This window comes from Dendropsophus ebraccatus, chromosome 6 (assembly GCF_027789765.1).
Source record: "Dendropsophus ebraccatus isolate aDenEbr1 chromosome 6, aDenEbr1.pat, whole genome shotgun sequence".
Lineage (NCBI taxonomy): Eukaryota > Metazoa > Chordata > Amphibia > Anura > Hylidae > Dendropsophus > Dendropsophus ebraccatus.
In genome coordinates this window covers 41,243,399-41,371,244 of record NC_091459.1, presented here as the reverse complement: position 1 = coordinate 41,371,244, position 127,846 = coordinate 41,243,399, and the positions used below count along the sequence as shown (strand labels likewise).

At 43.0% G+C, this 127,846-nt stretch overlaps 1 protein-coding gene across 1 annotated transcript; it reads left to right on the top strand.

The window, feature by feature from the left end:
• Positions 1 to 24,893: 24,893 nt before the first annotated feature.
• On the top strand, positions 24,894 to 88,014 carry FRK (fyn related Src family tyrosine kinase). The gene is made up of 8 exons (XM_069974870.1): positions 24,894 to 25,618; positions 49,212 to 49,333; positions 63,401 to 63,564; positions 67,502 to 67,670; positions 73,140 to 73,298; positions 77,539 to 77,720; positions 77,925 to 78,084; positions 85,483 to 88,014. The coding sequence occupies exons 1-8, from the start codon at positions 25,212 to 25,214 to the stop codon at positions 85,698 to 85,700; spliced, it is 1,581 nt and encodes a 526-aa protein (XP_069830971.1). The 5' UTR covers positions 24,894 to 25,211; the 3' UTR covers positions 85,701 to 88,014.
• Positions 88,015 to 127,846: the final 39,832 nt, after the last annotated feature.

Here is a 127,846-nt window from a genome sequence, read left to right as displayed (position 1 = left end):
TTAACTGTGAAGCATCCTCAAAGGGAAGAGAAATTTTCTTCACCATCTTGGAGACCTGTACATCTACTTTTGGAGACTCAGTCCATAACTTAGTTTCCTCCTCATCAAAGGGGAACCTGGCTCTATATTCTTTTGCAATTTGCAATTTCTTCTCTGGCTCCTGCCATTCATCTATAATTAAACTTTTTACATTTTCATGCACAGGAAATACTTGTCTTTTTTTCGGTTTGAGACCACCAAACATTTCATCCTGTTTATTAGAGGGTTGCTGCACCTCTTCTCTATCCATTGTGCTCCTTACAGCATTCAATAGGATGTCAGTGTCTTCAGCCGAAAAGTAGAAGTATTTTTTAGTATCTTGTACAACATTCTCTATAGTGGGTTCTATATCCTCAGCCTCATTTTCCTCAGATTTATCCCCAGTAGATATAGCCTCTACCTCCGAATCGGAGTCAGCAATAACCATGCGCCTCTTTTTAGGTGGCGGTTGAGGGGAAGGAGGCTTATTTTTAGTTAAGGCAGCAGACACCGAGGCTTTAACCTCTTCGGTGATAGCTTTACGGAGTTCATCCATAACTGAGGTGGACTCCTGCCGCAATATTCTGGCTGTACAGGGCTTACATAGTTGTTTTCCATAACCCTCTGGCAGCCTGTCATTGCATATACTGCATCTCTTTGATTTAGGCTTCTTAGCTGTCTCCTTGTCTCCCTAGAGAGAGAAGGAGAGCTATTACCAGAATGTTTGTAACAAAGTATAGTAAGTGAGCCCATGGCTCAGCTACTTACTGGGTTCGCTGCAGATGCCTGCTCCACAGATTCAGAGCGGGGAGCGTCCATGATACAAAGAGGGAGAAAATGCAGCACTGGCTTACCTTAAATAAGCAGCAGACCTCAGATCAGCTCTGATCTTGGCGCCAAAACCCCCCCCCAGCACCTGCCCTCCGGCATCCCCATTGCTGCAGCGTTCCGGTGGACGGTGCCATTTTGGAGGCGGAGCTTCCGGTTCCAGGATACCCCGCGCGACGCAGCGTAATGACGTAGTGCGCGCCATCACGTGGAACGCCGCGCGCATCGACAGGAATCCTGGGCCGGAAGGAAACCAGGGAGACCACACTCGTGGGACCGAGGCTTGGCACGCAGCTCCAGCTGCTTCCCCGCTGCTTAAACTCTTTAAGCGCGGCAGCGGGGTAACAATAAGACCAGGAGGCACAGACCTAAAGTCGCGCGACCCGATGCGAGCACCCGAAGAGGAGGGGAAAATCCGGTCGCCTTCACCCTCCTGGCCGAAAAACACTGATCCCGCGCCAGCCCCCAGGACCAGGAAAAGAAAGAGGTAAACCTCTCTGTGCTTGTGTCCTGTAGGAACAGGAAAACACTGAGGAGGTGGAGGGGTGGGGCCCTTTTTAACCTCTTGTGTTTCCTGTTCCTATTAGGAAGTTCAGGTGGTGCTGTCATGAGGGACGATCTGAAAATATTTATTTTCATTAATGCATACAATTATATTTACTAACACAAGCAAAACATTGACTGTTAAATTTGATTCTGAACAATAATACAAAAGCCCTAGAATATTATCAATGCAGGTGCACAAACTGTTTTCCGTGACAATTTGCACAGCTTTAAAGTGTGCCTCTTACGCTTCGACAAACATTTTTGCATGTCTCTATGGGTATTAATTACTTAAAACATGTAATTTTCACTTTTTGGTTTTCGACTATAAACTTTGTCCTTTACTCCCCAAAAGAAAAAAATCAATTGGGGTCGTCTGGTCAATCAAGTGGGCCTCTTTGGTCAATCCATTTATTAGGAAATGTTTCATAAAGATATTCGCGGACTACTTTTAAATAATGTGGGGGGTGCCATCTTGTTGGAAATAAAGGTAATTTGAATTAGGCTTTTGCTGTCACTGGGGAATAACTCAGTTCATAAGAATTTCAAGATACCGTATTTTCTGGCATATAAGACGACTGGGCGTATAAGACGACCCCCCAACTTTTCTAGTTAAAATATAGAGTTTGGGATATACTCATCATATAAGACTACCCCTCTTCCAACTCACACCAAATAAAAAATGAATAGAAAACATCAGAAAGTAGCGAGATCTGAGAGGCAGAGAAGGAGGCACAGTGATACTGGTAGGATACAAGGGCGGCCAGACGGATGAAAGAGGTGTGTTTTTCTGGGCACAGCGCCACTTGGTGGCCATTTTTGAGTTCCCCATACTGTATGGGGAGACCCCAGATTCTCAAGTCCGGTTCCAAAGTTTTTTAGCAACCGCCCTATAAGACAACACACGTCGTATAAGACGACCCCTGACTCTTGAGTCATATACACAGGAAAATACTGTACTTATCTCCGGTGATGAGATGCTCCAGCCGTGTATCCCCCAAGGATGCGATTGGTTATAAATGTTGACTAATTTCAGCTGAAATCACACTGCAGCCATAGGCTGTGTATAAAGTCTCAGCAGTTCATTTCAAGATCAGATCCCCCCCATAACAATGTGACTGATCTGTGTGTCCAAGTAATAATGTAACTGTAGCCAGATATAGTGCCCCCTGAAGCCTGAAAAAAATTTCCCCTATAAAATTAAAGATGACCCTTCCACATTAGCAATGCCTCCTGTGGGCAGTAATAAATCCCATGTAGCCAGATACTATGCACACTGTAGCTAGATGCAATGTTCCCTGTAGCCATATATACTCTCTTTAGACAGAAATGTCCCATACAACCAGACATGCCCCTTGTAGTCATGTATGCCACCTGGAGCTAGTTATGCCCCATGTACTCAGATATGCCGTATGCAGCCAGATATGCCACTTGTACCCCTTGCAGCCAGGTACAGTATGTCTATTGCTGCTGGATGTACCCCTTGTATCAGACTATGCCCCCTGCAGCCAGATATGCCCTCCCCCTGCATCTGGATATAACCCCTATGTCATTTATGCCCCTTTTACCCAGACACCTTTTGTAGCCAGGTATGCCCTTTGCAGACAAGTATAAGTGATACAGCCAAGTAAGCCCCCTGCAGCCAGGTATGCCCCACTGTAGCCAGGTATACACCCTGTGGTAAGTTATGCCTCTTGTAGCCCAGTATGACCCTTGCAGCCAAATGTGCCTTTTGTATACAGCTATAGCCCATACAATCAGATATGCCCCTTGTAGCCAAGTATGACCCATACAACAAGGTATGCCCCCTGGAGCCAGGTATGATCCATACATTCAAGCATGCCCCCTGTAGGCAGATATGACCCTTATAGCCAGTTGTGCCCCTAATAGCTAGATGGAGGAATGAAGGTGAGCAGTGGTGATTTGCGTTGCTAACATTGAGCAATGTCCTGGTGCCAAAAGTGCCTCCCACATACCCAGGGTTGATTTTAATTTTTGTTCTAGAATTTGAAACAAAATTTTAAAAGGCTTACCGGCGACTCTATTTGGTAGCCCAGTTTATGGATGGACCATTCTTAATTCTTATGGATGGTCACATTCTTAATGTAAGTCTAAGAGCATTTTATAGACTTTGTAACTATGTAACTTTCGGTGACTTCACTCAGCAATGTGTAAGATGGCATTGCAGCGAGGGCCTGACTGATAAAAAGTTTTGCCATTTCTCTGTGACATAGTTTTTTTTTATTTTATGTTAACAAAACCTTCTGTAATAAAGCTAACAGTATGTAAAGGCCATGTAATGCCACCACACAATGTAGACTTATAACCACTACATAGTGACTACATTACCACTACATGATATGTTGATAAGTATTATCACCATATTGTTACCATCCAGTATACCATAACCAATATCACCAGTTATAATATTACACATAGAGCAAACAATACTGCCACATCCTAGTCAAATAATACCACAGCCTAATGAAGTTTGGCCGACTGTGGCAGGTTTAGTCCAAAATACCAAACAAGATAGCGCAGCATGCAGTAGTATTATAATTTGTTTAAATGACACCATGCCAGAAACCAGATGTACTCAATTAGTGCCAACAGGGTGCCTATGTAGGGCTGGCGATATGGCCAAAAAATTTAATTTTGCATAATTCTCAATTTAATTATCGATCCCCCCCCCCAATCTATTTGTACCTGTCCCTACTCTTTCCTGCAGTAAGTAGTGTACATAAAGGAGACTGCCCCAGCATATACAGACTATGGATATACTGTGGAAGGGCAGCAGGGCTATACACAGCACCAGGGCTGGCACAGTGTATAGAGGCACTGCACTACCATAGTATATACTGACTCCTTATATACTGGGCAGTTGTAGCCTGCAGACAGCAGCCTTGGTGGAAGAGAAGGGGGGGGGGGGGTCACAGCAGCCATGGTGGAGGGGAGGGGGGTCACAGCAGCCGTGGTGGAAGGGAGGGGGGTCACAGCAGCTGTGGTGGAGAGGAGGGGGGGGTCACAGCAGTCATGGTGAAGGGGAGGGGGGGTCACAGCAGGCATGGTGAAGGGGAGGGGGGGCACAGCAGCCGTGGTGAAGCGGAGAGGGGTCACAGCAGCTGTGGCGGAAAGGGGGGGGTCACAGCAGCCATGTTGGAGGGAAGGGGAGGTCACAGCAGCCGTGGTGGAGCGGAGGGGGGTCACAGCAGCCGTGGTGGAGGTGAGGTGGGGTCACAGCAGCCATAGTGGAGAGGGGAGGGGGGTCATAGCAGCCGTGGTGGAGGTGAGGTGGGGTCACAGCAGCCGTGGTGGAGGTGAGGGGGGGGTCACAGCAGCGGCGGTGGAGGGGGGTCACAGCAGCGGGGGTTGAGGGGAGGGGGGTCACAGCAGCCATAGTGGAGAGGGGAGGGGAGGGGGGCCACAACAAGAACAGAAGCCTCCAGTGTGTGTCCTGCTCTAATCCCTCTCCTCTCCCTCCTCTCTGCCCCGACCTCCCTCCATCCTATCTACAGCCAGCAGCCCGGAGTACCTGATACAGTACACAGTGGAGCAGGAGGGGGGATGGGAGATACAGGACGCTCTGGAGCTGGAGGCAAGCGGCTTATCTTCTCATTTCCACACTAGGTAATACAAGGAGTTCGGCAGTCTGCAGATTACTTGTATTAGCAGACTGCTGAACTCTCTTCTGAGGTACCACACACAGACCATCCCTGCTGCACACTACGGGAACACATGACTGATATACTGCCCCCTAGTGAGTGGAGGCTGCAGTGCTAAGGCCAGATATGGTACGCTCACAGCTGAAAGTCTGTCGGCTGTGAGTATAATTGAATCAGTGTGAGCAGCTGGGTAGCCCGATACTTGTGTCAGATAGGGCCCTGCGCGTACCCTCTCAACCTGTGCTGCGTACCACAGGTTGAGAAACACTTATCTAGAATTACTAGATTTTCTTCAATTTTGTTAAGCATACTCTCACAAAATTGTAGCCACCTGTCTAGATCATCCTCCAATAAACCATGAATTAGCCATAGATGATAAGCTTTCCACCAAAAAGATTTCAGGATTTGCATGATAGAAGCTCGTGAAATTCCCGATTCCAAAGAGGCTCTTCTGGTGGACTTTTTTGGACTCTGAACAAATGTTTCTACAACAAGTTGTTTATGATTTTCTGTACAGACTGTTTTGGGTTGACAAGTTTTTGTTAAAGCATTAAAGGGGTACTCCGGCCCGGGGGTATTTTTAAGCTATGGCTGGGAAGGGGGTGGTTATAGATGTCGGCGATAACTTACCTCCCCGGTTCCAGCGCCGGGTCCCGGATCGCGCTGCCCCGTACACCCGTCCCGAGGCCACTTCCTGGTGTAAGCTGCGGCATGAGACGTGACGTCTCAAGGCAGCTCAGCCATTCAGCGGCCGAGGCGGGACTCCGATACCTTAGCCATAGCTTAAAAATACCCTTTGGCCAGAGTACCCCTTTAAGGATTGAACCAGTGGCATTGAATTTGTCACAAATGCGGTAAATGGTTTGTCTTTTTGGAGCTTGAGTGACAAATGTTTCAACCCAATTTTTTTTTTTAATTTAAATTTTTTTTTTATTTTAATCCAACACATGCAAAAATATGAACACGTCCATAACTTAACATTAACAAATACAATTTAATCCCTCCCCCCCACCCCCTCCCCCCCCCTCCCTCGGGCACATAAAAGGAAAATTATATTTAAATTCTCATATCCCTTATAAACTCTCTCATAATTGCTATACAATTTTACCATTTCTCTCCATGCACCAACATGCAACGTGGTTGCAGTATTCCAGTTCCTAATAATCAGCAACCTGGCTACAAATAATCTTTTGTTTATAATTTTCTTCTTAGTTTTGTTCACGCTAACTATAAGTGTATCATCACCTAGCATTATCAATGAGGGAGAAGGTGTTATTTGTATTCCCAACTCTCCCTCAATTTCCTCCAATACCTCCTTCCAAAATCCCTGCAATGCCGTACAAGACCAAAAAATATGTGTCCAAGTTTTTGCCTCCCCTCCACACCTTGCACAGGTTGCAGCCTCTCTCTTGCCTATTTTTACCAAGAAGTCGGGGGTATAGTACAGTCTATATAAAATATGAAGCTGAATTATCTGGTGATTCTGATTACTAGAAACATCCTGAATATTGTTCAATATCCTCTCCCACTGTGCCTCTGAAATATTCCCCAACTCCTTTTCCCACTTCCCCCTTCTGCCACTTCTACTCACCTCCCATGTTTCTGGTGTTAATTTCCTATAAATACGTGAGAGCCCCTTCCTAATTTCGATTCCATTACTTAACTGGGAAATTATATCAGGGGTTTGATCTACTCTAAAGAGTTTTTTATCCCTAGATGACTCAAAGGCTGCACATATTCAAACCAGACCCGTTCTTTCAGATTAAACTCTTCCTTTATTACTTGCCAGGCCTTTAATTCCCCCCCATCAAAAGCGTCGTGTACTCTCACTACACCCGCTCTCCTGAGACCCTTCAGAGTGCCCATTTTACACACTTCCATTAATCTTCTATTATTCCATAATGGGGTACATTCCATAGAGTAATTTATTTTAAACAATCCCCTTAAACTCTCCCATACTCTAGTTACCATATCTGCAGCCAGGCATCCCCCCCATTTTCCCCCTCTCAGATAATCTGCTTCCAATATTTCAACCATGTTTGCATACCTACCTTCCACCTCTCTCTCCCAATATTTATATAGTTCTATCTTATTCCTATTCCACAGGAAATTCAACTGGCCGGCTAAAAAGTATAATCTTATGTCAGGGAAACCAACACCCCCTTCCCTCTTGGGAAGGCAAAAGAATTTAAGGCGCAGCCTTACCCTCTTTCTACCCCAAATTAATCTATTCAGAATAATTTCCACCCTCCTAAAGGTATTGTCATCTACCCAAACCGGGGAGGCATTCAATACGTACAGCAATTTTGGAAGGATTATTGCCCTGGCCAACGTGATTCTTTCCGCTTTGGAATGGATCAAACCAGTCCAGACATCTATTTTGTTGCTGATTGTTTTAAGGACCTGGAAGGTGTTCTTTTCATGATATTCTCGTACCTCATTGGTAACCTCTATGCCCAGGTATCTAAAGCTTTCCCCCTGGTTGAGCACTCTGACTCTACTTCCCTCCAGACCGCTCCCCCTCCTTAAGTCTTCAGATACGGGGAGGAGAATGGATTTGCTCCAGTTGATTTTAAGCCCAGAATAGCCCCCATACTCCTCGATTACCGTAATTATATATTCTAGCGAGTCTAACGGGTCACTCACAAAGAGAAGCATGTCATCCGCAAACAAACTTACTTTATCCTCGCACCCTTTCACACACCAAACCCCCTTATTCTCTTATCCGCTCTAATCTTTATAGCTAATGGTTCCAGGGCAAGAATAAACAGCAGAGGGGACAGGGGGCACCCCTGTCGCATCCCCCTGCTCAGCTTAAAGCTATCCGAATACTCCCCATTTATTATCACCCGTGATTGAACATCACCATAAAGTAGCTTCACCATTCCTATATATCCTTCTCCCAAGCCAAACCTTTCCATCACCTTCCAAAGGAAAGCCCACTCCACCCTGTCGAAGGCCTTCTCAGCATCCAACGACAGGATGGAGTGGGACCCCCCCCCCCCCCCTCATCTGTAAATTGTGGAACAATCTGGTGATGTTCTGAGTGATGACTCGCCCCGGAACAAAACCCCCCTGGTCCACATGAACCACCTCAGAAATAACTTGTTTAAGACGATTGGCCAGGGCTTTGGCGTAAAGCTTGATATCTACATTTAGGAGGGATATAGGTCTATACGCTCCAGCTTCCTCTAAGTTTTTCCCCTCCTTGGGTATCAGAGTAATCCCTGCCTCTATCATTGAGCTGGGAAGTTGACCTAACTCCAATGCCCCCTTCATTACCCTACATAATGCTGGAATTAGTATTCCCTTAAATCTCCTGTAAGTCTCGAAGGGTAGCCCATCACCTCCTGGGGACCTGTTACCCTTAACCTCTCTAAGGGCCTGTTCCAGTTCTTCTACCCTTAAAGGCTCCCCTAGCTCGTTCCTCTGTGTCTCTGACAATGTAGGGAATTCAATGTTATCCAAATACCCTTCTACCTCCTCCAATACAAAGCTACTCTCTGTCTCATAGAGCTCCCTATAATAATTTACAAAAACCTCCATGATTCCACTCTGTGCGTGCACTAATTTTCTCTCACTATTCCTAATCACAGAAATCGACTTACTACCTTCCTGGCTTGATATGATTGCCATCAACCTCTTATTCGGCCTACTCCCATGAAGATATTTTCCCCTTCCCAGAAAGAACAACTTGTTCATGGCCTTCTTTTCCAGAAACAAGTTGTATTCACTCTGTGCACTCATCCACTCAAGCTTTACTCCCTCATTGGGATTCTCTACATACTCCCTCTCTGTTGTTATCACCTTCCCCTCCAACTCCTTCTCTCTTTCTCTAAACTCTCTCCTCTTCCTAAAGATCTCCTTTTTGAGTAGGCCCCTAAGAAAGGCTTTCGCCGTATCCCACACCACATTATCTGGGGCAGAACCCCAGTTCATATTTAACATCTCCTCCAACTCTTCTCGTATCTTCCCCTCTCCATCTATCAGCTTAACCCCTTAGCGACCCATGACGTATCTGATACGTCATGGTGCCGCTCGGGGTGTTCAGAGCGGGGTCCCGCCGGGACCCCGCTCTGAACGGCGCTGATCCCGGCTGACACGTGCAGCCGGGCAGTGCCTCTATTAGCCGGCGCGGGTCCCGTTGCCGCGCCGGCTAATTAAACCTCTAAGTGCAGCTGTCAAACCTGACAGCTGCACTTAGAGGCTCAGGTAAACACATCCCTGGTGTCTAGTGGGTCGGATCTCCCCCCCGCGATGCGATCGCGGGGGGGAGATCCGTTCTTCTGCCCGTGCCGGGCCTCAGCGTCGGAATGACGCTGATCCCGGCTTGGCAATAGATTGCTATGGCCTGCAGCAGGCCATAGCAATCTATGACCGATCTAATCGATCTTTGCTGTGTATATACACAGCATTGATCTCTATGAGAGATCAGTGCTGTCTATATACAAGTCCCCCAGGGGGGCTTCTAGTTACAGTAAAAATAAAAGTAAAAAAGTGTTTTTATTAATAAAAAATCCCCTCCCCTAATAAAAGTCCAAATCACCCCCCTTTTCCCATTTTATAAATATAAATTAATAAATAAATAAATAAACATATTTAGTATCGCCGCGCGCGTAATCGCCCGAACTATTAATTAATCACATTCCTGATCTCGCACGGTAAACGGCGTCAGCGCAAAAAAATTCCAAAGTTCAAAATTGCACATTTTTGGTCCCATCAAATCCAGAAAAAATGTAATAAAAAACGATCAGAAAGTCGTATATGCGCAATCAAGGTACCGATAGAAAGAACACATCATGGCGCAAAAACTGACACCTCACACAGCCCCATAAACCAAAGGATAAAAGCGCTATAAGCCTGGGAATGGAGCGATTTTAAGGAACGTATATTTGTTAACAATGGTTTGAATTTTTTACAGGCCATCCGATACAATATAAGTTATACATGTTATATATCATAGTAATCGTAACGACTTGAGGAACATGCATAACAAGTCAGTTTTACCATAGGACGGACGGCGTAAATGCAAAACTCCCCGAAATCAAAACAAATTGGTTTTTTTTTCAATTTGACAGCGCAAATGATTTTTTTCCGGTTTCGCAGCATATGTTATGGAAAAATAATGCCTGTCATTGCAAAGTACAATTAGTTTCGCAAGAAATAAGCGCTCATATACGTCTCTAGGTGAAAAAATGCAAGCGCTATGGACTTTTAAACTTAAAATGGAATAAGCAAAAGCGCAAAAACGAAAATAGGCTTTGACCTTAAGGGTTTAAACCAATGAGCATTCATCCTCCAAGCACCATTACCCCTTCTATTCCCTGTTAGTATATCTACACTCAATATACCGTGGTCCGATACCGCTCGGGCTTTGTACTGAATATCTCTTATAAACCGCACAAAACCGTCATTTACCAATGCCATATCTATCCTTGAACTGGTTTGACACGTTTTATTGAAGCATGAGTAGGCCACTCCTTCTGGGTTCCTTTCTCTCCATATATCCCTAAGACCAACCTCCCTACATAATCTGTATAATGGTGTGGTGGTAGGTATACTCCTTACTATATTTACCCTTAACCTATCCCTTCTCTCGTTCATTACACAATTCATATCCCCCATAATCATGAGTGGCAGCTCCACCCATCTGGTCGCTATTTCCAACACCCGACTCAGAGTGGAGGATGAATACGGCGGTGGCACATATACAAAAACTAAGATACACTCTAAAGTACCAATCTTACAGTGAAGTATTATGTATTTCCCTTCTTTGTCTATCACTTCATCTAATAATTGCCACATAACTGACCTGTGTACTAAAACCGATAAACCCCGTGAATAAGCTGAATAAGTCGAGTGATATTGAGCAGACCACCAGGGCCTGTTTAAATATGCTACTGTTGATTTAGTGAGATGCGTCTCTATCAAACATATTATACCTGGCAAATAATTTTTAATTACCCCCAAAACAATGTGCCTTTTAACCTTATCATTTAAACCCCTCGTGTTCCATGCCATTATTCTAGTACTCATCCTCCACTCATACTATCTAGGTCCACCTTGAGTTTTCCCAGAGAAAGGGAAGAAGTAAGGAGAAGAAAAGTCACCTTTTTAGAGGAGAAAAGTCACCTAAAAAGTAAGGAGAGAGAGGAGAAACCGAACCATACCTGCCCGACCACCCCCCCTACCCCCCCCCCTCACGTCCCACCCCCCACCCTTCTCCCCCCTCACGTCCCACCCCCCACCCTTCTCCCCCCTCACCCGCCCCCCTCTCCCCTCCCACCTCTCGCCTCCCCCACACCCCCATCACCCACACCCCAGTTTTATCCGGGTGTAAGCTCCTACTCATGAGTTAACCCCCCTTAATCGCGCCATCCATCACATCATATCATTTGTTATTTAACGCCTTCAGTGTCCAGCCATTTCCCTGCTTCCTCGGCCGAACTGAAAAACCATACTCTCTCATTGTGTACTACCCGCAACTTGGCTGGAAAAAGCAAAGCATATTTTATACCAACAGACCGTAAACGTTTTTTGATATTATTGAATCCCATCCTCTCCCTATTGGTTTGGGAGGCAAAATCCGTATATATTGACACTTTACCAGAATTATACATTAAGTCCCTCTTTTTCCTGGATCTCTGCATAATAATGTCCCTATCACCTGCAGATAGAATTCTGGCAATTAAAGGCCTAGGATATCCTCCCTCTGGGGGAGGCTTGCCAGGAATCCTATGTGCTCTTTCAACCACAAAACCTTCTGAGAGGACGTCACCAAATTGCTTCTTTAACCATTCAAACACAAATGTCGTCGGATTATCTTTTTCTTCTTTCTCTGGGATCCCAATTATTTTTACGTTATTTCTTCGAGACCTGTTTTCTAAGTCTGTAGTTTTGTCCTTCAGGTCCCTATTGCTACTTTCCAGCTCCGCTATTTTCTTCTTCATTGTCTGAATCTCATCTTCCACTGCACTAATTCTCCCTTCTGCCTCATCACATCTTTCCCTTATCTTCCCCATATCACCTCTCATCAAGGCTATTTCTGCCTGGACTGAGCCCACCTGGCCTGTTAGTGTTTCTAGTGAGGAATTGCACTTGTTTACAGCCTCCAAGATTTTCTCCAGGGCAGAGTTCTCCCCTGATCTCTCCTGTTTGCTCCTAATGGCCTCCCCATCCTCTATCAGAGGTTCACTCAGTGTTTTAGTTGCAGTTCTGGTTTTACCCCCTACCTGTGAGGGGGATAAATATTTGTCTAGTTTGTTACCATGTTTTCTCTCTTTGCCCTCACCACCTGGACTTTGGGGATCTTTCTTTAGTTTAGACATCATAACACATTTAGTTTACTTCAATCCCCTTACCCCCTCCGCCCCTGTTTACTGAAAGCAAAATCACAGATCAAACATGTAACAGAGGCAATAGAGAGCAGCTTCCCGCAAACAATCCTTATTATAACCAAAGTCAAATAACCGCTCCCTCCCCCTCCATATGTAGTTAAGGTCCAGTCCAAGCTTAACCAAGAGACAGTTCCAAATTTTACAAGATACTGGTACTGCGATGCATAAACCCACAACTTGATTTCTTATCACAGCACCACTTTCTTCTTTTATACCAATGGAGATATGGTATATACAACTGTGCAATAATCTCAGATTTTAAAAAAATGATGGTACTATATTGCATAGATACACAGTTCGGTTCCTTTACTTAGTCCTGCTCACTTCACAGTGCCAGTAGGGGTGAGTTATACAGAACTTTGCAGCAGTAACACAAACAGTAGCCCAGCTCTTCTTAGCTCCATATAGGCATACACATAGTTTTGTGTCAACGGCTAGCGTACTGTGTTAATCATAAGCTGTGTAATGTGCCGTACCGTCCCGGAGCTAGCAGGGTCGCATAAAAGAAAAACATACATGGAGAGATCTCACCACTTGTGACTGTCCCCACGTGGTCCTCAGTCCAGTACACCGCTCTAAACGGCAGACCTCCACGAGTCTCTCTCCTGGCCCTGGGCCTCTCTCACTGGCGCATCCAAGGCCCCCGGTAGACTCCCGGGACTCGTAGGGCTCAGGACGCCTTGTCCGCACCAACCGAGGGAACCCGACTCTCACTTCGGGTCCTCGCGTTCCCACGTGACCGCGTCCTCGTCACATGTCTCAATCCCGGCTTGCACCTTGGCCCGAGTCGGCTCGTCTCTCACACGATTCCCCCTCGGGCTTCCGGCCACTGTTCCGGCTCCGACCGCTGGGTAAGGTCTCTCTCAAGGGATGTACACCCTAGTTCCTCCGTTTCAACCGCCCTGCCTCTCACGCAGGGCTAATTTTCACAGAGCTATCCGTACTCCGGCACCACATCAGACTTTCCGCCAGCTTTGGCTTAGATCCTTAGGCAGAAACCTTAACAGGTTCCATCACAGAGGCCCAGACACCTTCAGCTCTTAGCCATCCAGCGCGATCAGGGGGCAGGAGAGCTCACCTCAGCTCCTCCTCTTCCTGCATCCTCCTCCATGTTTCAACCCAATTTGTTCTTACGGTTTACGGATTATTTGACAATATGGGTTATTTGAAAGGAAGACAGATTTAAGGGAGATTTATCTGTTAAAACTGAACCAGTGCCCCTAGCAACCAGATTCCACCTTTTATTTTCCAAAGAGTCTATGAGGAATAAAAAGTGGAATCTGATTGGTTGCTAGGGGCAACTGAGCCAGTTTCACTTTACATTATGTTTGATAAATTTCCCCCTTCATAACCCTATTACACATATTGCCCACCTACTTTTGGACCACCCTGTTTATGGACGTAACTGTGAATCCTTGCCGTGCCGGGGTGACAGGCTTCCGACCCCCCCCCCCCCCCCTGCTAGAGCCTCCTATACTTACCTGATCGCGCTGGGTCCCTTTTCTTGATCCGGTCCGGTGACGGAGATTTCAGCGCCCAAAGCCTGGCACACACGCTCATGAGATGAGTCCGATGCCCATAGAGAATGAATGGTGAGTCCGACGCTCCATTCATTCTCTATGAGCGTTGGACTCATCTCAGGAGCGTGCGTGCCGGGCTTCGGGCGCTGAAATCTCTGTCACCGGACCGGATCAAGAAGCGGGACCCGGCGCAATCAGGTAAGTATAGGGGGCTCTAGCGGGGGTCGGGAGCCTGTCACCCCGGCATGGGGGGTGACAGGTTCCTCTTTACAATTACAACGATACCCAATTTATATAACTTTTTTTTATTTTATTTGCAAGTTTTACAAATTTTTTTACTTTTTTAAATAAATGTGATTAAAATTGCTGTATTCTGACCTTTATCTGGCCCTTAACTAATTTTTCGGTCTATATGTCTAATTGAGGGCTACTTTTCCAAGATCCAATAACAATACGAAAGTGTGTAATAGGCATGTCCACCTAAGCCTGGAAACAAACACCACAAAATGGGCTGTAATATATGTCATAATTTTCACCATTTCACACTACATTAGGCAGTGAGATCTTATGAGGTTATTCGGAGAGAAGAAAAGGTTTCCGGCCACAGGAATTTCTTTTCAAACTGCAGGGGCATTGGGGAACATAACAAACCATACTAATTCACCTTTGCAGTGCCGCTCCGGGATATCCTGCAGAGCTGACATCAAGAACCTGGCTGATGGACTGCCCGCTCAGCCAGCCAGTGACTGAGGCGGGGGGGGGGGGGGATGCCGATGCCGTCACTGGCTAAGCTTGCAATCCATCAGCCAGGACGGGCATTTTCCCCCCAAGTCATGACGTCACCACAACTCGGGGAAAAATGCCTTCCGGTTAGGCGAGACATCGTGGGCACGGGGAGAGGTAAGCAATGGTTTATTTTCTCCCCTGCCAACTGTCAGAATTTTGCTACAGCTGGACTTCAACTTTGAGGGATTTTGTTCCTATATTGTGTAAGTTACAGTAAAAGTTACAGGTTATCTATATTCTGTGGGTCAGTGTGTTTACATTTATACTTTATTTATAAAGGTTTTTTAGCATTTTTAAAATATTTTCTGTTTTTTAATATTGAGCGTGTTGCTTATTACAAATCTATAACTTTTTCATTTTTATGCCTACTGGGCTGTATAAAGATTTGTTCTGCGTCATGATCCATATTTTTTCATATTGTAGAACTAACATGAAGAGGTTAAACTGTAATATCTTTGCAACCGATTTGCATGTCATGACTATTTAACTATTTTTAATTAGTTTTTTCACAAGACATGTCCCGCCCCAGTCACTGATTAGCTTAGTGAGCAATCAGTCAGCTACAGACGTGACGTTGCAGCTAGCAGTTTACCTGTTTATTGTTTTGACAATCCCCTCACCCCTATCGATTTTTAGTGTTCGTGGGACTTCTTTTAATCCCATGTTTATTTTAAATTGGGAGCAGACAACTAAAATATAGAAAACACATTTTTATTGTCATTTGTATTACTACAAATTTTTGATAGTACAGTTGATAAAACTTTTATCAAAATATGTTAGCTAACTACTTTGGAGTAAACAAATGTCTGAATGGTGTATGTACACCTACAATGAGGTAGTTTTTACATAGGCCATTAGATACCGCCATACTGTTTTTGTAGTGGCCCTACAAAGAAAAAAATATTATTAGCCACCATAAGCTATTCAACAAGTCCTAAATTGTACAATTGCCGCTGTACTTTATTATTATTATTTTTTAAAACTTTTGTTACAACATGGCACAAAAATGTAATTAAAAAAATCTTTTTGTTCACACTTTGCAGTGTGTGGGCTGTAATTTGTACGTAGACCAACAACAAGCTGCTAAAGAAAAGCAATCGAATGTTACCATGGTTGAGTAACAAGAGTACCCTACTAGTACACATAGTACACTGCTAGGGCGTAGGGCACTTCATGATACCGAGAAGTAAGATAAATCTTTTTTTTTGGTCGGCCGTTGGGCTTTATTGTGGGACAAAAAGGTTATTTTTTTGAATAAATCCCCTAAGCAACTCTGCAATGGTAGCATGACTACACATTTATCTGAATTATTAAATCCCTGATCAGAAAATGCGCAATGCGTAATATTACACAGAGATTAGACCAACTGTGGATTTTGCAAACCTCCCTTAAACAGTACTACCTAAGTGACCAAAAAAAAAAAAAAAGGAAAAAAGGAAAGATCACACAAATTGCAAGCCACAGTCCAGAGGACATTTAGCAGGTATAACAGATAGCTCCCCGGCCAGAAGCAAGCTTCCCATGAGAGAGAACCAGAGCAAGAGAGTTAAGTGTCCATCTGAGGTGCAGCCGGATCGGTTCTATTCCTGTGGCGCTTCCTGGTGTTCACCGGCGACCAAGCCTGTGTGGTATGTGTCGGGTCATCTAGGAGCATAGGCGGGACTGGCCACTCCGGCAAGCAAACTCGACAATTCAAAAGTTCCCAATACTTTCGGGCAAGTCGCCAAGTTGGCGAAATATAGCTGTGACGCCATCTTTGTGGGCTCGTAGCTGGAAAGGAAACCCCCATCTGTATGAAATGCCATTGCTTTTAAATAAGTCTAATAAGGGCCTCAGTGCCCAGCGGAGTTGTAGGGTGCGCCCGGATAAGTCCTGCAAGAGGATCACCGAGGAGTCCTCATAGTCCACCGCACCATGCTCCCGGGCCGCAGACATGATGGCATCTTTAACCTTATAAAAGTGCACCCTACATATGACATCGTGAGGTCTACCATTAGGAGGGGGTTTGGGTCCCAATGCTCTGTGGATCCTATCGAGCTCCACCGGGCCCGCCAAACCAGATGGGAGTATCTTGGCAAATATTGCCTGGGCAGCAGCGTCCAGCTCTGTCACTGTCTCAGCTAGGCCCCGAAGCCTCAAGTTATTTCTGCGATTACGGTTCTCAGCATCCTCCTGACGCCCAATAAGCTCCTCAATCTTCACTGACTGATATTGTATAACCTCTCGATGTGCCAACAATTGTGATTGCAAGCCGTCATGTATCTTATCGATGTCATCAAACCTGGAGCCTATGTCCTGCTGCAAAGATCGCAGCTCTTTCTTCTAGGTTGCCTCAATGCGACTGACGCACTTTTCAAAGTCCTGTTTCGTAGGCAAGGACCTGATATATCTCGCCAGGTCTCTCAGGCTCCAATCTTCCTCTTCCGAGTCAGGGAAGGCCTCTCTTCTGTCAGCATCTCTGCTCAGGGCCGGGAAGGTAGAGCGCTGGCTCTCCGCAGCATGAGGTGAGGCTGTGCGCGAGGTCCGCGTCGCTATCTTAGGTCCCCTCTTAGCGCCTTTGCCTCGCTGGGAAGCGGTGAAAAACTGGTTTATCCCTGGAGTTTCGGGACCGAGAGGAGTCGGTGTCTTTCCTGAGCGTCCCCTCATGAAATCAGGTGGGTGGGTACCTGGTATTTGTGGTTAGGGCGGCGGGAAGGTGGCCGAGGACCGGGAGCTCAAGCGCCGTGCTTCTCACTCCGCCATAGGCAAACCACGCCCCCCAAAAGGTTATTTTTTTTGCTGGGAATTTACAAGTAAAATAAAATAAAATAAAAGTACAATAAAGGAAATAAAACAATGTATTGCCACAACAGAGGCTGTAATTTTTTTCTAGGGACTAGAACCGTGTGAAAGATTTTAAAACCATTTCCAATACACAGTGGTGACAGAGAATGGCAATCTAGACAAAAATATCTCTTGTCTCACCTAAAACCTTGTTTCGAGCAGATATGGCACCTTCTTGAGGACGTCTTTGGTTTTGTGTTGAAGGAATAGCTTCAATAAATTGCCTTTCAAATGGTCTTCTTGCATCCTCTGATTGAATTGGCAACCTAGGGCCTGTAGTGGGGTACAGTAATTTTTTCAATGATTATTTCCTAATATGGTAGAAATGTACCACTTCCCCCAGACTTTTTGAATAAGACATAGGAGTTGTAAATTGCAATCTGTACCAGATATATGTCTGATATTTTGTACCATTTGCATGCTTTCTGCATTATCTCAATGGGTATAAGTATTTGGTCAGATAAGTCAATACCCCTCCCCCCCCCATTGTATTTATTGTAATCTGCAACACAAGAGGGTATTTGTTTTTCAGTGGCAGACCTTCTGACATTGTGGTTTCTGTGTGAATAATACTCGCCATAAGTACATCTTTTTTGTCCCTGTGGCATAGTGCCAGTGAGTTGCCATTACAAAAGCTATAAGATTGTCTTTAAGATTTTGTAATTTCTTGGCCGGCAGTAATTGTGGCAAATGTTAACGATTTTTTTTTATGCACGTGCAACGTGCTCCTTTATTTGCTTCTTGCAGTTTTTGTAAGGGGAATGCGTGTGTAACAATCTGTCAATATATAACACTGATATACAGTGATTTTGGTGGCGACAATGTCTGAACAGTTTTACAGTATATTAACTTTATAGTGCTGATTAAGAATGACTTTGATTTTGTCAGATTGGCTCTAGTTTTTGATATATTTTATATTAATTATTAATGCAGCATGTTTTGAAAAGCATTCTGAATTGCAAGGATATTATTATTTTAGCTACAGCTCATCAGTAGACAGTCTGATGTCATAGACTGTATGATTTCATTAATAAATACAATAATTAATAGTTATTGTTATGTTCATTTTCTTTTGTGTGTGTCATCAGGACAATCACACTAGAGACTCCAATAGTAGTCTGCCATCATGTGTATGTGAAATAAAAAACAGAAGAGGAGTGCCTCCTGGTGCAATAAGGCTAAAAGATGGAGTGCTAGATAAACGCACTTATCTGGTGGACTTGTGCAAGAAATAGGCACAACTCTACTGTAAGCAAAGGGTGTCACTCAGACAAAAAACGCAGCTTCTCCTCGGGTTGTCACCACCAAGGTTGGTAGGAACGTGCAGACTTATGACCCACAAGGGGTCATCAGGACTAGAAGAACCCCGAACGTTGGATGAGCACAAGTAAGTTGGAGATACAGTAATATTCACAGGTTGGTACACAGGCGTGATTCAGTATAGCATTTATTTGGCAACGCGTTTCGGCCTGTCTATTGGATCACAGGTAGGAACAAAGCATTTCACTTCGTTCCTACTCTAAATTAGCTCATCCCTAGTTCCATTAGAAACGTCTCAGAATCACTTGGATAAGTATATGCACCCCAAGGTTATTACCACAAAAAGAAATCAGTCAATTGATACATTTTAGGTTACAAACCCACTTTCCGGATCCGCAGCAAGTCCCCTCTGTGCTGCCCTATACTCTCAATGCCAGACAAACTCGCAGCAGGGATGTACATCCCTGCTGCGAGTTTGTCCGCAGCCCCCCCGTTAACCCCCTGCCGGCTGGACAATATACATTACGGGGTCCCCGCTTCTGCTTGCTTGGGGGCTCCCGGTGTCTGCACCTCCCGCTCAGCCAATCAGTACGCTGCGGTGGGGCAGCGCACTGATTGGCCGGGCGGGACGTGCCAGGAACCGCCGGAGCGGGGACCCGGTAATGTATAGTGTCCAGCCGGCAGGGGGTTAACGGGGTGGGCTGCGGACAAACTCGCAGCAGGGATGTACATCCCTGCTGTTAGTTTGTCTGCCATTGAGAGTATAGGGCCGGGATCCGCAGCGAGGGGACTCGCTGTGGATCCGGCAAGTGGGTTTGTACCCTAAGGCTGGGTTCACACACAGTATATTTCAGGCAGTATTTGATCCTCATGTCAGGTCCTCATAGCAACCATAATCAGGGGTGGATTGAAAACACAGAAAGGCTCTGTTCACATAATGTTGTAATTGAGTGTATGGCCGTCATTAAATGGCAAATATTTGCTGTTATCTTAAAACAACGGCCGTTGTATTGAAATAATGGCAGTTATTTACCGTTATATGGCGGCCATCCACTCAATTTCAACATTGTGTAAACATAGCCTTTCTGTGTTTTTAATCCACTCCTGGTTTTGGTTGCTATGAGGACCTGACATGAGGACCAAATACTGCCTGAAATATACTGTGTGTGAACCCAGCCTAAGACAGATAATTTATAAGTGGCCTAATTTTATACAACCGGTCATCAGGAGAAAAACATAGGGGGCATTGACTGTTAATAAAATGAAAAAATTTCAAGAGCATTTCATAATTATATCTGCAGGGCCGCGTCTGCGATAAGGTGAAAAGAGTTAAAATGACAGCTTTTAAAAATGATGCAAACAACCTCCAACTCCAGACTACACGGATTATGGGGCGCAGGTCCAACTTGAGATCGAGGCACAGTGAGTAATAAAAATATATTTTATTGTGGAGACTCAACGCGTTTCGGAACCGCACCGGTTCCTTTCTCAAGAGTCATGATGGCTCATGACTCTTGAGAAAGGAACCGGTGCGGTTCCGAAACGCGTTGAGTCTCCACAATAAAATATATTTTTATTACTCACTGTGCCTCGATCTCAAGTTGGACCTGCGCCCCATAATCCGTGTAGTTTGGAGTTGGAGGTTGTTTGCATCATTGTTTCCTGTTGGATATCAGGAGTGGCTGCGGTCCTTGATATATACGCTGCAGAGTGTTGTGCCTCCCTTTGCACAACCACATCAGGTGAGGGTTGCCGTGCACCCCTATCCCTTTTTCACCTTGCCCTTCTGATCCTCGCCATGGAGCGCTGTCGCCCTTTGTTTTTTCTATAGCTTTTAAAAATGGCAGATTTTATGGAGTGGTCATAAATCCTATTGTCTGCTACGCACCACTGACCTCATTGACTCCATGACCTGCAAATGATAACTGGACACAGACGTAGAATGCAAGGAAGTCAGGACTGCAAACTACACTACAAGTAATAGGGCACAGGGGGGGGGGGGGGGCATTTCAGATTTCACCTCAGGTGGCCCTGGATATCTGGGCATAGCAGATAAAAATATAGGGTGCTATGGATCAAGCTTGCTTACCAATAAAGCAGGCTGTATCCCTGTTTTTCAGGCGGTACTCAGGCTGTCTCCACCTTCCCCTTCCCTTCAAGTGATGATTGATCGGGTTTGTACGAACCTGAACCCCGGCCCTGTTCGATCATCTCTAGTTCCTGGGCCAGGCCTCCTTGGCTCTTCACTGAAGCATAAAGCAGCATTCTTTTAGAACATTACAGTCACCCCGATCCTGTAGAAATGCAGAGATCCTTCGGCTGAAGCGAGCAGCTCCGCCTTACTCCTCTCCCTGCTGCTAGAGGACTGAGGGGGATATTTATCAATTGTAGAAAAGTATAATTGTCGTAGTTGCTCCTAGCCACCAGACAGATTCCACTTTTCATTCCTCACAGATCCTTTGGAAAATGAAAGGTGGAATCTGATAGGTTGCTAGGGGCAACTGAGTCAATTCTACTTTACACCATGTATAATTAATCCCCTTCTGAGTGTGAGTGAGGATGTGGTGCCCTCATACTCCTGTATTCAGGCAGCCAAGATCCTGCGTGTACAGCCATAATTCAAGCGGTGAGTAACTCCCCAGGGCCTTGTCCAGCATCTCCTGCACTGCCGTGCTCGCGTCGCAGCCATCTTGCCTACCCTTGGCACTGAATGGTGTACGCTGCATCCCTCTGACCCCTAAAAAACACCTTCACCAATAGCTTCTCCAGGCAGGCAGCACTAGTACCAGAAGGTACCAGCACTAGCAAGTTTGCAGCCACCTGGTAAGTTGCGTGTGGAGGGAGGGGTAACTGATTAACCCCTTTTTTATTTACTGACGCAGTGTTCTTTATTGATACAGATCACCTTACCTACCTTATTTTTGGCTTGTGGAACAAATCGTCTATGTTTAATTTCTTTTTTATGGGAATATTTGCTTTGATATACAAGTGATTTGGATTACAAGCACATTCCCGCAAACAAATTATGCTCATAATTCCAAGGTTTCAGTGTATATGTAAATTCTAGCACTTCTGAACACACCCTTTGGGTATTATGTGCATTTTATCCACTTGGGTGATAAAAATGATGCAGCTTTATGCCATACACAGAACCCCTTTACCATTGATGTACATTATAAAAAAAAATGGATTGCAGCATTTCTTTTTATACATACGTGTTGACCATGTTTTTGGGTATGTCAAAATTGAATGTAAAACAGTGAAATGGAGACAAAAACATAGTGCGAACTCCTAACAGTATGATTGTGATGATTTTTACTTTAATCAGTGAAAATGACTGTATAATGTAATGAAATTAATTTATAATGTGTTTATTAACCTATAGCTGCACCAGGACGTTACTGAACGTCCTCGTGCCGCTATGGGAGTTCAGAGGGGGGTCGCGCGGCGACCCCCCTCTGAACTGCCGCGATCCCGGGTGCCGCATGTAGCCCGGGATCGCGGCTATTAGCGGGCACGGTCCGATCGCCGTGCTCGCTAATTAAGTACTTAGAAGCAGCTGTCAAAGTTGACAGCTGCTTCTAAATACTTGCTCATCTCCATCCCTGGTGGTCTAGTGGGGGGATCGCCCCCCTGCGGTGCGATTGCGGGGGGGGGGGGGGCGATCCCCGCATTCATCCCGGGCCGGGGTCTGCGCCGTAATGGCGCTGATCCCGGCTCGGCATTCTATTGCTTTTGGCTGCAACAGCCAAAAGCAATAGAACACCGATCTCATGGATTCATGCAGTATAACTATACTGCATGGATCTCTATGAGAGATCAGAGTGCATATACTAGAAGTCCCCCAGGGGGGCTTCTAGTATATGTGTAAAGTAAAAGAAAAATGTATTTTTAATAACACAAAATCCCCTTCCCTAATAAAAGTCTGAATCACCCCCCTTTCCCCATTTTATAAATAAAAATAAACAAACATGTTTGCTATCGCCGCGTGCGTAATCGCCCGAACTATTAATTAATCACATTCCTGATCTCACACGGTAAACGGCGTCAGCGCAAAAAAATCCCAAAGTGCAAAATTGCGCATTTTTGGTCGCATCAAATCCAGAATAATTGTAATAAAAAGCGATCAAAAGTCGTATATGCGCAATCAAGGTACAGATAGAAAGATCACATCATGGCGCAAAAAAATGACACCTCACACAGACCCATAGACCAAAGGATAAAAGCGCTATAAGCCTGGGAATGGAGCGATTTTAAGGAACATATATTTTCTTTAAAAGGTTTTAATTTTTTACAAGCCATCAAATCAAATAAAAGTTACACATGTTACATATCGTTGTAATCGTAACAACTTAAGGAACATATATAACGAGTCAGTTTTACCCCAGGGCGAACGGAGTAAAAAAAAACCCCCCCCCCCCCCCCCCCCCCAATAAAAAAAAAAAAAAACATTTTTTTTTTCAATTTCACCACACATATAATTTTTTTCTGGTTTCCCGGCACATTTTAGGCAAAAATTACATCTGCCATAGCAAAGTACAATTAGTTGCGCAAAAAATAAGGGCTCATTTGGGTCTCTAGGTGGAAAAATGCAGGTGCTATGGCCTTATATACACGAGGAGGGAAAAACGAAAACGCAAAAATGAAAACTGGCTGTGTCCCCTAAGGGTTAAACAAACTATAACCTGTATTAAAAATATAAGAAAACTACAGAATATAACTACAGTGGGACCTCGGTTCTGGAACATAATCAGTTCTGGAAGGCTGTTCCTAAACCGAGCAGTTCGAGAACCAAACTGTAAGTTCCCATAGGGAACAATGTAAATGTCATTTATTGGTTTTTGCACTTCATGGGTCACTGTAAAGAGCAGGGATTCCGCAACACTTGCCACCCTGCTCCTGCTTCTTTCAGCTGTGGGGAACACCCTGTAAAGAAGCGGGGATTCCCATCATATTAACGGGAATCCCCTGCACTGCTGGTCACACTGCTTACCTATCAGCTTTCCTTCTTACTGCCAGTAGTGACCTCTCTCCCCGGATCCTGCCACAGGCCCAGAGCACCTCCTGCACCCTTCCCCAGCCTCTGCTCCTCACCAGCAGTGATCTCTCTCCCCGGATTCCCCCCGCGTGCATGCACAGAGAACCTTCGCCCCCTTGCGGGTTGCGGGAAGTGCTCCGGGCCTGTGTGGGGATCCGAGGAAAGACTTCATATTGACGGGAATCCCTTGCGCTGCCAGCCACACTGCTTACCTATCAGCTTCTTTACAGTGTGTACCCGCAGCTGAGAGAAGCAGGAGCAGGGAGGCAACTTTAAATAGCCGCCCGCTCCTACCAGACTCTCTGTTGCGGGGGAACATGGAGCGAGAACGTCCCCACATCTGTTCCCGAACACCTCTGACTTTCAGCTTAACAGTAGTTCAGCTGACAGTTATCCCCCCATTTTGTTCGGTACTGAGCAATGTTCAGAGGGAGATTTAGTTTTAATACCGAAATGTTGGAATGCTGAGGTGTTTGGGAATGAAGATATTACTGTAAATAAAAGAGGAAGATCTTTAGAAGAATGTGTAAAGGGCTCTCACCAAAGAAATAAACAATTCCTCAGAAGACTATACATACTAACATATCAGCTTGCAAATAACAGGTAAGATAGGAAATTCCATCTTTATAGGAAGGAAAAAAGCCTGTCAGAGTGTGTTCTTATCCCGGCTCCTCCACCACTGCCTTATGCACACAGACTCCAGTGCTGTAACATAGTGACGTTACATTTCAGGGCTGGGGTTTTTTCTCAGATATCACACCCCCTGAGCCTGCTTTGTGACAGGTTAAGGTGAACGCAGCCCCTACAGTGAATACTGGTGCTCATTTGCATGAATTGTGTCTGGAGACGCACAAATATTGATGTTCCTGGAAAAGTGCCTAAAGCTAAATCCTTTCTATCTCACTCAGCAGGTGCCAGAAAGGTTAGCTTTCTGGCTGTACTCTTCCTGGGGAATCTACAAGAGCCTGAGAAGTGACTTTGCACAGTGGGCGGCTCTTAGTAAAAGAAACAAACATACCTTAACCAGGAAGTAAAAGAGATATTCCAGTAAAGCAGTTTACCTGGATGCCGTCTTAAGCAAGGTGTCCTCTTCATTCAATGTGAAATACAGACAGATTCGGAAACTTCAATAGCTGTAAACTATTAGTTATGGAGATCCAGGTTTTATTTGCCTATTTCTTTCCTTTTCCATAAACTCTGATGCTGGAATTATTGGATATATGAATGGACTTCACTCAATACAGGTATAGTCTGTACTAACCGATATGACGGAGAAGAAGAACCTGTACGGAAACTCTATTTGAGAAGACAAGGAATTAAAATTTCAATTGTGAATATGGGGAACCTCTGCAGGAAGCATTGTTCCTGTTGCTTACCACCTTGCATGAACCCTGACAGCAAACAAAAAAGTAAAAAAGAAAATTACAAAGTAAGTGAGATTGTTATTGTCAATAGTCACGCGGACAATTCTGGTTTACATCCTGTGCCTCCCCAGGCGACACCCCAAAATATCATTATACATTCAAGGAAAGAAAGCCATGTAAAAGAAACCTATGTGGCTTTATATGATTATGAGGCTCGCACGAATGAGGAACTAAGTTTTTTTGCTGGGGACCACATGCACATAATACATTTTACCCATGAGAGTTGGTGGAGGGCTAAAGCCTTGAAGCCTCGAGGAAAGGCAGAAGGATACATCCCAGCAAACTATGTCGCTCCAGTATCCAGTATTGAATCTAAACCGTAAGTCAAAATGCTTTTTATGCTACCTGTATAATAAGGCCTCATTGACACGTTCGGTAATTTTTCTGGACCCCAAACCTCCCTCTATTTTTATTCCGTGGTCCGTATTAATTTATCTATGATTGCATCCGTTTCCGTAAAATGTAAATAGTACTAGTTTGCATATATTTGATCTGTGTTTTTTGCGGATGTCACGGACGGATCCCATAGACTTCAATTGGTAATCTGTACTGCAATCACAATCCGCACTAGGACATGTCCTTTTTTTTTTACAGAACGGATTATGGATCAAATTTTAAATGGACTGTGTGAATAGCCCAATATACATCAGTATGTTGTAAGTTGAACCGTGATTACGGATCCGCAATTATGGACAACTTTACTGAACGTGTGAATAAGACCTAAGAGAAATTACATGTGCTATATGATGTGTCCCCTTGGTATCAAGTGATTACCTGGTTCCACTAATGTTTATTACAGAATCCTTAATATTAAATTTCAGTTTTTGCTGAACTTAGATGTGACTCACTTAATCCAGTAGATACCCACTGCCCATTAAAGAAGGTATTCAGAATATTACTTTCTGACTGGTTTTACCTGTGTGATGTGTAGGCTTTGCCTGTCACAGCTCTGATATATGTATAGTAGCAGATCATTTCTAACAATTCACACTCTCTTGTTTTAGATGCTAATATAGCAACGATCTTTGCACAACATCATCTGAATATAAGGTTATAGAATACAAATGTTATACAGTATTATGTAGTTATCATACTAGCCTCTTTATGTTAGCAATACGTATGTATAAACGTTCCAAGTGCCGATGCCCCATGCAGTTGGAACATCTATAAATTGTTCTTCCTTAGAGGGGTGTTAATGTGCCAGGAGCTGGTTATAATGACGGCCAGCAGTGATCAAGCCCTTAAACTTTAAGGGTGTCAGTGGCAGAAGCAGTACCTGTTATTGACTGATCAGAACCTGTGGGGGTCGTGATCTGTTTTCCTAACAGACAGAGGAATAATACTTCTTTGCCTGAGGCAGACTCAGAGCGCTGATAATGCTGATCAATACTATGCAATGTCAATCTAATGATTGCTTATGTAAATCCCCTAGGGGGACTTATAAAGTCTAATAAAATAATAAAAAAGGAAAATATTACAAATTACAAAATATGTAAAAGAAAATGTATTGTAGCGTGTGGAATTGTCCGATTTATTAAAATATGACAATATTGTTCCTGTGCAGTGAACAGTGTAAATGAAAAGAGGTTAAGAAAAAAAAAACAGGATTGCAGAAAAAAATACTAAAAAGCAATCAAAATTTTTCATTTACACCAATATGATACCAATAAAAACTATAGATTATGGCACAAAACATGAGCCCCAAACCAGCGTTGTAGGTGAAAAAATAAAACTGTTATGGCTCTTAGAAGACGAGGAGGAACACTGCGTCAGTGTGACCTGGACATCCGTGCATGAAGGGGTTAAACACAGTTTGTATTTTATCAGTTGCTGTGATGACTAGGCATTTAATGTAATTGTTTATTCAGTGTTATATGTGTGTTCTTGAACCTGAGAACTCGGGGGTCATAATAGCAGTATCTATTCTCCTATTTTGCACACACACACACACACACACATCCATGTAGAAGCTGTATATAAAAACTAATATATTAATGTTGACAATGGTAAAGAAGAGATTCCAGCACTCACCAGTCAGCGTCTTTTAAACTTTATTTCAAATAGAACATCGCAGGGAGGGGATGGTGGATCAGTGAAGGTGCAGGCGCATCACCCAGGTGATGCGCCTGCACCTTCAATGATCCACCATCCCCTCCCTGCGATGTTCTATTTGGAATAAAGTTTAAAAGACGCTGACTGGTGAGTGCTGGAATCTCTTCTTTACCATTGTTCACATCTGCCTTTTCATCCAAGCACCCCACTGTCTTCATTCATCCACACCATATGCCCAACCGCTCACCTGATTAAGGGGATACTTCTGGCAACAGTGCGGGCTAGCTATATCTGCCGTAATATATTAATGTGCTGGATCATATTCAATTTTGTTATTAAAGAGGACCTGTCACCCGACCCCCCGCTAGAGCACCTTATACGTACCTGATCGCGCCGGGTCCCGCTTCTTGACTAGAGAATGACTGGTGAGTCCGACGCTCCGTCATTCTCAATGAGCGTTGGACTCATCTCAGGAGCGCGTGTGCCAGGCTTCGGGCGCTGAAATCTCCGTCACCCGACCGTCTCAAGAAGCAGGACCCGGCGCGATCAGGTAAGTATAAGGTGACAGGTTCCCTTTAATCATAAATGGAAAGCTGGAAATTTCTCTACTTAAATATGGCGTTATAGAGTATAGAGCTCCTTTAATTTAGATATTTTATTAATAATTCCAAAGAAATCTATGCACGCAAGCTACAAGACATTTGTGTGTATACCACATGACAAGAAGTGTCGGCACTGCCAAACATCCATGGGTGCACTTTTGTGGAAACATAATTATTAAAGGGGTAGTTCACACACACACACACATACACACACAAAATCTTTCAAATCAACTGGTGCCAGAAAGTACTAGAAATTTGTAATTTACTTCTATAAAAAAGTCTCAAGTCTTCCAATACTTATCGGCTGCTGCATGAAGTGGAATTCTTTACAATCTGGAGAGCAGGAAAGGTTTTCTGTTTCATTATATTTTATTGAATTTGTCAATAAATTTTTTTGCAAACAAAAGTATAACAAGAGTACAGGAAAGGTTTTCTTTGGGGATTTGCTACTGTTCTGGACAGTTCCTGACTTGGACAGAGGTGGCAGCAGAGTGTACTGTGTCAGACTGGAAAGAATACACCACTTCCTGCAGGACATACGGAAGCTGATAAGTACTGGAGGACTTGAGATTTTTAATAGAAGCAAATTACAAATCTCTGGAACTTTCTGGTACCAGTTGATTTAAAAGGAACATTTTTGGGGGACTACCCCTTTAACATTTTCTTCTCTTTCTGGAATGCTTCCTCCACATTTGAGACACGACTGTAGGGATCTGTATAAGTTTAGTCACAGGAGTAAGTTCTCAATACTAAAGTCCTGTGCATTGGTCAGTAAGGCCTGCTTCACCATATTCTAATTTCTCTTCGGCCAAACCTTATAGTTGGGGCATGGCATATTCTCCTGGCATCCATCAAAGCTGCAGACATTTAGATGGTAAAGAATGATTGATCTATCCAGACCAGAAAAACGAGTTTCCACTGCTAAAGAATCCAAAACAATTGCAGTGTACCTTTGCACCAGTACAGCTGACCCTTTGCGGTTATGTATGATGACGTCTTCTGGGCATCCACTTAGCCACATAATCCCCAATAACAATGCTATTACCACCCAGCTTTTATTAGGCTTGAATAACCTAGAGCATTGTGCTCTTGTTGCTGATCCTGATCAGTGTCACAGGCTGCTTTACTGACTGAACAACTCAGCATTGTCAGGTGAGCTTGTGCAGTCAGGAAATCAGGGGCCCGATCTTGGGGATGGTTGGAGGGTGCCTACGACTGCGGGACGAGCAAGGCTGGAAACCAGGATTCAATGTCAGCAGAGCCTCCTGGTTTCAGCCATTCATGCTATTTTGGTTAATCTGTAAATGTCTGGTTAGCGGGGGTTCCTGTTTGGGGGCCAGTATCTGTTGGAAGAACAAGATACTCTTGACCCCTTTTCTGCACATCAGTGCTGCATTTACAGGAGGTGGCTGCGTCTCCGGGGAAGTCTGTGGCAGCTACAGAAACAGCAATGTGGCATTCCCACTATCTTAATAGGTGTGACCCCACTATTAACATTTATGACATAGGGGGAGATTTATCAAACTGGTGTAATAGTTGAATCGTCTTAGTTGCCCCTAGCAACCAATCAGATTCCAAAGGACCTGTGATGAATGAAAAGTGGAATCTGATTGGTTGCTAGGGGCAACTAAGACAATTCTATTTTATAAATCTCCCCCCTAGTCTATGGATATACCAACATTGTCTTAAGGCCACATTCAGACACTGTAAAAACAGCGGCAGTTCTGTGTCACAGAACAGCCGCTGTCTGTGGTGTACTGCAGTACCGTCTGGGTGAACATCACTTTATGTTAATTAGAAAGTGGGCGCTTTCGGGTGTGCCCACGCTCCAATAACCCATAGCACAAAATGTAAAGTACTTCCAGGAGCTGTACTTCCATTGTGTGCACAGGCTATTTTGTGAGGCCGCTGTTCACTGAACATCGGCCACAGTGTATGCAGAGTGTATACACTGCATCTGTTGTTCCATAGAAAATAATGTTATTTCACACTTTCAATAAATAGCGGCCAGTGTTGCAATCTGCTACAAAGACTGTTATTTATTGAAAAAATACATAGGGGGACATGTATCATCCGGCGTACGGATGATTTTTGGCGGAAAGTGCCGATTTGTGCATTACTTTATTCGCAAATCGGCACTTTCCACCGAGTACGCCGGGGGGCGGGGAGGGGGTGTGAAGGGGGCGGAACGGAGGGTGCGGACTCGGAGTCTGCGCGATTTACCATCCAGTCCTCAGCTGGCGTAGGTTTTCGGCTGTGCACACCAAAGCGCACAGGATTTATGTAAAGGCAGTCCGCCCCTACATAAATCCCCGTAGCGCCGGAGATGCGGGGACATTCATAAGTCCGGCGTAAAAAACGCCGGACTTAATAAATGTCCCCCATAGTGTGTAAACATGGCCTAAGGGTGGAAATCCCTCTCAGTGAATTACATCACACAAGTAAATATAATTATGGGACAGAACAGCAAGGGAAATTAAATTAAAACAGAATCTTTAGATTTGAATTACAATTTTAAGTTTTTATATCAACATTCTGATGTCAAAATGGCTGATCATATGGTTTAGTGTTGTTTTTCTTTGCAATGATTTCTTTTAAAGAAAGGCTCGGTTCAGGCTATGTTCACACTACGTAAAAGTACGAACCGCCGTATTTTATGCAGTGTGGAACATTGCCTTTTGTTCTATGGGATACCGGCTGGAGCGCAGTGTCAGACTGGCCCACTAGAGGACCAGAGGATTCTCCGGTGAGCCCCCAGCTTTAGAACCTGCACTAACACTAACTAAAATGTATTTTCTCATTGGCTCTTCATTGGTGGGCCGCCAGGATCATTTCCTCTGGTGGGCCCCAGGTACCCCAGTCCGACACTGCCGTATAAGCTCCGGCCAGGATCCTGTGTGGCACTGCAAAAAACTGACATGTCAGTTTTCTGCGGCCGCAATTCATAGGAAACCCTGCCAGTTCACACAATGAAGCGAGCGGCACCGGCCACTTGCTTCATTGTGTGCTGCGGGAGGTTCTGATGCGGGTGCGCGCTGATGCGCCTGCATCAGAACCCTGTGGCCAGAAAGAACACCGGGCCGGTAATTAAGTATGATCCGATAAGGGATGATCTGGGCAGAGACCGGCCGTTCCGTGACCCAGCCGGGTCATGGAACGGCCGGTCTTGTACGACGTGTGAACATGGCCTCACAGTGTGTTTTTACAGTCTGTTTAACGTAACTTTTATAGGGGAAAAAACGGATGCAATCGTGTGCAGTCCGTTTAGATCCGTTTTTTCCATTGACTTCTATTATAAAGAAAACGGATCAGAATGGATTTTTTTTCTTCTGTTTTTACCATACACAAAACGCTTTTGTGTACGTTAAAAGTAACCATTTAAAAATGGATATATTAAACAGTGCAAACCCTGCCACGTCCAAGTTGAGTGTATGAACCCTATTATTTAGAATATTGCCCTTGCACTAGTGATGACTCTATAGTCATCACGAGCAAATTAACTAGTTTATTACCTTTATAAACTATGTAGTCCTTTTACTATTTGAATAAATTGTTTTACCCATATATTACCATTGCTGGCATTAAAGTAATCTGTTTATGGCTGTTATATAAAGGTACAGATTATAAAAAGGTTAAAATGAGCTTTGTACTGTATATTATGAGGTTTTAACAATGATATAAACCATATAAATATAGCTGCAAGCTAGGATATTGTGTTAACACGTTAAAAGGCTATGTTTACACACCAAATAATATAATAACGACCGTTGTTTTAAAATAAATGACGGACTTCCGGGTAAAAAGGCTATCGCTTTTATTGGGCGGCTGTTATTTGGTGGCAAATAACAGCCAATATTTTAGAAAAACACTGTTATTCATATATTAACGGCCGTTATAAAATGACGGTTGTTGTATGCCGTTAAAGCGTAGCGTCAGGGCTATTTTTCTGAAAACATTAAATATCAATAGTACAAGCGATTTTAAGAAACTCTGTAATAGGTTTTATGTACTAAAAGAGTTTCCTTCTGTACAGAAAAAGCAATCTCCCAGCCTCCCCCCTCACATCAAATGAAGCAGGATTTCTGTCTCCATTATGTGGCTATGGAGAGGGGAGGGGCTGTTAGGAGTGACTGAGCACGGAGGATTTCTGCACAGCACAACACCCTGCAATCTTCTCTCAGTAAGTTCCTAGATAAGCACTGACCTTTCTGACACCTGAATCCTGCGGTTTAGGTGCCCAGAGAGTCTACAAACAGCTGACCTTCATGTCACCTCTTCCTGCTCCCTCATCTCCCTCAGCCCCTCCCCCCTTCATAGGCTTACAATGGAGAGAGCAGAGCCCATCTTCACTGGCTTCTCTGTAATGAAGACGTGTTTGCCTGATAATGCACAGATAAGAAGTCAGAGGGGGAGGCTGGGAAATTGCTTCTTGAGTACAGAAGGAGGCTTTTTTGGCTGATGAAACCTATTACAGAGTTTCTTAAAATCGCTTATACTACTGATTTCTGCAATAAAAAAAACATGACAGTTACTCTTTAAATGTTGGCTGCCCAATAAAAACTGCCTTCATTTCAATATTGTGTGACAATAACCTAAAAGTGTTTGGTTTTTTTTACCAAGAACTATCCACAGTATAGGCCATCAGTAGTTGCAGGTGGAGTGGTATAATCCATCTTTATTTTAAAAAGGTTGTCTAAGGAAATGTAACTTTTCCCCTATCCAACATGCAAATACAGTTTTGCTTTTTTGAGGGGGTCAGTATGGTTATTTAAAAACTTTTTTATGGCAATAGTATGTGAAAAAGTGTTTTATGAAAAAAATATTTATCATTTCATTGGGAAGAAAAAAGGTTTTCATACAAAAAGACACCACCAACAATATGTCACAATCAGTATGAATACCAAAAAACGGTTCCTTAACCCAGCCATACAGAGACAGTAGTAGTATAGAGGTCACAGTTCCTAAATGAAAAACAACTTGAAGAAGGTCAGGGAGGAACAGTGGTAAGTATCCTTTTTTTTGGTCTGGCCAGATAACCATTTTAAGGTGTGAGCTCTAAATTCTCTGGATCTTGATCCAGGAGAAAGCTTCATAGTACTTGAAGGATCTTGGTGCTAGATACCACAGGGTATTTATTTTAGAGATCTTATGGATTCCATTGCATGGGTTGCAGCTGTTATGGCTCATTGGTGTGTGTAACCTTTTTTTTTTTTTTTTTTCCGGAAATGCATAGTGTTTTTATAATCAAAAATCAAATAGTACTGTAGACATGGAATGCAAACACAATACCTGGCACTTCATCAAGTCACAGATTTGTAAATGCAGTATATTCCTATGCACAATGTTCTGTCCTTATGTGACTCCTGACAAGGGAAAAAAGGTCTGTATTAAAGGGTTTATTGTACAAAGAAGATAACATAAGCCAGAAACAGGAATGGAATGTCAGAAGTCTCAGAAAATTCTCTCAAAAGTTTGTAATTCTTAGAATTTGTCTTTTATTTTTTCCTTTAAATTTTGTTTTATTTGAATTTTAAATTATACAATTTGAATAAACGAAACAACTTAACCATCGGTCGTGCTGGGAAAATGGCTTACATACATAAAGTAGTGCGGAAACACAAATATAGTAAACACATTCACTTAGTAAGGAAAGTGTGCACAGAACTAAATAACATAATATAATATAACAATGAGGGGAAGGGGAGTTAGGGAGGCAGAAGAGGAGTAGGGGGAAAAAAACCACCATGGGCTGTATACCACTAACCTTATTATGAGGTGTTGCCAGACGTGGGTCACAAATCTTGGGAAGAGGAATTTGTTTAAAAATATGAGTTGAGTCAGATGTGATAGTTAACTTAGTGACCAGTATGTGTAACCAATGTATCTATTGAATATAATAAATGTCATCGTCTCAATGAGGCCTAAAAAGAGAGGAAGATAGGGAAGGAGGAGGTGGATCAGGAGGGGGATTCATGTGTACTCATTAGTTTCCTTAAAGTGAATGTACCATCAGGCCCGGGCTGAAGCACTGGAGGCAAGCCAACCCACCCCCAGTGGGAGGAAACGCCGGCCCCTCTATTATGCGACTTCATTGATTCTAATGGATCTGCGTCATAGAGGGGCGGAGGGTTCCTGCTACTGGGGGTGAGTTGGTCTGCCTCCAGTGATGGTACTTTAAACGCTATCCAAGGTGCCCAGCATTTAGTGTATTTCTCTTCAAAGTGGCAAGAATCCGAGAGGAGTTCCTCCATTTGACAGATATGGTTTACTTCTTTAAACCATTCAGCCAAAGAAGGAGGTAAAGACGACTTCCATTTGTGAGAGATGACTGTGCGAGCGGTGGATATAAGAAGCCTAGTAGAGAGTGTTTGAGACGATGCAAGGGGCCAGAGATCATTCATAGTAGAGAATGGTTAGATGTATCTTGTATGTCAGAGTTGGTAATTTTATTTATTAATCTGTCCACTTCTGACCAGAAAGGTTGCAGGGAGGGACATTCCCACCAGATGTGGGTCATAGAACCCCCTGCTCTTCCACATCTCCAACATACATCAGTTACATTGGAGTAAATTCTAGCTAGCAAGGAGGGGACCCTATACCATCTTGAGAGTATTTTATAATTAGTCTCATGCACTTTACAGCAGTCAGATGTTTTGTAGTATAAGTAAAATTATTTGATTAGGTCTTCTGGTGAAAAAGTGAAATTTAGTTCTTTCCCCCAACTGTGGATGTAGTAAGGAGGAGATTCTTGGACGTTATTGAGTAGAATGGAGTAAGTGGAGGAGATAGGTCTCAGGTCTCAGATTGGTGGATGTTGAAGAGCATAGAGGTTTAAATGGGAGAAGATCTCTTGTTAGGCAGAGATTAGAAGCCTGTCTGTTATAGATGTCTAAGAGGAGCGAGTATTGAGATTAAAGAAGGGGTGTGGGGGATGCAGAGCCGTTCACTTCAAAAGGCAGCTCATCCAGAGGTTTAATCCCATTAGTGTTTAGGACCTTTCAGAAAGTGATGCCATGTAATTTTAGGAATCCCTAAAGCCCCTAAAGCTGGCAGCGCTCGTTTGATCCTTGTTCCCCGCTTGCTGCCAGCGCTATTACACGCGCCGGCAGCAAGCGAGTGAGAGCTGGGGGCGAGGGCGCGGAGAGGTTTTAGGGAGATTTCAGGAGATGCCGTGGGGTAAAACTTTGTAATGTCCACTTCCATGGCAACCCAAAGTTTGAAAGAGCGATTGTGGAAGCTGTCAAGGACTCGACTCAAAATCGCTGCTTTATAGTAAAGTTTACATTCTGGAAGAACAAGGAAGAACAATGTATTACTGTATCTGTACGGTTCTGCCACACTGGTAGCTGATAGAAATCCAGGAAGTGAAAAAAAATGGCCTCTGTGCCCATCCACATTGTGTCCTGCTCCTGCTGCTCTCCCACTTTAGGAGACAAATCTTCCATGTCTCTGTCTCACATTGTGTGTGTTTGCTGATGATGCAGATAGGGGGCAGGGCGTGATGTCACAGGAGGCGCGGCTGGATAATCCAATCCCCTGACTGATTCACCATCTTAGACCAGCCAGAAGCAGGTGCAGTACTAATTTTTCTGATTGTAATGGGTGGGGGCTGTGATGGTCAGCTGAGGGAAAGCATTGCATTCTGGAAAATGCTAAACCCGGAAAGACAAACACAATACAGAGCAAAAAAAACAAATGGATTTTTAGTAGTTTCAAAACTGGGATAGACAGGTAAGTAATGCGTTATGTTTCTGCAGAAGTTTCATTTTTTTTAACTTCTACTCGGAGTTCCCCATTAACTATGTTTATGCGCCCAATCCACTAAAAATCCCATCGGTCCCACTTTGAAAGGTCTTTTTTAATAGAAGTTATGATAAATGAATAATTTTCTGAGATGATAGATTTCTAAGACATTCAGGCCCGCTTCTGCCATGAGGCAGACTGAGGCTTCTGCCTCAGGCGGCAGCTCTTGGGGTCCTGCAGGGGGCGGCAGAATCTTCTCTGCTGTCATTTTAGTGAAAGCTAAAATGACAGCAGTCCCGATCTTCTAACAGTGCTGAGTGCAGTGGTGTCCCCAGGCATTAAGATCCGGGGCCAGTGCCCCGAACAGGAAGTTCACTGCCCCGAATCTTTTGCCTAGGGAATCACTGTACTGCACTCTGCACTCCGTGGCTTGGTGCCACCGGGTCCTGTGCTGAGTGCTCAGCTCCCTCCAGTCTATTCAGAGGGGGGGGGGGAGTGACGGAGGATTCAGCAGACCACCTGCTGAATGACAGTTATCTGTAGAGTATGTAGAGAGAGGGAGAGAGAGAAAGCCCCTGCGCTCCCTCTCTCTCCCCCCTCCCCCTCTCCTGTCACTGTGAGGAGAAGCTGCTCCCTTATCTGGACGCCGCGCTGAAGATGACTTCTGACCTCCCTCTCCTGCCGGGATCTCTGTGACTGCACCACTTCTGTAAGTATACAGCACACTATCACTGATATGAGGTGTAGTGTGATGTTCTGCAGCAGCTGAGGTGTAGTGGGATGTTCTGCAACGGCTGAGGTGTAGTGGGATGTTCTGCAGCAGCTGAGGTGTATGAAGAGGTTCTGCAGCAGCTGAGGTGTAGTGTGATGTTCTGCAGCAGCTGAGGTGTATGAAGAGGTTCTGCAGCAGCTGAGGTGTAGTGTGATGTTCTGCAGCAGCTGAGGTGTAGTGTGATGTTCTGCAGCAGCTGAGGTGTATGAAGAGGTTCTGCAGCAGCTGAGGTGTATAAAGAGGTTCTGCAGCAGCTGAGGTGTAGTGTGATGTTCTGCAGCAGCTGAGGTGTATGAAGAGGTTCTGCAGCAGCTGAGGTGTAGTGTGATGTTCTGCAGCAGCTGAGGTGTAGTGTGATGTTCTGCAGCAGCTGAGGTGTATGAAGAGGTTCTGCAGCAGCTGAGGTGTATGAAGAGGTTCTGCAGCAGCTGAGGTGTAGTGTGATGTTCTGCAGCAGCTGAGGTGTACGAAGAGGTTCTGCAGCAGCTGAGGTGTATGATGAGGTTCTTCAGCAGCTGAGGTGTATGATGAGGTTCTGCAGCAGCTGAGGTTTATGATGAGATTCTGCAGAACATCATAATACATAATGAGAAAATAATAAAATTACGAATAGCTGAGGTATCGACGTGAGAATACGTGAGAAAAGTTCCTACACAAATTATACTAGTATCGGGGGAGGGGGGGGGGGCGCCATTTTAATTTTCGCCTCAGGCAGCAAAAAAGCTAGAATCGGCCCTGAAGACATTGCTACTTTAATGCCCAGGTAGTTAAAGGATTTGGGATGCCATGAGAAAGGGAAATTATTTTGGATATTCTGTGGGATTGAAATTCCCAATACCTCACATTTGAACATTTTATTATTTTTTCTATTAATTATGCATTTTCTGAAGCAATTACCAACACAAGTTTAGTTTATTCTTGAGGCAGTCAAAAAACGCATGCATCTTAACAGTACAATACCTGTTTTAGTCAATAAATAATGCATTAAAAATGTGTTCAACTGCTAAGTGAGGACGGAGCCTTAGTTCTTTGACATGTAATTTTCTGGTTGTCAGACTGGTAGTCACATGACTCATCTGAACTAATAAAACATGTAGATGCATCTGAGCTGGGGCAAACAGGTGGCAATGCAGGATTACTGGGAGTGAGTGTGCTTTATTTGGGAACAACAAACTGGTTCTTTATGTTATCCATAATAGAAATGCATTGGGAAACCCAGTGCCCTCTAGCATTCTTCTTGTAAGGCTACATAACCTTAAAACAGTCATTGTGCCCAAGTTGATCCTTGTCCTTGTAGATTATGGAACAATGAAAGAATATGACCTGGTGTAATTAATGTTTTCTTTTACAGACTCCCAAATGGCAGTGGCCTCGTCCACACTACATAAATCATTCAGAAATGGTTTGACAAACATTACTTGGTCCCAAACTGTTGAGCTGTTGATCTGATCAGGCATCTGTGGGATTTCATATAAAAACACATCAGATCCATAGGTGTCCCACCTCTTAACTTATAGGGCAGTCCCATTGTAAAAAGAAGCTACTGTATACATTATTTTGTACCTCTGATGTGAGTGTGTGATATGTTATTAAAGGGTAAAAGCCCACACCCCTAATTATGAAATGACTGTCGAAAAAAAATCATTGGTCTTTCAACAATAATTCGCTAATCTTTTCGTTGAATAAAAAATCTTTCAGTCGTTCTTGAAATGTCTACCTACATTTCCCCACGTTTTAAACGACCATGTAACGATGTAACGTCCGCAAAAAAATCGTTACACTACAGATATCGTTCACGTTCCCACACGTATTATGTATTATCGTTCGCTTAAAAAAATTGTTAAGTGCTCGTTAACGAGCGGTCGTTGGAGCGAGTCTATGAACGATAATCGTTCCGTGAAATGGGGCTATTAGGGTAACGATGTCTGAAGGGATAAATCATGATGCCCGGAGCTCTGTGATATGTACTATATGTACTTTATGTGGTGTATAATATGCCATAAAAAGTTGAGTTGTATACCTTTTATCATATGATGGGTCCAATCACTGTTCATGTTAAATTTTAGCAGGGGCATAACTAGGATTCTAGGACCCTATAGCAAAAAACTGTATGCCCCACCCCCCAACATATTCACCTGGCCTGCAGTCCCCGAAGCGTCACTTTTGTGCCAGGGAGCCGGGAAATTGAGGGAACGCTGCGCCGGGCAAGGTCAGTATGTGTATGGGGGCGCTCTTGTGACTTGAGGGGCACAGCCCCCTCCACCCACAAGAGAAACCCTCAGTGCCGTGCCATGCGACGTGTTGTGAACCGCCACCATGAAGACAGACCACACTTCAGTGGGGGAGACCCACAGGTTCCATTGGTGCCTGGGCCCCTTAGCAGTTGCGTGGTCTGCCTTTATGGTAGCTATGCCACTGCCTCTAATATGTATAAGATACCTCCCTCAATATATATATATAAACCTCTCTAATATGTATATAATACCCTCATATATACCCCTTTATTATATACATATTAGTTGTATATATAAGGGTTTAAAATACATATTAGAGGAGATTGGGTTTGGAACACTTGTGCAAGCTGGTGCCTGTACCCGCAGGTCCTCGATATAGCTCCTCCGCTGTGAGACGATGTTCCTCGGGAAGGTGGTGGTTATGGTGGGGGTTTGCGGGTCGCTCTGAGATGTTGTGGTGCTGGCCGGATAAAAGGCTCCGGTGTTTGTGTCCCCCTGCGAATGTGGGCTGCTCTGAGACGCTGTGGCCAAGGGTGTAACCACTTTGACACGCTGTCTGGGGCAGGCAGCGTGTCAGAGTGTGGCTGCTCTGATGCAGCTGGTCCACTTGCAGATGCGGTTGTCAGTGATGTAGTACCATGGAAGCAGGCCATGCTTTGTCATGGGGGGCCCAGGCCCCATAGCAGTTGCATAGTTTGTCTCCATGGTAGCTATGCCACTGAATTTTAGTCAGTTTTTAAGTACTGGAGTTCCTCTCTCCCTTGTTTATTATAACCGCTACTGCATCCGAGGTGTAATACGCATGTGCATAGTGTCAATGGGACTATTGTATATTGTGGGATGCTACGTGGGCTCAAGAGTGTGATGTGTAGCTTCCCTGTGCAATAGATTACTCTTGTGATGGATAGGTGTAGCTGGACATTTTCTTTGGGTTTATTACATTCGGCAATAATGCTGATAGTGTGGGCAGGTATGCGTCCTGGCCAGGTTTGGTAATGGCTATGGATATGTGAGATAAATTGCTAGTGCGCATGGACAGAGGTGTCCATATGTTAGGTATCTACCTTTCCATGCGCACTTCTGGCTGGACACCATCGTGATCATTAGGGATTCCCCATATTAGCCCCTACATTACCCCACCTCAGTTCCTCCTGAGGAAGCTGGTTGAGGTGAAACGTGTGTGGGGATCCATCTTGTCCAGTATTTACATGATCAGGTTTGTAAGAACTCGAACCATCGGTATTTGACTCCCGCAGTCTTCCCGTTCCGTGGGGAAGATGGAGACAGCCCGAGTCCCGCCTGAAAAACAGGAATACAACCTATGGCCCAGGCTGTATTCCTGTTTTCCAAGCGGGACTCGGACTGTCTCCATTTTCCCCACGGAACGGGAAAGTTGCGGGAGTCAAATACCGATGGTTCGAGTTCGTAGGAACCTGAATATCAGTGCTGTTCGATCATCTCTAATAAGGAGGACCCAGCAACTGTAGGCATATTATAATTATATAAATTGTGTATTTGTACTCATTTTGGTAGAGTACTAGGTGTTAGTATACAGTTGTAAAACATTTCAATAGAAAATAAGTTAAAATAAATTTTCATGTAACAAGTCTGGAATTATAATATATAGTTTGGTAATCTTAGTCTATTAACATTTTCAATTATTAGCGTGAGTAAAGATTACAGTTGAAGCCGTCATATTGGTCATATTGGACACACACCCTGAGAATTCTGACATACACCCATACAGTAGTTAAATCCATGTTCATCATACAGTTGGATGGGATATATGTTGATGCAGATTACTGTAAAATAATTTAATGCTTATTCAAGTTGTTCAGCTATTTGTTTGTTTTCGATTTATTATGACTATGAAATAGTTAGTCATGTCTCCTTATAACTATCCTTTATACATTAGCATACAGGTCAGGACTGATTCTCCAAGAGAATTACATCTATATAGGAAATAAAATACAGAAAAAAAAAATTCTATACAACTATAATTCCTGTTATGCTATTTTCAAGCTACATTTTTATCACGTCTACAGGTATTTGCATGTGGTTGGTATTTTTTTTCTTTGCTTATTCATGGACTTTACATTTTTTGCCCCACTTCCTCCTTTATGTGACTGCCCCTCACTGATTACGTACACCTTTATGTAAACCTTTTCTAGCTTTAGAATGAGGAAGTACAGTTGTTTGCATACCTAGGTACATTAAATTAATGTATTGTGACTGAGATGAGCGCTATAGGCTGTATCTATGTTTTCCAGGGCTCCCTAGGGCCGCATCCAACTTCTTCAGCTCCCAGTATTCAAATGCCGAATGATTAGACTCAAGCATGCTTGAGTTAAGGCCCTATTCCACTAACAGATCTGACGACAGATTATCTGCCAAAGATTTGAAGCCAAACCCAGGAACAGACTATAAACAGAGAACAGGTCATAAAGGAAAGACTGAGATTTCTCCTCTTTTCAAATCCACTCCTGGGTTTGGCTTCAAATCTTTGGCAGATAATCTGTCGTCAGATCTGTTGGTGGAATAGGGCCTTTAGGCTCGTGTCTAATTATGACATTAAAGGTGCTTTTTTCAGTTTATGAGGGGACTCTTTGTTAATAGTAAAAAGGGGGGGGGGTCAAAATCTCAGGATTGTTGCCTATGGGCCAGGGTTGACAAATCAATAAAACGTGTCTGGCTTGATTCACAAATAATAATTTTGGTTGGTATTAAGGGGGTTGTCCAGTGTAAACTACAAATTTATGATGCTGCTGGGGACATAACTTACCATTCCCGCTCCACTGCAGCTGTCAGTTTGGGGGGTGCCCTCTGTCCACTACTGTTCTCTTCTTCAAAACGTCCGCTGATGTGCTGTTGTGACAGGAATTGGATATAATGTATAGTGCTGTCGATGCTGAGCTGGCCATTTCCTGTCAGAAGCGCTGGGTCAGCAGAAGTTGTGAAGAATACAGTGGTGGACAGTGGGTGACCCATACATTCACCTATAAAGAATGGAGGGTCTATAATTTGTATAGTAGGTATACTTCACTTATTAGAGTCAGAATCTATAAAAAAAAAAAAAAATATATATATATATATATATATATATATATATATATATATATTCGAGAAAATCACTTGGTTTGATGTATAAAAAAAAAATATTTGGGATTTTATTGCATGGAATAAGTATTTAATACTGTAGAAAAACATAACTTAATATTTGGTACAGAAACCTTTGTATGCGATTAGGTCAGATGTTTCCTGTAGTTCTTCACCAAGTTTACATACACACATACTATAGCAGGGATTTTGTCCCACACCTTCATACAGATCTTTCAGGTTTCAGGGCTGTGGCTAAGCAACGTTGGGTTTCAGGTCCCTCCAAATGATATTCTGGGGACCTTAAAATGCCTCTCACAAAGCGATTTCTTAGTTGCTATGGCTGTGTGTTTTAGATCATTGTCATGCCGGAATACCTAGCCACGCCTCTTAATTCTATTAATTTGTCTTGTGATATGTGTACAAGTTTTAGAGATGTATCTGTGATAGTGAATGTATTACAAAAAAAGGATGTTTACGCAACCTTTTGTATTAAAATATTACATAAATCAATATGTATAATATTGATTAGAAGAGAGCACATATTTCCTAGTGGGTCCTACAAATATTTTAGAGGCGCTATTAACCCCTTCCCACATATAGACATGCTGAAACAACCATTTTAATCCCCACGTTTCGGCATATCGATGGATGAAGCATCCACAACAGGTCCTGTCTTTCAATCATAGCCGGGCAGCTGCCACAACTATTGGGGCCGGAATCACGTTCTGATCCCAATAGTTATCCCTTTACATGCTGCGGTCAGTGTGTGCAATGTCATGAAAAAAAAAATCCCATAATCGCTTAGATAAGTTAAAGCACAAATGAGCTATAACCACATAAAGTGAGACACTCGTCCTTAAAGGGGTAGTGCGGCGCGCAGCAATTATTCACAGAATAACACACATTACAAAGTTATACAACTTTGTTATGTATGTTATGTCTGTGAATTGCCCCCTTCCCGTGTCCCCCCACCCCCGCACGTGTACCCGGAAGTGTGGTGCACTATACATACCTGATCCGTGTCGACCGACTATCGTCCGCCGTGGGGACGGGCTGCGGATGACTGAGTAGGTGAGTGGGACCTGTGGCAATGCACGCATCCTCCTAGCGTCCATATATATATATCATATACTTTTGGTGACGTCACCTGCATATGTTGCTCATTGAGCAACTGTAACTTAATATAAGATTTTACCTGTGTACATCTATATATTTTTTGCTGCTATTTACAATTGTTTACACCGTGGAGGTTGCCTGTATTGCCACAGTTAATTTAGCCCTTATTTATCTTCATGCATGTGCAATATATGATTTCATAAAACATCTTTTCATGTCCCCTCACTAATGTATGTATTTGGTTCTGTTTCAATTCCTTCATATTTATGTCATTTTTAATGAGAAATATTGGAATAAAGATTACAATTATATTTATCTATGACTGTCCTGCATTTTTTGTGATCCCTTGTGGATCCTTGTTTTGGTTCTGTAGTAATTTGGGTTGGACTTGCAGGCCATCTAAAGTGCGTTGGGGTTTCCTGACTCTCCCATGACAGCAGATGAATACTGAGAGTAAGATTGGAAAAGTGGGTATTGGCATGCCTGATCCTCAGGGTAGATCACTTCTCCAAGCCACATATGCAATGTATAGCAGGGTTAAAAGCTGTCTTTGGGACACACATTTGGCTGAAAACTATCTGTGGTGTACAACATCTATGATTTAAAATTTACCCAGTTTTTAAATTGCATGTAGTGGTGTAGTAGTGTTAATCTCTATGTAATTGCTGTTTATTTGGAATGCAAGAACTGTTATATAAGTGTATGCGCACACTACAGAATCCCGGTGGAACACCTGTCACCTTGCACCAGCTTGCACCGGCTTGCGGACTCTGGCAGCCACACGCATCTCTGCTGCTCCCATAGGCTTCATTCTGTGGTTTGCCAGATTCTGCCGTTCGCCCGAAGAATGAACCCTCATTCTTTGGGAGGACGGTGTAATCTTGCAAACCATAGAATGGAGTCTATTGGAGCAGCGGAGATGCGCGTGGCCAACACTGAGCGGGTGCGAGTTGCGGAATCTGCAAGTGGTGTTCAGTCGTCATTCCGTAGTGTGACTCAGAAAACTTGTTGTGTAACAAAAAAAAAAGAATGTTTCTTTTCAGTTATGTGACACATCTATCACATGACAAATACTGTACAATGTAATAATTGTTACGGGAAGATAACCTAGCCATCTACAGTACAAGAGCTGCGATAAAGGCTTTTCTGTACATTTGTAGATACGGAATATTTAAGAGAATACTGTGATATACAAGTCAATTGTTTTGATTGGTTGGTATTGGATATGAGAGCAACTAGAGTATGCTCGATGCATGCTGCCAGCTGCCAGCTGCCATAGGCTGTATCTACGTTTTCCAGGACTTGTTCTTCAGCACCTGGTGATCAAATGCAGAGGCTTCTGGGTACAGACGGACTCAAGCATACTCGAATTGCGCTCATCTCTAGTGGGTACCCCTATTGATTAAAAAAATAGGGTGGTATAAGTGCACAGTAGTGCACTTCACTTCATGGCTTGGAGCAATCTCCATCTAGGAAGCTCCATTATAAGTCTATAGGGCTGCCTGGATTAAGTTGATTGACAATGGTGAATTGCAGCATGCTTCCGCTTGGTCTCCTGATTGGTGGAGGTTTCAGCAATGAGACCCCCATCGATCAAAACGTCTGTCATGTTCCAGTCAATTTTTCTTTATTATGGGTATTCTTTATGTGCCTAAAAAGTGTATGAAGAGTGAGCACAATATGAGTTGTTTTGCGCAACTCTTTTTATGATCAAAGAGATCAGCTGAGTAAATAGCATACAATTTAGAGTAAATGACACACAAAGCTTTACCTGTTATACACAGACCCAGCATTGTTTTACTTATTTAAAAATATAAGTGCATGAATGCGTCTTTAAAACCTGCTTGTCTGCTTCTAAAAATGGCTTCTACCTTAGAATGTAGTACAAGAAGGAAATAAAAGAAGAATTTGTTCTGCATTCCTTCACTCCAATGGAAACAGAACAATACAGAAGTCATTGATCAACCAGGGGTTTTGTCTGCCAATGACTTATTGAAAATGATTGAACTAATGACCATTATATAATGTCTCCAAGGTGGTAAGTGAGGAATAATAAAACCTGATGAATCTGCACCACATTTAAGGTCCTCATGTAAACAGACAATTTTTGTCGCATCAGGTGTGCTTTGCAAGCTGTTTAATATTTTTAATCAAACATTTGAGGTACATTTATCCAGATGCGCTCCTGGTGTACGGCACAAAAAAGGAGCAGATTTCGCCTGATGAGTATAATTTCTATAGTAGAAACATAGAAGATTGTCAGCAGAAAACGACCACTGGGTCCATCTAGTCTGCCCTTTTAGTATTTCCTTTCTTATTATCTTAGGATAGATATGTTTATCCCAGGCAGGTTTACATTCTTTTATTGTAGATTTACGAACCTTATCTGCTGGAAGTTTGTTTCAAGTATCTATTACTCTTTCAATAAAGTAATATTTTCTCCTGTTGCCTCTGATCTTTCTTTGTCCTCTTGTTCTTGAGTTCAGCCTTTTTCTAAAAACACTCCCCTCCTGAACCTTATTTAGTCCTTTACTTTCTTAAAGATTTCAATCATGTCCCCCCTTTTCTCTTCTTTTCCTCCTTCACTTGTGCAGCCGATTCAGCTGCACAGGGGCCCAGGCCAACAGAGGGGCTCACCAGACTCGGACTCTGGGCTTCAGGCTTGTGGGCCCCGCCACATTGGTGATATGTACTGTCCATCCACCCATGTACCTTGTCTCAGATGTTCGACACCCACCGATCCTAGGCATGAATATTTATTTCCCGAATGAATTCAGACTAGCTACAAAAGATTTCTTTGCCAGCCTCTAATAGTGATCTCTGGCCTGACCCGCCCCACGCATTGCCTGCCGCACATACCACACTCATTCATTGGATATGTGAGCTACGGTTGGCTGCAGTGGCGCCACACTACTGCCCTGCCTTGGGACACGCGCAGCAGTGACATCACCTGGCGGTTGTATATTGGCGATCATGGCATCTTGATGACCTGGACATAGAGAGGTACATGAAAGCCGCCTCCTACATATCCATATGTCTTTTATATAAAGGCATGTGAATCATATAATATTGTGACATGCTCCTTCATACACAGTGTTATAGAGGGGTTAAATCACCACTGGGGGGTTAGGTGGGGTATTGTGTGTGGGGATGGAGGGCAGGTGTGTTAGTGGGTGTGGGGATGGAGGGCAGGTGTGTTAGTGGGTGTGGGGATGGGGGCAGGAGGGGTAGTGTGTGTGGGGATGGGAGCAAGTAGGGTAGTGTGTGGGGATGGGGGGCAGGTGGGGTAGTGTGTGTGGGGATGGGGGCAGGGGAGGTAGTGTGTGTGGTAATGGGGGCAGGAGGGGTAGTGTATGTGGGGATGGGGGGCAGGTGTGATAGTATGTGTGGGAATGGGAGTGCAGGAGGGGTAGTTGTGTGGGGATGGGGGCAGGTGGGGTAGTGGAGAACGGGGGAGCCCAGGCAAATTTTTTGCACAGAGGCCCTATGCAGTCTGTGTCTGCCCTTGCTCTGGAGGTACACTTTAAGCATTGTTTCTTCAGTCAACGGAGTAGCAGATGCTTTGTGAGGATTGCTGTCATACATTTCTTTCCAGTGGCTACTTGCTTGAATTGAAGTGGCTCAGCATTGACTTGTACCAAGTGTTGCAGAAGATGTGGAAAGGATTTGGTCAGTTTCGGTGGTCCAGTGGCATCTGTGTAGAATCTGTCAGTTGCGTGCAAAGACACGGAGATGCAAACCCCAGCAGTTAGGTCAAAGTAAGGTATAAGAAAAGGACTATATTCTTTGTTGAGACCGTTTGTAAAGTTATTAGAATGCTCCTATTTTCTTGTACAACTAAATATTCAGACGGGCAGTGCTGCATCACAGCAGCACGACTCCCCCGAGTGCTTTCTCTAACTAATGTACAGGTATATATACAGGTTTATTAATGGCCCTAACATAATACCAAGCTATAGTCTTTTTTATCTTACTTTGACTTAGGGCTTATTCCCACATTCTGTGCACACTCCATAAATCTGGAAGGTGTGCAATGGTACAGAGATACATGATGCCGGGAGCTATGAAACTGTTTAAATCTTCGCGGTACTTGACTGACAAAGCCGCAGTAGCCACATGGGCCGTAATCCTAGAACGTGGGAATAAGGCCTAAGTAAGCTAAGCTATGTACCTCATATAGAGCTCACAAATTCCCTGTAGCAGGGCTACCATATTAAACTTTGAAAAGCAGTGAGATGCTTGGGTTCCTGCAGGTCACCTGTTCTGTATAGGAAGTATAAATGAACATTGTTATATATTCAGGCTTAAAATTCATTATATTCAGACTGCAGATATTTAGTTCTACAAATAGTGTAACATAGTTCCTCAGCATAAAGGGCATATATCAAGAAGGGAGCTAATATGTTGGTTCCTGCAATATTATGCCAATGAGGAGCTCATGGAATATCCTGGTAGTACTATGAGTTATATATACATCTAGCTGACAGTAAGCTTATTTGGCTGTTTTAATGATTTAGACGCTGGGCTTACCTGCGGCACATATCAGGGGCCTTGTGCTCAGACAGCTCACTTTACTTTTCTGCTCTGAAGTTCCAGTAAATATGTTCAAGATGGCAAAGGTCGTCATTTTGCTAAGAGCTGTTGTTGAAGACTTCACAAGGTTTAGTGTTGAGTTTGCTGTACTGGTTGTGCTGCATCCTAGCTAGGGAGTCACACAGGTAGATCCAGGGCTGCGGGCATTACATCTCAGGTCGGTAGCTTAGTCTAAAGAGCAGAATAACTCTTGGTTCTTATAATAATCTGCATGGGTGATTTTACCAAATGTCATTCAGTTTCTTGTCTTATAGTTGGAGCTCAATCTCTGCGCATCTTTTTCTTACTGTGCCGAGACCAATGCCCCAAATAACATTACCATATAAGAGTCTCTACGTGCATTATAATGATAGAGACCAGACAAAGGTATACTGTACTGATCAGATGCCTTCAAGGGTACAATAAAGTGTCAATTCCAATGACTCACATAGTAATTTGATTTGATTTGATTACTTCTACATGTGACTCGCATTGTCGTAAATACTTCAGTTCGTAAATACTGACAGTACCTTGCAGGTTCTGTAATTTATTCTCTTTCTCCGGTTGTTTGTTTGTTTCCTTTCTGTTCACATAGCAACTTTTAGACCCAATGTATCAATAGCTCCTCTCACCCCCTATGTTATCTAGCATAATGTGACTTTAGTGAGCGGGCATAAACAACTTGTACCCATTGGGGCCTTTGTAAAAAAACAAAACAAAAAAAAACACCCCAATTCAAATAAATTTCATTGAACAGATGTCATTTAACAGAGCTTTGCTTAATTTTTACTTTTTTTTTACAGTTATGCTTTAAACCTTATCATGCAGATTCAACCCACATGCTAGTCCAAAATAGAAGAATATTACTGTATATGGAAAATGTGTAGAGCTGTATAGAGCAAATGTACAGCAAAAAAAAGCATAGCAATAGAAAGTGTTCATTGACATGTCTGCAAATAATATTTATATAGACATTCCACTGTAATGTCAAAACCCGACTATTAAAACGAGATGAGTGGCTTTATATAAACCAGGATACCGTAATACTTCTCCTGTGTCAACCACTGATTGTCAAGTAGTACTCTCTCTTTCTTCAAATAAGACAAGTACGTTGTGTAATGTGCAGTTCCATCTCAGCTGCAGCGTAACATAACACACTACAGACACTACAGACCGTAGAAGACAGTAGAGATGAGTGAATCTACAGTAGGAACGAAGCAAATCGCTTTGTTTCTATCTGATCTGCATTCTGCTTATCAGCCTGCAGGCTTTGAAGTCTGCTCTGCTCCCTGCCGCTCTGCCCTGGGTGCTGGGAAAAGATGGATCCAGTCCTGGGAAACTGGAAAAAGTTTACCAGGACTGGATCCATCTTTTCCCAGCACCTGGAACGGAGCGGAACAGACTTCAAAGGCCGCAGCCTGATGAGAATACAGATTGGAACAAAGCCATTTGCTTCGTTCCTACTGTAGATTTGCTCATCTCTAGTAGACAGGAAGCTTTCCTTGTATTCCTCAGTTAGATGTTCTGCAGCAGTTTCTGTATATATTATAAGGAATTCCACAAACTTTATAAATGTGCCTGGCCTTCGGCATATTTGTTTAATTTATAAAAGACGGTACAGTATGTCAAATGTAGCTAATGGAAGAAATTGAGTATAAGTGAGTTTCAGAATGTGGTCCAGAGATTTAATCCTTTCCACTTAGTATTAATCTTATTTTTCAGGTGGTTCTTCAATGAGATCAAGCGTTCAGAGGCGGAAAAGCAGCTGATCCTACCAGACAATCATGCCGGGGCTTTTCTTATCCGAGAAAGTGAGAGCCAAAAAGGAGATTATTCTCTTTCTGGTATGTACAGTACTTGAATATTTTATGTAGAGCTGTGTAGGTTTTATTCTTATTTATTCTAATTTATTTATTTATTTTAAGCGCCCTTGATTCCAGAGTGCTATACAAGCAATAAGGGTTTAAAACAGAAAATTACAAAATCATAAACATGTTACATGTATAAGGTTAATGGCAGATTGGTACACAGGAATAGAGGACCCTACCCTTGCTGGCTTACAATCTACAAGTTAAGGGGATGGAGACAGAAGGTAAGGATGCAGCTAGTTAAAGTGTGGTGCAGGGTTATTATAGGTAGTAGCCAATTTAGAGGTGGCATTTCAGGTTGTTTTTGAAGGTCTGGCTGGTGAGGGAGAACTGAATGTGTCGGAGTAGTGAGTTCTAGAGTATGGGGAAATCTCAGGCAAACTCTTGGAGGTGGTTGTGTAGAGGTTTGAACAAGAAGGGAGCACAAACGGAGGTCATTGGAGGAACAGAGGCTGCATGAGTGATGGTAGCAGGATAACAAGTCAGAGATATGCCGAGGGGACAGGTTGTGGATGGCCTTGTATGCCATGGTCAACAAAAAAGGGTTTCCAGATGAATGTACAATATGATAAGGCTTTGTACACTAATATTACCTGTGTACATTATAGCCTTCTTGGTGTTGCTTGCGCCATCACAAAATCCAGTGCAACATTTCTACAAGCTGTAAGTAGACACATAGCTGCCGTGCATGCACTAAGACACCACACCTCTGAATGCTCCTCCTTCTGTACATACAGCCTGTAATAGAACAGAAGAGTAGGGTGGAAATGCATCACGGCAAGCTGAATGTTTAATTAGTGCATTTAGCTGGACTGCTATCAGGGTGATCCTATAGAAAGTGGTTATCACATGCGGTAGTTTTGTACTTCATAGTGTATGTACACCAGTTTACTTCAAATTGCAGAGGATTCCCAGCAACCAAGTACAAGTACAATGCTACCACATGTACTGTATACGGTAGCCACATTATATATGTCCACCCTACGTGCACATATCAAATAGACAGTGGGCCAAAATAAAAGAGTTGGGGTCCTGCCTTCATATTTATTGAAGCTGGCATGCATGCAGCTTTTTTTACATTGTCAAAGAGACGTCCACATCACTGCTGCATGTACTGCCCCTAATGCACATACCGGTTTCCTATGGGGATAGCTAGGTTGTGGCCTAATATTCCAGCTCCTCTATGACAGGAAGCAGCCAGAGTCATGAGTGGATTAACTGTACCATGAGCCCTTGGATCTCCATAGAACTTGCCTTCATATCATATCTGTAGTTCACCTTAGGCGTTGCACTTTTATAACACCTCCAACCCATCATCCATAGTGCCCAAAATGGTAAAAAACCATCTAATACTGCCCCATTAAGTAGTTGCCCCCACACAATAGTTACCCTATTATTTCCCCAACACAGTAGGTAGTTCAATACAGTAGTAAGCCCCATAATAGTGCCCCATAAAGTAGTCAGCCCCCTTCAGTAGAGCTCCAGTAAAGTAGTGTGCCCCATATAGTAATCAGCCCCCTCAATAGTTCCCCATATATTAGTCAGCCCCTTTCAATAGTGCCCCACATACAATAGTAGACCTGCGGCCTAGAAGTGAGTTGTGATAGTAGGCGGTGCCATGTCCCATCACAGGCAGCATGATGACATCAGCACACCTTGCTTATGCCAGGTGTGCCCTGCAGAAGATTATAATTTGAGTGGACAAGGCAACCATTCAGACCGCCCATATTATAATTAGCTGCACTGTCCTATTGGCGGGCCAGCTCTAGAAAATGAATTGATTTCCTCTGCAGGGCAAAAATATTGGGCCAGAGTTTGACATGCCTGGCCTAGTTCATTAATAGCATTTCATATCTTTTGTCCAAGTAATTTCCTTTGTGCATATGGGGAAAAAAATAAATGGAATGATAATTTGTGTTTTTCTCATTACTTGGAATGTAATAAATCTTCTGTTTGTTTAAAAACTGTTTAAATAGTGATTAAACAAATCTATTTTCAAGCTGCGTTAAGATGCCAGTTTACTTTACTAATTAGCAGCAGTAAATTGCAAACCGGCAGAGTCAATGGAGATATACTACTGACTGTCTCCAACAATCTGCTAATAATAATAATATGCATCTGTAGACGAACACCTAAAATAAAAATAATAATTTATCATATAGAAAGCTTAATTTAAGTCATTAGTTTACTATCAGATTGTGTGCATCTAGAATGGAATGTTAAAAGTTTGGTTAATAGAATAAATTGCTATAACATGTGTAAATGATATAAGTGATGTAGCTATAAATTTGGTTTAATTGTATTTCCATTATTTTAAGTGGCTCTGTCACCTTTTTATTATACAGAATGTGACATCCACACCCGTTCAGACTTTTGGGCCATCTTTAGGCTGTAAGATACCGCAAAAAAGGCATGTTTGGTTATGATTTTATGCTTTTTTTTTTCTTTTTGTACACTTGTCTAAATACAGCTCTATTCCCTCTGCTGTGGTAATTGAATCTTTACCACACCCATCTCTTCCCCTGCTGAGTTTCCTCCGGCATTCTAATAGTTAACTTGGGTTTTGCTTCTGTGATTAATATCCTTTTTTGCCACTCTTGTGTCACCTGTTTCTTTTTGTTGCCTCAAATGAGCTGTGCGGCTGTGTCAGTACAATACCACAGAACCATGTTCCCACCCTGTACAAACATGTTCAGGGTGAACGGTTGTTGTTTAGCGCTACCTATGGCCGGAATTAATGATCATGATCATCAATTCTGGACGTAGGTAGCGTTAAACAATGGCCATTCGCGCAGAACAGCCATTTTTTTTACAGCATGTGAACATAGCATCAAACTGTTTTGGATCTTTTGGCATAATAATACATGATGCATGGAATTTTGATAATCTGTTCCATTTCACATCATCCGTATATACACATTATGCACAGAACATGGGAATAAGACCATAGCTGATTCTGCAGTGAAGAATACCTGCTTATGCTGAGTAGAGAGTGTTGTGGGCAGTTCCAGAACTTTTTCCAGGAAGTAAATATAGCATAAATGCTAATTTGCCCTGAGCAGTTATCATTACAGTTAGTTTCTGAATGATAAATGAACAACCTAATAAACAAGTAAGCTTATTGTTTTGTTTTTTAATCTTATATAAATTATAAAGGTGCCCAACTTTAGTGATACCCTTATTAACCCAGAACTGTTTGTTATGAACCTATGTGAATTCTGGGATATATGGGCATTATTGTACAGTGAAGTAAAGTCCAGAATACCTCTAGACCACATTTCTTTCTAGTAAACCACCTTACTTTATTTATAAGAGAGCAAAAAAAAAAAAACCCCAAAAATGCCTGTATTCAAATTCCCCGAATACAAGAATTCAAACCAATTCCTGAACTTCCCAAGCAGTAGAAGTTGTGCAAAAAGAGACTTCCCCTTTAATTATACTTGCAAAGTGGCTTGCGACAAAATATAGCCTCAAATTAGGCATAGTGTCATGAATGTGCCTGTGCTGAGTTCCGTGCGCCCTTCGGCTCGTGCTGTGCGACTGAGATGGCGCTGATACTCAGTGTTTTGTATGTGTTGTGCTGTAACCTGAACCCTGTCTGAACACTGGCCTGTTTCTATCAGGATGTTCAGCCCCACCCATCTGCTGTGTGCTCTGGCCATGTAGGAGTTACTCTGCTTCAGTTCTGTGCACAGGTGATTTAGTTGATACCAGGAGCCTTGTCCAATAGGGGCTGGGAGTTTCCCCTTATTCCCTACAAGTGTTTGGCTGAGGCTCATTCTGGTGCCGGATATTGAGCTTGTGTCAGCCTGCTTCTGCCTCTGTTTAGCTCTGTGTTTATTCTGACTATTTTGCCTTGTATTCTGACTATCCCTGCTTGCTGCCTGCCTCTGACCATATTGCCTGTTTATTGACCTTGCTTTTTGGATTGTGTTTTTGTACTGCGCTGCCCGATTGTTGTGACCCGGACTGTCGACCATTATTTATTGTGTTTTGTCTGTCTGTCTGTCTTGTCTTTGTGTCCCACCTAGCCAGTGCAGAGACCGCCGCCCAGTTGCTCGCAGCCATCTTAGGGCGGATTGTGGCAAGTAGGTAGAGGACAGTGGGCGGGGCTGAGCTTAGGGCTCACTGTCTCTGTGTGTCTGGTGTCCCCGGTTCCTGACACATAGTGAACCCCAAGGTTTTTGGTGCTGTAAAAGTTGAGTGTTTATACTAACTCGTTTTCGCCCCCAGATGAGATTGCCTAGCATCACCTTAATTTTCCTGATCCATGTGTTGCTGATCCAAACAGTAGAGGTGCCAAAACAGGAGCTGTGGCAATACGACCATATTGATGATGGTTAGCCTATCAGCCATATAAAATGTGAGCCTCTTCCAAACTAATATATGTTTTACCAGGTTTTGTTCATAGGGTTTTAAAATTTACAGACGCATATACAAAAGTAAGCTCCGGCCGTTAGACACAGCGCTGCAGGAGTAAAAGTTGTTTTTAGGACAATAACTGCATCACCTGCCATACGGACCCCAGGACAGATCTTGGATTAAAAGCAGATATCCAAAGGTACTGTACAAGCGGTTTGTGGGGGGGTTAGATTGTGGGTACAGAGTCGCTTTAATGATCCAAGGTAGGATCTTCTATGGCTCTCTAACAAAAATTAATATATTGTCTGCATAAAGCAGTATTTTGTTTAATTCCAGTTCCATTCCAAAGCCTTCTTACTCTAAGGGCTGCCTTGCCCACTCAGCCAGAGGCTCCATATGAAGTGCAAATAATAGTAGGGGATAGGGGGCAATCCTGACTGGTTCCTCTAGTCAAATTAAATTAATCTGTAAGCGTCCCATTTAGCATTAAACTTGTTGAAGATAGGTGATAAACTTATTTAACCCATCCATGAAATTTCCCCCCCCCCCCAGCCTACCCCTCTCCAGAACCTAGCAAAGAAAATCCCACTCAACCCTGTCTATCTATCATTTATTGTTAGTTTTTACAATATCAGTTAATAGAAATGTAGAGCTGATGATAGCAATCATGACACCACTCACCGGGGAGAAGGAACTGCTTCCCGATGATGGTACTGATGGAAAAGGCCCATTAAGTTCTCTGAACTCTTTTATGTGCGCTCATTAGTCTGCTATAGCAGTCGTGAGGGGCCAACCCCCAATATCTCTCTGTACCTTCTTAACCACCCTATGACATAACTGTACATTGTGGTGCAGGTAGCAGTTATATAGTAAGGAAACTTAAAAATAAGAAAGACAATGTAGACATGTATTATATCTAATTTTCAAAATTTGCCCATTTCTATTTAAATGTGCCTTTTTTTCCCATCCACCTACAGTACTCACAAAAAGTTAGGGATATTTTGCTTGCGGGTGAAATTTTTGGAAGTCTTAAAATGTTCCCGCTACAGTGATATTATATCATGATAGTAGAGCCAACAACAATGGTGGGTATTCCCCAACGAACAATGTCAATCTCTTATTAACTTGTCTTGTGCCCTATCAATTACAACTTCACAATGACTCTGTTCATACAGATGTAGCCACCTTTAACATGATCCCTGACGCGTTAAATTTCTGATTTAATGCGTCAGGGTGATGGCAAGGAAAGTCCTTTGGTGTAGTTCCAGACTTGGCCAGTAGGTGGCAGTACTACAGTTGAAATCATTTACTATATTAGTTCAGCTCTGGTGCGATCTGCGGCTGTCTCCTCTCTCTACTGCAGATACCATAAACTCTCCTAAACTGGAACCCATATTTAAATCTGTACTGTAATGACAGAACCTGGTTCTGTAATTTATTAGAATCATCATATAAGACCTTTATTGCAATGCCAGAACCTACTGGGTTCTGTCATTACAGTAAGGGAAATTAATATGCGGCAAGCTCATGATCGTTTTTGGTATCTGTAGTGGAGAGAGAGGATGGCCAGCAGATCATGGCAGATATCTCTGAGTACAGATAATGTAGTAGATGTCGCCTGCAGTCCTATGTAACACCACAGATAACACAGTGATATCTCTGAGTATACTGTATATAATGTAGTAGCTGTCACCTGCAGCCCTATGTGAGATGATAGCCCCTTTACCCCCTGTGCTGTGTGTGTCGATCAGCATGGGGCACAGGGTGCATTTTACTGAGGGAGGGGGTTCTGGGAGCAGGTGAGGGGCATAGCATGCACATAGAGGGGGAAGGGGGGGAGCAGAGGGCAAATAACATGAACTGTAGCCCCACCACATCCAGTGCTCTATGATGCCTCCCCCAGTACTGTATATAAACGGCACCCAGCACTTCCGAGACCCTCCCCCCCCCCCCATTGTACAACCCTGCTCCCTCCCCATGTGCAGACCCTTCCCCCTCTCTCCAAGTTAGTGAATATTTGTAGAGAAAAATAAAGGTGTTTGTGCGTTGGGTACAGATCTCCCCATATTCAGGTGATTGTTGCAATTTGCTACTTCTGTAAGGATCACCTTATTAGTAAATCTGTTCTGAAAGAAAAAAAACACCTTAATTTTTCTCCAAAAGTATTGTCCTGTCATCCCACAGAGCCTTTCCCTAACATTGTGTCATAGACTGCAGGAAAAGAAGCCGTCATTTCCTACTTACACAGTGCTATCCCCTCCTCTGCGATGCTTGCCTTCTTCTCTCCGCGATGTGATGCCGTTCTTCCTCTATGACATTCATTTCATTGCTCAGTAACTCTTAATTGATTCATTGATACTTTTCTTAACCACATAGTAAACACCAATTTATTATGCTAATTGTTAATGATGAGTGACAGCTGGGCTACACACACAGTAATAAATATGTTGCTGCTGGAGGGACTCGATTTCACGGCCCTCACCATGGGAGGCAGAGCCCTTACCTCTACTCTATCTGTCCCATTGTATTACTATGGGGTTCAGTCTGTAATGTCACTCATCATAAACAATTAGCACAGTAAATTGGTGTGTAATATGTAGTTAGGAAAAGTATGAATGAATCAATTAAGAGTTACTGAGCAGTGAATGAGAGAGAGAGAGATAGAAAGAGGGAGAAAGAGGGTAAGAGAAATAGGGAAAGAGAAAGAGAGCATGCAGAGGAGGATACATGGGAGAAGGAGATCGCAGAAGAGGGGATAGTGATGTGTAAGTAGGAAATGGCTGCATCTTTTCCTTCAGTCCTATGACACAATGTTAGGGAAAGGCTATAAGCACCCGAATATGGGGAAATCTGCAAAAAAACACCTTTCTTTTTCTCCAAAAATATTCACTGACTTTTTCACATGATTTCAGGCACTGGGGGAGGGGCTGTCTAATCTCTAAGGGACCAGGTACAGCTTTTATACAGTACTGGAGGGAGGGGGAAGGGTCTGCACATGGGGAGGGAGCAGGGTTATACAATGGGGGGGGGGGGGAGGGTCTCGGAAGTGCTGGGTGCCGTTTATATACAGTACTGGGGGAGGCATCATAGAGCACTGGATGTGGTGGGGCTACAGTTCAGGTTATTTGCCCTCTGCTCCCCTCTCCCCCTCTATGTGCATGCTGTGCCCCTCACCTGCTCCCAGTATCCCCTACCTCAGTAAAGTGCACCCTGTGGGGCACAGCATGCACATAGAGCGGGGGAGGGGAGCAGAGGGCAAATAACCTGAACTGTAGCCCCACCACATCCAGTGCTCTATGATGCCTCCCCCAGTACTGTATATAAACGGCACCCAGCACTTCCGAGACCCTCCCCCCCCCCCATTGTATAACCCTGCTCCCTCCCCATGTGCAGACCCTTCCCCCTCCCTCCAGTACTGTATAAAAGCTGTACCTGGTCCCTTAGAGATTAGACAGCCCCTCCCCCAGTGCCTGAAATCATGTGAAAAAGTCAGTGAATATTTTTGGAGAAAAAGAAAGGTGTTTTTTTGCACAGATTTCCCCATATTCAGGTGCTTATTGCAATATGCAACTTCTGTAAGGATCACCTGATGAGTAAATGTGTTTGCAAAGAAAAAACACCTTAATTTTTCTCCAAAAGTATTGTCCTATCATCCCACATTAACAATTACCCTTTCCCTAACATTGTGTCATAGACTGAAGGAAAAGATGCAGCCATTTCCTACTTACACATCACTATCCCCTCCTCTGCCATCTCCTTCTCCCATGTATCCTCCTCTGCATGCTCTCTTTCTCTTTCCCTCTTTCTCCCTCTTTCCCTCTTTCTCCCACTTTCTATCTCTCTCTCTCTCTCTCATTCACTGCTCAGTAACTCTTAATTGATTCATTCATACTTTTCCTAACCACATATTAAACACCAATTTATTGTGCTAATTGTTTATGATGAGTGACAGCTGGGATACACACATACAATGTTATAGCTGCCCTGTCAGTGTAGCCCACTATGGCAGGGCAGCTGTAACATTACAGATTGAACCCCATAGTAATACAATGGGACAGATAGAGTAGAGGTAAGGGCTCTGCCTCCCATGGTGAGGGCCGTGAAATCGAGTCCCTCCAGCAGCAACATATTTATTACTGTGTGTGTAGCCCAGCTGTCACTCATCATTAACAATTAGCATAATAAATTGGTGTTTACTATGTGGTTAAGAAAAGTATCAATGAATCAATTAAGAGTTACTGAGCAATGAAGTGAATGTCATAGAGGAAGAACGGCATCACATCGCGGAGAGAAGAAGGCAAGCATCGCAGAGGAGGGGATAGCACTGTGTAAGTAGGAAATTACGGCTTCTTTTCCTGCAGTCTATGACACAATGTTAGGGAAAGGCTCTGTGGGATGACAGGACAATACTTTTGGAGAAAAATTAAGGTGTTTTTTTCTTTCAGAACAGATTTACCCATCAGGTGATCCTTACAGAAGTAGCAAATTGCAACAATCACCTGAATATGGGGAGATCTGTACCCAACACACAAACACCTTTATTTTTCTCTACAAATATTCGCTAACTTTTTTTTACATGATTTTAGGCACTGGGGGAGGGGGCTGTCTAATCTCTAAGGGACCAGGTACGGCTTTTATACAGTACTGGAGGGAGGGGGAAGGGTCTGCACATGGGGAGGAAGCAGGGTTATACAATGGGGGGGAGGGTGCTGGGTGCCGTTTATATACAGTACTGGGGGAGGCATCATAGAGCACTGGATGTGGTGGGGCTACAGTTCAGGTTATTTGCCCTCTGCTCCCCCCTTCCCCCTCTATGTGCATGCTGTGCCCCTCACCTGCTCCCAGTATCCCCTCCCTCAGTCAAGTGCACCCTGTGCCCCATGCTGATCGACACACAGCACAGGGGGTAAAGGGGCTATCAGCTTTATTCATTCTAGTCACATATTCTAGTTATCTCTGCTGTTACATAGGACTGCTGGTGACATCTACTACATTATCTGTACTCAGAGAGAAATCACTGTGTTATCTGTGGTGTTGTATAGGACTGCAGGTGACACCTGCTACATAGGTGATTATAATGCTGGGAATGCCTACACTGTGTTCTGTCACTATAGAAAACAATTTGAAATTGCCGCCAACTCAGGGAGACTTTCTGCTTTGGCTACAGAAACCCCACAGAAAAGCTGAAAATCTGCACTGTGTAATTTTACATTGATCCATGCGCCACCTGGTGGTGAAATGTAAGAATTACATGTAAAATCTCTTCACGCGTTAAGGTATCTTTGACGGGGAAACGTTACTGTGTCGGGCTGATGCGTCAACGTGATCATTGTAAGGATGGCTACATCTGTAAGTTGATATATTGTCTGCTGAAGCATGGCATCTCACTATTTTTGAAGGTTGGCCCTCAGGTCATTGAGGTTCTGGGCTACAGAGTTATGAGCTTCTATGTGGTGACTTAGTTGATCCTATAGGTTTTCTATGAGATCCTGGAGAAAGTGCAGGCCACTCCATTTAAAGTTTTCCCGTATCCAGCAGGCGTCCCCTAATGATGCCACCTCTATGTGCTGGAGCATTGTTGCCCATGAAGATAAAATTGGGCAGTGTTGTTCATGCAGAGACACAATGACTGGATTAATGAACTGTACCATTCACAAGTGTAGGACAGTTCTGTATTGAATGGACACACCTGTCCACACTGTAACATCACCACCACCAAAGGTTGTACATCTTGCGTGGGTCAGGGAGCTGGTTGAGGGATCAGAGGGCCTCAGTGTGGTTCACTGATGAAAATTGATTCACATTGAGCTGAAATGGTGGCCTCCAATGACATTGAAGATGTCAAGCTATAATTCATGTTCAAGGGCACATGACAAGCCATTGAGACACTGACATTTATTGTTGGGGTATAACCATCATTGTTGTTGGCTTTTGTTTCAATAAATTGTTTGGGATTAGAGATGAGCGAACCGGGTTCGAGTCGATCCGAACCCAAATGTTTGTTATTTGATTAGCTGGACTTGAATAAAGCTCTAAGGTTGTCTGGAAAACATGGATACAGCCAATGACTATATCCATGTTTTCCACATAGCCTTAGGGCTTTATCCAAGTTCAGCAGCCACCGCTAATCAAATGCCGAAAGTTCGGGTTCGGATCGACTCGAGCATGCTCCAGGTTCGCTCATCTCTATTTGGGATGAAGAAATCACCATTGCATGCATCTACTTAAATGCCATACTTTCACGATATAACACTGTAGCGTGGACTTTTTATATTTTCCATCAATTTCCCTAACTTTATGAGTAGTGTATATATTATAACAAAATCTTTTGCATGTTTACTGACTGTATAATAAAGTTTTATTATATGTAAGTTTCTCTGAGGTCTAAAGGTTAGCTGATAATGGGAAATAATAGGCATTTCTTTTTTACACTCAGGCTTCCTGGGTTTATTTAGTGCAGAGTAAGCAATAGCAGGTTTTGCAGGCACTTTTCAACACAAGCAGAAATACAGAAAATAAATACTTGCCCCTCTGGGCTCTAATTAAACATAACAAACTTCATAAAAGTATACCCCGCAGCGTCACTGTATAAGCATAAGGCATATGTCTTAGAGTACTTCACTCTTCCAGAGGAGTGTCACAAAATGTTGGCTCTGGCATTAATTGCAGTATACAGAAGAGATGGTTTGGCACAATCCAATTGCAGGAGACTTTGTAAACTTCATTCTCACTTTAAAAAAATAAATAAATAAAGGTTATTTAGGCATATTTTGGGAACATATCAGGAAAACGCAGCCTTTTTGTTAAAAAGACAGGCGCTAATGAAGATCATGTTCTTAGTAGAGATGAGCGAATCTGGAGAATGCTTGAGTCGATCCGAACCCGAACTTTTGGCATTTGATTAGCGGTGGCTGCTGAAGTTGGATAAAGCCCTAAGGCTATGTGGAAAACTTGGATATAGTCATTGGCTGTATCCATGTTTTCCAGACAACCTTAGAGCTTTATCCAACTTCAGCAGCCCCCGCTAATCAAATGACGATCATTAGGGTTCGGATGGACTCGAACCCGAACCCGGTTCGCTCATCTCTAGTTCTTAGCGGTTGTTTATTTAATGAGACGGCTGGGTTCCCCCCGATATGTTGCAGAATCTGAATGTCTCCTTCTTGCACATTTTGCAAAGGTTTATGCAAATGAATTGTGCTGAACCCTCTTCCTCCAGTGTGTACTGCATATTCCTAATAGAATGACAGTATTGCTTTGCGCTCAGAACGGTGCTAGAACAGCAGGAAAAAATATTGGCCAGAAGGACAGGCAAACAAGGTCAGAATTCCAAGCAATCCAATCCAATATGAAACACCAGCTCAGGCTACAAGGGACTATCATAATAAATGTCCCAGAGCACAAGTGGAATTCTTATTGGGTTTATTAGCCGAAAAAAGCATTTTTATAATGAAAAAGCAGTATAAAGCTCCCCCCCCCTGTCTTCATTGTTCTCTATGGAGAGGGGAAAGATGAGGCACCAAAACAGGACAACAAAGAGTTCATTTACAGCTACATCACCAGGCTTTCTCCTCTGACATCAGCACTGACCTCTGAATAGGGTCTTTCAGCGGCTCCCTGTGGTGTAATCCTTTGTTCTCTGCTCTCTGTTGCAGACTAATCTCCCTCCTCCCCTCTCCATAGCACAGACAGGATCCGACTCATGTAAAAAAGTCGAGATTTCCTGATAATGAGCAGTAATTGAGAGAGAGAGAGAGAGAGAGAGGAGGGGGGGGGGGGGGGGGGGGCTGGGGAAAGACTTTTTAAATGCAGATAATGGCATATTTGCCTAATAAACCCAATTACAAAGTTTCTTAAAATCGCCTGGACTATTGACTGCAAAAAAAAAAAAAAATTAACAACAGTGACTCTATAAGAGATGTCCTGGTCCAGGGTGTTATTAGATCAGCCCTTGGACATCCAGAACTCAGACTGACAGGGAGGGGAGGAGAGTGGTGAAGGCAATTGTCCATCTTTATGGTGCGTTTACACAGGCAGATTTATCTGACCAATTTTGGAAGCCAAAGCCAGGAATGGATTTAAAAAGAGGAGAAATCTCAGTCTTTCCTTTATGGCCTGTTCTCTGTGTATAGTCTGTTCCTGGTTTTGGCTTTAAAAATCTGTCAGATAAATCTGTCTTTGTAAACGCACCATTAAACTATTAGATTAGCAGAAGAAGCCAGACGGGTGTACTGGAAACCTGTTAATCACCACACAGCAAGTACCAGCATAAGACACAGTTCAGACGGGTGCAAAAGAAAATATACAGACACTGAATCATGGCCAAAGGTGTAGTCTCGGCTGTACTTTATGGGCAGAGAACTATACTGAGGTCTGAACAGGTGCGGTCATAACAATAAGTGATAATAACTGCTCCTGTGTCTTCTGATGTTCAGCGCTCACTACAATGAGCAGACTGAATATTAGAACACTGGGCCCCTCTCCCTCTCTGGGCCCCTAGAGGCGCTGTGGGCCTCGGCACTTGCCCAGGTAAGCCCTTTGCTGACGCCGGCCCTGAGTGGGGAGTCCCGACACCAATGTTGGTGGCAGTAGAAAGGCTTGTGTCACCCCTACAGGGTGGTGAGTGTGTGGTTTTTGTTCTTTTTACTGCACAGTGAGGTATCGTATATACAGTTCACCAAATTATTTTTGCCTTGATAATCCTTTTTCAAAATACAATAAGTCTCCGGAAAAAAAAAAAAAAAAAAAAAAAACTCTTTTAAGGCTACATTAAAGGGGTTGTCCGGCGATAAAAAATTATTCACAGAATAACACACATTACAAAGTTATACAACTTTGTAATGTATGTTATGTCTGTGAATGGCCCCCTTCCCCGTGTTTCCCCCCACCCACGCTAGACCCGGAAGTGTGGTGCATTATACTCACCGCATCTCGTGTCGTCCACGGTCTCCGATCGTCAGCAGTGACGTCTTCTTCGGGAGCTTGGCGGATCTTCCCGAGTGCCGGCCACCCTCTGCAGCGTCATCCGAAGCTCAGCCGCGATTGGCTGAGCATAACTGTGCTCAGCCAATCGCGGCTGAGCGGCTGATGACGCGGCCACGTCATCAGCTGCTTAGCCGCGATTGGCTGAGCACAGTTATGCTCAGCCAATCGCGGCTGAGCTTCGGATGACGCTGCAGAGGGCGGCCGGCACTCGGGAAGATCCGCCGGCCTCCCGAAGAAGACGTCACTGCTGAGGATCAGAGACCGTGGTCGGCACGTGACAGGTAATGTATAGCGCACCACACTTCCGGGTACACGGGTGGGGGTGGTGGGACACAGGGAACGGGGCGATTCACAGACATAACATACATTACAAAGTTGTATAACTTTGTAATGTGTGTTATTCTGTGAATAATTTTTTATCGCCGGACAACCCCTTTAAATTATGGTTCTTGGAATGTTGGGATGAAGGAAATTATTGTGCCCTATTGATCAAAATAAATATTATTAGGAACGGAAGATTGATGGTTTAGGACCCTAACCATTTCTCATGTTGTCTTCACAGCCTCTCAATTAAGACTTCTCCATGTACAGTACAGTATAGTAAATATCTAGGAAAGGATTTAGACTGTGTGTGATAACAAAACGGGTTCAAAACATTCTAAAATCGTTTTCTTTCTTTTTCTTTTCTTTTTTTAGTCTATGATGGCATCACTGTGAAACACTACAGAATCAGAAAACTAGACAATGGAGGATTTTATATAACACCAAGAAAAAAATTTCAAGATTTGGAGGAACTTGTGCAAAATTATATGAAGGTGGAGGATGGGCTTTGCTGTAAGCTCAGAAAACCATGCATAAAGGTACAATATACTCTGGAAACATACTATTTAGTAACATCAGTTGTATCCAGACTAAAAACCATTTCAATAGTATATAATCTGCAGTAAAAGGTTTAAAGCAGCTATTGGGTCAAATGGGAAGCCACTTGCACATTTGCTTAAAAACATGTTCACAAACATTTATACCTTTATTATACCTAATAGGTAAAATATATAATAATTTATTTATATTTATTGTACTAATTACCAAAAACCATCAGACCTAGGCCGCAGGAGGAATCATCATAAGGGCATGAGTAGGAAGAAAAGCACAAATAATAAACTTTGACTTACTTTTAGAATTTTCATCATACTTTCCGCATATTTTCATGGATTTAAATGCATTCTGACCTTTAACTAGTTTATGTGTACTTAAATAGGTCTTATCTCTCACTCAATATTACTCATGTCTCAACAAACTTCCTTGTAAGCCATTTTTACAAGATTGTTTTTTCTTATGAATATATGGAAAACACAGGTGCCATCTTGTGGACAATTATGGAAATGCATATGTTCTTTCCTATGTGTAAGGTTCTGTTTTTCCTGCACTAGAATGATCAGTTTTTCTAACATTTTCCATTTTTCTGAAAACTAAACAGTAATGGCAAGGTCAGCTAAGGTTTTGTTTACTAATGAAGGGGTATAAGATGTATTCCGGTGTTTTACTTTTTATGCTTAATTAACACGCATTACAAAGGTACAGTATATAACTCTGTGATGTATGTTAATAAGCTAACTGGAACTGCAATCCCCCCAGAAATGGAACAAAGCATACATACCTAATAACTGTCGACCATGTCCTCTTCTCCTGACACCATTTTGTGTTGATGTTGTCAGAGCAGGGGGCGGGCCTGGTCTTATTCCTCCTTCGCACCTTCCTGCAGAACTGAATGGGAGAAAGGATACTGGTTCACTTGCGCACCAGCAGCCTTTTCATTGGCTGCAGCGCATCACATGGCACTGGCTCAGCCCTGATTGGCTGAGCAAGCTGGAGGCCATATGATGCGCTCCAGCCAATGAAAAGGCTGCTTGTGCGCATGTGCACCAGAAGCCTTTTCTCTCCCATTGACTTTACTGGAACCCGGATCCAAAGATGCTGTAGTTTTCCTTTAAAGGACATAAAATACATGGCTGGTGGAGAGTTCAGATGTAGCAACAGATGTACACTTTTAATGACTGTTAGTTTGGAGTACGTTTTCAAGTTAAACATAGACATAGAGATTGTAAAGAGCCATAATATACAAGTTCTGTGTTGTCATAATAAAGCACACAGAATTTACATACAAAGGCACATTCCATTGGATGATGGTGCAGCTGGTTTGGATCTTGGATTAAAAGCGACTATCTGAAGGTACAAGTGGTTTGGGGGGGTCCGATTGTGGGTACAGAGTTGCTTTAATTTGTTGCTGCCCTTGATGATAACATAACAAACAGCCTATTCTGACCTTTCCACACTCTCCTGGTGTCCTCCTGCGTCATCTTCGGAGACAATCCTGCCTCCACTTCCAAGACAGATTCATCTGGCAGTGATGGCCCGCTCAGCCAATCACTGACCAAGACAGGACAGAGCTGCGGCCAGTGATTGGCTGTGCAGTCTGTCACTGCTGAGACAAGTCTGTCTCGGAGGTGGCAGCGGGATCGCTCAGCCGGGACCTGAAGATGATGCAGAAAGACACCAGGGGAGTGCGGAAAAGTAAGAATAGGCTATTTGGTAAGTTCTCGCCAAGGGCAGCAACAAATTAAAAGTTCATTTTAAGCGTTATACACCTTTGTATTGCCACTGTCCACAATGATTACATGCTGTTTACAATAATTTTTTGAACTTGTGTCCAGGAAAGTTCTCGCACCCATAGGCTATGTCTCCACTATGGGATATTAACAGGGAAAGGCGGGCACCTATTGATAATGGGGCCACAAATAATGATTATGATCATTATTTGCATCTATCATTATCAATAGCCAGACGCCTTTTGCTGTTAAATGATGGCTCGTTCTCATAGTGGGAACATAGCCATAAGATGGCTGAAGTTGGAAGGACATGACGAGACACATACTGTATGTAGGAAACTAGTGGAGAGGGTTAGCAATGACTGCGGCATGAGCCGAGAATAATCTCAGGGCGTACATCAAATTTACCTATAGGCTCCTGTTCACCTTAGTCCTCATCATGGAGACGCAGACCACGGCCCTCCAGACATCATGGATGCCGACATCATAACTCTTTGTGGGACTGGCACCATCTCAATAATCTACAATTCTAACATCCTAACCATCTACAATAGGACCGGAAAGTTATTTCACAGTAAAACCCTGGGGACATCATTAAAGGGGTAGTGCAGCGCTCAGCAATTATTCACAGAATAACACACATTACAAAGTTATACAACTTTGTAATGTATGTTATGTCTGTGAATCGCCCCCTTCCCCGTGTCCCACCACCCCTGCCCGTGTACCCGGAAGTGTGGTGCATTATACATACCTGATCCGCGTCGCACCCGTCCGCCATCTTGTGCCAAGAAGTCTTGTCGACACGCGTCAGGTATGTACACCACACTTTCGGGTACACGGGCGGGGGTGGTGGTACACGGGGAAGGGGGCCATTCACAGACATAACATACATTACAAAGTTGTATAACTTTGTAATGTGTGTTATTCTGTGAATAATTGCTGAGCGCCGCACTACCCCTTTAAGCCATCACCAACAGTCTGGACCTAACTGTGTCATTCCACAGACTACTGGAGCCCCCTTCCTTACACTGTTGGACTTCTGTACAACACAAAGAAGATACCCTTGGGGGGATACCACTCCTATCCTGCTACACTCTGCAGCATCTATCACCAACAACTAAGAAATTTATTCATCTTCATATAAGACTCACACCTTCTTTCCCTGATGAACCCACTGTATTGCCAACATTAGGAGGGGGAAACGCATTGGAAGACAAGAGTGACGTCTTTTTAACTGATTTAACTATGTATTTGTAGGCACAGGGTGGCGAATGGATTGGCGCCACAAGTGCTGCTCAGTGCATAACTTGTATCCTTGATGCTACTTTGCTTCTGCCATAATACACTGGTACATTGGAACTTTGGTACACACATTATCAGTGACTAAACGTGGTCTTGTACATTATATGCCACCAATCACCGGTTGTGTCGTAAACTCACCTGGATTATCAGTGATATTACGTGGCCTTATGTATTTTCACTCATTTCATCTTGTTGCTCCAGCGTAGGGAAAGTCCCCTGCACCTGGAGTTTGGAGACGCCCACACCAGGGCCCTGAAATTAGTGTAGGCAGGGACATTGTAGTCGTCTGTATATATGTAAATATATTTGTATGTCTGTACTTGTATGCCTACCACATCTCTTTTTGTAATAAATTTTTCTGCACATGATGAAGGTCATACAGTTTTCTTCTTTATATAATTCGCCTGACACAGGCCAAATGACCTTTTGCCTCCATTTTCCAATATTTGCTGAGAATACTTCTTTTTTTTTTTTTTTTTTTTTTTTTATGGAATAATGCAGGAAAACATACCAGTCAGTGCACTTTTGTTTAACCACAAGAGCCTGTGGGTGGTCTTTGATGGATGGCACTGTATTGACATACATTGCCAGAGATATGTGTCAGTGCTTTTTGTCAAAAAACCTCCAACAGACATTGCAAAATCACAATAAAAAAGAGCCTTTGCAATTATAAGGCTGCAACCAGAATAATCTCTTATCCTGGGCTTCAGAGCGCATTGTCAGATGTTATATTATGTCAGCACCATAATAGTGCTCCGCAGCATGACAGCTACAAAATGGTGTAGCTACTAGTGTAACTTTCTCAACTAGATCAAAAAACTATTCATATTTTATCCAATAATATACAGATAACTTTAAAAATGCATATATTTTTTTCTTTTTAAAACAGAAGGACGTTCCTCTGCCTCCAGATTTATGTTATCAAACTGCAGATCATTGGGAAATTGACCGAAACTCATTGAAGTTTTTGAAGAAGCTGGGGCAGGGTCAGTTTGGAGAAGTTTGGGAAGGATTATGGAACAATACCATATCAGTGGCTATTAAAACATTAAAAACAGGTATGAAGAGGTACAGTATGGAAACAAACTGATTTATTCATGTTGTGTCACATATTTTGCTTTTCGTGCTGCCAATAATTTTTCCTGTATATTGTTATTTTACAGTTTTATAAATAATACTGATTCTGAATTAGAAATCCACAACCGTTTGTTACTCTACATGTCAAACCATTATGAATAACAACAAGCATTTACAAACAAGTAATACATTCTTCTTATAATATTTAAAGAAGTCCAGGGGGAAAAAAAATATTAATTACGGGCAGAGGGTGGGGGCCATAATAAAGAGCCTATACTTACTGGTCCCTGTGCCCTAGTAGCGCCACGTCCCACTCCCAGACTCCCTCCGGGATTTTCCATCTCTCCCTCCTGCTACCTCATGAGTGGGGCATCCATCAGCCAGCCAGTGGCTGGGACGGGACACCGCTGCTCCTCTGAGATGTGACGTACCAAGAAAAGAAGAGAAGATGACATCCAACGAGGTCCAGGAGCCTGCGGCACTTCAAGGGCACGGGCATGGGTAAGTATAGGTTTTTTATTATGTTCCCCCTATCCCCTGCCCACACTGTCATTATTAAATTCACCAGACTTCTCCTTTTTGGCCACCTGTTAGATGCCTTTGCAGTCTTTATCTTATACTATACCCAATCCTGTTTTTCGGTGCAGCAAGGCTGGGCGCCACCATCTTGATCACGTCACTTGCGTTCCACAGCTGGAGCGCAATTGACGTCATCAAGATGGCGGCGCCGGCCTTGCTTCTCCGCAAAAGGGGATTGGGTAAAGTATAAGATACACACTGCCTTTGCAGTCTGTATCTTTATTTTGTCGATTGGAATGCAAATGACGTAATCAAGATGGCGGCGCCCAGCCTTGCTGCCGCTGTAAATGACGGGAGCTTCCTGTCTCGCGCCGGCTCTTTTGAAAAGAGCCGGGGTGAGACAGTGCAGTAAAAGGTGAATTAATTAAAAATGTGGACGAAAAAATAACTGGAAGTAATTACAAATGTTAATAAAATAATAAATTACATTGAATTAGTGAATAAAAAAAAATTGAATTTCGTGCATGATTGGTTCTCTTTAAGAATCTAAATCTGTACAGTCTGGAGGAAAGAAAACAAAGGGGGGGCATGATCAAAACCTTTAAAGTTATCTTGTCAACCCTCTTTACTCTATGCAATTCTCCACACCAACCACAACCTTAGATGCAGCACATTCAATATATACCTGTATAACACTTGTCTGTGTCTTTTTTCTGCTCTAAAATCACTTAATTTTATCAATGGACAGTATCACCTAGGCGGGGCTTCATGGCAGTTGGGCCATCTTTCCTATATGGACAGTGGCAGTTAGTCTCTATCTCCCGGGTGGGTAGAGCCCCAAGCCCCACCTAGGTGCCACCGATAAAATGAAGCGAATTGAGAGCAGAAAAAAGACACAGACAGTGTCTTTTCCCCGGACAGAGAGTGCTGCATGTAGGTGCCCATGAGCATATGCCCTGCTCATTCCTTTCTGCTCGCTGCAGTCTCTGTCAGACCTTGTGTTTCCCATCCTCTCCATTCCTGCTATAATGTGCCTGCACGTACACTCAGCTATACACACTGCTGCTATAATGTGCCTGCTCTCACACTCGGCTATACACACTGCTGCTATAATGTGCCTGCACTTACACTCAGCTATTCACACTGCTGTATACAAAAGTTTCTGACACTGTCCTCCTGCACAGCTCTGTGATTTTCACTTTCTGATTGGTCCATGCTGAACACACACCCCGTCCCCATTGCTGTCATGTGATTACACAGAGCTCTGACAGCAGCCCTGCTTCTCTATTCTAGCATGTTGTACTACGCTACTGCATTATGGGGATCTGCAGTTCCATCCTGTATCTACAAACTGCTGCTGTTATTTTTAGGTTTATGCAGTTACTATATATAATACTCCACATGCTGATTGCTATACTGTACAGAAACTTATAATATCACATATTCAGCTGTTTCTAAATGTTTTTTTTTTTATTTGCTTTACATGTTATTCAGAATATACAATGATTATTTTTGGAATGTAGAATCAATTGTCTGCATTTCAATAATTTCTTGCAAATATATGTTTTATTGAAAAAGAAACAAAAACAAAAAAAGATTTACTGAAATGAAGGAATATGGTTCAGATAAGAGGTGAGGGGAGGCGATAAGGAGATGGGGTACCCATTGATAGGATGTGGATTAACAGTTGTCATATAGTAATTTTCGCCTAGTCAAACCTCTCATGAACCGTTACTATACAGTAATTAACCATCTAGCGAACCTGGGGGAGAAAAAAGGAGGGGGAGCAGGGTAACAGGGGAAATGGGAGTGGGGGGAGGGAATAAGGGGGGTATAGGGGAGTGATTGCGGTTTTTAAATAACGTACCTTATCCGACGCCCATCGGCGACACAGAAGCCACCTCTGTAAATGTAGTTTGATGTGTAATATGGGTGTTCGGCCTTGGAGTATATCCTGAGGTTTTAAAGGTGTTCTTTAATTATGTCTTTGTACTTATCTGACTCTTTGAATATTGTCCAGTTGTACCATTTCATTTGGAATTTTTTACCTGTGTCAAGGTCATCTGCTACCAATTCCTCCAGTCTGTGGATTGTGTCCACCTCGTCTATCCATTCCTGGATATTTGGAACTGTGGTGGTTTTCCACTTTCTTGCTATTGTCGCTCTAGCAGCTGTCAGCAGAAATCCTAGTAGTGAATTCTTAACAGTATGCGCTTGACCAGGTATCATTGATAACAGGGTGTGTTTTGGTTGGTTTATAATTTTAATGTCTGATATAGTGTTTATGAGATTTGTTATATCTGACCAATATTTCTGTATTGGGGGGCAGGCCCACCATATGTGTGTCATTGTTCCTCCGCCTCCACCACATCTCCAACAGGCGTCTGTCTGATTCTGATACATTTTAGAGAGTTTAGATGGGACCAGATACCATCGTGATAGAATTTTGAAATTCCTCTCCTGTATTTTGCAGGATATGGAAGTTTTGTGAGTAATAAGGAAGGACATAGATATCTCCTCCTCAGTGAAGGATAAATCTAGTTCTTTTTCCCAACTTTTAATGTAGTCTGGGAGTTTCTCTTCCTCCGAGACCAACCATTTGTATATCCTAGACACTGTTTTAGCTGCGGTGGAAGCGGACGTGCAAAGCTCTTCAAACGGAAACATCTTCCTATTTAGTTTTAGGTTATCTTTTTGTCGTGCATAAAAGGCTGTCAGTTGAGAGTATTGCTGTTCAATGATTTCTGTTGGCAGTGTGTCTCTGGATTCTTTATGCGGCAGTTCAGATACCTGTTTAATTCCCTCTTTGTCAGTTAGATCAAAAAATGTGATATTTTCTTCTGTGGGTAAGCCCAAAAAGGACTTTTTGTGTAACGCTGGGATAAATCTGATGTTCCTTCCTAGAGGTGTGAGTGGGCCATCATGTCTGAATTGTGTTGAGGGTAGTTGCTTCGGGTAGTTAGCCAGATGTGTGATTGAAGCGCTAATTGGAGATGATTGGAGGGATTTGATATCTTTTAAGATGTCTTTTGGTGTCCACAGTATGGCCGTGGAGTCGAAGTTTGTAATGGAAGCTTCCAGTTTAACCCAGGTTTTGTGGTCCCTGTGTTTGAAAGCATCATAAACCCTGTTTAGGATGGAGGCCTGGTAATATGACTTACAATTGGGTAGGGCTAAGCCCCCTTGAGGCTTTGGTCTATTTAGTGTTTTATTGGCTATACGTGTTTGTTTGTGTGACCAAATGAATCTATTGAGAATGGAATTCATCCTGGATAGGTAGGTCTGGTTTAGGGTGGCCGGGACTGCTTGGAATAGATATAGCAGTTGGGGTATTATGTTCATTTTGAGGATATTGATCCTGCCTATCCAGGAGTATTCTTTTTTGTCCCAGTTTGAGATGTCTTTTTTGATTTTTCCCATGAGGGCGTCAAAATTTTCTTTAATTATGGTTTCGTTAGAAGTGGCAATCTGAGTTCCCAAATAGCTAAGGGATTTATCTTTCCATTTAAAATGGAAGTTGTCTATTAGATTCTTCCTAGCATCCTCCGGTAAAGAGATGGTGAGAGCTTCACATTTACTTAGGTTCAATTTATAGTTACTATGTGCTGCAAAGTCTTTAATAGTTTTCAGTAGGGAGGGAAGGGATAAGTGAGGCTGTGTGATGAATAATAACAAATCATCCGCGTACGCAGAGCAAATGTGGTATTTACCTCCTATCCTGATCCCTTTTATATCCGGGTTGTTTTTGATAGCGACTAAGAGGTGCTCCATACACAAAATGTAGAGAGTCGGTGATAGGGAGCAACCCTGTCTGCTCCCATTTTTGATGTTTATTGTAGGTGAGAGTGTGCCATTGACTTTAATTCTGGCTGTTGGGTTGTTGTAGAGGGCCATAATTTTCGTGGTCAGGTTTTCGCCTAGACCTATCTGTTTCAGTGAGGACTCAAGAATCCTCCAATCCATCCTATCAAAGGCTTTTTCTGCATCTAAGGCGAGAAACAATGTCCCGATGTGAGCATCCTGTGCATATTTGGCTAGTGAGAATGCTCTGAGTATTGTCTCTCGCCTCTCTATTATTTACAGAGCCGACTTGGTCTGGATCTATTAGAAGCTCTTCAATAATTTCTTATGGGAAAATTTACTATGGTTTAAGAGTGATTTGGATTACAAGCACAGTCCAGAAACGAATTATGCTCGTAATCCAAGGCATCACAGTATATTGAATATGCAGGATCTATGCTTGTGGATGGTGTGGAGAACTGCACATAGAGTGATATCACTGAACACAAGGGCACACAATCTGAGATTAGTTGGGTAAGGGGTCAGAAACAAAAGAAAATATTACTTACTGAAAGATTAGTAGTGAACAAAGTAGGAACAAACTTTCAGCAGTTTCGGTAGGTAAACCTACATTAATTTAAAGTAAACCTGCCTGGGATAAACATGTGTCTATTCTGAGATAATAGGAAAGGAAATACTAGGAGAGCGGACTAGACGGACCAAGTAGTCTTTTTTTTTGCTGAAAGTCTTCTATGTTTCTATGAGACGGGTAGGTTGAGCACTCTGTTTCTTTATTAGGGCTCATTACAAATTATAATTTAGCTTTGGTGAATCGAACATCATATGTTAGGCAATTGCATAAAAAGAACACATCTACATCTGAGAACAGGCAAACTTAAAACAAAATTCTTTCTTCTTGACATTTCTTACATTTTCGGTCTGATTCTTCATTTCAAAGGCCGGAAAGACATAAAAAGATTGTTTGTCTACTCAGTCTGATATCCTTCAGTTGTGCATATTGTTCAGATGGACTGGTATTCTTTGAGAGCTTAGACTGTGCATGCAGAAAAGACAAAATTAATTATTCTGGTGTGCTTTCCTAAAAGAAACAAAGTATACATATTAAATTGTTTTGTTTTTTTGTACCTTAGGATCAATGAATCCCCAAGACTTTTTAAGGGAGGCACAACTTATGAAAAGCCTCCGACATCCAAGGCTTATCCAGCTCTATGCAGTGTGCAGTTTGGAAGAGCCAGTCTATATTATTACAGAGCTTATGAGACATGGCAGTTTGCTTATGTATCTTCAAGGCAAGTAACAACTGAAATTGTAAATGAATTATGAATCTGAATAACTTGGTCACCTAGGGGGACATTTGCACCAGGCTTAAAAATATCCCTGCAGTGCTGAGGCTCTGGGGATTTATGTAGAGGTGCAATGCCTGTGCGCACCGGAGCCCATCTGTGTGTAGAAAGTGAAACCTACGCCAGCTCAGAGTTGGCGTAGGTTTCACTGACATTTTTCCAACAAAAAAATGTCAAATGCAGCGAACGCAGAGGCCACGCCCCCTCTCTGTGCTCATCTGCCCCCCAGTCTACAAGTTGGCTACAATTTTCAGGCTGATTAATCAGGTGCTGAGAAAACATGGAGCGCTAGCAACTGTTAATGACCATTGTCATGGCGTATCGTGAGTCAGAGCTTTCCACCAGCATTCCGTTCAGCAGGCTGCATCACAAATTTTCCAGCTCATTGTTACAATGAGCTGAGAGAAGCGCTCAGCTAAGTACTTCACTTTCTTGCTCCTTGCTCTCCCTGCCTTCTTGCATAAGACTACCCCTATAGACTTAAAATGGAGCATGTTTAAGGCAATGTTAATGTCTGTAGTGCAAAATAAAACATACTACATAATTACATTGTATGCAATGCATCCAGCATTTTATAGGCTTCTCCATAGGACCTTAAAGCAGACCTGTTACAGGGTTTTAGGTGGTTAAAATAAGTGCATAATTATATAAGGTTTCTAATTTCATTCATATCAGATTGAGCCCATTCAGTGCCAGGATAGCTGTTTTTTTCTTATTTTTATGAAATTGCACTTCAAAAACCCAGGGGTGTTCCCCATGAATGCAAAAGCCCATCTATGTATATCCTGTGGCTTGCCTGCCACATCTCTGTGCTTATTTCTATCAACCTCCAACTGCTTGAAATTTCATTAGACTTTACTTTCAACTTTATCTTCTGCTTCTAACAGCAACTTCAATGACTGGTCTGTGGTTGGGCTTTTGACAGATGCCTGATGTTCGGGTTCGGGTTCGAGTCCATCTGAACCCGAACGTTCGGCATTTGATTAGCGGTGGCTGCTGAAGTTGGATAAAGCTCTAAGGTTGTCTGGAAAACATGGGTACAGCCAATGACTATATCCATGATTTCCACATAGCCTTAGGGCTTTATCCAACTTCAGCAGCCACCGCTAATCAAATGCCGAAAGTTCGGGTTCGGATGGACTCGAGCATGCTCCAGGTTCGCTCATCTCTAGGGGCATGCAAAGAGTTTTGGTTTCTGACATTATTGTGGTATTTCTTGGGTTGGTGGTGTTTTCTTAAAAGGTAGCATTGTTCTGACATTTTTCCCATAGCCTTCTTTAAAGGTCATAAAATATACTTAACCACTTAACAGTGGTATTTAAATTGGGGAAAAAAATCCTTCCAAAATTGTTACTTTTTTAATTGTACATTTTAAAAGCATGGATTAAGTAAGTCTGTTGGTGCTTACCTTCGATGCATACAGTCTAGTTTTAACTTAGTGGCAGAACTTATTTTAGCTTTGAAAAGGAGTAAAAAAAATTATCAGTCATATATTTTCCTTTTATTATATGTGGCGGTAAAAGGCCTTCTATTGCATATATTGTATTCCCTATTTTTTGTAAAATTTTTGCACAATCCAAGCGACAGGCCAGCGTTACTTAGAAGTATGGGCCTCTTATTAAATCTGGCGGGGATGGTGCGTTATTTAAGATTGGCGTATGAGTACGCCGGTCTTGGTAAATGTCCCTCTTTATCTTTATTCTCTGCGTAAGTATGAATGCAGTGATACCAAATATGTGATACCCTGTCACATCCTTCACATGCCACATGGTCTACTGACTGCCCAGCATGAGAAGAGTTAACTTCCGGGAACTGTTTACAGCAGTAGAGGCAGGGCCTAGGCAATGTAATACAATTGGAAAACTGATATGGCCTTGGCCATCACACACACACAAAATAGCTTGGTTGAGCAAGCTCATGTTCTAAATAGGGATAAGGAGATAACCCGCATGACATATCTGCCCCATACTTTATTCCGCCAACATTGCCATCAGTGTTCAGCCATTCCCCTGTAACTGGCAGGATCAGCCAACATTCATCTAATGTTTATGGCTAACTTAACAAGCCTTTTCTGATTTGCAATTCATATTGGTTTATTTGATCACTGCCACTGAGAAAACTGAACTCTATTAAATTAAAAGGTCAAACCAATAAAGAATAATTGTCGCAAAAAAGCTCTATTAATTATAGCCCAATTACAAGATGACTGCAGTTCAGCAAGTTCACGGTAACAGTAAAGTCTCTTTTCCTTGAAAAATGTGGATGCATTTGTTCGTGGTGGAAATTGTATTGCTCTGCAGTAGACAGGGATGTGAAATATTGCAGTTCCAGGAAAGAAAAGTTGGAGAAATTTAATGAATTACTTTGGCAATAACAAAACTTTGGCTATTAGCAGAATACCAATTACTTACAGCCGAAATGAAAGGTGCTATCCCAATAATAAAAACACCCGATTGCTTGTCATGGATTACTTATTGTCGATATAACGGTTAGGTCTGATCTCTTAAATGTAAACCTATCTGTGCACTGTAAAGAGCAATGTTCCATGGAACAGATACTCTTTCTATCCATGCACCATGTTGATATATATATATATATATATATATATATATATATATATATATATATATATATATGTTTTTCTTCATTGAAGTCATCAGTTTATTTGTGATCAAGACTCAAAAAAAAAAAAAAAAAAAAAAGCAGTTACCAGACCGGTACTGGACCTGTCAGGGCTCTGATCGGCACCCCCAAAGCATATAGCGGGAGTGTTGACTAGTTGTTATGGCTGCCACAGGGTTATATTTACCTTCTGTGGCACTCCCAGCCGCTCTGCTGAATGAGTATGCCTCATGCACACTTAAAGGGGTAGTGCAGCGCTAAGAAATTATTTACAAAATAACACACATTACAAAGTTATACAACTTTGTAATGTATGTTATGTATGTGAATGGCCCCCTTCCCCGTGCTCCCCGACCCCCGCCTGTGGACCTGGAAGTGGAGTGCATTATACATACCTACGTGTCAACCCCCGTCCGCCGTCTTCTGACAGTGCTCAGCCGCGATTGGCTGAGCACAGTTATCCTCAGCCAATCGCGGCTGAGCACAGTTATGATGCGGCAGAGGGCGGCCGGCATGAGGGACGGCAGGAGCGGGTCGGCCGGCCTCCCAAAGATAACATCACTGTCAGAAAACGGCGGACGGGGGTCGACACGTATCAGGTATGTATAATGCACTACACTTCCGGGTCCACGGGCGGGGGGCGGGGAACACGGGGAAGGGGGCCATTCACATACATTACAAAGTTGTATGTGTGTTATTTTGTGAATAATTTCTTAGCGCCGCACTACCCCTTTAATCAGCAGAGCAATGATATAACTGATCAATGCTATGCAGAAGCATAGCATCGATCTGTATATGCAATTATGATATGCAAATATATGCTATATATAGATATGCAAATATCAAATGACTGCGTATTATTGTCCCTTAAAAAAAATGTAAAAAATGTGACTTAAAAATTTTTTAAAAAATAAATAAAGTACAAAACATACTTCTCTATTAAACATTAAAACCAATGCGACCGGCATAAATGGCATGGTAACATCATCAATAAAGCAGAATAAAAAGTAATAAGAAGCAAATAAAATGTCTTTTCCACGCAAGTCTGGTAAGGATAAAAAGTACAGATCATAGTGCGAAAAATAAGCCTTCACATGTATGTTATAGAAATATAACAGACAAAAGGGGTGGGGGGGGGCAGAGCGCCTCAGGGTGACACAAAATCGATGTAGGGCGAGTCTCAGAAATATATATGTAACTGCTCACCTGGTGTGGGTGTGCCAAGTCACGACCAACTTAAAGGACATAGGTAATAATTCTCAAATGAAGTGGTTGCCGCTGGAAATCAAAGTCCCTCGGTACCGGACTAACATTCAGAATAGCAAAAAAAAGCTTATAGAAGTCAGAATATGGCGATTCAAAGCCATGTTTTTTTTTCTAAAAAGTTAAAAAGATCCATAATATGAAGTGTTAAAAGATATGTTTGTTCCATTGCATTACAGATAATGAATGTTATTAATAACTTAGAACTCTTAGTAGCACGTCAGTTGTGTTTACATGCTTTAGTAACGAATCTGCTGTATAGTTCTAATATATTGATTTTCTATTTAATGTTTCATTTCAGCTGATAATGGAGCGACAATCAAAATACCCCAACAAATAGATATAGGTGCGCAAGTGGCGTCAGGGATGGCATATCTAGAGACACAAAACTTCATCCACAGAGATTTAGCAGCTAGAAATGTACTTGTTGGAGAAAATAGTGTGTATAAAGTGGCTGATTTTGGACTTGCCAGAGTTTTCGAGGTAAATTACGGGTGTTTTTTTTTTTTTTTTTAAATACATTTTTGTGTTTCATATTTGTGTATTACGGAAATGTAAGTTTTCCATCTGTTGCAAATATTGGATAAATATATAACAGAATTTGAAATGTATTTATTTTTTGTTTTGTTTGTTTTTTAAACTCTTAACGTTATACCAAGTTTGCCTAATTCTTGATTTCTGTTTCAGGATGATAATGTTTACCAGGCCACAAATGATACAAAGCTTCCTCTGAAATGGACCGCACCAGAAGCAATTCGGAGCAACAAATTCAGTGTTAAATCTGATGTTTGGTCATTTGGTATTCTTCTTTTTGAAATAGCAACCTATGGAAAGATGCCATATCCTGGTACGTTCAAATGTAATTTTGACATTATAATGGATAAAATCTAAAATCTTATGTATCACATTTCTGTTGTGTAATACCTGAGGCCCTTTGAAAATTAGGATAGTGCAAATGAAGGGGGGGGCGAACCAGTCACCAATCATTAACTGTATGTACAGGTCCAAGTGATTGGCAATAGTAATTGTAGGGGGTGACCAATTTAGAGAACCTGATAATCCTACTTGAAAAGATGATTTTTAAGGGTATGTTTAACCCCTTAAAGACCAAGCCCAAATTGACCCAAAGAACCGCGCCAATTTTCATTTTTGCGTTTTCGTTGTTTTCCTCCTCCCCTTTTAAGAGCTCTAGCACTTTTCTATCTACAGGGCCATGTAAGGACTTGTTTTTTGCAGGAACAGGTGTACTTTGTAATGGTGTCTTTCATTCTACCATAACATGTATGATGGAACCCCAAAATATAATTTATGAAAATATGAATTGATGAAATTGGAAAAAAGAATACAATATTGTAACTTTTGGTGGGGTTCCTGTGTATGTAATGTACTATACGGTAAAAACGTCATAATACCATTATTCTATAGGCCAATTTGAACCCAAATATTTGCAGGTTTACACAGATGTGTTTTTTTTTAAGAAATCCTTTTTTTTTTTTTTTAATTATTAGTAAAATGGCCCTATTGTGACTTCTATAACGGTTTTAGTTTTTCACTTATGGGGCTGTATGGGGTGTCATTTTTTGCACCATGATCTCTAGTTTTTATTAATAACATATCTGTGTAGATTGGACGTTTTGATCTCTTTTTATTATTTTTTTTGTATATAATGTAAAAAAAAATCAGCAATTGTGGCGCTTTTTTTTACTGTTTCCCTGTTTTTCCTGCTGTTTGCCGTACAGGATGATAATTGTTATATTTTAATAGATTGGACAACTTCGCACACTATGGTATATAATATGTTTATTTATTTTTATATGTTGTATTTATATAATGGCATAGGGGGGTATTTTTGAAAAACATTTGACCTTTTTTTTTTTACAAATTTTAAGTCCCCTTGGGACTTTTACATGCAATCATTAGATCATATACACTGATCATTGCTATGCCATAGACATAGCACTGATCAGTGTTATAGGCACTCTGCTCATTGAGCCTGCCTGAGGCAGACTCAATGAGCAGAGCACCGATTGGACCTCACGGAGGAAGGTAAGAGACCTCTGGCGGTCCGACTCAGTGATTGGGACTCCTGCAGCGTTTAAGGGGTTAATGCCAGGCTTCAGCGCGATTGGTGCAGCCTGTCATTAACAGTGAGGGCCCGCCTACTGATTGCAGCTTGCCCCCACCTACTATGAAGCACGCTCCACTCCTGAGCGTGCTTCATAGCACATCAAGGAAACTGTGTGGCCTCTCTTTATCATGTGCAAAAGAGTTTATTCAAGAAAACAAGTGATGTAAAGAACAAAACAGCCAAATCAATAAACATATATACACAAATGACTACAGTGTCCCTCTCTGTACTAAGCATGAGGCCCCCTGGTGTGGGCGTCCCCAAACTCCAAATGCAGGGGTACTGTCCCTGCGCTGTAGCACATTAATGGATACACAGGTAAGTAACATCAGTATGTGTCTAGCGGCACATCACATGATATGGCAGGCACAGAGTAGTAATACAGATACAGAGTATGCACTGAAGGCACTTTTGGCACCAATGCGTCAACCACTCAGTGCCTAGGTTAGGATATTTGAGTATAGACAATTTTATGACCCTGTTGTGAGTGCCCCCGCATCCTGGAGACACAGGCGTCAGTGCCACCGCATTCTTCAGAGAAACACATCAACCACGCACGCCGACATCTTGGACTCTCTGTGGGATGGACCACGTCCTTAACTATCTACCCTATTAATCTACTAACAACAACTGGACTAGCTGGACTAACCTTAACAGCAGGACCTTGGGGGATTATATCAAGCCCTTACATAAATCTGCACCTGATGGGCCATTTGGGGACCAATATAGCACCCTTTTACACAATAGTGGATCCTGTTATTACCTGCAACAGAGTGTCCGCCTTGAGGGGGTGTATACGACTACTATACTATACCATACAGTATCCTACGGTATCCACCATTATCAGCTTGTAAGAATATTTATACATCTCTATATGAGACCCACACTCTATTCCCTGATGAACCCACCTTACTGACAACAATAGGAGGGGGAAACGTGTTGGGAGAACAAGTGTGACGTCTTCCTGATGTTGATTCTATTCACGACAACAGGGTCATAAAATTGTCTATACTCAAATATCCTAACCTAGGCACTGAGTGGTGGACGCATTGGTGCCAAAAGTGCCTTCAGTGCATACTCTGTATCTGTATTACTACTCTGTACCTGCCATATCATGTAATGTGCCGCTGGACACATACTAATGTTACTCACCTGTGTATCCATTTATGTGCTACAGCGCAGTACAGTACCCCTGCATCTGGAGTTTGGGGACGCCCACACCAGGGGGCCTCATGCTTAGTACAGAGAGGGACACTGTAGTCATTTGTGTATATATGTATATATGTTTATTGATTTGGCTGTTTTGTTCTTTACATCACTTGTTTTCTTGAATAAACTCTTTTGCACATGATAAAGAGAGGCCATACAGTTTCCTTTTTCTCCTTAAATTTGTTATTATGTAATATGAAACTGTAGACCACAATACATAACACAACATCAGTCATAGTGTGACCAATCTCTCAAAGAATTCATAGCACATCAGCAAGTCAACAACCTAGGTCGTCTAGGGGTTAAAACTTTATGTATTAGGACTGAGTCTGATTTTCTCGGGTAATGCATTACAGAGAACCAGGGGCGGTCTTGGCATTTCTGGGGCCCCAAGCAAAGTCATGTCTGGGGCCCCCCCATGCCCCCCCTCCTCGACATGCGCTGCCCCCCCCCCCCCCCCAGTAGTCCTCTTATAACCCTCCTACCACCATACAGAGATTACATATCACCTCAAAACTGCTCTGAACAAAACAGGAAGATATTACCAATGATGCCATAACATAATACTGCCACACCATGACCCCTATCACTACAACCCTATAACAGAGTGCAGTTACATCCAGTGACTTACAGGAGGCGTCTTCTCTGATCAGCGTCTTTTACTTTTTTTTCTTTCTCTCTCCATCCAGCCTGGGCCACCTTGAAGTCTTCTCCCGGCTGGTAATCTTCCCTCCAGAATCTGTCAGAGAAATATTTTAGGCTCCAACACATACAGTAGTTAGGTCCTCTGTACCCCTATATAGTAGTTACGCCCCTCTGTGCCCCCACAGATTAAAGGTGTCCCTGTGCCCCCACTTAATAATTAGGTATGTTCTGTGCCCCAGTATAGTAGTGAGGCATATAGGCCCTTCTGTGCAGTCCCAATGTAATTAAGACCGCTGTGTGCTGCCCCCAGTTATATAGACCCCTTGTGCGCTGCCGACAGTAGTAAATACCACTTGTGTGCTGTCCCCAGTAGTATATAACTCTTGTGTGCTGTCCCCAGTGGTATATAGACCCCCCTGTGTGCTCCCGCAGTTATATATAGACCTGTGTGATCCTCCAGTTATACATAGCCCCCCTGTGTGCTCCCCCAGTATACTATATAGACCCCCTGTGTGCTTCTCCCAGTCGTATATACCCGTGTGCTCCCCCCAGTTGTATATACCCCCCGTGTGCTGCCCCCAGTTGTATATACCCCCCCGTGTGCTGCCCCCAGTTTTATATACCCCCTGTGTGCTCCCCCACTTGTATATAGCCTCCCTGTGTGCTCCCCCTTATATAGCCTCCCTGTGAGCTCCCCCACTTGTATATAGCCCCCTGTGAGCTCCCCCACTTGTATATAGCCCCCTGTGAGCTCCCCCACTTGTATATAGCCCCCTGTGAGCTCCCCCACTTGTATATAGCCCCCCTGTGTGCTCCCCCCTTATATAGCCCCCCTGTGAGCTCCCCCACTTGTATATAGCCCCCTGTGAGCTCCCCCACTTGTATATAGCCCCCCTGTGAGCTCCCCCACTTGTATATAGCTCCCCTGTGAGCTCCCCCACTTGTATATAGCCCCCTGTGTGCTCCCGTTTATATAGCCCCCCTGTGCGCTCCCCCCGTTTATATAGCCCCCGTGCACTACCCCACTTATATAGAATCCCCCTGTGTGCTCTCCTGTTTATATAGCCCCCCTGTGCGCTCCCCCGTTTATATAGCCCGCCTGTGCGCTCCCCCGTTTATATATACCCCCACTTTGTGCTCCCCCCGTTTATATAGCCCCCCTGTTCGCTCCTCCATTTATATAGCCCCCTGTGCGCTCCCCCTGTTTATATAGCCCCCCTGTGCGCTCCCCCCGTTTATATAGCCCCCCTGTGTGCTCCCCCGTTTATATAGCCCCCTGTGCGCTCCCCCCGTTTATATAGCCCCCCTGTGCGCTCCCCCGTTTATATAGCCCCCCTGTGCGCTCCCCCCGTTTATATAGCCCCCCTGTGCGCTCCCCCGTTTATATAGCCCCCTGTGCGCTCCCCCCGTTTATATAGCCCCCTGTGCGCTCCCCCCGTTTATATAGGCCCCCTGTGCGCTCCCCCCGTTTTATATAGCCCCCCTGTGCGCTCCTCCCGTTTTATATAGGCCCCCTATATATAATACACACAAAAAAACAAAAAAAAAAAACATTTTTACTCACCTGGGTTTGGCGTCTCCTCTTCTCTTCTCGTCTCTTCCCTCTTGTGGCCGCGGGAAGTGTTTCCCCTGCGGTCACAAGAGGCCGCTCTACCGTTGTCATGGCACCGGCGCTCCAGTGACGCCTCGAGCGCCGGCACCAGAGACACAGAGCAGCCTCTTGTGACCGCAGGGAAAACACTTCCTGCGGCCACAAGAGTGACTGACAGGGAGGGAGCCAATGGCTCCTGCCCTGTCAGTGCCGCTGCTGCCTGTAACTATGTGCGCTCGTTACGAGCGCACATAGTTAGCCGCAGTGGTCTTGGGCACCAGAGCGGGGCCCCCCTGGATGTCGGGGGCGCAACGCAATTGCGTGGTATGCGTGGTGCCCAAGACCGCTACTGCAGAGAACTGATGCAGCTCGGGTAAATCCTTGGAGATGGAAGTGAGAGGTGCGGATTATGGAGGCATTGTAGTGACAATGTGAGTTTTAGCCGTTTTTACACGTGGTGATTATTGTTCAAATTTTCGAGATAACCATCATATTTGAGCGATAATCGGCTTGTGTAAACACAGCTAACAATCGAGCGTTGAGCAAGAAATCGTTCATCATGATCTTTCAACACGTTCTCAAATCATCTCTGATCGCTCACTGAAAATTCTCTGATCGTTTCGTCTAAACAGTCTTTGGCTATGTTCACACAATTTTTTTTCAGCTCCGTTTAAAATTACGTCCGTTATTTTGAGTCTAAAATAACGGACGTTATTTAGCAGCCTGGCCTTCCTTTAGTGCAATGACTGGTGTTTATACATTATTCTAGTTTGGTTACTAATTGGACTTTGGGTGCGGCTTAATTGAAAAGTCCATTGAATTTAATAGTAAAAATGGAGAAAGAAAAACTGTGTGTGAACAACTAATAAAAAATGTCCGTTGTTTGCAAAACACGTCCGAAAATAATGATCATGTTCATTATTTTGACGCCCGCGGCAAAAACGTCCGTTATTCAATACATTGCGTGCATTGGACGTCTGTCTTCCCATTGACTTCAATGTATTACCATTGCAGTCAGTTAAATCTCAGCAAAAACAGACTTTTTTTAAATGTGAAAATTGGCCACCTTTTCAATATTTTTGACGTTGTGTGAACATAACCTTTCACAGATTCATCCTAATGTGCGAGATGGGCTTAAACGATCTTAAAACGATCCTAATAACGTTTTTTGAACGAACACTATAAGTACACTTATAGAGATGGAAGTGTCAGGTGTAGGTAGGTTAATGCAGTTTTAGTAAGACTGAGTTGGAGATATAGAGAGAACGCAATGTTAGAGATGGCAGACAGACAGTCACTGGTGTTTTGTAGCAGTGCAGAGGTGATATAACGGGAGAGGTATATAGTTACGTGTCTTTAGCTTAGGTGTAGAATGAGAAATAAAACGGGGACCCAGGATGGATCCCTGAGAAAAGAAGAGGTGGAGCTGGCAAATTATACTCTAAAGAGCAGTCAGAATGGTAGGTAGAAAACCAGGAGAGAGCAGAGTCATTTTGTTTCCTCCCTCCACCAGCATGCAGTCACTTCTGCTGCCTGGAGTTTAGGTAACTGTGAATACGACCATGCCGGGTCAGTTCTGTTCATGATCCCTGTTCGCACCAAACTGATCAAAATGGGTCATATCCATAACTACTGTACCCGAACTACAACAACTGTTGTGCAGTTGCACCTGTCTCTGGTAGATTCGGCAACTATTCAGACAACCACGTCAGGTCGGTTCTGTTCGCAAGCCCTATTGAATCCAAATGTGATTCAAGCACGGAATTGACCCAGTGTGGTTGCATGCATAGTTCCCTGACCTTCCGGCAGGGGGTACAACCGCACACCGATCAGGTGAAGAACCATAACGGCAGGTACGTTCTAGAGGGTTTCAACTATGTGTAATTTTAATTAATCAAAAAGCTAGGTACAAGCAATATATCAAAATATATCATGACAACAACCTAACATTTATAGTGAATGTTCTCTGAGAAGGCAAATTAAAGGGATTTGAATGCTTTTACACCATAGTTGTAAGGTCACTCATTACTTTCAATGACTATAAAAAGACATTTTTCCATAGCATATTTTGGTGTTCTTTTACTGTCTGTGTTCCAACCCTTTAGTGATCATAGGTATCAGAGCTTGATTGTCAGCCACTTTTCTTCTTCAATTCGCCTCCAATACATATTTTATAACTATGTTAAGGCTGCAACATGAAGAGTACAAATTGATAGAATATATCAGAACTATCATAGGGTGGATTGCAGTGTTGAATCTTCAGCATTGTTGCCCTTCCACATGAATTTTATTAACCGGTGGCTCATAAAACATCCTTAGCAAAACAAAAGGCGCAAACAATGATGAGATCACATTTTCATTTAATTGAAATTATCCGTCTATTATGAAAATAAAGCAAAACATTCTAACATTCCCTTTCATTTGAAGTTCCTTAATAAGAAACCCAGCATGCAGCATGCAATTACAAATATGGTTTACCTGCAGTTTTTACCAGCTGAGCAATTTCATGTTTTTTAATTGCTGATCAAGGTCTCTTTACTTTAACTGAAAAGACAAGGTCATCATGTACTTAAAGAAATCCCACAGCGCACATCCATGAAAATGATTCCCTTATGTAAATTTTTTAATTACATGGATTATTTTTAACCTTTTTTCCTTCTTCTCTTATGCAGGCATGACTGGAAAGCAGGCATTAGAGAAACTAGAACAAGGTTACAGGATGCCGAAACCCTTCAACTGTCCCCAGGACCTTTATAACATCATGCTGGAGTGTTGGAATGAAAATCCAGAGAGACGGCCAACCTTTGAGACCTTACAGTGGAGGCTTGAGGACTATTTTGATACAGAATCTTCATCTTATCTTGATGCAAATGCATTTGCAACTTCATAGAATTTACAAATAAAAGCAAAATCCATGAAACTTGATTTATATGTTCCTAAAACAGACCAATACTTAAAAAAGATATAAACTATTTTATGTTTGAAGGATAATCAAAATCATTTCAACAAGTTCCCGAACTGCCGCATCGCTACCTGAAAAATATTCACGGGACATTAAACTAGACGTTTATGAGAAATCTAGCACTTTTACATGGCTTATGTACTCCGGAGGTATACTGTAGGCATTTGGAAGCATTTTCATTATCATGGTGTTGGCATCCTGATATCTGGTACACAAATATATTTTATGTGCTGGAATGTATATTATAATGCCCAAGATTTTCCCAAGAAAGGTAGTCTCAAAACATGGGACATACGATTAACACTCCTATTTCATCTCTGACTTTTTACAAATCATTTTTAGCATAAATATTCAATAGTGGTTTCACTAACAAGAAGTGTGAAAACCTAAAAACGTTTGATAGCTGCTACTATTTAAAGCTGGCCTTACTCAAAATCAGGTAAATAGGCCCTTGTACGACCTTCTTACTCTCTTCTGCTGGCACATGATATGTAAAGGAAGAATTTTATGATAAGCAGATCAGCACTCACCCTCCGGGATATATTCACATTTACATCCCAAAGGGTGAGTGCCTCTGCTTGTCATCTTGATATGTTTATCATAACATGAACTGTCTAGAAGTTGGGCACCACCTGGGAATTATTATTTAGCAGTAGGGGCAAATTAGACACAGAGAGGAGCGTCACTCTAAGGTAGTGCCGGTTATCTGACTCTACTCTTTTGCTTATATAAAGAAGGATTTTTTACTCCCTTTGGGCCTTTTCACATTGAGCAATTTCGGCGGAATTCCGAGAGCTCCACCGAAGAACCCCATCTCCCTCAGTCTCTATTGGAGGGCTCGCGTGCCTTCCCTCTCCACGGCTCTCAGCTCAAAGAATTGACTTGTCAATTCTTTGAGCTCAGAGCTGTGAGCCCTCCCATAGACACAGTGTTTCACACCGAGGCAGGCAGGATTCAGCGGCGGAGAGCTCAGCTGCGGAATTCTGCCAAATGTGCTCAGTGTGAACAGGCCCTTTGAGAGACAAGCAATTGCTGAAAGTGTCTGGCACTGACCTGTTCCCTTTATTCCCTTTAAGCTATCTAAAATGTATGGCTAGCATTACATGCTGATTTAGAGATATATATCTAAAAATGTAAGTTGAGTTAAAGATGTTTAATAAATAATCAGCATGTGGATATTCAACATGTACCTATGTTTCTTGTTACTAACTGTCTAATATAGTAAAAGCTGAAGAGAAAACAATTTTTTAAGCTTGTTTTTCCCAGACATATTCTATTTATATTTAAAGGGGTACTCCAACCATTTAAATTTTTTAATCTATTTCGGCCCTTGCATAAAACATAATGAAGGTCCTATTTTAAAATGGCTAGAGTACTCTTTTAAGAGTTAAAATGATCTTTTGGTATGTAATAGATACATATGTGAATTTCCTGTCAATAATGATTATAATATTGAACTTTTCCAAAGTAAAAGGCTTTAAGGGTGCGTTCACACATACAGGATCCGCAGCAGATTTGATGGCGAAACACTGATGTTAGCCAAAAGTCCCCATGAAATGGCTGCTGTTTTACTTGGTTATAACTAACTAAAATAACGTGAAAAGTTTGCATTAGGGCCTTACTTTATAACAAACACAGATTTTCTATTTATTGTTTCTTTCCATTGAATATTTGTTGTTTAACATTATGTAGATAGATAACACTTAATGAACATTGTGATTGATGTCTAAGGCTTTATCCACACCACAAAAGTGCAGTACATCGGTGGTATACATTGGAAAAACTGGCAGGAAGGTGAATGCCTAACTAAACTGTGAACAGTGGGTTCAATTACTATATCACACATTGTACTGTGACTAAGTTTGGTCTATTTGACTATTGGCAAATCATATTCATAAAATAAAGTCTTGCCTCTTAGAAAGGGCAGGGCAATGAGGGGCAAGACTTATTATATGGATATGGTTTGCCAATAGCCTTGTTAATCTTTTGTGTGTCATGATGGGAAGTTATTTAACACCCCGAATGGCGTTTCTTTGCTCAGTCTCCATTTGGCCCATGACAAAACCACTGCTGTGGGGAAACATCAGGGGGGGAGAAGAAAAAAAAATGATTGCACTGCTGAGAGTCATAGTTACTGACATACATATATCTAGGATCTGTCACCACTGCACATTATTGAAGGAAGTGTGATACTTTATTTTTACAGGTTAAACCCATAAATAAAAGTTTTTCATAATCTGTTTTTATTTTCTGATTGTGTTTTTTTCCCCCAGCTTTTCTTTGTGTATGATATTGAGATCACCCATATTACCTAAGATTCTGTTCCCTCACCTATTGTAAATTGTGAACTTAAAGAAGCAGTTCCCAAAAAATTATTATTGTCCCCCCCCCCCAGTAGATGCTGGCACGTATATTCACCGCAGCTGATCGGTGTCCCGCGGCGCGGCTTCGTTTCAGTCCCACGGCGCCATTCAAATCTGATGTGTGCTTCAGGTTCTGCAGTGACTCCTCTTCTCTGTCTTGTAATTGAACGCCGGAAGTCACGCGCTTCCATAGAGAATGTATTGAAGTGTTGGAGTTCCAGCGTGTAATCACAGGACAAAGAAGAGGAGTCACAGCAGCAGCGGATGTGAGCGCGTGCCGGATTTGAACGGCGCAGCGGGACCGGAACTAAGCCACGCCGTGGGACACCTGTCAGCTGCGGTGAGTATACGTGCCAGCGCGTACCGGGGGGGGGGGGGGGGCCAAAAATAATTTTTTGTGAACTGCTTCTTTAATGTTATCTACAGTATGTGTGGGTATTAACTAGAGTTGAGCAAACTTCAAGCACACTATAGGCTGTATCCATGTTTTCCAGGACTCCCTAGGACTGCATCCAACTTTAACGGCCACCGCTAATCAAATGCTGCCCGCTCAGGTTAGGACAAACCAGAGCATGCTCAAAATTTGTTCAACTCTAGTGTTGACTATTCTCGTAATCCTGGCTGTGATGATAATGAGGAGAATGTTAAAAAAAATTACCCTTACAGAACAAGAAGTGTCAGGATATTAAAAGGCTTGATGGTAGGTGTTAAAACTGCATGTTTGGAGGATTTTGTTTATTATAATGACATGAAAAATTAAAATAAACTATTAAAATATATTTAGCATAAAAACCACTGATTTAAACAATTGGACATTTTCTGATGACACATTCCATTGAAAGGATTTTACTTACTTAGAATCAAGGGTGGAAATATGGGGGCAAGATTGCAGTGTCTGGTGGCTGAGGAGAATGAATGGTTCTTCTTACATAATAGAATAACAGTGCTAAACATGATGCATATCATGGCACTGAACTCCATTACAAACTCTATTTTCCACAATGAAAGTTTCATTTATTATTATTATCATTTTGCAATAGTTTTTTTCTAAGATCAGAATATAGCGTCACAATGTGAACACTCTAATAAAATCACTATAAATATCAAAAATAGTAAAACACCATACAGAAATGTGTAAATAAGCAAGGATCCATAAACTCTACATATTATGTGTTCAAGACGTTATGGTAATTGTGTTCTCAGTTCAAAGGTTACAAAAGGTTTGCTAAGAACCTCATTTTTTTCAACAAAATTTTTAGAGCAGTCTTTCAATTTCAAATATCTATGTTGTGTACTGTATATGACAGGGGAGCATATAGAGTTCTAGCACTCGCAAGTTGCTGTTGCACTTTTCTGTTTATGTCAAAAAGTTTTGATCGATCTGGGTCTGAGTGTTCAGACCTTGACCTGTCTTGAGAATGAGCCAGGAGAGAGCCACCCTACAGCGCAGTCTTCTTCCTTCTCTGAGTCAGAATTATAATAATCATCTTTGAGCCCGACTCTTTTCACTGTGGCAGCGCAGTATTTCTCCACTTGTTCTCATGATCGGTCAGGGTCTGAACACCCAGACCGGACCAATCAAAACTTTTGACATGTCTCTTTGACATAAAATGTAAAAATATGTCAGCACTCCAACAGCACAGTTCAATCTATACAGTATGCACACCGCCGTGGCTAAAATACATAAAAAACCAGGAAAGTGCAACAGCAACCTGCAAGTGAAGCAATTACTGCACATATTCCCTTCAGCGTACACACAATGGCACATTCTGTTTGATCTTATAGTTCACTAAGAACCTCATTTTTTAAAATCTTTAGAGCAGGTCTTTATCATGTGTACGCTGTGCGGTAAGTCCTGGCACTTGCAGGTTGCTGTTGCACTTTCCTGTTTTCGTATAATCTCTCTGATGTGTCAAATGGTTTTGATAATGCCATCCGGTTCTGCTCTGATGCTCCTATTGAAATATATAGGATATTTAGGATGACCCCTGACCCCATGCTGGCCCTTCAGCTTGGAGATAGCCACCACATAGAACTGCACATGGCAGGGGCGTAGCTAGGATTCACGGGGCCCCATAGCAAAAAAATTTAAGTGGGCCCCCCTTCCCTATGCATAATTAATAGAGAACTGCCTTTTTATTGCAAACCGTTTTACCAATTTACAGTGGTACCTCAGTTTAAGAGTAACTTTTATTAAGAGCATTTTGCAAGAAGAGCTTACAGTTTTTCAAAATTGCTTTGCTTTGGTTGGTCTGCATAGTGGGGTCTACAGCACTGTACTCTGACCAAGGAAGTCTCCCTCACCTTCCAAATAATAGCAGATCCACTTCAGGCTGGGGCTTACATCAGGGGACAGGACTGTGGGGGTAATCTCTCCATAGCTGTAACCCCTCTCTCCCCAGACAGAGAGTGCTGCATGTATGTGCCCACATCTGCCCTTTTCATTCCGGGTCTATATTTGCGTCTTTTATGCATCTACATTTACAATGAACGTAACTCACCTTAAGTACTGAGAAAATGCTTACGATTACTCCTGTCACTGATTGACTGAGTGGCCAGTCCATCACAACTCAAGGGGAAGGCCTGTCCCGCAACTCACTGCGGGCACAGGGAGAGGTAAGTTCCCACTCCTGAACAAAGTCCCCCCTCCCCTGCCGGCTGCCAGATTTAAAAAAATGTCCGGACTTCTCCTTTAATACACAAAATTAAAAATAAAAAAGAAGTCGGCAATAGATATAAAGTAACACTTTCCTTTTTAATTATACTAGAAATTGCTCTATTTATTGAAATGCCATTGCTGGCTAGAAATATACCTTTACATATATACAGCAATTAACCAACGTTGTTTGGAAAATTTTGAATATTATGAATAAGCAAAGTATTTTAATAATGGGCTCAATTTGTGGTGCTCAGCATAAAGACAATAAGTTATGTTGCATCATATTTCACTTTCCAATTAAAGGAGTATTCAATGGAGCAGAACAACTTACAAATTCATTACACAGATAGACTGCTCTTATTTGAGGCAGTAGCGTGGCCAAAAAATATTAGATGCAAATTAACATATGAATCATAGAGTGGGCTTAATGATGTTATTGGGATTATTTATCACCTGTGCAAGTGAAGGGTATTAGAATTCAATTTATTAAACAAACTGCTTACAAGTGTAACAAATATCCTATCAAATTCTAAGTATAACTGCGCGAAAACTTGTGTTGTGAATACGAATCAGTGTGGCTGTTATCTAAGCATGGCCATGCACTGATTTTATAGTAATGTGTACATTATGTCAATACGATTGTCACTTTTGTGGAGCTTCACTACATTACAGACATTACAGTATATTACATTACAGTATAGAGGCGGTATGCCAACAAAAAGAAACTCTCTTCGGGCATTCATTTCAATATGCCATTTTTACCAGCGTTATGGTTCAGCATTGATGACATGAAACCAAGGCAGTTACTCAGGGCCCCATTTTCAGGGTGCACCTGACAGCAGGGCAGGATCATAGGGAGGCGGCAAGGGGTGCATCTGCCCCAGGTTCAAGGCGGGGGTCAGGAGGTCAGCTTTCCCCGATACACAGCTGAAAGAGGTGCTGTGGGTATGGAGCACTGGCCACCTGCTCCCCCCACACACAGCACAACTGTTACTTAAAAAAAGCTTCTGACAGAGGCGCTGTGTGTGCAGGGAGTCGGCAGTGTTAGGAGCCTCCAGCTCCCCTTCACCACTATTCTGCCCTCCCAGTGTGAGATGGAGACAGGGAATCAGCTGCCTCCATCTCACACACGGAGCCAGGCCCTACCAGCAGATGACACAGAGGGAGCAGGGCAGGTATGAAATACCGTATAGAGGGTACATGTATTATATCTCATTAAGGGGGCGTATATTATATCTCTAAGAGGGAGCATAGGGTCTTATATTTTGTTAAAGGAGCATAGTGTTTTATATCTCTTTAAGGGGTACACAGTAAACTAAGGGTACAGAGTTCATTACACCTCATAAGTCGGAGGCACAGTGCATTGTACCTTATTAATGGGAACCAGTGCATTTTATCTTATTAAGGGGGCACAATGCATTATACCGCATTATACCTCATTATGGGGGCACAATGCATTATTACTTATTAAGGGGACACAATGCATTTCATCTTATTAAGGGGACAGTGCATTTTGTCTTATTAAGGGGGCACAATGCATTATACCTCATTATGGGGACACAATGCATTATTACTTATTAAGTGGACACAGTGCATTATACCTTATTAAGGGGACACAATGCATTTTATCTTATTAAGGGGACAGTGCATTTTGTCTTATTTAGGGGCACAATGCATTATACCTTATTATGGGGGCACAATGCATTATAACTTATTAAGGGGGCAAAGAACATTTTATCTTATTAAGGGGACACAGTGCATTTTGTCTTATTAAGGGGGTACAGTGCATTATGCCTCAGTATGGGGGCACAATGCATTATATCTCATTTAAAAGGGTTGTGTCATGAAGAAAACTATGTCTTTATTGATGCATTATGTTAAACAGATATTTCACTGCATATCACTGCAGCTGAAACATTCATTTTTCTTAGGTATGCATTAAAGTCCAGAATAAGTATAGGTAAGTATAGGTACAAGATGTGTTGTCATTTAGTAACATGCAACACAGCCAGTGCCTGGTGCCAACACTTTAACCCCTTAAGGACAGAGCCTGAAATGGCCTTAATGACAGAGACAAATTTTATGAATATGACCTGTGTCACTTTAGTCATTAATACCTTCGGGATGCTTTTACCTATCCGGCTGATTCTGAGATTGTTTTCTCGTGACATATTGTACTTTACATTTCTGGTAAATTGGAGTCGATACTCATAACAAATCTTTATGAAAAAACCCCAAATAATGTGAAAAAATGTGAAAAAATGCATTTTTCCAACTTTGAAACTTTTTTGCGTATACAGAAAGTGGTTATACCACATAAATTATATATTAAATAGCATTAGCAACATGTCTACTTTATGTTGGCGGCATTTATTAAACTATTTTTCATTTTTTTTACACAATAGGGAGCTTAAAACATTAGCAGCAAATTTCCAAATTTTCAGTCAAATTTCAAAATCAGATATTTTTAGGGACCTGTTCAGGTTTAAAGTGTATTTGAGGGGCCTGTATGTTAGAAAGCCCCACAAAGCACCCCATTTCAGAAACTGCACCCCCCAAACTCTGCAAAAGCACATCCAGAAAGTGTTTTAACCCTTTAGGGGAGTCACAGAAATAAAAGCTAAGTGTGTAAGGAATTTGAAAATTTTAATTTTCTGTGCAGAAATTTTATTGTAATCCAATATTTTTCATAATTATAAACCTATTACCAGAGAAATGCACCCCAATAATTATTGCCCCGTTTCTGCAGTTTATAGAAATACCCCATATGTGGCCCTATTGCGCTATTTGACGCAACCACAAGCCTCAGATATAAGGGAGCGTCTAGTGAATTTCAACGCCTCCGTTATATTTGGTCATTTTTGACTGTACCACTTCAGGTTGGCAGAGGCTCTGGGGTGCCAAAACCTAAAAAACACCCCTAAAGGGACACCATTCAGAAAACTACACCCCTCAAGGAATGTAACAAGGGGTGCGGTGAGCATCTAGACCCTACAGGTGCTTCACAGATTTTCCGAACAATATGGCGTGAAAAAAGAAAAATTTATTTTTTACACTAAAACGTTGTTCTAGCCTTCAATTTTTCATTTTCTTAAAGGGATAAGAGGCAAAAAAAGACAAAAAATGTGTAGCGCAGTTTCTCCCGAGTACAGAAATACCCCACATGTGGCGATAAAGTGCCAAGGGGGCGCAGGACGAGCCTCCAAAGGGAAGGAGCGCCAATTGGCTTTTGGAAGCTGAATTTCACTGAAAAGGATTTCAAGGGCCATGTCGCATTTACAGAGCCCTCGTGCTGCCAAGACACTGGAAACCCCCCACAAGTGATTCCATTCTGGAAACTACACCCCTCAAGGAATCTAACAAGGGGGGCAGTGAGCATATGGACCCCACTGGTGACGGGCACAAATGTGGAACAATGTGACGTGAAAGGGAAAAATTTCATTTTTTCACTTTCATGGCACAAATGTGCCCGTCATCAAGGGGTCCATATCCTCTTTTCCCCCCCTGTTAGATTCCTTGAGGGGTGCAGTTTCCAGAATGGGGTCACTTGTGGGGGGTTTCCAGAGTTTTGGCACCACGAGGGCTCTGTAAATGCGACATGGCGTTCATCATCCATTCTAGCCAAATCCAACCTCCAAAATCCAAATGGCGCTCCTTCCCTTCGGAGGCTTGCCCTGCGCCCACATGGTGCTTTATGTCCACATGTGGGGTATTTACGGACTCGGGGGAAATTGCTCTACACATATTGTGTGTTTTTTTCTCTTTTAACCCCTTGTGAAAATGATAAATTCAAGGCTAAACCAACATCATAGTGTAAAAAATGTAATATTTCATTTTCACGCCACATTGTTCCACATTTGTGCCCGTCACCAGTGGGGTCCATATGCTCACTACACCCCTTGTTACATTCCTTGAGGGGTGTAGTTTCCATAATGGGGTCACTTGTGGGGGGTTTCAACTGTCTTGGCAACACAGAGGCCTTTTGAATGCAACATGGCCCCTCAAAATCCATTCCATCCAAATCCAGCCTTCAAAAACGAAATGGTGCTCCTTCCCTTCGGAGGCTTACCCTGCACCCGCATGGTGCTTTATGTCCACATGTGGGGTATTTACGGACTCGGGGGAAATTGCGCTACACATTTTGTTTTTTTTCTCCTCTTTTAACCCCTTGTGAAAATGATATATTCAAGGCTAAACCAACATTATAGTGTAAAAAATGTAATATTTCATTTTCACGCCACATTGTTCCACATTTGTGTCCGTCACCAGTGGGGTCCATATGCTCACTACACCCCTTGTTACATTCCTTGAGGGGTGCAGTTTCCATAATGGGGTCACTTGTGGGGGGTTTCAACTGTCTTGGCAACACAGGGGCCTTTTGAATGCAACATGGCCCCTCGAAATCCATTCCATCCAAATCCAGCCTTCAAAAACCAAATGGCGCTTCTTCCCTTCGGAGGCTTACCCTGCACCCGCATGGCGCTTTATGTCCACATGTGGGGTATTTCCGTACTCAGGGGAAATTGCTCTACACATTAAATGTTTTTTTTTATCTTTTAACCCCTTGTGAAAATGAAAAAACATGACAAGATTAATAATTTAGAGTAAAAATTTTACAAAAATTACACTAAATGTTGGTCTAGCCTTGATTTTTTTCCATTTCCACAAGGGGTTAAAAAAGAAAATGAACACAAAACGTGTAGGGTAGTGTCCCCTGAGTACGAAAATACCCCACATGTGGACATAATATGCCATATGGGCACAGGGCAAGTCACCAAAGGGACAGAGCGCCATTTAGAGGCTGGAATGGAGGATGGAGGCCATGTCGCAATTACAAAGCTCCTGTGCTGCCAGGACAGTAGAAACCCCCCACAAGTGACCCCATTCTGGAAACTACACCCCATAAGGAATCTAACAAGGGGTGCAGTGAGCATATGGACCCCCCTGGTGACGGGCACTTACGTAGAACATGTGCCGAGAAAATAAAAAATACAATTTTTTTCACTTTCACGTCCCAAATGTGGCCGTCACCAGGGGGCCATATCCCCGCTGCCCCCCTTATTAGATTCCTTATGGGGTGTAGTTTCCAGAATGGGATCACTTGTGGGGGGTTTCTACTGTCCTATCCGCACAGAGGCTTTGTAATTGCATCATGGCATCCTCTAATGGGAATGGCGGCCATACCTACTTAGCTGGGGAAAAGGGACAATTCTAATTTATTTGGGGGTATTAGGCCAATTATTAGTTTATAAGGTTGGAAATGACAGGTGTCCATCAAATTCAACCTGTGTTGATCCAGAGGAAGGCAAAAAATCCTCGTGAGGCAGACGACAGTAGCCTCATCACAGGGGAAAAATTCCTTCCCGACTCCATAATGGCGATCAGAATAATCCCTGGATCAACGTGACCACTGAAATAGGAATAAGGGGAAGAATTTAGATAATGTGGAACCCCAGTGACGTGTGGTGCGCCTTGGAGCGATCCAGTATGTAGAGGCCGGGGTGATCAGGACAGGCGTCACACTGGAAAATGGTGTCCTTCCTGATCCCCCTGTTACCCCACACTCTGCACTTCTTCTGGCGTCTCCTGTTCTCCAGTGTGGGGGACGTCACCTGGAAAATGTTGTCCTGGTGCGATACGGGGTCCTTCATATCCAGAAGCGCTGGGTCCGCTCCATGGCTGCTAAATATTAGGGCGCTATTACTACTTCTGATATGTTCGGATCGTGCCGGAAGCTACAGGGCAGCGAGGGACCGGAAGAGGGGGCGCTGGTATAAAAGTTATCCCCGTACAGGTGGTGACCTTTATCCAGCAGTGGGAAGATCAGTTCCCGGACGATCTTCCCACTAACTCCGAGGATGGGGGGGGAGGGGGCATCTGGGGGCTGGATTCGGGTGTCCCTTCCTACATACACTCTAAGGGTACATGCACACTGCGGAATCGCGACAGATAACCCTTCGTGCATTCCACAGCTGGCACCCGCCGGCGGACTGATGCAGGCGCACGTCTCCGTCCGTGTCATAGACTCCATTCTATGCACGGGCGGATTCCGCTCTCCGTCCAACGTGTTCATTCTTTGGATGGACGACGGATTCCGCCCGTGCATAGATTGGAGTCTATGACACGGGTAGAGACATGCGCCCGCATTAGTCCGCCGGCGGGTGCCAGCTGCGGAATGCACAAAGGGTTATCCTTCGCCATTCCGCAGTTTGCACGTACCCGAAATCTGTAAGTGTACCCTGAGGTACGTTCACAGAGTGTGTAGAATTTCACACCATACCGTGATCTCTTATTGGGACGGTACTGGCGGAAAAGACGTGTCTGGGGGGCAGCGCACACTACGCTACCCCCAGACACGTCACTGGATGATGAGGATGAATGGAGGAAAGAAGGATCCCCCCCATTCATCCTCACTGGCTGTTTCGGTGTCGGAGGTAATAATAACGTATCCCTCTGACGCCGAAAACACCCTGGGGGCCATCTTTATACGGGGATTGGTATATGGGGTATGTAGTGGTGTAGTGTCAAACTTTATTCAATGTAGTGTGGTGTAATGTAGTGTTTTTTACGTGTTTTTTTACAGTAAGTATAAAAAAAAAACCTACGCCAACAAAGGAGTTGCTGATAAATGCCGCACTTATGTGCGGCACTTATAAGCAGACCGTGGCAGTAGGATATAGAAAAAAAACACCCTACGCCAAAAAGGAGGAGTTGCTGATTAGCAGCGCACTTTCGTGCGATGCTGATCAACACTCAGCGGCGATAGGGTGTGGAAAATAGAAAAAAAAAAATTTGGAAAAAAAAACAAAACCTTTTTCTACATTCAGAATATCCCTGTAGCTGCTGATAAGTGTATTACACATATCAGCCGCTAGGGGGCAGCAGAGCGCAAAATCCGGAAAATGACGAGGCTGGAGCCGAAAATAGCCGAGAGAAGACGACGGGGACCGCCGGAAAGACCCGAAGACCGAACGGAATGACGGAGGACGCAGCGAACCCGGAAGACGCCGATCAGGAGCCCGGGACAGGTGAGTAATGTACAAATACCTGCTCTGGACCCCTCGGCTACCTAGCTGAGGGGTCCAGGGCAGGTATTTACTATATTGTGGGACTCTGATCGCCGTGCCACCGGCCCGATCGACGTGAACGGCCGGCCGGCCGTTCACGGCGATCGGGCCGGTGGCACGGCGATCACCATTACTTTTTACAGTAATGGCGGTCGGTGCCGTCCGATGACCCGGAAAGGTTCCGATCGCCGCTATTGGCTGATCTGAATTGATCAGCCTATAGCGGCGATCGTAAGCACGGGGGGTGTTAACCACCCCCCGTGCCGAGAAGCTATGATGGCCTGCTATGATTTATAGCAGGCCATCTTCCCCGACCGCTGTGTGTGAACACGCAGCGATCGGGGAAACATCGGGCGTACCCATACGCCCGTTTGCGTTAAAGCCCAGGCAACGGGGGCGTATGGGTACGCCCGATGTCGTTAAGGGGTTAATAGGTATGTTGACCCAACAAAAAAGTTGATTATTGGTGATAAGTAGAAATGTTCAAAAGCAAGTATTTGTGACTGCCACTGCCACAGAGTCTCGACACGTTTCTCCAGCTGTATGGGTTCATCAGGAGATCTGAAAGCTAACAAATACAAAACAACCAGCCTGGTAACAACAGGCGTGCTGCCAACAGTCAGGTTGAAAGAGTCAAAATGGACCAAACATGTAGATAAAGTTGCCCAGGCTCCACAGAGCCACTAACAACATCCCGTATCCTAGCAGACAGGAGATGGCTGTATTCATGTTTATCAGGACTTCCAAAGTCAGAATCCAACTTCTGTAGCCGTGGGGAATCAAGCGCAAGCGTTTGAATAACATTGCAGAACTCAAACATTTTGATAGATCGCCTCAATGCTATTCAAGGGGTCACAGAGCCTCAATCTGTATAATCCACAGTGCTTCATGTGTAGTAAGAGGGATTGATGTTTTCCGCTTCTCTTCGAAATGTCAACAGTCTCCAATCCTGCAGGTTGCAATACATTTGGGTCACTATTATGGGGTAATCTAACATGCTCAATAAGTCTAAGCGAGCCTATTCTCGTATCCACAGAATAACACAGCTATAGATACCAGATTTAGGCAGAAGACAGAGAGCATAAGCATAACATGAATATTGATATACAGCATGTGATTGAATGTATGCAGCCAATAAGCAAGTGATGCAGAAATAAAATATAGTGCACAATTAAATCCAACAAACATATCAGCTGAGCAAACACATAAGACGAACAGAGACTAGAAACTAGAAGATATATAACCGGTCTTTCCTGATTTTTTGGATGTACTGTAGTCCCACTATCCCGAAACAGTGTGTCCAACTTCTTATTTATCGACTCGGCTCTGTGCTGAGCACCTGATCTGGATGTTCGGACCATCCTTCTTCTGCCCTTATACTCACAGTGGAAAGTAGGAAATAGGTAGAGGGACTTTTACTGCCTGCCTCTCTCCTCTCTACAGTCCTATTACTGACTGACTACCTCCTCCACAGCCCACTTACTGACTAGCTCCATCCTCTACAGTTCACTTACTGACTGCCTTACTTCCTCCATAGCTCCATACTTTTACTCCTGTCTACAGTCCTCTTACTAAGTGCTTTATCACATACTGTATTTTGTGTGTCATTGATTTCATCTTTTGAGCTGACCATAAAACCATAGTTAATTGTTCACAAATCTTTTGTTGTATGTACATCGTTCATCATTAATTGCAATTGTACTAATGACTATCTCTCCGTGTATTATGGTGAATGTTTTTTGGTTGTCTAATAGGACTCTTACTGTCTCCTTCCTCCACAGCACTTTTACTTAAAGCTTCCCTCCTCTACAGCCCACTTACTGACTGCCTCCCTCCTCTACAGCCCACTTACTGACTGCTTCCCTCCTCTACAGCCGACTTACTTGTTACTTCCCTCCTCTACAGCCCACTTACTAACTGCCTCCCTCCTCTACAGCCCACTTACTGACTGCCTCCCTCCCCTACAGCCAACTTACTGGTTACTTCCCTCCTCTAAAGCCCACTTACTGACTGCCTCCCTTCGCTACAGACCACTTACTGACTGCCTCTCTCCTCTACAGCCCACTTACTGGTTACTTCCCTCCTCTAAAGCCCACTTACTGACTGCCTCCCTTCGCTACAGCCCACTTACTGACTGCCTCTCTCCTCTACAGTCCACATACTGACTGCCTCCCTCCTCTAAAGCCAACTTACGGGTTACTTCCCTCCTCTACAGCCCACTTACTGGTTACTTCCCTCCTCTACAGCCCACTTACTGACTGCCTCCCTTCTCTACAGCCCACTTACTGACTGCCTCTCTCCTCTACAGCCCTCCTACTAACGGCCCCTCTTCTACAGCCCATTTACTGACTGCCTCCCTTTTCTACAACCCATTTACTTACTACTAACCTCACTCATAGTCTTATGGGTCTCCAAGGCACCCAGGGAGATATTAAGTTTTGTCTTGTTATGTGAAAGAGGCTAGATGTGCCTGGGCATATATTGGGCATGGTTAGGGGTATGACCTATCAATAAACATGCCAGTATATGCACCTCCTTACTTGTGCTCTGCTGTCAGACAAAGTTGGGATGTATGATATCAGCAGTATAGAGGCGTGGTATGATGGGACTAGAAGACTAACAGACATGTCAGATTATATAAGTATGGTGTGAATAGGGACTAGCAGACATATCAGCTGTATAAGGACATCATTATGTGTAGTTTTTATGTTTTACTACTTTTAAAAAAAATTTAATTCTTCGTAAAAAAATTTAAACTGGAATATTCTGACCCCTATAACTTTTTAAAATGTCATCTATGGAGCTGTATTTGGGTCCATTTGTTGTGCCATAATCTATTCTTTGCATAGATAGATTGAACATTTCTGCATGTGGTTATATTAAACATGTTTTTTTTTTTTTTTTTTTACTTTTATTTGAAAAATAGGAAAAGGGCGTAACTTATACTTTTTATGTTTGAAAAAGTTATATTTATATTTAAAACATTTGATTTGAGGGGGTGATGCACAACTTAGTGTACAACCACCCCCCAAAGTGTTAACTGTAGAAAAAAACTTTTGCGTTCAGCAGCATTTCTCGAATATAGTGTGAATGATCATTTATGAAATTTGTGATTTATTTTTCAATTTAGTTTATTAGTTTTTGTTTATGAACAGCTATTGAATAGATGATTCATTATGAACGTCAGATTACCAGCCTCTGTAGCAGCTGCACATGTAAGCCAAGAAAAAACTTACAGAGCAACAAGAGAATCATGTATTTGAAGTTTTGATCATAAATTGAAATATCATCCTTCATATGCCTTGCAGACATTATTCAAAAGTGTTATGGATGATGGGAGTACACAGACTAATCGGTATTAGATCACTCAGGCATAGAAAATTAATTCAGACTCATGCAGGAATTTGACTACATCTCAGTACTTACAGCCTGATGTGGCGTTTCTATTCCTGTACCAGTCTTCAATGGTTCTTCAATGGAAATTGCCAGCTAACATGCTTTATAGTTAGTATATGTATTTCTTAGAAGTGTTTCTCATATTTGGCCATTTTGTTGTATTTGTTTATATAATTTTTTTTTAATGTGTCTATTGAGGCAAACCTGAATTATTTAAATATGAGGCACAGAGAGACGGAGTCCCTGCATATTGCAAGGCTGTGTGGATCGCAGCATCACAGCTGTCATGAAAGTAATAATAAACTTGGGTTATACTAGTTAGAGGGCAGATTCAATACATTAGTGCATTAAAAAAAGTATGTACTTTGCACTTTTGGTGAAAATAATAATTAGCACTGTTCATGAACATGTGTAAAAAAAATACTGCGGAATCTGTTGGCACTATACAAATAGTAACATAGTAACATAGTTAATAGGGTTGAAAGAAGACAAGAGTCAGGTTCAACCTAGAGAAACCCTACTGGGTTGATCCAGAGGAAGGCAAAAACCCTTATGAGGCATATGCCAATTGCCCCATCACAGGGAGAAAATTCCTTCCCAAATCCAATGGCAATCAGAATAATTCCTGGACCAACGTATCACCGGAAATCTAATGCCCATAACTTGTAATATTATATTTTTCAAGAAAAGCATCCAGGCCTCCCTTGAACTTATTTAATGAATCGGCCATGACAACATGTGGCAGAGAGTTCCATAGTCTCACTGCTCTTACTGTAAAGAATCTATATCTGTGCTGATGGGGAAACCTTCTTTCCTCCAGACGTAGAGGATGCCCCCTTGTCATGGTTACAGACCTAGGAGTAAAAAGATCACTACAAAGATCTCTGTAATGTCCATTCATATATTTGTACATTGTGATCTGATCACCCCTAAGACGTCTAATTAAATATTATTATTATTGTGTTTATAATGGACCAGAAAAGTGTAATGTTTCTTCTTGAGAAGACCGACACGGATCCCAAAGACTTTTATTGGCTAATCATGATCCGCACTAGGACATAACCCATATTTTCACGGAAGGATTTGGATCCATAAAAAAGTGGAAAGTGTGAATAGCACAATAAAAATCAATGGGCAATAAGTTCATCCGTGATTGCGGACCCGCAATCATGTACAACCTTGCAGGACGTGTAAATAAGTCCTAGTGAGGTAAACATATTTAGGAGATAGGGGAGAGGTTGCAAGGGGAAGGAACAGCCAGTTATCTATTTTATATACCAACAGGCAGGCACCACCTACAATATATCCAGAGTGCCAGTCCCTTCCAGATCCAAACCAACCATATGTGTGTACCAAAAGAAATTGATCTGGAAAAATTGGGTCTGCAAATCCAAAATGTAATCAATATCCTTTATTTAGATTTAATCAAAAACACACAGAAAAAACTATTTTAAACCACTTAAAAATATGGAAAATCCTGTTACTGGCCACAATACGGCACAGTAAACCACCGATCCACCCCACATGATGATACAGAGACAGCAGCAATATGAAAATTGTATATGAAAGTGATATAAAGTGCTTAAATAGAAATGTAAACTATCTAACCCTATCAGTGCAAGTGCATGTGCCAATATAAGAAAAACAATAACCTGAAAAAAGAAAAATTAATAAATTGTAGAAAATAAAAGAATTATTACAATGCAAATACAAAAGCAATATAATAGAATATCATAATTGCTGTCTCACAGATGGATCAGGTAGATTAACCCCACGCGTTCCGTCACTAAGGACGTTATCAATTTTATGAGGCCTTGCACTTCCTCCCAGATAGTTACTATAAGGAGACATGCCCAGAATATGTGGGGAAGGGTACCTTCTGCGTTCCCTTTACACAATTGTAAAACAAGACAAACAATCAAGTATTACAGTGATGGTGGATGGGAGGGAAAAACTTTATTGTAGAACAAGACATATGAGGAGAGATGGGAAAAGAGAGGGGTGTTCATCTTCTTCACCGGTGTCTGGACCATCCAAATTACTGCACAATGTTGCTCAATGCAAATGCAAAATTGCTTATTCTTTGGAATGCTTTTAATACTTGTATGTAATCCCATGCCTGCAGTGTTTTCAGCTGGTCTATAGCACCGACAATCTGAGAACACTAGTATCCATCACTAGAGATGAATGCAGCTCGAGCACGCTCGAGTCTGATCATGCAGCATTTTATTACTGGTGGCTGAAGAAGTTGAATACAGCCCTAGGGAGTATGAGAAAACATGGATGTAGCCATAGGACTCCCTAGAGCTGCATCCAACTTCTTTAGCCAATGGTATTTAAAGTGACTCTGTACCCACAATCTGACTCCCTCCAAACCACTTGTACCGTCAGATAGCTGCTTTTAATCCAAGATCTGTCCTGGGGTCTGTTTGGCAGGTGATGCAGTTATTGTCCTAAAAAACTAATTTTAAACTGGAAGCCCCGTGCCGAGGGAACAATGTTGTGGCAAACTCATTTGTATATGTGGAACTGTTCTCCTCTAAAAACAATAAATACCGAGTAAGGTGGCACCTTGTGGTTGTACAAACTCCCTGATTGAAATAATAGGCAGCATAGTTTTGCTATAATTATAGGGGTTGTCTCTAAATTATAGCATGATTCAAACTTGTATATTAGTTAACCACTAGAAGCTCCGACATTAAAAAAGCAAAAAATTATCTTCTTTCTGGATAGAAAATGTTTTTTTTAAAGCAGACAACTAGAAATATTTTTCTATTCTTTCTTCTAAAGTAGAAATATTCTTTTGCTGTTCAGGACATAAAAAGCCAGCACACTTTGTTCACTTCAGGATTTATTTCTAAACAAGAGAACAATTCATCAACACCCAGAGCCCAATATCTCCATGCATGATTTATTCTGCAGACTTAACTTGTTTCTCACATTGAAGTTATATTATGCAGGCTTGTTTCATCAAAATTATTCATTCTACATTTTACAGCAAAACTTTTTAAAAAAAAATAAATTATATAAAAGAAAATATTATTTTACTGTTTATTTACTACAGGTAAGAATAAAAGTTTCTATTTAATACTTAGAGGGAATCTGTCACTAGGTTTATGCTGCCTTAAATGAAGAACTAGTGACAGAAATGCTGAACAGAACAATGTATTACATCATTCTGTTTAACAGTTCTCCTGATATGCAGGAGAATGGGCTTTTTGCTGCACCTATAGGCGGACAACTACCAATCAGCAGCCAGGAGGCAGAGGGAGCTGGTGCACATGAATATCCAGGACTACTGAGCGCACACACACATAATAGAGAGGACAACTTATTGACCTTGTTATCTTAGAGGATATCTCTGAATCAGCTGCACAGAACAGTGTAAGTGATACATCATTCTGTTCAGCTTTTCTGTCACTATTTATGCTACCCTTAGATGGTGTAGCATAAACCTACTGACAGAGTCTCTATAATGAATTTGTGAGCTACGCCCCACATTTAATTTTTTTCTATAAAATTGTCAGTTATCTAATGTTGCCTAGAAGTTAAAAAAAAATGTGTCATGGAAATTTTTTTAGTCTCCTACTTTTTATTAGAGGATCTGGTGGGTGGGTTCAGGTACTGTCTGTACCCTGAAGATCAACATAATACAGCCTTATCTGGAGCTAACTTTGGATCCTATAACTATTAACTTGGGTATTTTCATCATTGATAATATGTTCTGTATGTACAATAATCACAAAAAAGCATATTAGTAATTAAATAGTGACCCATTCCTGTTCTGTATATGTGGAGAATGGTTTCTCAGAATCCTCTACTAGACCCAAGAAATCACAACCCAATACTGTCTATCACTGTATGCTTTGTTTTTCTTCCATAAATAATTTATTCTCTCTTTGCAGCCAAGAAGTCAAGGAAGTATCTTTGCAGTTGTTAATTGTCACAGAGTCATCCAGGCCAGATAGAAAGAAAGACATAAATCCTGCTCCCTCTATCATTCTTTCCCCTCTTTCACTTCATATCAAGACATGGAAGACATTGATAAACCACATTGTGTCATTATGGTGTAAAGGACATCTACAATTTTATAGCTATGACAATCTGCTTTAAATGGAGTTGCTGAAGTGCCCATGTTGCCACTTGATGGAGCTAGATAACCTTATCTCTATAAACTCTCAATGCAAATTACATGGAGCACAGGAGACATTTAAGAAGGATATTGCTTGTCAATTTCAATAATGGTTTGCAAAGTAGCAATTTAATTTTTCTAGATCACACAACGTTCCATTATTATACTTACTGTACAGTCATAGCAAAAAACGTTGAGGTAAGGGGTGCGGAATGAGCAAGTATAAATGGAAACAACAGTCACAGATATATCTATTTGATCTCATTACACTGTTAGACTATGCTCAAAATTTTTTTTTCTTTTTTTTTAGCTCTGTTTAAAATTACGTCCGTTATTTTGAGTCTAAAATAACAGACGTCCTTTAGCAGCCTGGCCTCCCCTTAGTGTATTGACGGTGTACATTATTCTAGTTTGGATTACTAATTGGCCTTTGGGTGTGACTTAATTGAAAAGTCGTTTGAAGTAAATAATAAAAATGGAGTAAGAAACAAAAGAAAACAAAAGAAAAACTGTGTGTGAACAACTAATAAAAAATGTCTTCGGTTTTCAAAAGACATCCGAAAATATTGATCATCTTCCTTATTTTGACGTCCGCGGCAAAAATGCCCGCTATTCAATACATTGTGTGCATCTTAAATATTAAAATAGGCCGCCTTTTCTCTATTTTTGACGTTGTGCGAACATAGCCTAAAGGTTAGGTTCACACTATGTAAAAAGGACAGCTGTCTTTCATAATAATGACCATCATTGTGCAAAAAAACGCCCGCTATTTTAAAAAATCTGATGTTATTTTCACAATGACGTAATTACGAAATGTGGCTGGCATTTTAACATAGTGCGAACCTGTGGGCAGACCAAGTGATTGGTCTATCTATCTATCTATCTATCTGTCTGTCTGTCTGTCTGTCTGTCTATCTAAATATAGGATGAACACAAGATATCTGGTGCCAGCAGATGTGGTCTATACAGGCCTGTATTTAGAGTTCATGCTGCCCTAGGCACTTTGCATGCTTAGGTCCCCCCGTCACTGGCAGGTTACATGCATGGTGCATATACTGGCACAGCTGGCACCCCAGCACTACTGAGTAGTACCCCCCAGCTGTCAGCACAGCGGGGCTCCGCTCAGTAGTACTGGGGGCTGGGTACTGGGGTGCCTCTCGGCTTGATGCCTGCTCTTCTCATCAAACAGATGTGATGGAGGAAGAAAGGAGGCCGGGGACGTCTTAGTTTGGGGACCGCTTCTGTCCAGTGTCGGACTGGGGTACCTGGGGCTCACCAGAGGAAATGATCCTTGGGGCCCACCAATATAGAACCAGTAAGACACGACATGCTGACCCGTTCTTCCCTGGGTTCATCTGTATCTGTGACAAATCCCTTGTGAATAATATTTTCAGTCAAACTAAAACTCTGAGAACACCCTCCATTTATACAGCTCTCAGGGTATGCTGGGAGTTGTAGTTTCTGAGAGGACAACCCTTTAATAAATCACTGTGTGCAGAGGCTCCTGGTGGCTGCAATCTGTGGGTGACAACCATTGGCCCTGAAGTTCCAGCAATACATCTGTCTACAGTGTACTACAACTCCCAGCATATCCTGAAGGGCTGCAGACTGTCAGTAAATGCTGGGAGTTGTAGTGCCTGGAGCTGTTGTAGTTGGGTCCTATATACTGGATGCTTTGTGGTATATAAGAATACATCTGTGGGGCTCAGTGTAGGGAAGTGACCCCAGAACAGCACTTATAGAGATAGGGGGAGATGTTTTTGTTCTATCCCCGATTAGTGATGTTTTGGGGTCACTTCCCTACACTGAGCCCCCACAGATCTATGTATTATTATATGCCACAAAGCATCCAGTGTATAGGACCCAACTACAACAGCTGCAGGCACTACAACTCCCAGCATTTACTGACAGTCTGCAGCCCTCAGGATATGCTGGGAGTTGTAGTGCCTGCAGTTGTAGTTGGGTTCTAGTTTAAAAGTCTGTGCTAGTGTACTGTAGTGACTGCGGGGCTACCGCAAACAATAAACTGACCCATTTAGACCTCAATGGTACACAGGCTCTGCACACTATAGAAGTGATTACAGTGCACTTACTAATGACTCACAGTTGACGTCTTCTCCGATTGCAGTCGCTCAATTTTTGCTTTCTTCTCTATCTGGCGCAGCATCATGAAGACTTGGCCAGCTGGGGGTGACTGGGGAAGGGAGGCAGCTGGGGGTGACTGGGGGAGCAGCTGGGGTGACAGGAGGAGAAGCTGGGGTGACAGGGGAAGGAGGAGAAGCTGGGGGACAGGAGGAGAAGCTGGGGTGACGGGGAGAAGCTGGGGGACAGGGGGAGCAGCTGGGGGGAGGGGGAGATGCAGGGGCGACAGGGGGAGCAGCTGGGGCGACAGGGGGAAGGGGAGCAGCTTGGGGTGACAGTGGCCAGGGGAGAAGCTGGGAAGGCAGGGAAGCAGCTGGTAGCAGGGGGAGCACCTTGGGGGCAGGGGGAGAAGATGGGGGTGGCTGCAGGGGGAGAAGATGGGGGTGGCTGCAGGGGGAGAAGATGGGGGTAGCAGCAGGGGGAGAAGATGGGGGTGGCAGCAGAGTGAGAAGATGGGGCGGCAGGGGGAGCAGCTAAGGGGCAGGGGGAATAGCCGGGTGGCAGGGGGTACAGACGGGCGGCAGGGGCAGAGGCAGTCTGGGCAGGTCCACTTTCAATTGCAGAGCCAGTGTGAGCTTCCAGCACAGGCAGCCTGTCACACAGGCCGGAAGTTCACAGTGCAACCCCGCGATGCCCGAAATTCTTTGCTTGGCGGTGCACATGATGTGACGTCGCCAGGAGAGAAGTACGGGCACCGCGGGGCTGCACTGTGAGCTTCCGGCCTGTGTGACAGGCTGCCTGTGCCGGAAGCTCACCCCAGCCACAAAGCGGCACTTTGGCTGGCCGACCCATCCATCCGCCCCCCCCTCCCCCCCGGCGCGGACGTCAGCGGCGGAGGGGGGTTAACAAAAAAAAGAAAAAGGAAAAAAACAACAAAAAATGCGTCCTGCGGGTGCCCTCTGGTGCCTAGTGGCAATTATGGCCTGGGTCTGTACCAAAGACAAGTAGTTAGGCAGTGAGATGGTGCACGGCACTCCAATAAGGTGTAGAAAAATAACAATTTATTCCAAATTCAGCAAATTACATAATGAAACACAGCAAAGCCAAGCAATGTTTCAGCGGTACACCTGCACTTGAAAATGTTAGGTGTACTGCTGAAACGTTGTGTGGCTTTGCTGTTTTCCATTATGTAAATTGCTTAATTTGGAATAAATAGTGTTTTTTCCTTCACCTTATGGATGTGATGTGGATCATCTTACTGCCTTTCTATCTTATCTCATTTGGGATAGCTAAAAATTTTTACCTGTCATTTTGTAGAAGCAACAGGATACATTGAAAGACTCCTGCAGTCGTCTTCTGAAGCAGACGCTTGGTGGAACTGCCAGAGATGCTGTAGACTGCATTCTTTATTACAGTGCAGTCTATGGAGCTTCTGGCAGTTCCGTCGACTGGCTGCTTCAGAAGAGGGCAGCGTACATGTAGGAGTTTTTCAACATCTTACCACACACAAGCTTTAACAATCAAAACAAAGGTGTGCACTGATTCAGCGTCCAAAGTCCTATATAGTCCTGGCTTTAGTTTATACACCAAAAGAGAGATAACAGATCCACTTTAAATGGGTTATCCAGGATTAGAAAAACAAATCTACATTCTTGCAAAAAAAAAAAAAAAAAAAAAAAGCACCACTCCTGTCCTCAGGTTGTGTGTGGTATTGCTTGTCAGCTCCATTCACTTCAATGGAATTGAGCTGCAAAACCCATACCCAAACTAGACAGTCATGTTTTTCTAAGCCAGGATAACCCTTTTAATGTCCACATTTGCAGCTGGTATATGGGCTGTCATTTTTTAAATTAAATATCTAGAATATGTAAGAATGTAACTGTTGTTAATAAGCCTTCACCTTTTATCATAATGGGGGAGATTTATGAAACATGGTGTAAAGTGAAACTGGCTCAGGTGCACCTACCAACCAATCAGATTCCACTTTTCATTCCTCACAGATTCTTTGAAAAATGAAAGTTTGAATCTGATTGGTTGCTAAGGGCAACTGAGCCAGCTCTACTTTACACCTTTTTTTATGTCCAAATTTTTATGCTGGTAAATTCTTATTCTATTTTTTATAGCTGTTGCATATCCCTTGTCTGACACAAATTTTGTCTGACTCCAGATCTTCTGCATAGACATAGCTTGAAATATAACAGTTAGTTGTCTGCAGCCGTCACTAGTGGAGATTAGAAGGAGCTACAATCACTGCAGAGACTGCATTATCATTGTATATTGCCTCATGCCGTTGGCCTTTCAGCGCTGCTCCACTCTCTGATGCTCCACCCCTGGTGCTGGGGAAAAGCTGGATCCCATACTGGGAAACTGGGAGAAGCTTCCCAGGATTGGATCCAGTTTTTCCCTGCATCTTGGGAGGAATGGCAGGAAGTAGCGCTAAAAGGCTGGCGGCATGATGAGCAGAACGCAGATCAAACAAAGTGCTTTGCTTTGTTTAAGTGAGCGATTTGCTCCCCTCTAATTGTTAATACATGTTTGCATATGTATCATATCATCACATGACCTAGTTGCGGGACCACAAAAAGGGACAAAAGCATTAGAAATTTTTTTCCATATGCACAGCAATGGCGTTTTGAGACGACTAGAACATTCCCATTGAAGTCTTTGGTACAAAAAACACCACACAGTTTGCCAAAAAACTCTCAGCATGCTGTGTTTTGGAAAAAAGAGCCTAAAAAACGCCAGCGAGGAGAGAAAAATGCGACCCCAAAAAGTATGATAGGCATATCATAAAGTTCCACTAACATCCATCTAACATCTGCCATTAAGCCCCGCCTAGGTGACACTGTCCACTGATACAATGAAGCGATTTTAGAGCCGAAAGAAGACACAGACAAGTGTTATACAGATATGTATCAAATGTGCAGAATATAAAGTGACTCTGTACCCACAGTCTGACCCCCCCAAACCCCTTATACCGTCGGATAGCTGCTTTTAATCCAAGATCTGTCCTGGGGGTCCGTTCGGCAGGTAATGCAGTTATTTTCCTGAAAAACAACTTTTAAACTTGCAGCCCTGTGTCAAACTAGTGTGGCCTTGAGTGTGTATGCATTAGACTGGCACAACCTCTCTGTCCCTCCTTCCCACCCTCTTCATCATTAGGAATGCTCAAGGCAAATTTTCTACTATTCATCACCTGTGTCAGCACGGCACATGGGCTGGATCGTTAAGGCACCATTGCAGTGTTCAGACAAGTGAGGAATAAGAGAATACCTGGCTGGAGCATTCCTAATAATGAAGAGGGCGGGGAGGAAGGACAGAGAGGTGTGTCAGCCTAATGCACAGACACTCTAGGCCACACCAGTTTGACACAGGGCTGCAAGTTTAAAAGTTGTTCTTTAGCACAATAACTGCATCATCTGCTGAACGGACCCCAGGACAGATATTGGATTAAAAGCCACTATCCAAAGGTACAAGCGGTTAAAGGGGGGGGGGGCAGATTGTGGGTACAGAGTGGCTATAAGCTTGTGGATGGTGCAGAGAACAGCACAAAGAGTAAGTGGGGGACAAGATCACTTTAAGAGGTAGATGAAAAATCATCATTCTCCCACACTTACTACACCCCAATTCAAAAACATGGTAATGACATTACATTTCTACAGCTGCTTATTGCCGCAGGCTAACAATGGTGACCTCCTGTAGGGACTGAGTGACATTTGTTTACAGACAACAGAGAAACCTTTTCCTAACAACGCTATGTGGCAAGCTCATTAATAAATGAGATGATCTAATTTTGCACTTACTATTGATAATCATTACAAATTTCTTCTCATATGTGACCCTGTAAGCTAAAGCATAGAAAGTCTCCAGGGTGGCAATTTGCCGTAATCTGCAATGTGGACATTTTAGTGAAAGCAGCATATTGTCCATTATAATTGCCCTTCATTTCTAACTTGCTATCACACAGGTTAATGACTTAATAAAATATTAAAATCATTTCCATTTTCAGAGCTTCTTTATTGTTACCTCATTTTACAATGATCTTCTCGAAGCCCAAGTAAAGGTGGAGTTTTTCACTGTTCTTACATATAGTAATAATACATATCGAGACATAGCTAGTTATCTAATCTTTGTCTTTTTGTTAGTATTTGTCAGGACTATACATTTTTAAGGGTCTGTAAATATGAAAATACTGATTTGGCAATCAATGTTATACTAATGCTTTAAGGTTGTGTTCACACATAGCGAGTTCTATGTGTCTATGGCCCTGCATTCTCACAGTCCTGGATGTTCATTCTGCTGCAAGAAAGTAGTGTCGGCCATATTTAGGTAATTAGCTGCTGGTAAAAAAATTAACAGCGAATGCTTACCTACCCGTGCTCCCACATCACACACCTGCTTCAGTCTCCCCATCCCTGCACCCCCTGCACACAGGTTGTGCTAGTGCTTGTGATGCGATCGGGCAGCTCGGGGGTGGGGGTCTTTGGGGGGGAATGTTTGCACTAGGGGCTACACCCAGGTCATGAACTAACTTTTTTTTTTGAGAATTTGAAGACTGCCTGGATTATTAAATTGAGGGAAATAGCATTATATGTGCATTCCCCATAATTAGTGTACATTAGGAATTTGTGTAACTTTGCTTGTGGATGGAATTCTTCTTTAAATCAACATTATACATATGCTGTTTCCCTTCCTGTCAAATTGTGGTCCATGCTCCCTCTATACTGATATTTTGTCTTTTCTCTGTAAAAAAAAAAAAAAAAAAGACCAAACAGAGGAAGTCATGGTCCTTTTTGCACTGACTGACCTGAATCGGTATTGATTGACAAATATTTTTGAGCTTGCATGAAGCGGAAATAGTTTTCACTGCGCATATGTACAGTTGTTGTGCATCCACATTCAGCAGCAGAGAATCCTGGGGGTGCTAGCATTGTATGGTCAGCTCCCCTGTGACATAGCACCAAAACCTCTGTAACCACACAGTGACATTATACTGACTGAATTGTTATATTACAAAGAGCATTGTCTCCTGGTAAGCTGCACAGCTGCTAATATAACTAGTAAAAGTTACTAAAATTAGCCTAATTGCCCTCAGTTGATATACAACCTCCATAATGAACAGGTGTCCTTCTTTGCATAAGCGTCCTGTATTTGGTCTCTTTTTTTGACCAGAGAAAAAAAACAAATATCGGCATTGAGGAAGCATGGACCACAGTTTGGCCATATAACTTTGCTTTAAACATAGAAAGCTTAAAGCGAATGTACCATTAGGTACATTGCTGCTTTTCTTTTACCTTAATCGATCAGCACTGGTGCAGGGAAGCTGGTGGCGCAGTCCTTTTTTTGAACCACCATCTGGTTCCTGTGGTCAGTGCTGGATCCATTGATTCTAATGGAGCAGTGTCACAGACGGGAGCGGCCTTTGTCACAGTGGAGGGCGGTGGGCCTACCCCAGTGCTCTAGGGTGGGCCGATACTTGGGAAAAGACCAGCGGAATGTGGGAAACAAGCACCGGGTCAAAAGAAAAAAATAACTACCTATTGGTATCCCTGTGCTGGCACTGATCAATTAGGTAAAAATAAAAAGTAGCAATGTACCTGATGGTACATTCGCTTTAATAAAAAACTATTGAAGAGAATATTTTGCAATATTGCTTGTGATCACAACACCTGTTGATATCTTTGTGCCTCTTTAAGTGTGCATGTGTATCAGTGTCTATATGTTTTGGGGGTATCCAAGTCACAGTGTGTGTATGTGTTCGTTTACAGTATTTATATATGTGTACATATGTGTCAGTATGTGTATATTGCATGTATGTGTCAATATGTGTATATTTATGTGGTTTTAAGGGTTTCATGTACAATGTTATTATAAATATTTCCATTTCCTTTACAAAACCTTAAAAAAATACTTACCCCTCTGACTCCTTTAATAAAACTGACATCTCAAAAAGAGCTAGCAGATGTGCTTTAAAGGGGTTATCCAGCGCTACAAAAACATGGCCACTTTTCCCCCTAGTGTTGTCTCCAGTTCAGATGCGGTTTGCAATTAAGCTCCATTTACTTCAATGGAACTTAGTTTCAAAACCCCACCCAAACTGGAGACAACAGTAGGGGGAAAGTGGCCATGTTTTTGTAGCGCTGGATAAACCCTTTAATAAACAGCAAGCAAACATCATCACAAAAGAAAGCAGTATGCTGACTATCCAAAGTAAAAATTGTATAAAAGGAAATAGATCCTGGTCAGAGATGTTTTAGCTCAGACAAAGTGGCTATTCACAAGCAATGTAATGCTCGTTTGCTAAAAGGATGATGCATAATTGTTATTTTATAGGTAATACAAGTATTTAATAAAACTGACAAGTCAGGGCTGGCTGGCCCTCTTTAATAAATAGCTAGCAAATAGCTTAGATATTTTCATGACCTTCAGTTTACTGAAGTCTTATCTTCTAATTACAAATGTCTTGTGTAGTCTGGCCCGCCCCCCTTACTGCTAACAGTTATGAGGGGAAGGCCAAGCATACAAAACCAGACAGCTGATCAACAAATAGTTTTTTTATTTTATTTTAATTCTAACTGGATAATAAGGAAGCTCCGCACTGTAATATACTGCATTTTAATAAGGTGTACCAACAATGTATTCAAATCCTTCAAGCTGAATATATACTATAAAAGTTGTTGGGAAATGTACTACGTTTAATAGAAAGTTATGACTAATTACAGCAGATTATATTTAATCATTTTGCTAACTGGAAATATTAAAAGCTGCAAATGTTCATCATGTTAAATGTAACTCATAAATTAGATGAATCCAGGACACTCATTTTATAAAACTGAGGGAAAAGAAAGCTTAAGCAGCAAATATTTAAAATGACCTTGTCTGTGAACTTAAAATGAACACAAATAGAAGCGATAGGGTTCTGAAATTGTAGTGTATATAAATGATATTAATGATCTCCTGGTTTGTTATATTCAGTCAGTCAACTGTCCTGAGAATTTAGTCAACCCTCTGGCTAAATGGAAGGAGTCCCAAGCAGGGACCACAGAAATGCCCATAAACTACTTCAGTTTCTCCCAGCTTCCTGCATAGTCACGTCCTGGCGGGACGTGCCCCCTTTAGCCAGTCAGTAATTGCTGTGGTGTCCTGCCCCAGTCACTGACTGGCCATGCAGGATTTGATGTCACCGGACCTGGAGCTGCAGGAGGCCGGAGGGGGTTCATGAATGGTGATGCTGTGCTGCTAAGGCACGGGAATGGGTAAGTATGATATTGTTATTATGTTCCCCCCTCTCCCCTCTCTATTGACTGTGATTTGATCTCATCTCTGACACGTATAAGACCTCTGTTTGTGCTCTATAAGGGTATTGTCAGGATGGTATCTTTGCAGAGCATTATGTGCCCCTCGGCTCGTGCTGTGCGGCCGAGAAGGCGCTGAAATTATTGTATTCTGTTTTGGTTTGCAGTGTGTGAACACTGGTTTATATGCTCACTTTTGTTGGGAGACACACCCAAATTCACCTGCTAATTTCTGTCTGGCCATGTCATGGTTAATTTGTGTTTTGGTTCTGCTGTGACTGACAGGTCATCCTGCCAGTGGATCTGTTTTGTTCTCAGCTGTCTGTGCTTGGAGATCAGGGGGATGGTCCAATTACGTTCTGGACCAGAGCCCTGGCCCCCTAAGTCTGTGCACTTATTGCTGGTTATTGAGCTAGTCTCTGCCTGCTTGTATTTCTGCTATTATCTGCCTTCTCTCTGACCCTTCTGCCTTGTGTTCTGACCATCATTGCTAGCCGCCTGCCCCTGACCATATTGCTTGTTTTTTGACTCTGCTTATTGGATTGTGATTTCGTACTGTGCTGCCCTATTGTTGTGACCCGGACTGTCGACTATTCTTCATTGTGTTTTGTCTGTCTGTCTTGTCTTTGTGTCCCACCTAGCCAGTGCAGGGACTGCCGCCCAGTCGCTCGCCGCCATCATATGGCGGATTGTGGCAAGTAGGTAGAGGACAGTGGGCGGGGCTGAGCTTAGGGCTTACTGTCTTGTTTTGCCTGCTGTCCGATTCCTAACAGAATAACCAGCCTTACTTTTTTTTCTCTTCTCTCTCTCCACCTGGCTATGGACCCCATGAAAGCTCTGGTTGAGCAAATGCAAAGTCTCTTTGCTTGTCCAGCTTGTTCTGGATCTTACGGAACCTCCAGTGCAGCTTCCTGATACGTTCAAGGGCGAGAGAAGGGCCTTTCGAATCTTCAGAGAGGGATGTAAGTTGTTTTTCAGACTTTGTCCCCGATCCTCTGGGGATGAGAGCCAGAGAGTGGGCATTATAATGTCACTCTTACAAGGACCTCCGCAGGAGTGGTCCTTTTCTTTGCCTCCAGATGCCACTGAATTATTTTCTGTGGATCAGTTTTTCTTGGCATTGGAATTACTGTATGATGACCCTGATAGGGCCGCAGCAGCTGAGAGACAGTTGACAGTTTTGAGACAGGGCAAGCGACCGGTGGAGGAGTATTGTGCCGAGTTCCGCCAGTGGTGTGTTCCATCCGGATGGAATGATCCTGCGCTTAGATGCAAATTCAAGCAGGGGTTATCTGATGGCATTAAGGATGCCTGGACAGGACATCCAGATCCTTCCACCCTAAAACAGGCCATGAATCTGGCTATCCCCATAGACCGTAGTCTCCGTGACAGACATAGGGAGAAAGTAGGCTCTGACCCTTCTAAGACCTCTGTCCCCTGCTCTGTCAAACACTCTGTTGTTATCCCTGATATACATGAGGACGAGCCCATGCAGCTGGGACAATTGGACGCCAGGACCAGGCGAGAACATCGTAGACACAACGGTCTGTGCTATTACTGTGGTGACAGTGGCCATTACATCAATTTCTGCCACAAGCGTCCCAAGCGGCAAGCTAACCGGCTCCCGGATCATCGGCGTCCAGGTTACTCCAAGGATGGTCACCTGGGGCGCACAGGTACCCTCATGTGAAATAAATATTTCAAGTCCTACTGTAACTGATTTGCCCATATCTGATGTGAATTTTTCATGTTCTTCTGCTCGTTCAGTCAGTAAACCTGTTCTCCATACTATGGACTCTTCTTCTGATGAATGGGAGTCAGATGGCAATCTTCTAAGTGAAGTTGAGTCCTTTGAGGGTCCTGAGGCCCCTCGTAAAAGGGGGGGTACTGTCAGGATGGTATCTTTGCAGAGCATTATGCGCCCCTCGGCTCGTGCTGTGCGGCCGAGAAGGCGCTGAAATTCTTGTATTCTGTTTGTTTTTGTTTGCAGTGTGTGAACACTGGTTTATATGCTCACTTTTGTTGGGAGACACACCCGAATTCACCTGCTGAATTCTGTCTGGCCATGTCATGGTTATTCTGTGTTTTGGTTCTGCTGTGACTGATAGGTCATCCTGCCAGTGGATCTGTTTTGTTCTCAGCTGTCTGTGCTTGGAGATCAGGGGGATGGTCCAATTACGTTCTGGACCAGAGCCCTGGCCCCCTATAAAACTAACCTCTGTGCACTTATTGCTGGTTTTTGAGCTTGTCTCTGCCTGCTTGTGTTTCTGCTATTATCTGTCTTTTCTCTGACCCTTCTGCCTTGTGTTCTGACCATCCTTGCCAGCCGCCTGCCCCTGACCATATTGCTTGTTTTTTTACTCTGCTTATTGGATTGTGATTTCGTACTGTGCTGCCCTATTGTTGTGACCCGGACTGTCGACTATTCTTCATTGTGTTTTGTCTGTCTGTTCTGTCTTTGTGTCCCACCTAGCCAGAGCAGGGACTGCCGCCCAGTTGCTCGCCACCATCTTAGGGCGGATTGTGGCAAGTAGGTAGAGGACAGTGGGCGGGGCTGAGCTTAGGGCTCACTGTCTTGTCTTTAACTGCTGTCCGGTTCCTAACAGGTATGTTCACATTACGGAATTAAGCGTAGAATTTCAAGAGGAGTTCGTGCCATGGACTCTGCTGTAAGTTCTGCCTGTCCCATTGACATATGAATTCTTTGGGCAGATCACGGATTGCACTTGAGAAATAACATTGAGTCAGTGGGACAGGCGGAACTTCAAGCAAAGTCTGCTTGAAATTCCCTGCTTAATTCCACAATGTGACCTCTGTGTGCTCCTCACACATTTTTGGCTCTTACCATTGCAACTTTCAAAAGCTTCAAGCTACAATAACCCTACTGCACTGTGACCAGCTACTCACCTCATCTGCTGTCTCACTCCCCTCACTGTGTAGTTTGTATTCTAAGATTGCATGCCTACTCAATCGCACCAATGCTTCTGTGCCTGGCCACTCTTACTGCACAGTTGTGGAATCTTAGGGTGGGTTCACACTGAGGAATCCCGTCAAATCAACCATGGCGGATTCCGTTGCTTGCCCCCGCTCGTGCCCACGCACATTTCCGCCCGTGCCATAGACTCCATTCTATGATTGGGCGAATTCTGCCGTCCGCCCAAAAAACTGACATGTCAGTGGCAGACGGCGGAATTCACCCGACCATCAAATGGAGTCTATGGCACGGGCGGAGATGCACGTGGGGTGAGCGCCGAAATCCGCGGTGGTTGATCCGTCCTGGATTCCTAAGTGTGAACCCACCCTTGGAATGGGGAGCTACTATGTCACAGCAGTGGAACGTGATAGATATTTATTAGTAGACATAGCTGCAGAGGCTGGTGGGTGGTAAAGCGACACTGTTGGGTGTGGGGAAATGCAGCCCCAAACATCAAACCAGCTAATTTACATATTTATCATTTACCTATATCATAAAACACATCTAGATATGAGAATTAGTTTTAGAATCTGCATCAATAGCCCTTCATGGTTCGTTTCCCTTTAATTAGCAACAAGAGTGAAAAGGGTATGTGCAAAAAAAGTCCTACAAAATAGGGATGCTACTCACGTCACTCATTTTTGTGACTGTTACTATACTGTATATACTATGACAGTTCTAGCTATATAGTCACAATTCATTTGTATTTGTATGATCATTTCTTTTCAAAAACAAATGTAAGTGAAGTTACATTACATAGGATTGAAGGATGGGTATACATTATAACAAGGCAATGAATACAAACAAACGAAAGGAACAGGATTCTTCAATGCTGTATGCCTAGATAATTGTATGTTCATTCCGGATCAAATCAGATATTACACTATGCAAATACAAGCTAATTGCTCATCTTTCTGTGTAAATACGTTCGTAAAAGAGCTGTATTTAGCTACATTAACAAGCTTGTCTAATTCTAGTTCTGTGTTTATAACTTTGTGCTACAGACAGAAATGTATGTTATCCTGTTACTTAATTTTACGGTTTACGTGTGTAATCTTAAGTTTACTGTCTTAAAGAAGCAGTTCAGTTTTTTTTTTCGGCCCCCCGGGTAGCCGCTGTCATGTATACTTACAGAAGATGATCGGTGTCCCGTTCCCGTCGGTCAGTTCCCGTCTCGAGGTGCCGTTCAAATTGGGCGCACTCACTGCCGCCGGCTCTGTGACTCCTTTTCTCGGCCTTGTAATTTGAACACCGGAAGTCACGCGCTTCTATAGCGAATGCATGGAAGCGAGTGACTTCCGGCGTATAATCACTGGTCAGAGAAGAGGACTCGCAGCAGCCGGCGGAAGTGAGCGCGCCCGATTTGAACGGCACCGCGGGACGGGAACTGACCGACGGGAACGGGACACCGATCATCTTCTGTAAGTATACATGACAGCGGCTACCCGGGGGGCCGAAAAAAAAAAACCTGAACTGCTTCTTTAACCCCTTAAGGACAGAGCCTGAAATGGCCTTAATGACAGAGACAAATTTTATGAATATGACCAGTGTCACTTTAGTCATTAATAACTTCGGGATGCTTTTACCTATCCGGCTGATTCTGAGATTGTTTTCTCGTGACATATTGTACTTTACATTTCTGGTAAATTGGAGTCGATACTCATAACAAATCTTTATGAAAAAAACCCAAATAATGTGAAAAAATGTGAAAAAAATGCATTTTTCCAACTTTGAAACTTTTTTGCGTATACAGAAAGTGGTTATACCACATAAATTATATATTAAATAGCATTAGCAACATGTCTACTTTATGTTGGCGGCATTTATTAAACTATCTTTCATTTTTTTTAGACGATAGGAAGCTTAAAACATTAGCAGCAAATTTCCAAATTTTCAGTAAAATTTCAAAATCAGATATTTTTAGGGACCTGTTCAGGTTTAAAGTGTATTTGAGGGGCCTGTATGTTAGAAAGCCCCACAAAGCACCCCATTTCAGAAACTGCACCCCCCAAACTCTGCAAAAGCATATCCAGAAAGTGTTTTAACCCTTTAGGGGAGTCACAGAAATAAAAGCTAAGTGTGTAAGGAATTTGAAAATTTTAATTTTCTGTGCAGAGATTTTATTGTAATCCAATATTTTTCATAATTATAAACCTATTACCAGAGAAATGCACCCCAATAATTATTGCCCCGTTTCTGCAGTTTATAGAAATACCCCATATGTGGCCCTATTGCGCTATTTGACGCAACCACAAGCCTCAGATATAAGGGAGCGCCTAGTGAATTTCAACGCCTCCGTTATATTTGGTCATTTTTGACTGTACCACTTCAGGTTGGCAGAGGCTCTGGGGTGCCAAAACCTAAAAAACACCCCTAAAGTGACACCATTTAGAAAACTACACCCCTCAAGGAATGTAACAAGGGGTGCGGTGAGCATCTGGACCCCACAGGTGCTTCACAGATTTTCCGAACAATATGGCGTGAAAAAAGAAAAATTTATTTTTTACACTAAAACGTTGTTCTAGCCTTCAATTTTTCATTTTCTTAAAGGGATAAGAGGCAAAAAAAGACAAAAAATGTGTAGCGCAGTTTCTCCCGAGTACAGAAATACCCCACATGTGGCGATAGAGTGCCAAGGGGGCGCAGGACGAGCCTCCAAAGGGAAGGAGCGCCAATTGGCTTTTGGAAGCTGAATTTCACTGAAAAGGATTTCAAGGGCCATGTCGCATTTACAGAGCCCTCGTGCTGCCAAGATACTGGAAACCCCCCACAAGTGATTCCATTCTGGAAACTACACCCCTCAAGGAATCTAACAAGGGGTGCAGTGAGCATATGGACCCCACTGGTGACGGGCACAAATGTGGAACAATGTGACGTGAAAGGGAAAAATTTCATTTTTTCACTTTCATGGCACAAATGTGCCCGTCATCAAGGGGTCCATATCCTCACTGCACGCCTTGTTAGATTCCTTGAGGGGTGTAGTTTCCAGAATGGGGTCACTTGTGGGGGGTTTCCAGTGTTTTGGCAGCACGAGGGCTCTGTAAATGCGACATGGCGTTCATCATCCATTCTAGCCAAATCCAACCTCCAAAATCCAAATGGCGCTCCTTCCCTTCGGAGGCTTGCCCTGCGCCCACATGGCGCTTTATGTCCACATGTGGGGTATTTACGGACTCGGGGGAAATTGCTCTACACATATTGTGTGTTTTTTTCTCTTTTAACCCCTTGTGAAAATGATAAATTCAAGGCTAAACCAACATTATAGTGTAAAAAATGTAATATTTCATTTTCACGCCACATTGTTCCACATTTGTGCCCGTCACCAGTGGGGTCCATATGCTCACTACACCCCTTGTTACATTCCTTGAGGGGTGTAGTTTCCATAATGGGGTCACTTGTGGGGGGTTTCAACTGTCTTGGCAACACAGGGGCCTTTTGAATGCAACATGGCCCCTCGAAATCCATTCCATCCAAATCCAGCCTTCAAAAACCAAATGGCGCTTCTTCCCTTTGGAGGCTTACCCTGCACCCGCATGGCGCTTTATGTCCACATGTGGGGTATTTCCGTACTCAGGGGAAATTGCTCTACACATTAAATGTTTTTTTTTATCTTTTAACCCCTTGTGAAAATGAAAAAACATGACAAGATTAATGATTTAGAGTAAAAATTTTACAAAAATTACACTAAATGTTGGTCTAGCCTTGATTTTTTTCCATTTCCACAAGGGGTTAAAAAAGAAAATGAACACAAAACGTGTAGGGTAGTGTCCCCTGAGTACGAAAATACCCCACATGTGGGCATAATGTGCCATATGGGCACAGGGCACACCACCAAAGAGACAGAGCGCCATTTAGAGGCTGGAATGCAGGATGGAGGCCATGTCGCAATTACAAAGCTCCTGTGCTGCCAGGACAGTAGAAACCCCCGACAAGTGACCCCATTCTGGAAACTACACCCCATAAGGAATCTAACAAGGGGTGCAGTGAGCATATGGACCCCACTGGTGACGGGCACTTACGTAGAACATGTGCCGAGAAAATAAAAAATACAATTTTTTTCATTTTCACGTCCCAAATGTGGCCGTCACCAGGGGGCCATATCCCCGCTGCCCCCCTTGTTAGATTCCTTATGGGGTGTAGTTTCCAGAATGGGGTCACTTGTGGGGGGTTTCTACTGTCCTGGCCGCACAGAGGCTTTGTAATTGCATCATGGCATCCTCTAATGGGAATGGCGGCCATACCTATTTAGCTGGGGAAAAGGGACAATTCTAATTTATCTGGGGGTATTAGGCCAATTATTAGTTTATAAGGTTGGAAATGACAGGTGTCCATCAAATTCAACCTGTGTTGATCCAGAGGAAGGCAAAAAAAAACCCTCGTAAGGCAGACGACAGTAGCCTCATCACAGGGGAAAATTCCTTCCTGACTCCATAATGGCGATCAGAATAATCCCCGGACCAACGTGACCCCTGAAATAGGAATAAGGGACAGAATTTAGATAATGTAGAACCCCAGTGACGTGTGGTGCGCCTTGAAGCGATCCAGTATGCAGAGGCCGGGGTGATCAGGACAGGCGTCACACTGGTAATGTTGTCCTTCCTGATCCCCCTGTTACGCCACACTCTCCACTTCTTCTGGGGTCTCCCTTTCTCCAGTGTGGGGGACGTCACCTGGAAAATGTTGCCCTGGTGCGATACGGGGTCCTTCATATCCAGAAGCGCTGGGTCCGCTCCATGGCTGCTAAATATTAGGGCGCTATTACTACTTCTGATATGTTCGGATCGTGCCGCAAGCTACAGTAGCTCGGGCAGCGAGGGACCAGAAGAGGGGGTGCTGGTATAAAAGTTATCCCCGTACAGGTGGTGGTAACCTTTATCCAGCAGTGGGAAGATCAGTTCCCGGACGATGTCCCCACTAACTCCGAGGATGGGGGGGGGGGAGTGGGCATCTGGGGGCTGGATTCGGGTGTCCCTTCCTACATACACTCTAAGGGTACGTGCACACTGCGGAATCGCAACAGATAACCCTTCGTGCATTCCGCAGCTGGCACCCACCGGCGGACTGATGCAGGCGCACGTCTCCACACGTGTCATAGACTCCATTCTATGCACGGGCGGATTCCGCTCTCCGTCCAATGTGTTCATTCTTTGGATGGACGACGGATTCCGCCCGTGCATAGAATGGAGTCTATGACACGGGTGGAGACACACGCCCGCATCAGTCCGCCGGTGGGTGCCAGCTGCGGAATGCACAAAGGGTTATCCTTCGCCATTCCGCAGTGTGCACGTACCCTGGATCTGTAAGTGTACCCAGAGGTACGCTCACACAGTTTGTAGAATTTCACACCATACCGTCATCTCTTATTGGGACGGTTCTGGCGGAAAAGACGTGTCTGGGGGGCAGCGTACGCTACGCTACCCCCCAGACACGTCACAGGATGATGAGGATGAATGGAGGAAAGAAGGATCCCCCCATTCATCCTCACTGGCTGTTTCGGTGTCGGAGGTAATAATAACGTATCCCTCTGACGCCGAAAACACCCTGGGGGCCGTCTTTATACGGGGATTGGTATATGGGGTATGTAGTGGTGTAGTGTCAAACTTTATTCAATGTAGTGTAGTGTGGTGTAATATAGTGTTTTTTACGTGTTTTTTTACAGTAAGTATAAAAAAAAAACCTACGCCAACAAAGGAGTTGCTGCTAAATGCCGCACTTATGTGCGGCACTTATAAGCAGACCGTGGCAGTAGGATATAGAAAAAAAACACCCTACGCCAAAAAGGAGGAGTTGCTGATTAGCAGCGCACTTTCGTGCGATGCTGATCAACACTCAGCGGCGATAGGGTGCGGAAAATAGAAAAAAAAAAATTTGAAAAAAAAAAAAAAAAAATTCTACATTCTGAATATCCCTGTAGCTGCTGATAAGTGTATTACACATATCAGCCGCTAGGGGGCAGCAGAGCGCAAAATACGGAAAGAGCCGACGCTGGAGCCGAAAATAGCCGAGAGAAGCCGAACGTGACGTCACGGAAGAAGCCGAAGACCCGAACGAAGACGAGAACGCCGCGAACCCGGAAGACGCCGATCAGGAGCCCGGGACAGGTGAGTAATGTACAAATACCTGCTCTGGACCCCTCGGCTACCTAGCTGAGGGGTCCAGGGCAGGTATTTACTATTTTGTGGGACTCTGATCGCCGTGCCACCGGCCCGATCGCCGTGAACGGCCGGCCGGCCGTTCACGGCGATCGGGCCGGTGGCACGGCGATCACCATTACTTTTTACAGTAATGGCGGTCGGTGCCGTCCTCGGACAGCACCGACCGCCATTTTTTTCCGGGTCATCGGGTCGCCGATGACCCGGAAAGGTTCCGATCGCCGCTATTGGCTGATCTGAATTGATCAGCCTATAGCAGCGATCGTAAGCACGGGGGGTGTTAACCACCCCCCGTGCCGTGAAGCTAAGATGGCCTGCTATGATTTATAGCAGGCCATCTTCCCCGACCGCTGTGTGTGAACACGCAGCGATCGGGGAAACATCGGGCGTAAATTTACGCCCTGATGCGCCAAGTACCAGGGCGCGAGGGCGTAAGTTTACGCCCGATGTCGTTAAGGGGTTAATAATAGCCTATAGTGCACAATATCATAATAAAACATAAATATAATTTGTAGTTTATCCACAGTGATTTAAAGGAGAACAGTACGGGCAGGGGATGGAGGGAACATAATAAAGAATGTCAATCCAATAGAAACTGTAGAGCGCTTGGCACTGTCCCTTTAAACACCCAGATGTGGGGGCTGCTGGCGTGCACTCTCTGCATGTTATGACGTCTAGGGCACTTCTAGGTGGTGCTCAGCATGCAGATCATCCGATACAACAGGATAAAGAACCAAAACAGGAAGCGGCAACTCATCAAACTCGTGCGGGGACCGCCGACGAGTGTTGTTACAAAGAAAAGCCGTGTGGATCTGAATGATCGCAATGATCTATCTGTATTTGTGTAGTTGTATATAGTATACATGTATTTTGATTTTGTGCACTGTCACTTTAATTACACTTGTATGTCTTGCTGTCATGTATCTCCATGGTTAAGAGGTGGGTATTTAACCTACGTAGACGTAGTCATTACATAATAAGAGGCCAGTTGAAGCGCAGAAGCGTGAAACAGCTGTAGCCTCATTGGGACACACTTGAGATGTTATTGCCTTGCCTGTGAGCTGATGTACAGCATTTACCTTGAATAAACCACACGAGTTTGGTGAGTTGCTGCTTCCTGTTTTTGTTTTTTATTCTGTTTTATTCTGCAATTTCATGACCCATCTGATGGATGTCCCACAGTTAGTGACTGAGACAAGACACTGGTTCTGTCACTGATTGGCTGAGCGAGTACTTTTCCCCTGGTCGTGATGGAGGCACAGGGACCAGTAAGTATACATTCTTTATCATGTTCCTCCACCCCCTGCCTACACTGTATTTTTTTTACGGAGTTCTCCTTTAATAGTAAAATGAATAATAATAAGGTGAATATGAGACAATGTGTGCCAATAAATGGTGTATAACAATCATGAGTTCTTATATTAACTGTTCTTTTTTCTGGACATAAAGAACTGGCAAGTTGGTAAATATGGTAGATGAGATTAGAGATGAGCTCCCCTGGTGTGTCTACCTACAGGTCTCTGGTGTCTTCCACTGATCGCAGCCACAGACAAGAGTGATTGGATAAGCAGGCTGTCACTCCCGAGACGAGAGTGACAGCTTACTCCACCTGTCTTCTCTCAGTCAGTGACTGAGCTGACTTTCCTAAAATGAGTTTGTCTTGCAAGTGGAGATGGCTGTAATCAACGGGGAATTTCAGAGACCTATAGGAAGACACCGGGGGAGTGTGGACAGGTAAGCATGGGCTTTTTTTTGTTTTTCATGTTTATTAAAGTATACTTTAAAGTACTAAGGGACTGATAATAATATTAAATGTAAAATACTTAGGAACTCCTGAAATCATGACCTGTTGGGGGGACCGGAGGACTAGAGATGAGAAACACCGATCTACAGAACATAGTGATTTAGTGGACTGTGAAAGATACATAAGATACAGACTGCTTACAAAAAATAGAAGACCAGTCAATGCTACTTAATCACAGAATGTCTCCTGTTGCTAAATATTGTGTAAGTCTTAACAAGTAGAATAACAAGTAAAATTAATAAAAAGTAAAAAAAAAAAATCCCCTAATAACTGCCATCAGATAGGAGCTTTGCTTCGGGCATCTTTAATGTGTGAGCTGATGTGAAATATTTCCATGGCTAAACCTATGCAGCTGAACATAATTCCCATTTGTGATAAAATGATTAGTGATGTTTTCCTTGCCTATAGCCTCCCATGTATGTTGTCAGCGTTTTCAATTAAGCAACAGGAGCTGGTAACGTTTACAACCTGTCTGTTTGGTTTAAAGTCCATCAAAGTGTGATAAAGGATGACAGAGTGATATTATTTCCTCTGAATAAAACAGCAGTTGTGCATTGATCACCACAGCATGCAATGCCTAATTTCATCTAGTCTTTTTAAATCCTTTGTGAAAATTAGTTATTTTTTTAGATTACATTACCAGCTGGAATAAATGGGCAATCTGCATGTCCTTAGGTAATAAGATACCTGTAGTGAACTGTATTAAGATGAATTATCCGCACTATCTTCACCCTATTTAGTCCATATGCCTCTATTCAGAATTCTGTACACATCCCAGTTTTCTGGTTTGAAGTACTTTTTGCAATCGTCCTTCGAGATACAAGATAAATAGACCGTGGCGAACATATATTCAGTGTGTATCCGACAGGTCAATGTCTAGGTTTGATCCTGCTGTGGTTGCATTTTCAGTGACAGATATCAAAACTTCCACGGGGTCTAATTAATATCTTTATCATACTATTTGACCTGTATACAATCAGGCATTTAACAGCCAGTCTACCTTTTAGTGTATACTAATGTATATTGTTTTATTTTTTATTTTTATTTTTCGGCTGACATTTTAGGTGGCAAATTCTGTGATCTGTGTCTTTTAAAACCATAAATTACAATAACAAGAAGAAATGCCGAGCTATGGCCGGGACCAACACTATTGTTGTCATCTTGGGGGCCACATGGTGTCTGTGTGCTGCAACCCGCACACTGCTCTACACTCTTTGCATAGAACTGTGTACATGACTGGCACTGTGTATATGTCACTAGTCACACAATTGTTTCTGTTACCTACACAAACAGCCTAGAACACCATGGAAACTTTATAAGTGGAAGAGGGACTACTTTAAAAATCTGACGCTGTACTGCATACTAAAGTAGCTATGCTTTATGAACCACTAGCATACTGTCACTCTGTTTCTCCAAAAATAAGACAGGGTATTATATTATTTTTTCTTTGAAAAAAAGGCTAGGGCTTATTTTGGGGGTAGGTCTTATTTTCGGGGAAACGAAGTATGCCCCTACATTGTAGCCCCACTTTATACAGTAGTCAGCCACAATACTGTATGTCCCACTGTTGTTATGCTCCTATACTGTAAGTTCCCCTTTAGTTAGGCCTCCATACTATATACCCCCTCCCTCTTCTGTAGTTTTTTCCCCATACAGTACACACACCCCCTCTGCAGGTAGCTCCCATACTGTTTACCTCCCTTCCCTATCTGTAGTTGTTCCCCCATAGGAAATACATCCCATCTTCTGCAGGTAGTCCCCATAGTCCCCCTCTGTAATTGTCATTGTCCCACGTACCCCCCTCCCATTTTTACCCCTCCTGCCTCCCCTGCAGTTTGTGTTGAGCAGGTGGGGGGCGGAGCATAACAAGTCTGGCACTGATTGGCTGATGCTCAGCACCCAGCATTCAGGAATCCAGTCAGCTGACTGTAACTTGGAATCATTTGTTTTAAAATAGAGCTTATATTTCAAGCCTGACACACTGCTCTCTGCTGCCACCTCTGTCTGACACAGGAACTGTCAAGAGCAGTAGAGGTTTTCTATGGGGATTTGCTGCTGCTCTGGACAGTTCCTGTCTGATAGAGGTGGCAGCAGAGAACACTTTACTGCAGGACATACAGCAGTACTAGAACATACTAAGTACTAGAAGA

Excerpts from the sequence above, each read along its gene's own strand:
- FRK (XM_069974870.1), top strand. The coding sequence starts at position 25,212 with ATGGGGAACCTCTGCAGGAAGCATTGTTCCTGTTGCTTACCACCTTGC. Across the intron at positions 73,299-77,538 it reads TTTGCTTATGTATCTTCAAG|CTGATAATGGAGCGACAATC; the intron begins GCAAGTAACAAC and ends GTTTCATTTCAG. Across the intron at positions 77,721-77,924 it reads GACTTGCCAGAGTTTTCGAG|GATGATAATGTTTACCAGGC; the intron begins GTAAATTACGGG and ends TTTCTGTTTCAG.